The sequence below is a fragment of the Perognathus longimembris genome, chromosome 3 (assembly GCF_023159225.1).
Source record: "Perognathus longimembris pacificus isolate PPM17 chromosome 3, ASM2315922v1, whole genome shotgun sequence".
In the NCBI taxonomy this organism is placed as follows: Eukaryota; Metazoa; Chordata; class Mammalia; order Rodentia; family Heteromyidae; genus Perognathus; species Perognathus longimembris.
Window position 1 is genome coordinate 84635717 of NC_063163.1, and position 139930 is coordinate 84775646.

General features: G+C 57.9%; 1 protein-coding gene across 2 annotated transcripts; it reads left to right on the top strand.

Annotated features, from left to right (window-relative positions):
* The first annotated feature begins 12779 nt into the window (after positions 1–12779).
* On the top strand, positions 12780–72405 carry Rbm19 (RNA binding motif protein 19). Of its 2 annotated transcripts, XM_048342893.1 has the most exons (27): positions 12780–12911; positions 14283–14465; positions 16135–16254; positions 16386–16421; positions 16676–16868; positions 17628–17899; positions 19021–19098; positions 19615–19693; positions 19842–19913; positions 20313–20516; positions 21114–21244; positions 21666–21784; positions 22346–22442; positions 23209–23319; positions 23676–23876; positions 24886–25015; positions 28364–28500; positions 28851–28911; positions 30411–30490; positions 31612–31667; positions 32533–32649; positions 51441–51546; positions 57662–57780; positions 59414–59418; positions 64938–65035; positions 70619–70625; positions 72327–72405. In XM_048342893.1, exons 1-25 carry the CDS (start codon positions 12876–12878, stop codon positions 65027–65029), a joined length of 2835 nt encoding a protein of 944 aa, XP_048198850.1. In that variant the 5' UTR covers positions 12780–12875; the 3' UTR covers positions 65030–65035; positions 70619–70625; positions 72327–72405. The 2 variants fall into 2 exon arrangements, with proteins under 2 accessions (XP_048198850.1, XP_048198851.1); XM_048342894.1 differs by lacking the exons at positions 59414–59418; positions 70619–70625 and having other exon boundaries at positions 57662–57782; positions 64938–65040; positions 72326–72405.
* Positions 72406–139930: the final 67525 nt, after the last annotated feature.

Genomic DNA, 139930 nt, shown 5'->3' on the forward strand with positions numbered 1-139930 from the left:
ATGAGACAACCCTCTGCCTTGCATAGCTTTCCTTGAAGATGGAGTCTTACAACCACTCAAAGCTACAGGATTAGGCCACCAAACTGAAACCTGGACATGCTGCTGAATGATGTCAGGGTGTGTCCCCGCCTCGACCTGCCTCCCTCACCCCGTTCTTCCAGGGACACTGCTGGTCCTGAGCCTCCATCCCCTCCAGCCTCCCCTCCACCTCTCCCGGCCTAGCTCCCCCGCCCCAGGCCTCCTGGGATATCTCACACTGACGTGACCCAGGCTGCCCCAGTCCTGACCCCCGCTCTCCAAGAGGTTGAAAGGCCATGGTGAGATAACCCAGCTCTGGCCGCACCCCCAGGAGAAGGGAGAGGAGGAGAAAGCCCCGTGCCTCCCCAGGGGCTCCTCTGACAAGGGCCCCCCCCCCATCCTAAGCTCCCAGGGACCAAGGCTCAGCTCTTGGCCTTATTAAATGGGTTGCCACACCCCCATCCCTACGGCAGACAGAGCTTGCAAGAAGGGCAAGAACTGAGGTTGGCGCCTGCCATTTCCGAGCCTCTGTTTCCTCCCCAGGAATGGATGAGGAAGAGCAGTCACTTCAGGAAGTGGTAGAGGCATGCGTCCCAGCACTGGGCCTTGAACGCAGGGCCTCCTACTCTCACTGAGCTGTTTTGCTCCAAGCTAGCACGCTACCACTTGAGCCATACCTCCACTTCTGGCTTTCGGGGGGGACATGGGGGTGGTTAGTTAGAAATAAGCATCTCTCAGATTGGTCTGCCCAGGCTGGCTTCCAACCATGATCCTCAGATCTCAGCCTCCCGAGTAGCTGGGGGTCCAGGCGTGAGCCAACTGTGAAAGACTCCTGTATTTATTTTCGTAGTCTCTTTGTAATTCTCTTTGTATCTATATGTTCTCATATTTTGATATGTCTCCACATACATTAGAACTCTGTATGCTTCTTTGTAGAAAAGAGCTCTGCTGGTGAATGCGGACTGGACTTAACTCTGCAAATAACAACAATTGGCCCCCCGCGGTGGGCAGGGAGGCTGGGAACCGGTCAGCCTAGTGTTGGTCTGGCTGGGAAAATCCCCACAGAGCAAGCAGCTGCCTAGATGAATATTCCCAGTATTGGCGGCCCAGGAGCTGTGCGAGGTGCATTCTGGGTAGTCCCTGTGAGTATGCTGAGCCATGCACCAAGCTAGGCCCTCCCCACTGGGGACCTGCTCAGCTGGCGGCATGGGCGGTGTGACCAGCTTGGTGTACACCAGACTTTGGGGAGGGGCTGGGGACCAGTCTCTGGGTCTAAAGATAAATAATTGTCACAATACTCGCTGTATTGTGCCAATGGAACCAGGTAGCTCGTGGGGACAGGTGGGTGGCATTCGAGGAAATGAGGAGAGAGCGATGGAAGGGCTGGCATTCCTCGAGATGCATTGAACTCCCAAACTGGCATGTTGAATTGAAACCCCATGGTGCACAGACTTATCGATGGGAAAATAAGCCTGAAACAAGCCATGTCCCTTCTGATCTTCCGCCATAAGCAAAGCCTCATCCATCTTCTCTCTATACGAAGTGGGGCGTGTAGCAGCCCTGCAGTCAGAGCAATGCTATTCATTACTGGGTTAGGAGGTAATAGCTGGGCACCTTGTGTCCAGAGGTACCCCCAACCTGGTGAGGGAATGCTATCCCCAATCTTACTTTGGGGTGGAGGGAGGATGGCAGGTGCGAAACTAGTGACATAAAGAGCTCTTGTTGCAACGTTGCTGTGGAGATGAGATACTGTGGGTGACCTGCCTCTCACTCCCCCCAACTTCCCAGATGGGGAAACCGAGGTGTATAGAGGCTGAACCGCATCCAAGGTGTCCAGAAGAGGAAGCAGAGCCCTGGGGCGCACCGCGGGCTTTCTTTCCTAACCCTGAGCCATGCCACCCAATGGTATCTCCTGCTCAAAGAGCACTGAGGACCTCCAGTGGCCAAATGTTGTCTTGCTTGGGGACAAATTGGACCTGGGCAACCCAGGAAGGGACCAGAAAGCAGGATTTATTATTGTTTGTTTGTTTTCTTGTGGAAAGAGAAAGGTAACTTCCCAAGAAAACTCTGGGTTCCTTCCATCTCAGCACAAGGTCACACCTGGAATCCTAGCTACTCAGGAAGCTGAGCTCTGAAGATCAAAGGTTCAAAGCCAGCAAGAGCAGAAAATGAAGTCCTGAGTTCAAGTCCCAGTAACCACAGAACAAGAGAGGAAGTATCTTCCTGCCATATCCTTCTCATCTCATATCAAGGAAATATTCATCCATGGCTATGCCTGACTGCTAGGATCCATTACAGGCAACTCTGAATATTCTTTGTTCTTAACTGTAGTTTCTAAATTCAATAAACTGAAATGCTAGAGCTTTTTTTCTCTCATGCTTACTCTGTGTCCTGTGAAATTCTCATTTATTTTTAATGTCTTGCAGGAGAAGCTGGCAAACCAGAGTAGTCAAAAGCCTATGGAATGATCCAGAAAAGGCCTTGTCCTGGCTATCTGGCCTCTGAGTGCTTCACTTCACCTGGGGTCTGGGCTAGCCCTGGCCCCAGGAAGGCCCATCAATAGAAGGACTTTTCTGGAACAACCCAGAAACATCAATATGCTTTCCTAGCTGCATAGGAGGAGGGAACAAGGGCACAAGAACTTTTGCTCCTGAGACCCATTCCCCACAGGCAGAGAAATGGGACTTTTACCCGGAGGCTGTGCCCGTCCTCAATCGGTGCCAAAGAGAGGCCCAGGTGCCTGCTCAGGGTGGGAGAAGTCGAGGTTCTGATCCTCCACCCCTCATGGGCTGAACGTAACCATGGCCAGATTCGCGGGGGTGTCAGGGTGCAGAACAGCGTCGCATAGGCTTTGCAAGGGACCCCCATGGAACCCTAAACCCACAGGGCAGCTTAAAGATGGCCTCTCCATCTTGAATCTGGAAACAAGTCTGACAATCCCTGGATCTTTGAAGCCGGGTCCAGTGAAAACTTGCTAAGAGGCAAGTCGGCACCCTGCCACTTTGCTGGAAGGAAGCCCAAGTCCCAGGGTCCCTGGAGAGGCAAAGACGGTGCTGCTCTCACTGACATGGCATCCCTAGGCTCCCTGTATGTGCCTGGTTCATTTGATGGCGTCTCTTGTGCACTTGTCCAGATAAATCTGAAGAGAGTGGTAGCACTACATCTTGGATTTGTCTACCTAGGCTGGCTTTGAACCTCAATCTTGAGTAGCTAGGATTACAGGCATGAGCCACCACTGAGCATATGATTTATTCGACCGACTCCTTTTCAAATCCTATTAGCAGGAAAGTGACTGCGGACAGAGAGAAGGGAGATTTCCAGAATCTCAGGATTATGAAGTGACATTGGGGGGTGGGGACAAAACAACCATCTCCAAAACTGGAACAGACATTCTGCACAACTTTTCAGAAGCCCTGAGCAGAAAGGAAGGCGGCAGGGCCCTCCCCAGCCCGCTGGTCGCCCTGGATGCGTGCCCTTCGGCTCCAAGGCTATTTTATGGACTGTCTTTCGGGAAAGAAGTCAAAGGAGGTTTTTGAAAACCCATCGTTGCAGGAGTCCAAGAAAAGTCGGAACCCTGAGCAGGGAGGGCGTGGGCCACTGAGGGCCAGGGCGGTCTGGGCAGCCGCGGACAGGGCTGGAGGAGCCGGGGGCAACGGAGGTCAGCGTGTGCAGATGCCAAGGACCACCCCGGGCAGCGCTCACAGTGGGCTCATTCTATCCCAGACGGCCGGGCACCGGACTGGGGCGGAAAGGCGGAGACTGTGTGTCTTGGCAGAGCTGGCCAGGGTCGGGGGGCTCGCGTTTTACGAGAGGGGTGTACCCCTTGCCGTCTGGGAGGAGACGAGGGGCAGGCCAGGCTCTGGGCAGGACTGGAAATGTGGAGATCTCCGTTAGTCAGTGTGTTCCCAGAAAGAGCAGAAGGGAAGGGCAATGGGAGGCATGGGGGCCCAGAGCCGAGCCCCCCTCCCCCAACCCCCGGCCTCCAGAAAGCAGTTGAGGCAGATCCAGGAGGCCAAGGTTCCTGACATGGGCTGTGGCACTGAGGCCCAGAGAGCAGGGTGCCCAGGAAAAGTCTCTCCCCCTCTCCAAAACCAGAGTTCAGAGCCATTGTCACCAAAACTCTGAAGGAAAATCAGGCTGGGTCTGGACCACAAGAGACTTTGAGAAATTGTGTTTCACCATGTTGTGGCTTTAGGGCCCTGTGGATGGGGGGAGGCTCGGTATGAGCCACCTCCCATGCTGGGAGATCCCCCAATTCTGATCTGCCCAGCCCCAAACCTTGGTTTGATTCAGTGGCCCCTAACCCAGGCATTTGGGGTGGTCACAGCTGCCGGCGCGCTCCTGCCCTCTAGTGGCAGGAGGCCAGAGATGCTGTTCCCTGCCTTGCCTCACCTGCATTCTCTCCTTGGCTTTAGAGAAGTCAAGTTCAGAGCAGCGACCAGGGCAGGTGGGAGAGATGAAACCTCCCATTTCCTGGTCAGGTGAGGGCCAGGGCCAGGGCCAGAACCGAGGGTCCTGTGGGAACCTTATTTATTTGCCAGTCCTGGGCCTTGGACTCAGGGCCTGAGCACTGTCCCTGGCTTCTCTTTGCTCAAGGCTAGCATTCTGCCACTTGAGCCACAGCGCCACTTCTGGCCATTTTCTATATATGTGGTGCTGGAGAATCGAACCCAGGGCTTCAAGTATACAAGGCAAGCGCTCTTGCCACTAGGCCATATCCCCAGCCCAAAATTTATCCCTTTGACTTGATTGGGTTTTTTTTGTTGTTGTTTGTTTTGTTTTGGTTTTTTGGCCAGTCCGATGCCATGAACTCAGGGCCTGAGCACTGTCCCTGGCTTCTTTTTTGCTCAAGACTAGCACTCTGCCACTTGAGCCACAGCGCCACTTCTGGCCATTTTCTGTATATGTGGTGCTGAGGAATCGAACCCAGGGCCTCATGTATACGAGGCAAGCGCTCTTGCCACTAGGCCATATTCCCAGCCCCTGTGGGAACTTTACTAAAGGAAATATACTAAGGGGGAAGAGCCACGGCAGAACCAAAGCCACGGCTGTCACCTGCTCCTGCGGGAACTCTGCCCTGTGGATCACAGCTCGGAGACCCTCTAGGGTCTCCCAAGGCAGAGGCCCAGCCTTCACAACCCCACACTGGCCCGTCAAGGCTGAGGGCGACCAGAGCCACGCTGGGGTCAAGCAGCAGTTGAGGGCGTTTGCCTGGAGTGGGGGGCTGGAGGAACTGGGGGGGTGTCAGAAGGGAGCAACCATGCGAGTCTGCTGCTGTCCAGAGGGCTGGGTTCAAAATAAACAGTCACTGGAGGTTTTCTGAGAGCTGGTGCTGGATCCTGCCCACCTGCCCACCTGTCCATCCTCCTGGGTCAGCAAGCGAACCGGCACTGCCCGCCACGTGGTCGGTTCACACTGAATCCTTGCCCTCCCTTGCTCCTCATGCCCCCCCCCCAACCCACCACCAAGGGTTCCAGCTTCCTGCTGTGATTTGTGTGTCCTAAGAAGAATGTCTGCCTCAAAGCTGCCAAGCCCCTCACTGGATGGGTGTGTTCACTCCCTGCCTCTGCACGCCCTGGCCTCGTCTCCATGGCGAGGTGGCCCCCAGGTCCAGGCTGGCCACCACCATGCCAGGTTCACTCAGGTGAAAACACTGGCCTCAGCCCCTTCGTTCTCCACGACAGGTGTCATGGAGACAGGGTGCCAGCAGGGGGCGCATCAGGGAGCAGTGTACACTTCTCAGCCCTGTGTGTCACTTGCCTAACCCCACTTTGCAGAACAGGAAATTGAGGCACAGAGCGCCAACGTCCCAGAACCCCCATCTGGGCTGTCCTTCCCACCAGGTCCCTGGATTTCAGTGAGTTGTTGCAGGTCCTGCCCTACCCCGCCCCGGTTCCTCCCCCTTCCCTTCCTCCACCGCCGCCATCTTCAGCCAGACTTGGTCCTGGTCTGTCACAGCCTTCCCATCTTTGATCACCAGGCAGCCCAGATGTTGGGCTGATCAAAGGCAGCTGCTGCCGGGACCTGCCCGAGCACAGGGCTGTGGGTGCACTTAGGAGAGCACAGGAGGCGGCTAGGGTGTGTGCACACCGTGGCGTGGGGCCTCACCCCGTGGGGGCTCACAGGCCTGGGGCTTTCCTCCCCCCAAGGGGAGCGAGGAGGTCTGGAGGGTGCTGGGAAGAGGCTGATGCTTGCCTGAGGGGTCATCATGGCTAAAGGAAAAGCTTGTCTCCAAACAAACCAGCATGCAAGTTCCATCATTCTTCAGATGGCTCAGACATGGCTCCATTCAACTTGGAGTGTGTGTGTGTGTGCATGTGTGTGCACTCGCACATGCATGACTGGGTCTCAACATGCAGCCCAGGCTGGCTCAGAACCTGCCATTCCCCTTCCTCAGCCTCCTGAGAGCTGGGATTATAGGTGTGTACTGTCATGCTCAGCTCATTCCATTTTTTTTTCTTTCTTTGCAGGTCCTCCAGAATTTTTAGGGTTTTCTTGTTGTTTAAAATTAACTAGAAAACAGAGCATGAAACAGCAAGTATGATGTTACATTTTACATTTTTTAGTGTAGAATTATGCTCGTACTGGGGCTTTTGTGTTGTAACTTAGCTTTTTTTGCACAAAGCAAACACTCTAACATAGCTCCACTTACAAGTTTTTGGGTGGTCTCACAGGCTTTCCTGCCTGGGCTGGCTTTGAACCTGGATCCTCAGATCTCAGCCTTCTGAGTAGCTGGGATGGCAGGTGTGAGGCACCAGTACACGGCATGAACATTTAAGTATTTGTCAGCTTCCCTACAGTCTGCTCTGTGCATACCACAAGCACTCAGAAGCCCAGTATAGCCAGTGTCTACTTCTTATTCAAGACTGAAGTCAAGGTTGGACCTAAGTGTGTGTGTGTGTGCATGAACTGGGCCAGGAGGTTATAGCTGTGTTGTACAGTTCTGTTCTCTGCCCCCCCCCCCCCCGGGGCCTTGCCTGGCCTGCCTGGGCCATCCTGGCCATCTCCCCTCTGCACCCTGGGAATGGTGCTGGGAACGGAAGGCGCCAGCCCAGAGTCTTCCTGGGCTCTGCCTGCCCCCTGCTGGCCGGCAGCAGGTGTGCGGCCAGGCAGTGCATGGCTGGCAAAGGGAAGCGTGCACAGGGCACACCACACTTGGCAAACAGTAGTGGTTTGCAGAGGCTGAGTTCTTTTGGTTTTGTGGTTCGTAAACAGGATGGGTGAATCGGGAGGTCTGGGGGTGCCCCTGCGTGACCAGTGGCCCCCAACCTGGAGTCTCCCCACCCCCCTCCCCTCAGGGCCCCTGAGAACATGGGGGAGGGGGAAGGGGGCTGATGAACCACCAGGACTTCCAAAGCCCGTGGCCACCCTGCCTTCCTTGGCCGCACAGCCGTCTGCTTAGAACTCGCAGCAAATGCATCTTGGAGCTAGCTTTGATGCCTGGCAGCTGTGTACTTGTGGCTGAGCCAGAGTGGGGGGGAGGGGCAGGGACAAGCGGGGGGGGGGCGGGGGGGAGCTGGGCCCAGCTGGGCTCTCTTGGCCCTCTAGGCCTCTAGGCCTGGCACTTCACACACACACCCCACCCCCAGCATGCTGAGCTTAGAGGCAGAAAGGAGCACCAAAGCCATAGCCAAAATATCACAGAGTCCTGGGTTCAAATACAAGCTCTGCCACTTTCCAGCTGTGTGGCGTTTTCCACAAGGTCCTCACGCCCTCTGGGCCTCACTTTCCTCATCCCCAAAATAGGCACAAGAACCATTTGGATGTCAGGAGTGTGCACAAGAGAAGAGTAAATAGACCCACATTCTTTTGGTCTGGTTTGGTTTGTGAGTCCTGGGACTTGAACTCAGGGCTGTAAACTGACCATAAGCTTTCTTTGCTCAAGGCTGGCACTCTATCCCTTTGAGCCACAGCACCACTTCCGGCTTTTTGATGGTTAGAGATAAGAGTCTCACAGACTTTCCTAACCCTAGTCCTCAGATCTCAGCCTCTTGAGTAACTGGGATGACAGGCGTGAGCCACCAGCTCCCACCAGATCCACATTCTTGAATTGCTTGGGATAAAGTGGGAACTGAAGAAGTCTTTCCAGCTCTGCTTTCAGAAAGGCAGAGTAACATTTTAACTACAGCAATTTTGCAGAGTATGATGTAACATTCTGACTAAAATGTTGCAAATGATACCACTCTTATCTACAGAGATCTTCCCAGAGTTCTTTCCCTTTCTGAGCCCTCACCCTCTTCTTACCCCTAGAGTTGGAAACAAATCAGAATGATCTTTCCCACAGGGCATTTAACCTGAAAATTAAAGTGCACAAGATGGTCCTCCACAAGCTCAGCCTGGGAATCAGCAGGAGAGACATAATGCTGTGTGATCTGGGGCAGTGCTCCCACCTCTCTGAGCAAGTTCCTGCTGGAAAAGAATAATGGCCAGGCGCTGGTGTCTCAGGCCTGGATTCCCAGCTACTCAGAAAGCTGAGATCAGAGGATGGAGGCTGGAAGCTGGCTTGGGCAGGAGAATTCATGAGGCTCTTTGTCTCCATTGAACAACAATAAAAGCTGGCGAGTGGGGGTGTGACTCAAGTAGTCGAGCACCAGCCTTGAGCAAAAAAGCTCAGGGACAGTGCCCAAGCCCTGAGTTCAAGCCCCAAGACTGGTACACACACACACACACACACACACACACACACACACACACACACACACACGGGTGGGGGATTGATAATGGTGCTGATGTCAATTACAATAATTCCCAGCACCACCCAGAACACAGGGCCAAGTTCAGCACCTTCAGCTGCTGTTCACGATGGCTGGCCACTTCCTGGTCCCCGGCAGGTGGCTTCTCACAGGGCACCCTCTCGGCTGACCCTGTGAGGGTCAAGATGCTCACTGACTGACATCTATTTGCCAGCAGAAATCGTCCTTGCACCAACTGTCCCCGTGGAGACTCTCTAGTGGGAACGCGGTTGTTTCCTCACGGGGACAAAATCAGGACACCCCCCCCCGCACCCCCCCGTACCCCCCACCCCCACGCCACTCCAGGCCCGGTGGGCGCTGGCCTCTGGCAGCGCCTCCTAGCTTCCCCCAGCTTCTGCTGGGTGGATCTGCAGTCCTCCAGCACCCCCTGCTGGCCTAGGCACGGGAATGCAGAAATGGTTCAACCTTTCCAGACTCCTTCCTGACAAGCAGAGTATCTTCTAAGTTAAAGTAGTAATAACAGTTCCCTACAGCCTGCACACGGCTCTCCGTGGGACCCTGGCCTGTTACCTCCCTTAAGAAGCCAAGACAGACTGATTCTCATTCTCTCTCTCTCTCTCTCTCTCTCACACACACACACACACACACACACACACACACTCGAGCCCTCACACGCGGTCTTTGAGAAAAGATCACTGTGCAGGCCACACCAAAGCCTGGAGTTGAGTCCTACTTTGAAGTTCCAGGGCTTGAACTTGGGCCCAACGTCATCCCAAATGTCTTTGTAAGAGGCTGAGGGAGAGGAGGAGAGGTGAGGGCAGATTCAGAGACAGACCAGCTGGTGGCTTTGAGGAAGGAGGTGGCCCTTAAGCCAAGGGGAACAAGCGGCCTCAGGGCTGTTGAAAGTCTGGAGTGAGTTTCAGACCTGGAGACCCAGCGGGAAACCACTCCAGTGTGTTTTAAGCCATTACAACCAGTGATCACCTTTTGGAGCGATAAGGAGAGAGTAATGGGGGGGGGGGGGTGCCTGGCCTAGGCTGGTGTCTGGGGCAGCTCTTTCAGAAGTGGAGTGGACAGAACTTGCTGATGGAGAGACAGAGGCTGGGGGGTCAGGAGGGGGTCTCAGGAGAACCCCGTGTTTCTGGAAAGGCAGCAACCGAAGGGAGAAGCCAGGAGTCCCTGCAGAACTCCCCCCAGGCCCCTCCCCACTGCGGGGCCCAGACTTCCCACAGGGTGTCTTGTACTCATAAAGCTGCCCTGGCTCTGACCAGCTTCCCTTGTTTGTGTTTTGTTTATTTGTTTGTTTAAATCCACCGGCCCAGGCAGGGAAGCCAATCTGGGGGGTCCAGTTGCCTCTGTATCGTATTTTCCAAGAGAGGAAAAAGGGCAGAAGGCAAAGCAGGAAGGCAGTAATAATGTTATAACGTGCTTGCTTATTAAATGTGGGGGGCTATAGAGCCCGCAAACGGTCCGCCATTCTCCTGACATGTGGCCACCACATTTCCCAGGCCAGTTTGGGGACGTGGGGTTCGTAAAGCGCTTTCCATTTTCTTTTAATACCTTTAAAACACCCTCTGATCGGATGCTGTCTCTGGGGAAGGCTATATTTAGTTGTGTTTTAATAAAGGAAGTTCAGGAAAATAATAAAAGCATATGAAACTGGCAACCTTCACTTGCTTTAAAGGCGAATTCCTCAGAGCTGCCATGGAAAGCCTACACTCCCATCTTAACAGGGTCATGGGGGGGGGGAGGAGAAACAGCCCCCTAATTGTTCCTTTAATTAAAAGCACATCAGCAAGCAAAAATATCTGTTGGGTAAACAAATGGCTTCAAAACACAGCAACTGCCTAAGTCAATTCAAGAAGCAGGTTTGAAGAATTTCCTTTTTAAATCTTAATTGCCAGTGCTGCACCCACTACCTCGAAAACCGACAACCACCCAGCTCCTCTGGAAGGCTATTGTGAAACATGTAACTTGTTGCCAATGCACACCTGTGGGTTGGTTTGGGTTTGGGTTTCTCAGAGTTGCTTTTGGTTTTTGTAGAGGTTGGGGGTGGCAGCCCAGATGGGGCAATGCACGTGTGCAAGGGTAGTAAGTACCCTGAACCACACCCTAACCTCAGCCAGTTATAGGGTGTGTGTGTGTGTGTGTGTGTGTGTGTGTGTGTGTGTGTGTGTGTGTGTGTGTGTTCTAAGTGGATCTAAGACATGGGGGGGAGTGCAATCACAAGCCAAGGGTACCTGCCCTGCTCCCAAAGCTGGAGGAGGCAAGGAATCCTCTATGGTTCTACAACGGCTCATCTCTCCACAGCTACCCATCCTGAGGAGTGAAGGCCTCTGCCCAGGCTGGGCTCTAGGGAGGACTTGTTTCTCTGCCCCTCCCCCAAGAGAAAGGAAGAGGGACACATCTGAGCCCACCATGCTGCAGGGGCTGGTGCTAGACCTTCATTGATTTCCTTTATCTGCATTCATTTCTTTGCAGATGCCATAAAAACAATCACACATGGAATGTCCTGAACCAACAGAAAGGTGCCCTCGGCCAGAAGTCTGAAATCCAAGTGTCAGGGGACTGTGCCCCTTCTGAGGCCCCAGGGGAGAATCCTTTGGCTGCCCCTTTGAGGTCCTGAGGCCACCTGCATTTCTTGGCTCGTGGCCGCCGCCCTCCCATCTCTGCCTCCAACCTCAAGTGGCTTCTCCTCTGTGTGGTTCTCATGAGGATACCTGTCCTCTGACTTAGCAGGGAAGGAACAGGCAATAAAGGGTGCAGGGATTTCTTTGTGGGTGACAGAAATGTCCTAATATTGCCTCGAAGATGGTTGCAAAACAGCAGGCATACTACCATCATAGAAGGAACGCTTGAGATGAGTTAAGTGCCAGATGTGTGAATCGTGTGTGTGTGTGTGTGTGTGTGTGTGTGTGTGTGTGTGTGTACACCAGTACTGGGGCTTGAACTTGGGGCCTGGGAGCTGTTTCTGAGCTCTTTTGCTTAAAGCTGGTGTTCTACCACTGGAGCCACAGGGCTACTTCCAGCTTTTAGGTGGTTAATTGGAGATAAGAGTCTCATGGACTTTCCTGCCTGGGCCTGGCTTTGAACTTTGATCCTCAGATCTCAGCTTCTTGAGTAGGTATGATTACAGGCGTACGTCACTGGCACCCAGCTTAATTAATTTCAGTAAAACTATTAACCAAGAGTGAGGGACATCTTGTAGAAGAAAATGGCAAAAGCTGGGAGGGGGGAAAAAAGCACTCTAGAGCATTTGAGGTGCTGTGGCAAAGAAGGAAATGCTGCTGTTCTGAGGATAAAATAGGGGTTCCTATGGAACTCCTCCACCCACCAGTGGGTAGAGAATGTGCCCACAAGATGTACTTCTGGCCTGTCTCAGGAGCCTGACCTTCCATGTCCTTGAACCTGGGGCAATACAGAATTATCACCATCTACTACAGAAGGCTAGAGGTTGGCTGGGGCTCAAATCTCAGCAGGACCATGCCGGATGCTGGAAGGCCCGGTGCTGAATCTGCAGAGGAACATTGTGGGGTGCTGGGCACGCCACCCCCCTCCCTCCCCGTCGAAATCTCAGACTCTGTACGGGACTTGGAGCAACCTGCTTCACGCATCCGGCCCCCAGTTTACCTGCCTGCAAAGTGGGGCGCTTACCTCCCGTGGGCACATTCTGAGGTTCACATGGCACGCTCAGAAACGGATTCACGGGACCGGACAGCCCCTGTGAGCCTCAGTTTCCCTACCTTTAAAAGTCAGGAAGGGACTCGGAGTCTCTTCCCTCATCCTGTCTTAGGACACGATAATAAAAATAAAGAAAACCCCTGTTCCAGCTCAGCGCCCCTCTTTGTGCAGAATCACTTCCTCCCCACGGTAACCCCCGTGCCCCTCCCGCGCAGTGCCTGGACGCTGGACACCGACATCGCCCGGCTTCATCTCCGGGATCCGCTGTAGAGCCTGCGCCTGCGCAGTGTGCGAGTACTCAGTCGCCCGCGTGAGACTTCCTGGACCGGCGTTTCGGGCCACGCCCACTTCCGGACGGGGGGCGGGTCCGAAGCCTGATCACGTGACTCGACAAACATGGCGGCGCCCAGAACAGCAGCGTGAAAGCGGTGGGGAGGCCGCTGTGGGTTCCAGCTGGGCTCCGAGCGGTGGGGACCTCGCACCATGTCGCGACTGATCGTGAAGAACCTCCCGAATGGGGTGAGTGCGGAGCCAGGCCTTGGGAATCAGATGGCGGGCTCTCCGGGGGCGGACCTCGGGGGCATCCCGGACCCTTAAGAAAAGGGCTGGGCTCCGAATCCCGAGCCCCTAAATAAGGGCGGCATCCCGGGCTTGCCCGCGCCTGCCCTCCGGGAAGAAGGAGAAGCGGCTGCACGAGGTATCCCCGCCGGCTGGAACCCCGGCTCTCCTCCCCGGGAGATGCCACCCCCAGCCCCACCGGCCCAGGTCGGGGTTTGTGGTCGGACGAAGTTTCCAGGCTGTTAACCGCCGGGGACGATGGGCCAGAAAGCTCGTGGGGTCACGGTGTTTCCCTCCCCGCCGCTGCGCGGCCCGGGCAGCCCGAAGTACGAAGTGGGGGGCGCCGGGGATGGGCCTTAGATCCTCCTGAACTGGTGGGGGCTGACCCCGCCGTGCTTAGCTGCGTCCCGGGAGCCCATCCCGCAGCCTCACCTGGCGGGCATCCCGTGGGGACATGCCAGGTAATTCAAGCGGGAAATAATAGATAAGTGGGCGTGGAAATCCATGGTTGGACCCTCTTTCCCATTTCAGTTCAACTTCTGGGATAGAGAGCTCCTGCCCTTAGCGTTATTGTAAACTCCAGTCCCAGATGGAAAGTGAGCTGTTTGGATGGGGTGGGCAGTAGGTAATGCCTTCCTAACCTAGAGGGCCAAAAAGTGAGCCTTTTGGATGGGGTGAGATAGAATGCCTTTCTAACTCTTGCTTCTACTCCTAAGGGTATCTTCTTCACTTTAGAGAATGCAAGGATGTCTCTGGGGTGTTGGTTTTTTTGTTTTTTGTTTTTTGTTTTGCCAGTCTTGGGGCTTGGACTTGAGCACTGTCCCTGGCTTTTTTTTTTTTCTCAAGGCTAGCACTCTATCTCTTGAGCCACAGTGCCACTTCCAGCTTTTTTCTGTTTATGTGGTGCTGAGGAATTGAACCCAGGGCTTCACACATGCTTGGCAAGCACTCTACTGCTAAGCCACATTCCCAGCTTGATGTTCCTGTTTTCCTGTTGAGATTGTTGGGTGGATTTGTTTGCTTGCTTGCTGGTCTTATTGTTGTGGATTTTTCTTTTCAAGACCTCTTGCTGGATGGTGCTCTACCACTTGAGCCATGCCTCCAAGGCTGCTTTTTGTTGGTTAATTGGAAATGGAGTCCTAGGGACTTTTCTACCCAGGTGGAGTTCAAACTGTGCTCCTTCAAATCTCATTCTCCTGAGTAGCTCATGTGCCTTGATGCCTGGTGCTCCAAGTGGAGGAGCGAGCACCTCAGGTCCTCCTTCACTGTCTTCTTCTCCAGGTGGAGGAGTGAGCACCCCAAGTCCCCCCTCACTGTCCCCTTCTCCCCCAGATGAAGGAGGAGCGCTTCAGGCAGCTGTTTGCTGCCTTCGGCACACTGACTGACTGCAGCCTGAAGTTCACCAAAGATGGCAAGTTCCGCAAGTTCGGCTTCATCGGCTTCAAGTCCGAGGAAGAGGCCCAGGTCGCTCTGAGCCACTTTAACAAGAGCTTCATCGACACATCCCGGATCACGGTGAGTGGGTGGGAGTCTCCCCAGGACGACAGCAGGCCTCTCACTCAACACTGTTCCCCCTTTGGCCTACCCCGTCGGTTCACGCTCTTCCAAGCACATAAGCTTGGTAAAGCATCCTGGGCCCGTCCAGAATGTCCGAATGAGCTTGTGGAGGTGAGGCGCCAGCACAGGTACAGCCCACAATTCCCAGGGGACCACCGGTGAGACCCATGGGAGCCTTTATTCACTCACCTGTCAGCAGCCTCTGGGAGCTCCTGCTCAGAGCTAGGAATCTAGACAGGCGTGTGCTACCCAGCCTGTGTCTTCACCTGGCCACCTGCTACCCAGCAGGCAGAGCCCCGTGAATCAGCAAGCTGCTTGTGTTCCTGGAGGACTCAGGAAGGCTTCCGTGTGTATTGATGATATGACAAAGCATTCCCCATATTGTACTGAAAGGAAAAAGGTGACAGGCAAATCTATGTCACCTGATCCCACAGACAGCCATATCCTTGGTTACAGGTATCATAATGCAGAAAGGGCCAGGTGCCACGAATTTCCCCAAAAGATCACTTCCTTCCTCTCTGAGGGTGATAACAAATTCAAGTAATTTTTTTTTTTTTTGCCAGTCCTGGGCCTTGGACTCAGGGCCTGAGCACTGTCCCTGGCTTCTCTTTGCTCAAGGCTAGCACTCTGCCAGTTGAACCACAGTGCCACTTTTGGCCGTTTTCTGTATATGTGGTGCTGGGGAATCGAACCCAGGGCTTCATGTTTATGAGGCAAGCACTCTTGCCACTAGGCCCAGCCCTCAAGTAATTTTTAAAACCACCATTAATACTCTTTTCTGTCAGTTGAGTCATGAACACAGGTCATTACCACAGAAGTAATTTTTGTGGTTTTTTTCTGTGGGCCAGTTACTAGGACTTGAACTCAGAGTCTCAAACTCTCATACCTCACTTTTTGCTGGTCATTTGGGAGAGAGAGTCTCAAGAACATTTCTGCCCAGGCTGACTTCCAACTCCGATCCTCTGGGTCTTGGCCTCCTGAACAGCTAGGGTTATAGACATGAATCACTGGTGTCCAGCTAACAGTACATTTTTATTCTTTCTTCTTTTGGTTGTTTGTTTTTGAGACAGGATCACAATGTGTAGCCTCAGCTGGCCTTAAACTTGAGTTTCTCTTGCCAGGGCCTCCTGAGTATGGGCTTGCTGGTATGCACCACTGTCCCCAGCACAACGAATTATGTTTCCAAGTCCACATGGAAGGATTGTGACCCTGGGACAAGTTGGCCAACTTGTGGTAGCCTCAGCTTGTGGCAAGCTGTGGCTTGTAGCATGGTTAAGAGCTTAGGCCCTGAGTTCCAGGTTGCATTCGGTCATTTGCTACCTGGGCCACTGGCCAGTTGCTTCCCTCCTCTGCTTTGATTCCTGATGTGGGAAGTTGGAGAGAAGCAGCTGCCACTCTCTACTGTGTGATGGGGAACAGGGTGGCTTGGCATGCTGACCCTTGCAGATTGAGTGAAGGGGCACCAGTACATGGGGCCCCCAGTGCACAGTAACTGTGACAGTGTGGGGACGGGAAGGAATTTGCTTCAGGGAAACAGGTCAGTGTTTGTGGCCTGTCTCTAAAGCCCAAGTGCCCAGGTACCATGTCGGGGGGGGGGGGGGATGAAAGCCATCTTCTCCCTACACAGGTGGAGTTCTGCAAGTCATTTGGGGACCCAGCAAAGCCCCGAGCCTGGAGCAAACATGGCCAGAAAGCAAACCAACCTGAGCAGCCTGCACAGGATTCGGCCCCCAGAGAAACTAAGAAAGTACGCAAGTGGCAGTGGAGTGGTTATTCCCTGGGAGTAACGTGAGGGTCTCTATCAGAGGGTCCCTCAGGACTATGCAGCTCTCCACACTCCCTTCCCCACCCTCCTCACCACCTGCCTTCTGCTTTCAGGATAAGAAGAACAAGGTCCCAACTGAGCTGGAGAAGGTGAGTCCCGTGAGCTGACCCAAAGGGAGGCTGGCCCAGGGGAGGCATGGGACACCAAGCTCTCGCCTTGCCCCACCTCCTTGCTTCTTTAGTCTCCTGCATCCGGGGGTGGGGGTGGGGGGTGCCTTCCTCAATGCGCCCAGCTGACCCTCAGGGTCCACTGTACAGCGGGGGATGGCCCCGCCCTCACCTGAGCCTCCTCTGCCTCTTCTCCATCCTCCCCACGCCTGCCTCTGTGGGCACCATGCCACCAGCTGAAGGAAGACACGGAGTTTCAGGAGTTCCTGTCAGTTCACCAGAGGCGGGCACAGGCAGCCACTTGGGCAAATGATGCCCTGGACGCTGAGCCCCCAAGAGGGAAGAGCCAGCCATCCAGTGACTACCTAAACTTCGACTCTGATTCGGGCCAGGAGAGTGACGACGAGGCAGCTGAGGAGGAGGCCGGAGGTGAGGACCCGTCCTGAGTGCTCCCTGAGCACTGTGGCACAGCCTGTCCACAGTGCCCGTGGCCTGCACCTACCCGCCGGCTGCTGGACACGGTCCCGTGGTGCCGACCGGGCAGGGTCCACCCACGAGAAGGTCTGCCCCCACGGGTCCTGGGTGCCTTCTCAGATGCGCCTGACATGTACCCAGCCCTGCTGTAGGCGTTGGGGACACGGCAGTGCCCACAGATGGAGGCGTGGGTTCCCTGGAGTCTGAGTTGACTGTTTTAAAGGCAAGGGTGTGAATGCAATGTGACCCTTAGGCCTGATGATGTCTCTGTGGTGGGCTGAGATCCAGAGGACTTGGGGGCCCCAGGGGGGCTGGCACTCAGTCCTCTGATCTCAGCCTCCTTGACTAGGCTGGGATTATAGATGTGCGCACTGGCGCCCAGCAACTCTGCACTGCTGTGGGGTTCTCCCAGAGGACCGCATGACGGCTGCTCCCATCCAGGGCAGGACGGGGTCACTGGGGTGGTGGGCACAACTGTTTTACTATTGGGTTTGTAGCCATTAGAGGTGACCCCCATGGGGGCCCTGAGGCGGGCAGGGCTGGCAGCAGCTCTGGCTGTGTGGCACGTGTGATGCCAGGCCTGCAGCAGCTGAGCTCCACTTGCCGTTCCCAGGGGCTCCTGGCCTCCAGTCGTGGTGGCCGGGCGTCTCAAGCGTACCCGAATGCCCACCCTCTGCCACCCTGCTCACTGAGCTCGTCTTCCTGTTCCTCCAGGGAAGCCAGGGCTGGGGGGAAAGGCGGCCGTGCAGAAGGGGCTCTCCGACATGGATTATCTGAGGTCCAAGGTGGTGCAGGCCCAGGCGTCCTCATCCTCGGAGGAAGAGGAGAGCGAGGACGAGGCGGTGAACTGTGAGGACAGCAGCGAGGCAGAGAGTGAAGCCGAGGACCCCCCTGCTGCCCCCGCCCAGCCGGAGAGCTCAAGAGGGAGGGGGGGCCCGGAGTCTGGGACCCTGCCTGCCAGCAGACATCAAGAGGCTGCAGCTCAGGTGTGTGCTTCTGAGAGGGCCTGAGGAAGGGAGGAGGGTGGGCTGCACGTGCCAGCCTGCGGGCCCTTCCTTAGGGCCATGGCATAGAAGAAGAGCCAGGAAACTAAGGCCTAGAGAAGGGAAGGCGGTGGCTGGGAGGCAGAGGATCAGGACACACTCCTGGCTGCTGGGCTCCGAGGAAGAGTTTACAAAGCTCATTACACACCTTGTCTGCCTTCCATGCGGGGGCCCCTGTTCCCCCCTTGGGAGCACCTGCTCTTCCCTTGGCTCTCAGATGAGAGGAAAGGGGGCTTCACCCTCTTCCCTCTTCCTCTTCCCTTTTCTCCTCCCTCCTCTAATCACATCACGCACTCCAGAGGAATCTGAGTTCTGGGTTCAAATCTCAGCTCTGGTCCTTAGTTGGCTGTTAAGCCCAAGTGATCCTCACTGTAAATGAGGCTCCTCCCAGCACAGTCCCTGAGGCTGGTCCCCACCCCACCCCAGGCCTAAGCCCCTTGGGGTCCAGGGGTGTGCAGAGCCAGGAAGCTGAGCATACGTGCAAGAGTCCTGGGCCTGGCAGCACCCGTACAAGCACCCGATGTCTGTGCCAAGGACCAGAGACCCCCAGTGGGCTGGCAGTCAATGCCATGCAAGCCAGAACTGACTGCTGGGAGTCAAATTCAGGGCAGGGCAGGTTTGTGCCCAAAGGAGTTGTCCAGAGCTTTGGTTTGGTAGAGCTGTTAGGATTCTAGAATCTTGGGAAAGATGGTGAGCCAGAATACCTGCTGAATAGTATTAGAGACTCCAACAGACACTGGCCTCTGAGTGCTGGGCACAGGACAGGCCGGGTGACAAGCGTCACTGCGCCCCAGGCTTCCTTCCCTTCCTTGCTGGCCATGGGGGGGTGGGGGTTGCTGTGCTCCCAGCATTCTGGGCTGTGCTCCCTGTGCACATCTCCCATTCAGTGGAGGCTCCGCAGCTGAGGCCTGCACCTGTGGCAGGACTGGCTGCTCATGGCAGGCTGTCGGTGCCACGCGCAGCCCTCCCCTCACAGCAGCAGCACCTGCTGAGGGGGCCTGGCGGAGATGGGAGCCTCACCTAGGAGCTCACTGGCCGCTCCTCTGTCTCTTGCCATCTCTCAGACGGACAAGCTGGCAAACCAGGAGCCCACGACCACCCACACGGTGAAGCTGCGGGGAGCCCCATTCAATGTCACAGAGGTGGGCAACAGGATGGGGCGGGGACCCAAGCTGCACCTGTGATGAACCAGCTCAGATGAGTGAGAGGGAAATGGGGGCCAGAGGCGGAGGGATTAGCTCAAGGCATTGTTGAGGGAAAGGCAAGATGGAGACAGACAGGTCGTTCACTGCCACCTGCACCCGGCTGGGTGGGCCTCCTGTTCTAAGGGTGTGGTGGTCAGGGTGGGCCCCACACACCCTGGAACATGGCGCATGTACTCTCCAACAATGCCAGATGTCTTGTGGCACAGATACTCCAGCCTCCCTGGTCACTTAAGTTGGGACCTGGGCTATTTCCAGCGTTCTGCTATTAGGACTAAACACTGGAGACAGACTGAGGCCAAGCAAGAGCACAGCCACCAGCCAGGACGCCCCTGGCCCAGCTGTCAGGTGCTTTGATAAAACAACTGATAATTCTAGCAACAGGACTAATTAAAAAGTTTATTAAAAGAAAAATAACACAAGAGAGATTGGCTGAGGAAACCCTTTTCCTTGCAGAAAAATGTCCTAGAATTCCTGGCCCCCCTGAAGCCAGTGGCCACTCGGATTGTGAGAAACGCACATGGGAACAAAACAGGTGGGGTCTCGCATGTTCCCGGTGGGACAGCAGGGCAGACGGGGGTCCGGATCTTGGGATGCACATTGCTCTGGCTTCCTTTGAGTGGTCAGGGCCCATTCCCTGTCCCTGCCTCTGGCAGCCTGGCTGACGGCGGCATCTCTTGCAGGGTATGTCTTCGTGGACTTCAGCAGTGAGGAGGAGGTGAAGAGTGCGTTGAAATGTAACCGGGAGTACATGGGTGAGATGTCAGTGCCATGAGTTGGTTCATCTCCCACGGGGGTGTGGAGTATCTCCCCTTAGTGAGTCAGGCAGAGAAGCACCATGGAGCACCAGGGGATGGATGGTGATGTGGGGTGAAACATGGTTTACCCATGACACTGGTCATCTTCCTGGGCTGGGTTGGCACTGAGCACTCAGGACTTAGCACTCAGTGCCAGAAACTGGGACTCTAGGGTCTCTGTGGTCTGGTCCAGGCAGCCCCCATTCTTATTAAGTAGGGTGGGTGCAGTTCCCACCCCAGCCAGCAGAGGGAGTACCGGGCCATGGTGTCTAGAAGCAGTAAAGAACCGGAGTCACTGGCCAGGAGGCTCTGGTGAGCGCCTGGCCTCTCCCAGCCCTGACCTCTGTCCCTGCACAGGTGGGCGCTATATCGAGGTGTTCAGGGAGAAGCATGTCCCCGTGGCCAAGAGTACCCCCAGGAACAGCGCCAAACCCTGGCAGGGCCGCACACTTGGGGAGGACGAGGAGGAGGAGGACCTGGCAGACTCCGGGCGGCTCTTTGTGCGCAACCTGCCCTACACCAGCTCCGAGGAAGACCTGGAAAAGCTCTTCTCCACCTATGGTGGGTGCTGCCGGCCTCAGACCTGGGCTGAGCCCTGTCCAGTCTGGGGCCAATGGCCATAGATAGCCCTGTCTGTCCCCTCTAAAGTGGGGGTACCAGCCGTGATGGTGGCTTTGCTGAGGCAGAACTGGAGACACTTTCCCTGAGGCTGCCAGGCTGGCCAAATCCTCACACACTACACACACACACACCCGGCTTCCCCCAGTGTTTGGCAGGCAGTGACCACAGGCTTGGGCACGCTGGCTGCTTGTCTGGCTGAAGTTATCTCCCTGTGGGAAGTGGGCTCTGGATAGTGAGCCACTTCTGGCTATAGTAGGGCATGGTCGCTGCTGGGCTCGCCCAGGACTGAGGTCTGGGTGCCAGTGACATCCCAGTAGTGAGCCCCTCCTTTTAGTCCTGGGTCACAGCAGGAGTTAGCTTCAGTCGTGGGGCTCACCCCAGGGGAGACAATGTCAGGTGGCTTCAATAGCCAGTGGAGGATGGGGGGTGAGGCTGAGGTGGTCACATCCCCACCCACCTCAGGGCCACACTTCCCTCATCTGGAGCTCAGGCTGGCCCTGCTCACAGCCAGCCAACTCGATGCCCATCTCTGCCCAGGTCCCCTGTCAGATCTGCACTACCCCATCGACAGCCTGACCAAGAAACCCAAGGGCTTTGCCTTCGTGACCTTCATGTTCCCTGAGCACGCTGTGAAGGCCTATGCCGAGGTGGATGGGCGGGTGTTCCAGGTGAGCAGCAGGAGCGGTGTGTGTGTGCGCGCATTCGTGCATGTGTGCGTGCGCACGCGCGCACGTCAGAGTGTCAAGGTCAATTGACATCAAGGTCACTTAACACGGGAGATTACAAGGCGAGGTGCTCCACGGGATGTGGAGAATATGCTTGGCGCACAGTAGGACCTCGCAAAATGTGCCCTTCCTATGCCCTTCCCGTCCCCTTCAGAAATGACCCCTAGGCAGTGTGAGCCAGGCAGCCAGGCTCCACCCCCTGGAGCTCCTGTCCCTCTGAGTGCAGGCTAGCCAGGCCCTGGCCACTAGGCTGCTCAGTGACCCACTGTCAGCTGACCCCACCCAGTGACCAAGTGGTCATCCCGCTGACAGAGAGTAGCATGCTCATGATGGAGCTGACCCCTTCTTCTCCTAACCCCCCCAGGGCAGGATGCTCCACGTGCTGCCGTCCACCATCAAGAAGGAGGCCAGCGAGGACACCGATGTCCCCGGCTCCTCCTACAAAAAGAAGAAGGAATCCAAAGACAAGGCCAACAGCTCCAGGTCCTTGTTCCTCGTCATCTGTTCTGGCTTCCCGTTCTGGCTTCCGCTATCCTCAGTCCTGCCTTCTCTCTCTCTGTGACACTTGAGGTTTGAACCCCGGGCCTCACCATTTTCTCTCTGCTTGCTTGCTCACTTTAGCCATGCCCCCCCCCACCCCACCCCAGTCCAAGTTTTTGCTGGTTATTCTGGCCATGGCTTCTCATTGACTTTGCTGCCGGTGCTGGCTTTGAAGCACCCTGCTGTGGTTCCCAGCCTTCTGGGTAGCTGGAATTACAGGCATGACCCACCAGCCTTTCCAAAGCTGCCTGGCAGCTTTCACTCTTCTTCCCAATGAATTCTGTGCATGGCCTTCAGAGCCTCTTTCCTCATCTGCTCAGTGGGGGAGAGCGGTGTGGCCATCCCTGGCCCACAGTGACCACAGGCCTTGGGGTGTATCTTATGCATAAGCACCAGCTGGGGGGGGGCGGTGCAGGAGGGACCTCAGGCAGCTGCCCAGCATGCTGTGTCTGAACGAGTCCCCCATAAACCAGGTGTGACCCCTGTTCTGCCTCTGCCCCTCAGTTCTCACAACTGGAACACGCTGTTCATGGGGCCCAACGCCGTAGCTGATGCCATTGCTCAGAAGTACAATGCCACCAAGAGCCAAGTATTTGACCACGTGAGTGAGGGCCATCTGGCCACGTTCTTTGGGCTTTGATCTGGCCTGTACCTAGAGTTACTAGCTACTGAGTCCATGTTAGGTAAAACCCACAACTGGTTGACCTCCAGCTGGCCAAGGGCAGCCCTGATTTTGCCCACTGTCAGTTACCTCAGCACCCCAGGTCAGCACTGTCTTTAAAAATAGAATACAAGCTACCATGGCAGTACTAATCACTCAAAAGGAAGCCAGGAGGGAAGGAAGGAAGGAAGAAGAAAGTGTTGATTTTATTGATACATTTTACCTAACTTGATGTATCCAAAATTCTTATCACAGACTAGAAAACATGTAACTATTGTTCCATCTTTCTCACTAAATCCAGTGTGACTGGGCCCCACATAGCAGCACCTCAGTGTGTCCCCTGGTGGCAAAGTTGGGTAGTGCAGGCTGGCCCGTTAGGAGGGTGGAGGCCACAAGTACCCTCCGTGTACCAGGAGCTCAGCTGTGCCCAGAGCAAGGGTTCTAGCTCTCTTGCTGCTTGTATTTCAGGAAGATAGCGGTGCCCAGAGTAGAGATCAGCGAGTTCACAAGCCCCACCTGAAGTCAGCGAGTTGGTGTAAGGGACAGAAGCTGTCTGGGGGCGGGGGGGGGGGGGGGGAGGCTGGAGAAGGGGCTGTGAGGGCAGATGAAGGCCATGGGCCAGTTCAGTTGCCCTCTGAGGGTAGGTGACCTGGGCCGCCTCCCACCTAACAGGCAGCCATGCCTCATCCTTTCTCTGGTCCCACAGGAGACCAAGGGCAGCGTGGCCGTGCGGGTGGCCCTGGGGGAGACCCAGCTGGTCCAGGAGGTCCGGCGCTTCCTCATTGACAACGGGGTCAGCCTGGACTCCTTCAGCCAGGTAGGTTCTCTCCCGGCTCCGGCACACGACTGGGAACCTGGGCATGGCTTTCCCAGGGAGGCCGAGGGCCCTGCTGGCCACTGGAGCTTTGGCTGGGGCCTGCTGGGCTGCCATGAGAACCCTGCTTCCTCAAAGTTGGGGGTGCCCCAGCCCAGCAAGCCCACCAGCGGGTCTAGCCAGGACTGACCAGGCAGCATGGGAATCTGCCTGGCTCAGAAGGGGTCCTGGGCCTTAGCCCTCCTCATGGCCGCCACCAGGGCAGGCCTCCCAGTTTTGCTGCCTCCACCGACCCGGGGCTGGATTTTGGCTAAGGCCCGGCTCCTGTGGTTCCACCCGTGTTTGCTTCTCCCCTGAAGGCTGCAGCAGAGCGAAGTAAGACTGTGATTTTGGCCAAGAACCTCCCGGCAGGCACCTCAACAGCCGAGCTGCAGGAGACCTTCGGCCGCTTCGGCAGCCTGGGCCGGGTGCTGTTGCCCGAGGGCGGGGTCACGGCCATCGTGGAGTTCCTGGAGCCCCTGGAGGCCCGCAAGGCCTTCCGACACCTGGCCTACTCCAAGGTGAGGCTGGGAGGTGCAGCGAGGGATGGGGGGTGGGGGACCCAGCCACAGGAGCTCAAGGTGTAGCCAGATCTCCGGGGAGCCCCCATTTATCCCACCAGGTGTCTGCTAGGCACTGGCACTCCTCGCTGACCCAGGCTACCTACAGGACCTGTAGAGGCTGGCATGCCTGTCCCCTGGCTGCCAGGGGTGGGGGTGTGAGCTTCCAGCCTGGACTCTGCCCCCCTAGCTCTTGGGGTGCCCTGTGCCAGCATGTGCACGCGGCTACCTGGGTACACAGGCTCCCCTGGGACTTAGACACCCATTTTTTTGTCACCTATCTTAATGACAGTGGCTTTCACTGGCTCACCGCTTGGCACTCACCGTTCTGTGTGTACACAACCGAAGGCCCCGAAGCCCAGAACCACCCAGCTGGAAGGTGCCATCCTGGCCCTTCTGGAAGTAATTTTTTTTTTCTTGCCAGTCCTGGGGCTTGAACTCAGGGACTGAGCATTGTCCCTGGCTTCCTTTTGCTCGAGGCTAGCACTCTGCCACTTGAGCCACAGCGCCACTTTCGGCCTTTTCTGTTTATGTGGTGCTGAGAAGTTGAACTTAGGGCTTCATACATGCTAGGCAAGCACTCTACCACTCAGCCACATGCCCAGCCCCCTGGCCCTCTAGTTGTCTCTCGTGTGCATGTGCACCCCCCCTTCCCTTCCATGACTGGCTCGGAGCATGCACACTCAGGTGCTCAGGATAGCTTGGAGCATGCGCTCTCCCGAGTACTCAAGAAGGCTGGGCTTGGATCTGGAGTGGGGAGTGAGACTCAGAGGGCCCGAGTGGGAGCAGTGGGGGCTCGTCCCTCCAGTGATGTGTGTGCCCCACACGGTGTTCGTGTCTGCCTGAGCCCGTTGTGCTCCCCTGCCCCATCCATTCTTTCCGTCCAAGGCCAGACGCTGAGCTCTTCCCAGGGCCTGCACAAGTTCACAGCCCTGGGCCACTCCCCACAGCTGGCACCCTGTCTCCACAGTTCCACCACGTGCCTCTGTATCTTGAGTGGGCTCCAGTTGGCGTCTTCTCCAGCACAGCCCAACAGAAGAGCGAGCCCCAGGACGGGCCAGGGGACGCCGCAGAGAGCCTGGAGGCGGAGCCCGCACCAGGTAAGAGCCCCGGCCAGGCTGGGAGCAGAGGAGCAGGATGGCATCTCCCTTCACCCTGCAGACCTGAGCCTCTTAGAATCTTACAATTATGGGCAGGTAAAGGCTAGAGAGGGGAAATCCAGAATCTGTCAGTAAGCACTCAAAGCAGCAAATGGAAGCGACTTGTTGCACAGGTGCTCCCCTGTCCTGGTACAACAGCGCCCCCTGGGGTCCAGTGGCTGCATGGTCAGGAGAGGCAATGTGGTGGCCCCTGGGGTCCTGACAGTGGGTCCACCCCCCACCCACCCCTACACACACACACAGTTGGGGCAGGAGGCACGGTTGTCAGCACTCAGGGCAGGATCTTTCCTGCTCATCAGGACCAGGATGCAAGCAGCAAAGCGTATCACAGTCTGCAGAGCCACAGGAGAGCCTCAGTTTCCAGAACCTGAAGGGCTCTCACATGCCCCCTAGCCAACAGCGCAGCCCCCCCACGAGAACCACTGAGTGGGGGCTGTGGGCCACATACTAGAATCAAAGACATTTGGCTGGGTTTTGAGTACAGTGGAAGTCAGTTTACACAAGCATTGGGGCTTTACCCATAAGGCAGGGCCTGGTGATGTATGCCTGTATGCAGGGTGGACCATCTCCCTCGTTCTCTGGAACTTCTGTGCTGGTGGGGGGCACAAAGAGGTCTGGGGGCTGCCCACCTCCTCCTGCCTATACTGTCCTCTACAGAGGCAGGCGTCTGGGCCCACAGTTCTCACAATAGAGGCCTCAGAGCTGGGAGGAGGAGCCTCCTTGCCCGTCTTGTTCTGGACCAGGAAAAGTGTGCCATCTGTGCCATGCCCAGCCTCCATCCCCCCCCCGGCCCCCCGCCAATGTGTCGCCTTGGCTGTGATTTCCCAGCACCAGTCCCAAGGCTCCCTTCTCCTATTCTCTTCCCTCCCTTCTATCTTCTGTTCCATCCTCTGCTCCCCTGAGCTGCCCCGGCTCCCACCCCGCCCTGGTGCACATTGTTTGAAGTGTCCAGGGGTCTCTGCCTCCCCTGTGAGGGGGCCCTGCAGGAAGGAAGGAGGGCGGGGGCGGGGGGGGAAGAGGGCAGCACAGCATCCCCACTGCCTGTCTGCGATGCTCTCCTGTTCTCTGTGCCGCTCCCCTGGGAGGGGACAGCGTGTTTTATCTCCCCACAACCAAGACCTTCACCTCCAGATAAAGGGCTGCGCATGGGGGGGGAGGTCCTGGAAAGCTGCTCGCCGCTGATAACGCTGGTGCCGAGGCCCCAGCCGCAGCCTGCAAGGGGAGGGCGCGGTAATTCTGCGCCCGATTATCCCGGAGCCCCGGGCGTCGAGGCGTGACTGGATTTGATTGTGCTCAGGACAGATGCAAGCACATCCCCTGTCCCCCCAGCCCCCCCTCCAGCCCACCTTGCTCTGCACCCCCTCCCCCATCCCAGCCCTGGCTCGCTCGTTCACTCACCCGCCCCCTTCCTGGTGGTTTTGTGGGCAAACATCTGTAGAAGCGTCACAAAGTCCTGTTTCTCTCTCATGGTCTTTGTCTGCTTCTAAGAAAGACCTTGGGCTTCTTCCTCTCCAGTCACCCGCCCGTGCGGGGCCACAGCGGGGCTCGTCTGACAAGCCAAGCCAGGGTGCCAGAGCCTGGGGCAGGTGTCAGGGAGAGGGGCACCAGGGCCCCCGCCCGCACGAGGGCGCAGCGGGACTTCGTGTGACCGAGAACAAGCGTGGCTGTTTCTGGGGAGCTTGTGACCAGCCTCCATGTGTTGCTAGGTGCACAGTAGTGCCTGTAAGCACCTTGCAAGCGGGGACTGCTGCCCTCAACCCCCCTGTATAGGTGGCAGGAAGGAAGCCGAGGCCCGTGACTTGTACTGGGTCCCACATGGAGAGAGCCAGGTGGGACCCAAGGCCATCAGACTCAAGGTCTGGGCTCTTAACCCACTGCGCCAAAGCCCCTCCTGGGCCCAGCTTGATGTTCTGATTCCCCGCCACGTGCCAGGCACAGACCACGCAGAGCCATGCATTGTGCACAGATAGCTTTGCCGAGGACGCAGTGATCACTAACCAACCAGGCCACGCCCTCAGTGAGCTCCCCTCCTAGCTGGGGGCACAGGCAGACCCAGTGGGTGCGGCAACTTCAGAATGGGGTCAGAGCTCCCAGGAGACCAGAGGGGATGGTAGTGCATGGCTGAGCGTGGTGTGCACAGGTCGGGCTCTCTGAGAAGAGCACATGCAGGATAGACGAGGAGGAGCCAGGCCTCGTTGGACCACACATGAGCAGAATTTAGGCAAGAGCTGCAAGTGTAAAGGCCCTGTGGTCGGTGTTGGTATGGCGGGCCTGGCGATCAGTGAAGAGGCTAGTGCAGTTGCAGTGGAGCAGGGCAGGGAAGGAGGAAGAAGGCTCAGGGATGAGGTGGGGATGAGGCGGGAGAAGCCTGCAGGCCAGGGATCTGGGGACGGGAGGGAAGGGCAGCAGTCTCAGTGGAGTAAGCTCAGGCCCAACACAGCAGGGAGCAGCCCGACCAACCCCTTCCTGATTCAACCAGTATGCCAGGATCTGAGGACCAGGTTTCCCTGTGAGAAGCTGGATTCTCAGCTTTTCTAGAAGCATCTGAACTGGCCACGCTGGACGGGCCTCCCCAGGGGGCTGGGGCTGGCCAGACCTGGAGGGGAGGTGAACTTGTGGGTCACTTTGCTCTGGAAGTTTCTTTTCTGGGTCTGTGGTGAACCTGCCCCCAGCCTGAGGACGCCTAAGACTTGGGGTGCAGAGGTGGGCGTCAGGGGCGAGGGCCTGTTGCATGCGGTGTGGTTGTGCTGTTCTCCCGGGGCGCGAAGCATCACCCCAGCGCACGGCCTTGCTTTCGTACTTCATAATGGCCCGTGCCGGGCAGCCGCCAGCCAAGGAGACGCCTCTGTGCATGTTCCTCCTGACCATGACTCTTGGGGAAATGTCTCTAGGGGGATCTGGAATGTTCTGGGTTTTCTGACAGCCCCTTACTTTGGTGGAGATTTAAAGTTAGATTTTCGTTGGCAAGTTCACCAAATGTTGTTTTTCCAAGTAAAAGTAATATTTTACCTGGGCTCACAGCTCATGGACGCTGCACTGTGAGGTTCAGATGAACTGTGGCTGGCGCTGCTGAGCGTTCCTAGTTTTCCCGTCCACGCTGCTCCAGTTGGCTCTCACCTGCGGAGGGGTGGCAGCCCCATCTCCCTGCTTTTCCTGGGCTCTCATAGTGTGCAACCCCCGCAAACAGTGCTGCCCCGGGCCTGGGGACCCGCAGACTGGGTCGGTTCCAGGGGTTGGGCCTGGGCCCCAGTGCGCTGACACCATGTCCTGTGTGTGTGCCGAGGGCAGCGGGCAGCCAGGCCCCGGTACAGGAGGGAGCAGAGGATGGCAGCGAGGAAGATGAAGAAGATGAAGAGAGCGCCCCGGGGTGCACTCTGTTCATCAAGAATCTCAACTTCAGCACCACGGAGGAGACACTGAAGCAAGTGAGTGGTGCTTAAGGTGTTTGGGGGGGTGTCTGCATGGGCCCTGTCACACATGCAGCTCTGGCGGCCCCACTGGCCGCGTGTAAGCCCAGCCTGGGAGAGGCCCTCCAGCTCCTGTCATGACACTGCAGGACGCCACCTGAGGTTACGGCCATTGCTTGTCACCGCAGTGGCGTGGGCCCAGGCTCCGGGTGCTCGCTGCACGGTGGCTCAGGGCCTAGACACACATTGCCTCCCACGCAGCCTTGCTCTGTGCCCACAGTGCTGCTCCAGCCAGCGCCCTTGGGGGGTGGGGGGCCCCCGGGGGGTCCCCAGGGGCCGGGCTGAGGCCTGGAGATGCTGTCTTGCAGGTGTTCTCCAGAGTGGGCACACTGAGGAGCTGCACAGTCTCCAGGAAGAAGAATAAAGCCGGTGAGTCATAGGTGACTCGAGGCCCTGGGGGGGCCAGGCCCAGGGTGACCCAGGACCCAGCAGCCCCCACCTTCTCCCCCTGCAGTGCCTCTTCTGAGGGAACTAATCTAGAACTTCCAGAACATTTTACCGAGCCATGACCCCGTGCTTTGATGTGGCAGGATGGGTAGAGACACCCTGTCAGCAGCCCAGTACAGTCCTGAGCACCCCCGCTGTCCTGTCCTGCGGGGTTCCCCCCCACCCCCACCCCCACCCCGGTACATTGAGGACAGGAGTGGGGGTCCGCAGCGCTGTGGTGTGGTGGAATCCCAACACGGCATCCCCGTGGCAGTTGGGGACCTCAGTGGAGGAGGAACAGGGCAGTCAGGTGGCAGAGGCTGCAGGTGCTGAGTGCCAGCCCTGCCCTGCATCCATGCCTCCTGGGTTCAAGTACCACCCGGTCTCTTTCTTAAAGGGCAGCTCTCACATGGGACTCGAGCTCACCCAGGTGACCTGGTTTTCACTTGCTGTCCGTCAGGACAAGTCTCAAAGCCGGGTATGGTGGTGCATACCTGTAAACCCAGCACTGGGCAGGTTGAGGCAGGAGGGTCACCAGTTCCAGGCCAGCCTGGGCGACATAGCAAAATCCTGCTTCAAAAGCAGAAGAGAGAAAACAAAAAACAAAGGTGTATTTCAAGTGAGGTCACGTCCCAGGACCTTATAAGAATTTCAGGCTTGGGGGCTGGGGATATGGCCTAGTGGCAAGAGCGCTTGCCTCGTATACATGAGGTCCTGGGTTCAATTCCCCAGCACCACATATACAGAAAACAGCCAGAGGTGGCGCTGTGGCTCAAGTGGCAGAGTGCTAGCCTTGAGCAAAAAGAAGCCAGGGACAGTGCTCAGGCCCTGAGTCCAAGCCCCAGGACTGGCAAAAAAAAAAAAAGAATTTCAGGCTTACATCCCTGCTGGTCATGCAGTTCCACCCGGTATGGGGTCTCAGGAATGGCAGCTCCCGTGCCACGCTGGCGACCGGAAGGATCTGTTTGGGGGTTATGAAAAGGAGGTCGCCCTGAGGTCCAGAAGGGCAGTCAGGCTGCGAGGAGGCGCCCAGGCCAGCGGGTGCTAGGTTCTGTCCCCGGGGCACCTCGGCTCAGAGAGGAAGCGTCTGTGCGCTCTAAGCATTCCACGCACCTGGCATGACCAAGGCTGGCCAGGTAGAGGCCCCAATACCCGTCACATCGCAAGGGTCACCCAGCAAACCCCACTTCCTTCCAAGGGCAGCGTTCTGTGACCTCGTTACCACGCCGGTCATCTGCTCACGATCAGTCCACCGCATCTCAGGTGGCCGCCATGGTCACACCATGGGCAGAGCCTCGAGTCAGCCAGGCCCAGGTGGCCAGCCAGGAGGTGTGAGCCTGGGGGAGGAAGGAGGGGCAGGAATTCAGGGGCCCAGGCCTGGACACCCTGGCACACAGTGCTAGGCCTCCCCTGCCCACCTCACCAATGACCCCCTCTTCCAGGAGCCCTGCTCTCCATGGGGTTTGGCTTTGTGGAGTACCAGAAGCCAGAACAAGCCCAGAAAGCCCTGCGGCAGCTCCAGGTAAGATCCCTGGGGACACTGGCAAGTGCTGGGGGGAGGGGAACCACCCCTCCGTCTTTCCCTGTCACCCTGCTCTAAGGAACTGCAGCCAGCGAACACGTCCACACACTGTAGTTCATTCCATCCACAACCCTTTGTGGGTGTGGTTTGGGCTCAGCGCTGGGCTAGGTCTGGAGAAGATCCTTTTCTCTTTCTGGGGGAAACACGCAATGAACCCCTGAGCAAGTACACAATACGCAAGCCCACAGGGCATAGACGGGGCAAGGACACAGTACAGAGAGCAGGCGCAGAAGGCATCTCTAAGGAGGTCAACCTGAAGTCAGCTGCGCAGAGAGCTGGGAGGGGAGCAGTCTAGGAGGTGGGAGCAGCATGTGCAAAGGGCCTGTGGCACGGGAGAATAGAAATGAATTCCATGTTTGTGAAGCCAAAGGAGGCCCACGTGACGAGCAGAGTGGAGATCGGGGTACAAGGTGAGGTGACAGGTTTGGGGGCAAGATCTCACAGACATTTGAAAGACTGGAATGGAGTCCAAGGCTTTTACAGGGTTTGGAGCACTCTGAGGAAGGGTCAGATGAGTGCTGGGCCCTTGGTCTCTGATCTGCCGCATGGAAATGGGGGGGGGGGTCAGAGGATCCCAGTGGTAGCCCAGGCCAAGTGTGGCTTCATGCCCTCAGCCCCAGGGGCAGCAGGAGGAGGGCCCCTGTGGCAGCATCCCCCAACCTGGCACATGCTCTGTATGTGGTTGGGGGTGGGATCCCACATCCCCACCCATGTCTATAGGGCCTGCGTGGGTCCTGTTTGCTGTGAGTTGCTGCAGTTTTCAGGATGGATTTTGCTAACTCCCAGCTCTGTCTCCAGGGACTGGCGTTAGAACCTAACTCTCGTGCCCTGGCTTAGAGTTTTTCTTAAAAGAACAGCACCCCAACTACCCAAATTGCAAACCTTGAAGGGTTTGCAATTCTGGGCCCCTTGAGTGGTGTAACAGTCAGGAGAACGTGGAAAGGTCAGGTCCCTGGGAGCCTTTGGGGAAAGCCATCTGTGTCGTGAGCTCCGGGGCGGGGGTCTGCTCCGAGCCCGGCATCTCTGAGGAAGGAGCAGCAGCTGAGTGTCTTGTCTCCCAGGCTCACGTCGTGGACGGCCACACGCTGGAACTGCGGATCTCGGAACGAGCCACCAAGTGAGTGCCCTGACTCCCTGGTGCCCTCACCCGCTTCAGGTCTTCTCATTGAAGGCCGGCGTGTGCCAGCTGTGACACGCGTCCCTGCTCGCTCGGGCAGTGCCTGGTCTTGGGGACCATGTTTCCTTTGCTGCTTTGATGGGAATGGGGGCCACTAGAGGGAGGCGCACGAGCTCCCGTCTTGATGGTAGGAATTAGGCAAGGAAGGGTGACACTCTGCACTTCAGATGAGCATCTTGAGGCTCCACACCTACATGTGTGGCTTCTCCCAGCTGGATTTCCCAGAGCAGGGCAGCAGGGGCTGGGGACACCAGTTTGTTTGGGAGAGATTTAGTAGATGTTAGATACCAAGATAGACCAGTTGTCCAATTTGGGGTAGTGGGGGAGGCTTGTAGAGCTTTATTCTTTGGCTCCTGTATCTCCATCTTAGTGACCCAGTGTTCCCCATAGAGCATCCCCCACCAAGTGCCTCCTGGCCATTGCCGTCTACCTACCTCTGCATCTAACGGCCACCTCTCACTGTCAAGAGCTGGCTTCAGAGATTTCCTTGGCCATTTATTGTGGCTGCCCAGCCACTGGGTGATGGTGAATTGTTGGGGAGTCCTCCCCCCCATCAGGTCCTCCTCTGGTCCCCCCACTCTCAGATGAGGGGCAGTGAGTGGACATCCCAGATCCCTGGGGAGAAGGTACAGTTCCATGTCCCATGGAGCGGGGATGGCGTGTCCCCCGGGTTGTGTGGGGCAGGGGTGACATGTCCCTGGGTCGTCATGTCCATCTCCACCTGCTATGTGCCTGGTCAGAGAGGACGAGTGGGGGGCGTTGGTTCTTGGGGGTTGGAGTCAGCTGACCCCCACCCCACCCACAGGCCAGCCGTGACATCGGTGCGGAGGAAGCAAGTCCTCAGGAAGCAGACGACTTCTAAGATCCTGGTGCGGAACATCCCCTTCCAGGCCAGCCAGCGGGAGATCCGGGAGCTCTTCAGGTGAGGCTCACTCTGGTCCTCAGCGCCGTTTTGGGGGACAGTGGGAGAGAGTCTTGGGTTCTAGATGGGTCTACCACAGGCTGGGATCTAGCTTTGCAAAGGTCTTCTGAGGGGTGCACAGAGACCCTGCCATCCCCAGAATGGAAGACACATGAGTCAGCCCAGCCAGGTGGGGTCATTGGGCTTCTCGGTCCACTCCGGCTTCCCTCCATGCACTCGTTGAGTCCTAGCAGGGAGGTAGGAAAGCAGAGCCCCTGCTGGAGCCTCTAGGCCCAGCTGGCCGTGAGCTGCAGCAGCAAGGTGCAGAGGAGGGAGAGTTCTCTTTGTGGGAGATTTGCTCCGTTCCTCTTGCTCAAGGTTCAGGGCAGGACGCTGTCCTTGCCCTCCCTGCCTTCCTGGTTTGTCATCCACCAGGCACGGGTGTGCAGTGTTTACTGCTGAGGTTGGCAGGAGCCGATGCCAGCCCTGCGGTATCAGCCTCATCAGTGTATGTGTGAGTGAGATGGGGGCGAGGGGGGGGGGTTCCTCTGCGTAGAGTCCCGCTTAGGAGCTGGCAGGTGCCGCTGCTCAGGAAGTGATATCCTGGGAAATGGCTCATCCCACTAAGATAGTCTCGTGGAACAAGAGCCGCAGGGGAGGGAGCGAGTCATTAGATCTTGAGCTTTCTCTGCATTTTCATAAGGCAGGAGGGGATCCATGTGCCTGAACCTGGTTCTATGGGGGCCCTTCCTCCCTGCCATTGTTCTGAGAGTTTTTGTAAACCGTTCTTGGAGGCCAGCCCTCCCTGGCTTTTGTTCCTGGGGCTGCTCCCAGCGGTGGACAGCAGGGGTCGCTGTGAGCCTTCCTGGGGAGCAGGCGGGCTGGCAGACAAAGCCAGTGGCCAGCATGGGTCTGCCTGGAGGAGGGGTCCAGGTGAGGGGGAGGGGGTCCAGGTACGGGGGAGGGGTTCAGGTGTGGAGGGCCTTGTCCTACCAGGTGCAGTAAAAGTCCCAGTCTCCTTGCAGACCCGTGCCTGTGGGGGCTCCCAGTGGAGCCTGGCACTGTTCTGGGCAGGAGCCTTTTGAATCACACGAGGCACGGGGACACAAGGGAAGTAGAGGTGGGGGGGGAGGCACCTTGTGTGCCCTGGAGCCACCGTAGGGCCAGCAGTGGACGACCCCACGCTCTAGCTTGGAGCCTTTGTGGGTCTGCCGCCTGGTGCACCATGGGCCCAGGGGTGGGAGCACTGTACATGGCCATTGAGCCTGTTTTGCCAGGCACTCTGCTAAGATACCCACCTCATCCCCACCGCCAGCAGGGGCGGCCATGGGCCTCAGTGCCAGAAACAGGAGCCTTTGAGTCCCCACAGCACCGGCCGCTTGTGTCCTCCAGGGACAAATGTGGCAAATCCACGTAGGGGAATATTATTCAGGCAGCAAAAGGGGCAGAGCACACATGCCACAGTGCGGTGAACCTTGAGACTGTGACACTGGGTAAAAAGCCAGACACCAAGGCGTCAATTGTATGCTGCCTTTGGTATGAAACGCCGGCCAGGGAGACAGGGAGAGGCGAAGGATATGGACTTCTGTTAGAGGGTCTGGGAAGGCTGCACAGCTCAGGTTGTATCGTTTGATTGGGTGAATCATAGAAGGGGTTGCCATAAAGCTGTGTCCAGGAGCAGGATGGACCTCCACACAAATGTTCCTATGCGTAGCTTAGGTTGTAATTCCTCCACACGGGAAATGACCAGCTGTCTTTCGGTGGGAGCATGGTGGCACCAACTTCCGTGCGTCCGTATAGTGGACTGCTACTAGGCAGTGAAGAGCAGAGCCACGGAGTCACACAGCAACCTGGCAACTCCAAAGAACCATGCTGAGCGGCGGCGCTGACTCTCCGAGGTTGCAGCAGCATGATTCCTCCAGTGCTCTCAAGATCACAGGGCAGGGGCGGGTGATGGACACGTAGGGGCCCCAGAACCAGGGAGGCCAGCAACCACTTCTATAAGAAGGCAGGTCCCGCATGGTCCTGCTAGTGAGCCCCTTCCCCAGAGCAGGCACACAGGGATAGTCTAAATTCCATGAATGGTGGTGTTCGATTTCCTGGTTGTGATAAAGCACTGGAGTTTTGCCAGAACTTAACACAGGGGAAAGAATACATAATCTCAAAAGCTGAAAGTGTTTGGAAACGATTGCCCATGCTATAAAAGCTTGAAGATAGTGAGTTGCCCATCCCCAGGGGTAACCAAGTGGAATCTAGGGCAGCTATCTGTTACAGCTGCTGAAGAAGGCATTTCTGGTGTCTTGACAGGCCATGCTCCAGCGGTCAGAGAAGGGAGAATTTTCTAGGTTTTGGGGTCACCTCACCAAAGTGCCCTTTGGCCAGGAAGAAATTAACACAGCCTGGGGAGAAAGATATCACCCCAACTTTTCTACCCATCTAAACAGTTTGTAAAGTGGATTCCATAAATCTAGGCTAATTAAACCCAGGGAGATGACAGGACTGGCCTAGTAAGCCTATTTTATTTCTGGGGATTTATTTTTATCTAGGAGGTTCGTGCACAGACGTCCTGGTACTATAGTGACTGAAAAAGTATTAAGAACCTGGAATTAATATTCAAAATATTCATATTGACATTAAATTGTCTTCAGGGTGCAGAAACACTGCTGGAGGTGTTTCCAGCCCCTTTTCAGAGGACTGGGAAACGGTCTGTTTGCCTGCCTGCCTGCCTGCCTGTCTGTCTATCTGCCTGCCTGCCTCTTCGTTTGCCTGTCTTTCTGCCTGCCTGCCTGTCTTATCTGCCTGTCTGTCCACCTGCCCCTCCCCCTTGAAGGTTCCCTGGAGCCCAGGCCCAGGGAGCTCACTGGGGACGCTCATGAGCTGCTACTTTCTGTACTGGCCCTGCTCGTCTTGTGGAAACTCGATTTTAGATCCTTTGATCCTGCCGGTTACCAGGGTTCCACTGGGGACAGTCATGGCTAGTGCAGGCCACCTCTGGCCGGCCAGACCCAGCACTCTTGCTCCAAGACACTGGGGTATTCACGTCCTCATTTCTCACGCCATCCTCGTCCCTTGGTTGTCAGCTTGGAAAGGAGCAAAAGGTGAATTCCCAGGATGGTGCGTTGGCCTGGGAGTCAGAAACTGCGTTCTCTACCCTCTCCCAGCCATGGGTAACTGCCGAGACCATGGACCCATGACCGGATCGGGGCAGACCAGCATGGCAGACGGCTTCTGCCTTCCAGGGCGAGTCCGGTGGTCACGGCTGCCTGGGTCCCTATGGGAAGATTGTGAGTCTATTTGGGCTCTGCAGTAAGTGGCATCGTAATCCATTAGTGATGTCTGGCACGGATGCTCACCTGCAAATGTGCTTCCGGCCTGCCTGCCTTGTGAGGCGGCCCCGCCCATGGCAGGGCCTGTGGGGGAGCGTCTCCCCATGGAGAGTGGCTCCCCCAGCCTTCTCCTGTCCCCTGCAGCCGCTTCAGCCCAGGTCCTCACTGCCATCAGAGTTTGATGGCAACTCATCGTTAAGAAATGACTGGTGGGCTCTGTGAATGTTGGCTGAGCTTCTCCGGTGAGAGGGAGCCTGTCCAGGTGTTAGTGAGAAAGAAGGGGTACGGCTTCTGTGAAAAGTCTCAGCTACGGTGGAATTCGTGTGCCAAGCAAAGCCAGGACTGTCTGCTCCTGGGAGGGGGACGGGGGAGCAGTGCCCAGAGCACCATGTCATTTCAAGATCGCCCACACCCTCTGTGGAATCTATGAGCAAGCTTTGCTCTTGGGAAATTCCCTTGATCCTAAAGCCAATGTCCCTCAGATCATTTGGGGAGCCGAGCAAAGCCTAAGGAAAGGGGTGAGTGTCGCGTGCAACCCCCTCTTCCCCCCAGTCACATGTCCACACGAGTGGAGTGGGCAGTGATGTCTGTCACTGTCTGGCAGATGAGTGAGGCAGAGAGGCTAAGCAGCCCCAAGGTCTCCTAGCCGGGACCGAGTCTCGTTCTTCCCCTGGTTGGGTAGGTGAGGTTTGATGGATGTACCCCCCCCCCCCAAACAGCTGTCTCCATGGCTCTTGGGGTGCTGAGAGGCTCTTGTCCTTCAAGGGCAGGACTGCGGGTCTGTGGCAGCCTGGCTGGCGGAGTGAGTTACAGCCTCAGCCTCTCAGTGCTGGAGTCACGACTGAAAGTGGACGTGGGTGACCGGGACGTGCTTGTCCAGGACGCACGTGCCACACTGGGGCAGTGAGCGGCTCCCCTGACCTGACCCTGGCCAACGGGGGTAGAGGACCCCTGCCCGGGGTACCCTCACCATGCTGCCCTCAATGCGAGCCAAGTCCCCTGAGCAGCTTCTTTTCCATCTCAGCCTCTGCCTCCCTTCTCTCAGCTAAGCCGAGCTGCAGCCTCCACCCATCCATTTATGGAAAGCAAGCATCTGTGGTGCTTTTTATCTTTAAGGCATCTCAGCCTGTAGCTGGGCACCATGGGAGCTGTGCCATTTGGGGAGGCGGGCATTACACCCCTCTGTGCCCTCCACCTGACCTCCGGCCCTGGCAGGCAGGAAGCAGAGAGAGGATCAGAATTGGAGGCCAGCCCAGGCAGGAAGATCTGTAAGGCTTCTATCTCCAACTAATCAGCAAAAAGTTGCCAGTGGAGCTCTGGCTCAATTGCTAGAGCACCAGCCTTGAACAAGAGAAAGTTAAGGACAGTGTCCAGGCCCTGAGTTCAAGCCCTAGTGTGTGCACACACACATGCGCGTGCAAGACCAGCCGTTCCCTCCGTCTCTGACTCCGGCTCCCCTCCATCCAGGTGCCCAGGGGAAATGGCGGCCATCATCACACTCAGGGCTTGCTTGTGCTTCCCTGAACAAGCTGTTCTATTACTGGCGTCCCTGTGGGAGAAACCGCCCAAGTTCTCAGAACAAAGTTGACACATCAGAAACAGCCCTGCCGCCCAGCCCGGGGGTGAGGGTGGGGGTGGGGGTGCATCTTGGGTTGCCCGCTCCTCTCCCTTGCTAAAACCTCAGCAGCAGACAGGACTTGGGGACCCCCCCCCCTCGCCGCCTCCCACCCTGGGTTGTGCAGTGGACACTTGTGTCTGCACACCTGGAGGAAGGGTCTCAGGCCTGGCCCAACATCCTGGGGGCCCACTGTGGGGTTCAGCCACGCTGCCTGCAGCCATCGGAGCCTCTTGGAGGCCTCCCGCCCCTCCGGAAGGCGGTGCTTCCCGCTCCAGAGGAGTCGCTCATTTCCATCTCATTTTCGAGTTATTATCGAGCTGCTGGTGGTGAGGGTATTTTGACAGCAGCTGTCAGCAAGGTGCAAGCGTCTGCCATCGCCTCCGATTGGCTGAAGACACCTATGGCAGCGTGCGGCATCATCCCAACCCCCACCCACCCCACCGGAGGGAGACGGAGGACGAGGGTGTCCAGGGAGGCAAAGCAAACAGCCGGGGCGATGGGGGGGGGGGGGGCACAGAGCCACCACCGCTGGGCCCAGCCAGGCCACAAGCATCATTAGCATTTTTCTGACTCCCGCTAGAAAAGACAGCCCGTAAAAAAGACTCTGATCGCATCTTGTGTTTTACTTAATTTATTTTATTTGAGGTTTTGGGCAGTCAGGGAGGAGGGGGCGTGGAGAAGGATCCATTTAGGCTTGTCAGAGTTCATTGATTGAATTAGCAAGGCTTCCGCTCCCAGCTCCCAGCAACCAGGACTGAGCCCACAAAGCTGGAGGTAGCTGCGGCCCCCCAAGCCAAGAACTGGGGATCCGGGGCGCTGGCGCGGGAGGTACAGGAGCCCGGCTCCCATCAGTTACAGCCTCCCCTCCCCCCTCTTCCCCCTGCTTAATTGAAGTGCAGTAGAATGCAGGTGTCTCCCTCCTTCCTCCAGCCATGACATAAATCGTTCCACGGGTGTTTTTTCCAAGTGAGGTGCATCCAGGCACAGCATAAATAATGCTGCGCCTTCGCCACCTTTTACCTGAGCGTTTAAAATGCGTTGTTTGTTTGCTTTGCTTCTGTCTGAAGTGTGAGCGCGCATGTCAGCCGCACCAGGAGCAAACACATCCAGAGGCCCGTGGGGGTCGTCGGCAGGCAGATGGCGTGTCTGTACCAGGCACGGCTGGCCACGGCAGCAGGTGACACTCCCGCCTGGGGGCCACACTGCCCTGACCCACTATAATTGGGCTTGGTGCCGGCTTCTCGTCGGGGACCCCACAAGCTGAGAAGATCCCCCCCCCAACTCGGTGCGTGTGCCTGCCCGTGGCAGCTGTGGTCATCCTGGAGGGTGGCACAGTTATCTTCTGGGTGGAGATCAGGAGGCTTTCGTGCCATGGGGTGGAGGACATGGCTGCTGGGAAAGGGACCTGACTGTAGGGCCCGGCATCGCTCTCCTTCTGGTATGGACAGTAGGGACGAGGTCAGTGTGGCTGGAGCCCCTGCCCTGCGCCTGTGACATTTCACCTCCAGGGCCCACCCAGCACACATCAGTACTTGCTCACCATCCAGGACCAGAACCAGCCCAGAGCTCCCACAGGCCCTCCGGGGGCCAGGGCCGCCGGCCTGGCCTTGCTGCTGTCATTCCTTTCCTGGCAGCCCTGTGCTGCACACCGTGCTAGCTTGCCACATGTCCCTTCCGTGTGCAATTGAGCAATGGAGGAGGAGGACGGGGACCGGTACCGTGCGGGCTGGCTTCCTCAGCTCTCAGGGAGAGCCAGCCTCAGTTTCCCTCTTCTGATGAGAGGCTGGGCTGAAGTCATACCTCCTGGGCGTGGATCCTGGGGTCTTCGTCCTCACATACCTAAGATTCTAGCAGTTGTTGGGGGAAACCACAAGTGCTTGCTGTTCTCTAGAAACTTGATCTTGGTCTCTTGGCCTCCATCCTAGAGATACAGTTACAAAGTTCTGTTACTTAAGCCAAAAATACCCAGTGCCTTCTAGGCTGGCGGGAGGCTCGCCCCAGTGTACGCCCAGTGAGTGGCGAGCAGCCACCACGTCCCACCCCACCCAGCCTCTGCTGCCCTCTCCCCCAGAGACACCTCAGCTCCAGGGTATTCCCCAAAATGGGCAGGGCGAGGAAACATCCCACTGCTATAGTTCACACCTGTAATCCCAGCTCCTCATGAGGCTGATGACCATTCAAATTTAGTCTGGGCAAAAAAGATTGTGAGACTCTTACTTCCTATGAAGCAGCAAAATAGCCAGAAATGGAGGTGTGGCCCAAGTGATAAGAGCACCAGCCTTAAACAAGAAAGCCCAGGGGTCAGTGCTCAGGCCCTGAGTTCAAATCCCAGGCACAAAATACAGAAGCCCCTTCTGCAGAGACCAGTGAGGCCGGGGGCCCCAGGGGTGGTGGCCTTTGGCGCCCTTTCTTGGGCACACTCCTCCACACCACTGGGGAGCAGGAGAGGTGAGGTGCATTTCCCCTGCCCAGGGCTCAGTCTCACCCTCTCCCTCTCAGGGACAGATGGGCCAGTCAAGGCCTGTGTCAGCTGCCTCTTCGAGGAGGCTCTGATGGCAGGGAAGGAAGGAGCCGGGCAGCCCAAGGAAGGTTCTGGGCTTCAGTTAGGTCCTGTTAGACTGGCCAGAAGTCCATGTAGTTTTCTTTCACTTGTTTGCCTCAAACAAAAGCAGATCAGCAAGGCATTCCTCGCCCAGGTCCCAGTGGGCAACGGTCTGTATCTCACTGCCCCGACCGACTGGGGCTTCCTCCAGCTATGGGCCCTTAGGTCATTTTGTGGAGGTGGGGGTGTACCAGACTTCACGGCACTTATCCCCTTCCCTCCATTCCCATGACAGCGCGCTAAATTATTCCAAGGGAGCCGAGTGCTGCAGCTAAATTACCACGACACATACCATGGCAACTGGCCCCGTGTCACCGCTGTGTCTCTTCTCTGAGAAACTTGCTCAGGAGAAGGCATTTCCCAGATGGGCTGGGGATCCAGGACCAGTGTATCAGGGTAGGCAGGGGATCCGGGACCAGTATACCAGGGCTGACTCAGCAGAGCACTTGCCTGGCATGTGTGAGGCCCCAGTTCCAGGCCCAGCACTCGTGTTTTCGGGTGTGTTTTGCTGTGTGTCCTGCAGCATTTGTGCTTACCCTGGCTGCTGGTACCCTGCGTGCAGCCCTTGTCGTTGTCTGGGGACCCCAGTGATTAGTGAGAGGCAGCGGGGGGGGGGGGGGGCACACCGGTCCCTGGGCAGGGAGGAGGGGCCACCCAGGAGCCCCAGAGCAAGAGGGTAGGTTTGGCCAGCTTGGGGTGCTGGTTGGAGTAGTTCTCTGCCCCCTCTGCAAGTGTGCAAGGCAGCAGGTCAGTCAGAGTTCCTGCAATACTGGAATGCAGCCTGAGCTCCCCGGCAGCCTGGTAGGTAAGGGAAGCAGATGCTTCCAGCAGGCACCATGGATGTCTGGGTTGAGGCATAGCACTAACCTCCCAGGAAGGAAGAGTGAGCTGGCGGCTGGGGTGCTTGGGCTTTCCATGGATCTCTGTTCTCTTTGGGAAAGTCTCTACAGTGCACGATCATTTGTATAGAGCCTGCATGTGGCATGAACTCAGTGTGGCTTTACCGGGTTCTGTGGACCAGAGCCTGGGTGTGCGACTCAGCGGCTTATTGGCAGGTGGGCAGGGAGCCGGGGGTCTGGGACACTTTGGGCCCTGACCCTGGTCCTGGGAGATAGAGCTGAGAAGCATGGCGCCTGCCCCCAGGAGTGAACCGAGCACTGGGGTGGAGCAGCCCTTCGCGAACCATCTACACTGCCTGCGGCCACCATCCAAGGTGGGCCAGAGGTTGGGAGGCAAACTCCAGCTCTGTCTTCACAGGCAGCAAATAGCATGCATGTATGTGCGTGCGTGCCACTCTAGAGCCCTCTGCGTGTGCCTGCCTCACACATGCATCTGTTCCTTGATGCCAGGGTTTGTCATTTGGCTCTGGTAGGGATCGAACCTGGAGCCTCTTGGTGTGGGTGCAGAGCCAGTGCTCAGCCCAAGCCTCTTTCCGTGTGCGGTTTTCCTTCTGCTTCACAGCCCTTGGCACCTGCCTTGGCTGGGGTCCAGTTGCAGATGGCTCTCCCAGAGTGGCTGCCCTCCAGGCATGGGTTGTGCATGTAGAGGAGAAGGGCCCCCTCTTCCTTCCAGGCCCGGGTCTGGTCACCTGTAGAACAGGTGGGTGGGGCGGTCGGGGGTTTGCCGCGTCCTGGGCCCCAGGAATTGGCCCTCCTCGCCACTCCTCAGCCAGTGAGCAGGGGCCTAATGAGGCTTGCCGCCAGGCTCCTAATTGCCGGTTGCCTCGCCCTCCCGCCTCGCCCACAAGCACCTGATTAAGGAAAACAAATAACGTGGAGCGGGGAGGCACCAGTGCATGAGTTTGTCAGTTTTGTGGGCCACGCCCTCTGTCACAAACTCTGCCATCGAGCCCAAAGCCGGTGCCACAGGTGCAGCCAGAGGCTGCCAGGAGCCCTCCAAGCCCCGGGACGCTTAGAAGGACGATGCTGGCATTTCAGGCAGCTCCTGTGCTGGTCACGATGGGCTGGCTGTGGTTGGATCAGCAGTGGGCGTTCAGGTCCCTGGAGGTCCCCTCCATATGGGCGCTCAGGGCTGGGAGAGGAGGGGGCTGCCGAGCCCCATCAGGCCTCGTCAGGGAGCTTCCTCAGCTCCTGCTTCGGGGCTGGGGGTCCTGGGGCTCTGTCACATGACAGCCCGCCCCACCCCTCAGTAAGGGTCACCCCGGATACCCCAGTTAGTTACAGCCTGCCGCTCTCAGGTCTCCTGGGGCTCGGGGGGGACACAGAGTACAGGTCAGCTGGGAGAAAGTGGGGTGGGCAGTGCCTCTCGGGTCCCCTCTGAGCTGGGGGCAAAGTGGGGTTCGTGGCCCAACTCAGCCAGGGGCACACTGTGCCTGCCTTCCCTGGCAAGCACAAGGGAGGTGCTGGAGGGTAGGAGGGGCTGCAGGCCCCTCCAACAGACAGGCAAGCTGAGGCAGAGCCCCCCAGGGCCCCCATCTGTGCCTCCAGCCCCCTCCCCACTTCCCTCGGTCGGAGCCAGGCCCACCGAGCCAGGATGGCAAACCCAGCCCTGCTGTTCCCCGTGGGGTTCCACAAACACATCTGGCCCAATTTCTGTTTCGTGGCGGTCGAGTGCAGCCAGGGAAACCAAGTGTGCCTTTAATTATCTCCCACTCTGCGTGCAAAGCTTTGATTATTCTCCTCCGACAGTAACTCCACGTGTGCCCTCCCTCCCCCCCCCCCACTCCCAGCGCTCCCCAGACCCTCGGGCAGAGCTGCCAGCTGTGCCTCAGAGAAAGATGTGGCCACACTTCCCATCCTCCAGTCGGACCCGGCCCACACAGCCGGGATTACAGGCAGCCCGTCTCCCATGGGGCCGGAGGCAGCAGAGCCCAGTTTTTGTGTGCTTCCCACACCATAATTCCCTTTCCCTCCTTGCCAGCTCTGCAAAGTGTTCTTTAAGGGGCTGGCGGGTGAGCCGCGGTCAGGGCAGAGGGCACCCCCTTCTTCATCGGGGCTGGTTCTTCTCACTATCCCTCCCTTCGGCCTTGTCTCTGTGGTTTTCCCATATCCCAAATTTCATCTCCCCCCCACCCCCACCCCCCGTGTGTAGTCTCCCAGATCTGGCCTGCCTGGCACGCACGCTCGGCCAACCCTTCTCTGCCCCACACCCAGGCCCCACAGACCCCTCAGAGTCCTTTGACTGTCACCTCCTGGCAGACCACCCCGCCCCATGCTGCTGCTGCTCCCCCCCTCCCCCATAATTGAACCCGGCTCTCTGTTGGTTTACTTGGCCCCGAACAAATGGTATGTCTCACAGATCCATCTCAGCCTTCCTCGGCATCTCAAAGCTCACCAGCCATCCTGAGCTCCAGTTGTTTTATTGTTGTTTTCTTTCCCAGACTTTTAAAAATAACAGTTGTCCCAGCTGGGCCGGGCTGCCATCCTCCCCCTCCCCTCTGCGTGCTGGCAGGCTGGGCGGCATGAATCACCAGCCGCTCCCGCGCTCACTCGCAGGCCCTGGCCGTCTCCAGCCCCTCGCCAGCAGCAGGCCAGGGGTGGAGGCCACCCCGTTATTGCAGGCACACCCAGCTGGGGTACAATGTTCCTTCCGCACATTGCCACCAAGACGCAGCCTCTGTGCCTCCACCACGCACGGGGCCGGGCGGAAGTGTGAGGCGTGTCCCAACTGGGTCTAGTGCATGGGTGTCTATGGCCTTCCTCCCAGTGGCAGGGGTCACAAGAACCTTCTAGAACGAGAGCCTCTGCAGACCTTTCTCTCCCACTTCCTCTACTGTCTGCCTGGTGCTTCTCTGTGAACTGGCAGCCATCGCTAGATGATCGGGCCTGGGAAGCGGGGCAGAAACTGTACAGAGTGGGGGCCTTTTCCGCCCTGACCGGGGTACCGCTCTGAACATTGGTCTGCCGTTTAACACGCACACACACACACACACACACACACACACACACACACACACACCACGCTGCTGTTTTGTTTTTCCAGTTATTTTCATTGCTACTTAGAATTTTGTTGTTCAATTAATCTAGGGGACTCGTATCAACTGCTTGTTTTTATAAATAAAGTTTTATTGGCACACAGCTGTGCTCACATACAGTACTGAGTGCTTAGGCGGATAGTGGCAAAGCCTGAAGCAGTCATGGTCTCGCCCGCTGGAAGGAGAGTGCCTCTGCTTGTCTAACCTGGGATTGTCAGCCGCCCTTCTCGGCGGTGCCATGCCCAGGGCAGCCATGTGACCAGGGGCCCGGCCCTCAGAGTGGGAGCAACGGGCCATGGCACCCCTCACAGTGTTAGGCTAATAAGCAGGCCAGGTCTTTTCTTCTCTCTCTCTCTCTCCCTCTCTTTTCATCTTTGTCCTTCCTCCGTTCACCATTTCCCCACACTGAGGATATGCCACCCAAAGGTGTTAAATTGGTTCTGAATTCCACCTCTGGCTGGCCACATTCTCGCTACGATTTCATTAGCCAGAATCATCCATTTATTTTCTTGTAATGGGATTAACTGTCTGTATTCAAGGCAGCCGCAGGCCGGAGGGGAGCGAACCGGAGCTGTCCACATGCTTTCATGAACTCTGGCGGAGGGGCGCCTGGACCTAGGGCCTGAGGGAGAGCGTCGCTCCTCCCCACCCCTGCTTAAAGCAAGAGAGCACTGTGCCGGGGGCTCCCGACACCGCCATCTGGTTGCCCTGTAAAACTGGAACAGTGTTGCATGGGGTGGGAAATCGCCTTTCCTCAGAGCTCTGAATCACCAGTGGTGTCTGGGCTTGGCCTGAGTCGAGGTGAGGGTGGGGGACCTGTGCCCAGCCGTGACTCAGAGAATGGGGTAAACTGGGCGCTGCTCGAGTCAGCCGTCAGATGTGTCCCCTGGCATTAGTGTTAGACCAAACCCTGTGTCTTCACACCCATTCCTTCTTTGCTTCTCATCTCCCAGCATGCACTTCCTTTCTCAGCTCCCAGCATGCATTTCCTGCCCTTGTCTCAGCTCCCCGGATGTGTTTCTCTGGCACGCCCTTGTCCTGCGGGGTGCTGGGGAAGGTGGGGAGGAGTCGCGCAGTTTCCTTGAGTTTAGGCTTGTGTGTTGAGTACCACTGTGTTTTCTCACTGGCTGCTCCAGGTAGATGCGCAAGCCTTGCCACCTTAAAGGCACTGACAAGGTGTGCAGCAGAGGCTTGCTGAACTCTAGCCAGATTCAATCCCAGAAGCCTTTTTTATTTTTCTCAGGAGTTCCCATCAATATTTCTTAGGAGGAGTTGAAGACTTGTCAGTTTTGAAAAGCTGTCTCTAACGTGTGTATGTCTGCACGTGCGTGTGCATGCGCACATGCACATGTGCACGTACACGTACGCCAGTCCTGGGGCGTGAATCAGGGCCTGGGCATTGTCCTTGAGCCATTTTACTCAACACTGACGCTCTACTGCTTGAGCCACATCTCCACTTCCGGCGTTTTGGTAGCTCATTAAAGCTAAGAGTCTCCATGGGCTTTTCTTTCCTGCCCAGGCTGGCTTTGAACCGTGATCCTTAGATCTCGGCCTCCTGTATAGCTAGGAGAACCAATGTGAGCCACCGGTTCTTGACTCTTTTAAAACCCTCTTTTTCTGATGTTCTTGGCCTCCAGGTGTGTCTTGATTCTCAACTCATGGAGACATCCACCCCCTGTAGTAAGGGGGGGGGGGCATCCTTGGACTCGAGCAAGGCCTGGGTCCCCACTGATGGCCGGCACATTGGGTGGGTCTGGAAGTGGCTATGTGTGCACCTCAGCCTCCCCATTTGTCAGGCTGACCACAGGCCCTGCCACGGGAGCGCCACACTCAGGCTGCGAGTGGCAGAGTGCCTGGCCTGGCCTGCCCGGGGCAGGCTCCAGAAGGCGCTCCTTGCCTGAAGATTTAAAGGTGCAGCAAAGGGCTGGGATTATGGCCTCGTGGTAGAGCACTCGCCTCGTATACATGAAGCCCTGGGTTCGATTCCTCAGTACCACGTATATGGAAAATGGCCAGAAGTGGCGCTGTGGCTCAAGTGGCAGAGTGCTAGCCTTGAGCAAAAAGAAGCCAGGGACAGTGCTCAGGCCCCGGGTCCAAGCACCCAGGACTGGCAAAATAAATAAGTAAAATAAAATAAAGGTGCAGCGAGATAGGCTGCCATCACTTACAGAAGGGGGTGCACTCCCACCCAAGACGGAAGAGAAAACCTGGGAAACAACGGTTAAAAGCAGCCCTCCCGGGAGGCCAGGCCAAATATGGTGGTTCACTACTGTAACTCCAGCTACCCTCCTACCCTCTGTAACCAGCACACGCAAGGCATGCCTCCATGCTCCTTTCCCCTCCTCCTCCTCCCCTCCTTCTCCTCCCCTCCCTAACACTGCTTCCCTCCCCATCCCCTTCCTTCCCCCTCCTCTCCCTCCTCCCCCTCCCTGACAGTGCCTCCCTCCCCATCTCCCTCCCCCCCCACTGGTGGGGCCCAAGCAGCCCCCAGAGTGGCTCCTGAAGCTGTAGCACCCCAGCTCCAGCACAGAGCCATTTAACTGCTCATCTCTGGGACTCCTCATCTAGAAAACGAGGGGTCACGCTTGCCTGGCGAGGCCCTCGTGAAAGGCCGTCGTGAGAAGAAGCTAAACGCTGCCCTCCACGCTCCTCTCCCACTATCTTGGAAGCCCAGCCATTTTTCAGCCTCTAAGAAAGAGGCAAGGATGAAAGGAGTGGGGTGCGGCTGGTGATGGGGTGACCTTTCTCCAGCGGCCCCCGCCAGGCTGAGCACTGGGTAATTATGAGAGTTCATGGTGAAAGGCACCCTTTAAAAAGCAGGGTGAGGATGATGAGGGAGAGGCTCCAGCTCTGATGGGCTCCCTCAGGTGCCCCAGCCATCTCTCTGTATGTGTGGCGGGCTCTGGGCCACTCCACGCTGTGCGCCCTCACGCCATATCCATGTCCCCTGCATGCGGGGCTGCACCATGCCCTGGCTTATTAGTAGTGGGCTGTGGCTCTTCCCTGCTAAGCAGTGCAAGACTCCTATGTGTGGAAACCCCTCCCCCCCTCCTTCTGGGACTTGGGCACCCTAAAGAGTAGTTCCTGAGACAAGTCCTCTGTTATAAGATGGACAGCATTGCTCCTGGAGCTGGTGTCCGGCATGATCAGTGGGTGAAGGGGGGAGGTGAACCCTGACTCCCCCAGGACTGAAGGTCAGGGTGTTCTCAGGGCCAGCCGCAGCCCTGCGCTCTGGACTTGGACCCCGAGTTCCCCGCTGCCCAAAGCACAGTTTCTAGCAAAAGGTGAGGAAAAAATAAACCCGACATTCAGATGGCACGCAGATGGACAGAGGGCTGGTAGAACCTGGGAGGCCAGACAAGCACTGAGAGCTGAATGACGAGGAGTCAGTGGTGAGGATATTCAGATAAGGAAGGCTCTGGGTAATGCGGAGGGCAAGTGTGAAGGCCACAGGGCAGGCTGGTATTTGGTGGTAGGCACAGAAGTCAGGGCATCCAAGTGGGGAGGGACAGGAAGTAGAGCAGAGGGGACCTTGCCAGCTGGGGCCCACGGGACCCCACGCAAGGCAGAACACACAAGGCAGGACATGCAGGACCCATGGGCACTGGCCATTGCCCAGCCAGGCCACAGACGCCTGAGGCTAGGAAACCACTGCCTGTGTGGCATATTGGAAGGGCAATTTAATGCCAAGGGCTTTGGCCTTGTATCCTGGCCCAAGCCTGCTCTCATCTGAGACCGCCTCATCTTCTTCCCTGGATCCCAGTGTTCTCGGGCTCTGGGGCCCCAGAACAATGCCGTGACGCAGGTGGGGGAGGCCGTGCCAGCCAGATGCCCCACGTGACTCGTGAGATGCTGGGCTTCCAGCAGAGCGCTTAGAAGTGATGAGGACTCACAGAATACTGGGCTTCCTGAGCGCAGGGCCACCCTTGGTGGGGTGCAGCCAGAGGAGGCCTTCCCCCCTCTCCCACTTCCACTCTGTCCCTCCCCAGGCACCGTCCTATGCTGGAAGAGGCAGATGATGCCCCCCACCCCAGCTTGTCCAAAGGGAGGAGCCCCTCCCCCACTGGCTCAGTACCACGGGGGCCCCTGGCCTCCGCATCAGCCTCCAGCCTCAGGCCTGTGTGCAAACATGTTTTGCATAGCCCGACTTGTTTACAGGGCCCAGGCGTAATTGGCTGGCCTCCCTCCACACCTCGGAGCCCCCTCCGCCCCACACACCACAGAAGAAATTAGAAACGTGACAACAAACTCCACTTGTCACACTGGTGGGGGGGGGGGCTCTGCACAGGCCCGGCAGAGGGGCGGGGCCGCGGGGTGGGGTGGGGGAGGGTAATTGGTGAACCCAGGGTGAATGAAATAATTGGAAAAGTGAGGTGTGAGTTTGTTACGAAGTGTGAGCGCGCGGTTGGGGGAGGGAGAGTGGGCCTGGCCCCTTTATTCACAGCTTCGGATACAGTAATTGCTATTTTGTGCTTCCTATTATCCTCGCAGCGGGAAGCCTGTGCCGCCTGGTCCCCCAGTGCCACAGGGCTAGGGACAAGTCCCCAGGTGCCCTCTGGTTGCCCGGCCTCTTCCTCCCACCGTAGCCCCAGCTCCCAGGAGACAGGGTGCGGGCGGAGGCAACTTGCTCCAAAAGCCGCTCTTAAAAATGGCCCCATGGACTTTGCGGTTAGATAAGGCCCTTCATAATGGCCACTAGTTATGTGTCGCTTATCGCTAAGGAGCTGGAGGTACTTGATCGATTCCCCCCCCCCCTTTTATTTTCTTTCTTTTTAATTCTCTGTCAATATCTCTCTGTGATCGTTACATCAGCACCCAGGCCTGGCCATGGCCCTGCAGCAACCCAGGACAAGCCCTTTCCCAAGCCCTGAGTTCCGGTCACTTCTCCTCTGTGTCCACCTTCTCATCTGCCAAGTGAAGGCAGCCATGCTGCTGTCCCCAGGGTTGGCATACGCCCGAGAGGGGCAGATCTCAGAGGCCAGTGGGGGCCATGTCAGGATGGTGTTCCCGAGTCTCAGCTGTGCGTTTGGGGAAGTTCCCTCTCAGAGCTAACCCTAACCCCACTGCCTCCTTAGCCCAGCTCGCTCTCGTTCCTATGGTGAGAGGTTCAGACACAGTGCTTTGGGTGCCGTTCCCGTGTCTTCGTGGGAACCAGGCTGGAGCTGTGCCCTCCCGAGGCTGCCATTCCCACCCTACCCGAGCTCTAACGGGGCTCTCCCAACCAAGCCCTCAGACCTACCCCTTCCGCGGGCCACGGAGTCCTGGGCATCAGCTTCTTTCTCCACCTTGTAATTATTTCCCTTGCCTTGCTCCAGACCCTCGGCTACTTACCATGCACGGAGCATCCTTGCTTACAGCGTGCTGCAGAGAAAGAGGAATTAACCTCTCTCATGCACCCACGCGTGTGCACACACACACTGCACTGAGACCCGGGCAGAGGGTGTTGGCTGTCCTTAGGGGTCGGAGCCCGTGACCCCACGGGCAGAGTGGGTGGTGTGCACACATCTTGTGGAGGGAGCTGGGCTCTGCCCCCTCTGTGCCCGGTGGCACCAGGCAGATCCCTGGGGTGGGCGGGGCTCTCCCACGGGTGGCTTCCTGCTGCACCCGGGCCTGGAGATGCCTGGCTCCTGGGAGTGACTGTTCCCCGTGCAAGGGGGGAGAGGGAAGTTAGAGCATGGTGTACATGGCAAAAGCAGAGGTCCATGCCTGCATCGCATTCAAATCCCGCCACTTCCTAGCAAGCGCCGTTGCTGCTCCTGATGGTTTTTCTTAGTCTGTGAAATGGGGCCACGGACGATGACCACTGGTGTTTTGTGTCATCCTCACCCACCTTCATGGCTATCACTGGGTCCTCTGTTAGTGCTGAAACTTGCTCCTGGCCAAACCACAAAGACGCATGTCTTTTCTTCTGTGCTGGGGGCAGGCCCCAACCCCAGGGAATAGCCCAGGTCCCTCGTCGGTGCAAGGGTGGCGTCCGCAGGTGAAGCACCCGCCTGGACCCCACACGCTTCATCATTGCCTCATATTCCAACTGTGAAAGCTCTCAGACTCCGTCCCTATATGTGCAAGCAAAGAGCAGGTCTGTGTATCCCAGTCCCACTGTGGCCGGGACCTGGGTGGGGATTGATCAGCGCAGGGACCGAGTCCCTGTGTGTCAGGGGCCAGGTTGGCCTGTAGGTGGCAGCATAGAGCAGGTTTTGTGAGCTGCACTCCATCCTCCCTCGCACCCCACCTGCCTGCCCTGCCTCCCGGTCCCCAGGCCAGGCCCCTCCAAATGGTCCGGAAGCTACCTCACCTCACCACGGGGAGCCGGCCGGCCGCTTCCACGCAGTTCGTCCCCTCCCTGGGAGGCAGGCCCTGCCATCCAAGCACGCAGCACAGAGGGGGCGCGGGGACGACTGCCGAGCCAGAGGAGGCGTGCAGGTTCATTTTGAGGATTCATAATGCTGCATTTACACACCGTCCTGCCTTTGGAAATGGGGCTGGCAGATGCCTGGTCATGCCGGCGGGGCCGCGGGTTAACGTCTTGGATTTAGCTTATATCATTTCACAAGAGCGTGTGGCCTTTGCTGTGTTTCTTACCCCATCAGTCTGCGGCCCAGGGCCTCCTACACCAGCGGGGGGGTGTGTATGTATGTGTCGGGTGGCCATGAGTGCGTGTAGATTTTCAAATAAAATAATACCTCTCTTCAGATGCTATGCACATTAAATATTTATTGGCAGCAATCTGGGCGTATGGATTTGATAAATGGACATTAGGAAGTGATCGGGGCGGGTAGTGAGATCCTGAGAGAGCCCAAGCCTTTTGTGCCAGAATCTGTGGATGGTTTAGCTCTGCAGAGAGGAGGGGGCAGCCCCAAGGCTGTGTTTACCTGTTTGATTCCTCTAAGGAGCCCCTGGCCTCTCCTCCAGAACTTTCCCTGGCTTTGGCTTAGCAGACATCAAAGGGAAAGCTCCGGAGAGGGGTTGCTGGGCGTAGAGGGACGAGCTTCAGCCTCCAGGGCACCTGCCAGGCCCGCCCAGCGTGGGGTGCCCGTGAATCCAGTTCAGAATTGGGGGGGGGCGGGGCACTGATCCCATGAGCAGGCCCTTGGTGGGGTACAGCCAGGGGTCACCCCACAGGAGAAGGGAGCTCAGGTTCCCCCAGCTTCTGAGAAGCACCGAAAGCTCCATTATGGTTCCCCTCCCTCTGCAGAGGAGCGCATGCAGGTGTGGGAGCCACACGTGTGTGCTATGGGGGTGCGTGTAAGCGCGTGTGGATGGCTCCCGCCACCACCCCGGCCTGCGCAACCCTCAGTTCTGATCCTGTGTCTGCCTTTCGTTTGTTTCCAGCACCTTTGGGGAGCTGAAGACGGTCCGCCTGCCGAAGAAGATGGCGGGGACTGGTGCACACAGAGGGTTTGGCTTTGTGGACTTCCTCACCAAGCAGGATGCCAAGGTAAGGTGCCACCCGCCCCCCCTGCAGGGGGCCCTTCACAAGAGGGGGGCGCTCAGCAGAGAACTATGACAGCTTCTCTCCTCTCCCTGATGCCATGCTGATGTGCACAACCCAGCCCCTCACTGGACTGCATGCGTGTGTGTGTGTGTGCGCGCACGCGCATGCGTGCCCTCTCCTCTATACACACAGGAGCTCCTGCCACCTGGTGTCCCATGTCTGGAAAGCTCCAGGCCCATGGTGAGCGCCTGGTGCCTGGTGGCTGTGCCCTTACTGCCACATCGCAGGTCCCTTTAAGGCCAGCTCCCCTTGGCCCGGGGGTCTGGACACTGTGTGCGGCACGCGTGGAGAGGCTGCGTGGGGCATAGTCAACCCCTCGGGGTCCTCCCCGGGCTCCTGCGCCCCTGAGAGTGACGCTGCATCTGTGGAGAGCTAGCAGGCCTGTTTTGTCCTGCAGTCCTGGTGAGGTGCCGAGCTGGGCAGTATGTCTTATGAAGCAATGGCAGGGCAGGTTGGTGATGCACAGACTGTAAGCCAGACAGCCTCAGGTGTGAGGGAGGAGAAGAGTAGAGGCTGAGTGGAAGCAGGGGAAGGGCCGGGAGGCCTTAACGCTGAGAGGGACCCACACTGGGCCACCCTCCTATACCCCAGCTCCCCAAACGTCTGCCCGGCTTTTGGGTTGGGATCCTGCCAGGTCCTCATGGACCCTCCCCCGCCACCTGTACCTGCCTTAAGCATGGGTCCTGAGTTCTCGTTCTTTCTCCATGAGACCACCTGGCATAGCCCTAGGGACTGTGGTCTGTCAGACCCCCTTGGGGTCACATTCATACTCCAGACTGAAGAAGGAAGGCCCCAGGACCCAGGCTCAGCACGGGCTTGCCCCCACCCCCTGCTGGGGTTGCCCGTGATCAGGAGGGACACTGCTTGGAGTCTCCCTCCCTGGACCCTTCGTGCCCCGGCCCCGGGCTTGCACCGGGAAGCCTCACTAAGCCGGGGGAGGGTCTGGGTCTGGGTCTGGGTCATCCGCTCTCACCACAGGCAGTGGTGACCGGAGCCCTGCTTACGGGACACTGGATCGATGAGCTGGCAAATTCTGCCAGCGTAGGACGTTTTATCAGCGCCCGGTGTCCCCAGCAGTAAATGTCAGTCTCGCTGTGAGCTCTGTTATCTGAGTCTCCAGGTGTGATGACCAGGCACTGAGTAGGAGGAGGAAGGAGATGGGGCCTGGCCCTGGGCGGGGCTGTCTGCGTGACCGGAGCCATGCACAGCTCTGGGCCTCCTTACTGTCTCGGGAAAGAGCACTCTGAGCTGAGGAGAACTGTCCCTGGCATGACGGAGGTCCCTTGCTCCAGCCGCCCCTGCAGAGCTGGGAAGAGCCTGGTTTCTCCCTTGAGTAGAGTATCCACCCTCCACTTCCCATCCATCTCAGTCTCCACCAGCGGGGGTCACATGGGAGGATCCCCAAAAGCAGCTGGTGGGAGCAGCCAGGGTGCAGCCTCTTGCCTGGGCCGGCTCACCCAGCCCTCCACCAAGCGGTGTCCAGGCAACACTGGGATTGCACCTAAAGCTGCCTGCTCCAGTCTTTGCCCAGCCTGGGCTGGCTAGGTGGGTTCTAGAAAGGGCCACACAGGTGAGGACACAAAGAAAAGACAGGCCACCCAGAAACGAGCATATTAACTCCCCACCCCCATGCACGACGCCTTTCACTCCCTTCCCCTTCCCCAGCCCGCCCTGCCTGGGTACTTTCCGCAGTTGCAGCTGTTTTTATTTGCCATCGCTGCTGTTGTTTTAAAAGGTCTATTTTCACATGGAATGTTATCCAATTAGCAGAGCAATGTGTTGGCTTAAATAAACACTTGGGGGGAGCCGGCAGTGGGGAGACGCCATGGCGGCTGGCGTTGGCAGGCAGAGCTTCTCCACTGTGGTTTAATTGTGGGGTCTCCAGTCGGCGTCTCCTCTCATTTCTCACCTCCCCACCATGCTGGGTGGGCTCTGTGCCCAAGCCCACTCGTTCTGGCGATGCCATGTGCTGGGGGCAAGGGTTCGCATTGCACCCCGAGGATGTTCTCACCCCAGTCTACCAGGAAGGTGCACTGCGGGGAACGGGGGAGCGGGGGGTTCAGGTGGCAACGGGCATCTGCCTCCTCACCCCAGTTCCCAGCAGATACACGGAAGGGTCTCTGTGCTGTGCCTGCCGTGTGAGACGGGTCTTCTCATCACAGCCCAAGGGGGAAAGAAAAATGTGTTTGGATCCTGAGTTCCCATTTCAAGGCAGGGACTCGGGCTCAGCCAACACATTGGTTGGGCTAAGGATCTAGACTCAGTACCAGCCACTCACAGGAGCAGTGCTGCCCGGCACTTACTCCTTAGGGGCGAGCATCTCTGCCGACTGCAGCCCTGCAGACAGCTCTGTGCACAGAAGCCGCCGGAGGGCAAAGGGACCGGGCTCAGATGCCTCTGTCGGGCATTAGGGAGTTATAGGTAGAATCACGCTCCGGGGGAGAGTCCTCCGCTCATTCACAGCACTAGCGTGTCTCAGTCCTCCTAGAGCTCTGGTGATGGCCACGGGCACCGGATCCACAGGGCCAGGTTTCCTGCACCATTCCAGAGTGCCAGGTCACTTGACTGGCACCTTGGCAGCCTGCCCAGCCCCTGGCACCTCATTCCCCGGTGGCTATGAGCACGCAGCGTCACACAGGGTCACGCAGCGTCACGCAGCGACTGCCTTCTGTGGTCCCTGAGGACCACGGGAACAAGTGGCACACAGTTTGGACACCAAGGCTGGGAAATGGGTCTGTGGGTGTTTGTGCAGGAAGCATGTTCCCAAGGGGACCCAGGGGTCACTCTCGTGTTACCCGGGAGCTTGGCTTACACCAGCACAAGTGCCAGCCTGGTGGGCAGCTCTCCAACCCAGCCCAAGCCAGTCGCAGCTGACAAGGCGACCCAAGAGGCGTCACCCATGGGACTCGAGTGACAGGACCCAGAGTGCAGGAACTGCCGGTGTGGGGAGGGTCATGAGGCAGACCCTGTCCTAGAACTCCTGGCTCATCACACAGTTCATGCCAGTGCTCCGAGGGTGCCAGTCGGCACACGCGGGCTTCCTGGCTGGCTGAGGACCCGCTGGTCCCAGGTCCCCAGGCACAAGTGGTTTGGGGTGAGCTGGAGGGTAGGACGGCCTCCCCAGGGGGCTCCAGGCAGCTCTTCACAGCCCCTTGGGACAGGAGCCTCGCCAGAGGCACAGAGTGGCCTCGTGTCACCTAGAGGTCTGTCTCCCCCAAGACTGTGGAAAGGTCAGCCCCAGCACTGTGCTGGCAACCTTTCAGCACCTTCACCCTGAAAGATGGCCACCAGGCCCAGCTGCACCGCCTCAGCAACTTCCTCGGGGAAGTTCAGGCAAGGATGCGGGAGGCCAACACCCCTACGCCCATGCCATGGATGGCATCAGAGCTCAAGGGCTCAGGATCTGCAGACAGTGGAACCAAAGTCCCAGGTGGAAGGGGAGCCCTGAAGCTTGGAGGGAACACACAGATCGGGGCCCGGCAAGGCGCTGCCTGGAGTCTAGCACCCACCTGCCCGGCCAAGGCCCAGGCTTCCATCCTACTGGTTCCAGTGAGACATAGAGAAGTGATGCATGGGGCTGAGGGACTCAGCCAGCCCCCCCATTGCACGGCAGAGCCACAGGACGCACACACCCCCAGTGTTGGTTGCGGGAAGGGGGAGGGGGCAAAGGGCCTGGGGTGCCCCTGACCTGGACGAGGCCCAGGGCTGCTGTAGCTGAAACCAGGCCTGCCCGCACTGAGCAAGGAAGCTAGATGGGAGAGAGCTGTGCTCTTCTGCTGTGCCCGGAGCCGCCCCTGCACCAGGCATGGGTCCCGAGGCTCCCCCAGGCCCCCCAGCCAGGCTGGGCCCCCCTCCTATCCCCCATAGTGCCTCACATGCAGGGAGCTCTCCTCCCGCCCTTCTAATGAAATGCAATTACTCTAGATGGTCCAAAACCAATCTTAGCTGTCCTCACCCGGCCTGCCATAGCTCTCTGCAGCTGCCACGTCCCCAGCCATTGAGGCTATGGGCTTTGGGTGGGCAGCCTGAGTCCCTGTTAACCCATGGCCTGGGTTAACCCTGTTAACCGGCCTGGGAGGGGTAATTCTGCTATTTTGGGGAAAGCCACGTACCTTGTTCTTGGTGCAAACATAAAAGAGCTTTTATGTGAACCCTGCCGTTGTTCCTCCTGCCTGGCACAGTCACTGGGGGCGGGCGCAGGTAGTGGCAGCAGGCCCCATCGAGTCGGCTCACACACCAGGCTGGGTAAGCTTTGAGACTGAACAGCTCACCAAATCCTCCTGGTTTCTGCTCAGAGACCACACGCAGCTCTCCTAAGACCACACAGCTTGTGGTGCAACAGGGAACCCTGCCTCTGACCATGAAAGGCCTCTGCAGAGAGGCAGAAGGAGTCTTTAGGGCCGTCTACAATGAACAGACGCATGCGCGCAGAGAGGCTTGCTGAAGCACAGGAAGGGGAGAGTGGTTTCCATCAGTGGGTTTCCTGCCCAGGCCTCCCTCCACGTTGAGATCGAGCAGCCACCAGATGCCATGTCTTGCCTTACACGCCCCCTGGGAAGCAGCTCCTGGGGGACCCTGCGCCCGGCTGGAGTATTGGCCATGCCAGGCTCCCCACCAGCCCCTCTCCTGGCTCCCCCGCCCGCCCCCTCCCTGCCTCGCCAGCTGAGCGAGAGCGCTTTAGAGCTCGGAATGGGCCATTTCGGCTCGGGGTCCAGATGCATTTTTATATCTGCCTGGAAAAAAAAATGCACAGGGGCTCTGCTGGCAGTCAGAAGGAGGTTTTTAAATTAAAGTTAAAAAAAAAAAAAAGACGCGAAAAGAAAAAGTTTGAGCACCTGGTCCTTTGCAAGCATGGAAGAGAGGATAGACACCCCCAATTTGAGACATGTCTGGTTTGTAGAAATATTCCTCCCACTCCTCAGATCTTTTTCTTGAAGAAGTGCCACAGCTTCTCTGCCTGGGCATGAGCCCCACGTCCGGCACTTCTCCCAGGCAGGCCTGGCCCAAGGTCGCTTCCCAGCCTCCTTCACAAAGCCCCTCACTGGGCGACTGGCACAAGAACGTGTTACTTGCCACTTCCAGAGGCCCAGGCAGGCCCAGAGCGGGGTGGCACATGAGGTTGTTCCTTGGGCGAAATTTGTCCTCCGGCTCAGGAAGGGGCCAGCAGACCTTAGTCCCTTGACTTGTGGCCCTCCCTTCCCCGTCGGCATGTGCGTCCATTCTGATGGGTGCGGCCTCATCTTAACACTGCCACAGCTGTTTGCAAACGCAGTCAGCATCTGAAGCTCTGGGAGCTCAAGGGCAGGCCTGGGTAGCCTCAGAGCTGGCCGAGTCTTAAGGAATTGGCTGGTACTATCTAGGTCCGCTCATGAGACATCCAGTGTGACAGAGGAGGGACAGCTGGGCTCTGGGGGGTGGGGGCCGTGGCCAGGTTGCACGTTTGTCTTGGGGTGACCGTGCTGGTGGGCCACGCAGCTGCGGATGCGCTGGAAAGCGGTGTCTCGCGCTTTAGGGCACAGCTGTGGCAGGAAGGGATCCCACATCAGTGGTGTGGAAAAACCGCAAGGTGGGACCCAGACCCAAGTGGAGGGCGGGCTGCAGAGTCAGCCTGAGACAGGAGACAGGACGGTAGGGGCAGATGGGAGGATTGAAGAACCGTGCGGCCCACACCACCAGGAGCAACGAGGGAGCGTGACACGTGGCAGTGAGGGACCTCACACTTGTCACCTGACGGCCAGAAAGAGCCAGGCTCTCACAGGGCCATAGCCACTGACAGCTGGGTGGGAAGTGCGCCCAGCTCACGGGGTCACCCTGCACGGACACTATCATGTTGTCATGTGGGGTGTGCAGGCCCTGACCCCTGGGGTGGACAGAGTGTCTGTGGACCACTGGGAGCTCTCTCCCTGGACACACAGTGGCCCCTAAGTTAGACAGATAACCAGAGTCCTCTGGGCCAAGGTCAAGCTGTGGTTCTGAGACACCAGCAGGCAAAAGGAGGGCAGCATGGGGGCCCCCGGTTCTGAGTCGCTCACAGGCTGCATTTCTTGTCCCCTGACAGAGAGCCTTCCACGCCCTGTGTCACAGCACTCACCTGTACGGCCGGAGGCTGGTGCTGGAGTGGGCAGACTCCGAGGTGAGCGTGCAGGCCCTCCGGCGGAAGACGGCCGAGCGCTACCATGGTGAGTGTGCCTGGGGCCCTGCCCCACCCCCGGTGCCCCCCAGTCTGCGCCCCAGGACAGCCGAGTCCCCCATCCCTGGCCAGGGGGCATAGTGCCAGGCAGGAGGCTGGGTAGGCATTTATCCCAGCTCCTTCCTGCTCAGACCAGGGCATGGGCCCTGCCCTGACCGTGTGGCCGTCCTTGGGCCACGTTGCAGGTTCCATTCCCTGAGTCCCAAGGTGCTGTTGGCCGTGCGTTGCAAGGGGTACATGACCTCAAACCCCATCTCCACTCCACGCCCCTCCCCACACACATACACACTGCCTCAATGCCATCCCTGCACTCAGCCAGAGCAGCTGCCACATTTGCCCACTGTGGGCCTGGGCTCAGTGACAGCCACCTGGCTGCGAGTGTGTCCCCCGTCCCCTCGCACACCTTCCTCCCCACCTTGCCCCCTCCCAGCAGGACACTGTGTCTAGCAGGGCTGTCTCTCCAGTACGGGCTGGCTTAGTCTGATAAACGCCCCACACACCTCCTCCAGGAGGCCTGCCCAGGTGTTAGCCGCTGCTCTGTCTGCCCACCCTCCCCTTCGTCATTTCCTCTCCCCCATGATCCTGCCTGTGATCTGGGCGTCTTTGTCTGAGATCGGCCTGCCTTTAGGTCCCCTGTGCGGCTGCAGACACACAACTCAATAACTCCCCAAATGCTGATGTGTAGACAGGACCTGCCTGCACCATCGACAGGCATTGACAGACCCAAATGCACCCGTCGGCAAATGTTTGTGTAAAGGTTTTCCCTGGAGTGGAGGCGGGGGCCCCCCGCCCAGGGTCTTGGAGAGTGTGGGCTCAGCACTTGTACCTGTGCCGGCACAGGGGAGGCCTTCAATACATTGAGCTCAGAGACAGCCTTGTTGTCACCCCCGTGGAAAGGCTCAGCAGAGGCACTGCCACAGCGTCTGAGGTTCCACAGCCACGCGGGCAGATGCTGGGGTACTCACAGGCGAGATGGCCACGTCTCAGCCAGCCTCGAGATGGGGCGGGTGAGCTCATCCCACCAGCGATGGTTCCTGACAGCTGGGGCACACACCCCAGGGGCAGGGGCAGGGACCGGGGCAGGTGAAGCTATGCTCTGGTCTTAGGTGGGGGGACCACTGGCATCGGGAAAGCTGCGCAGAACCAGCTCCGGGCACACCACAGGGCTGACCCTAGCCACCCGCCTTTGTCTGGAGGTGCCCAGCCGTCCTAAATGTTCACAATGGGCCACTGGCCCTGTGCCCCTGCTCCCTGCCTGGGCCTTTCTCCCCTCTGTGCCCTTTCCTTGTGGGGAAAAATGCCCAGCTCATTTGTGTTGAAATCTGCATTGTTGGTAGTGCCCAGGGCCCTGGCAGCCCCCCCAGGGCAGGCGGGCTCCGTGCCCAGTCCCAGCCTGCGCCTCGAGCTATGCCAGGAAGGTACTATGTCCTCCAATCAGAGGCAGAAGCTGCCCGGCAAAGGCTTCCTGGAGAGAGGACCACAAAATGAAAGGTGACGTCCTAGCCGGTCCCCAGGCAGGGCCAGGCAGCGAGCTCACTGGTGCTGCTAGGTTCTGAGAGCAAATCTCCAGGATCGGGGTTCGGGGGTGGCAGGGCCAGGGCACGGCTGGATCCTGCCAGCCCACGGTGGGTCTTTGGCCACAGATGAAGCCTAGATTCACCAGCCGAGTTCTGAGGTTCATCCTGAGCTCACCTGCACCCTTGGAAGGGGTCATGGGCACTGGAAGCCCCTGGGACCAGCCTCGTGCCCCCAGAGTCCCTGAGGAGCTGGGGTAAAGTTGAATCATACTAGTTACCATGACAGCCGCACCACCCATGGACTCGGACAAGTCTTAGTCCTGCCACACCAAGACCGTTACCCTGCTTAGCATGTCACGAAGCAGAGGCACAGAGAGGGCAAGTAACTTGTTCAGAGGCAGCCAGCAACTTCTGGCAGAATTGAGATTCAGTCCTGGGCCTCCAGCCAAACTGCCCAGCCGCCCCAGGCAGTTTAGCCCCTCCTGTCTGTGACCTTGGGAAGTCTCCACTTCGTTCTCTGGATGGTAGATATAGGGGGGTCCGTGTCGCTGATGGGTGGCTCTCTGGGCTCAAAGGAGATAGTGCCCAGCTCATGCCATCAGCACCCACACACCCGATGCCCCATCCACCCTCCTGCCTGCCGTCCAGCCCAGCTGAGGACAGGTGCACTCTGGGCAGAGGAAAGGGCCTGGTGCTGAGCCCTCCAGAACTCGTGGCCCCTCCTGGCTGAGGAAGCTTGTTTTGCACCCTGGCTCAGCCCCAGCGCGGCCTGCAGAAGCAGGGACGCCATCGCTCTCCGACACCAGAAGTCGTAGAAGTTGCCTGGAGTTGGCCAAGACCTAGATAGCCGCACAGGTGCTTTGGGAAGGGAGACTCCAGGCAGGCCATCTCCCAGGATGGCCTCACCTTCCCATCCTCCCCTGCCCTGCCCTCCACTGCCTCCCCTCCTGTCCCTGGCCAAGAATCACATTTCTCATCTGCAGCCCGTGGAGCGCTGTTGTTCAGCGCCTCGCCTGTGGCATGTGAAAAGAGAGCGAGGAGGGGAGAGAGAGGGAAGTCTGCTGCTGGCTGCGTCCCTTTCTTCCTGAGCGTGTTACAGCCCAGCGGGGTCGCAGCACCGCCGGGCTTTCAGGGCCCTGCAGGCCACGGTCCCCGCAAGCAGCCGAGAGCACATAATGGCACGGAAGAAATCGGCCGCCAAGCCCTCGGTCTTAAGCGCTCACCGCCAGGGAGGCCAGGCAAACAGGCTTTTATTTGGCCGGGAGCATGTCTCTGCCTCCTTGCGTTGTCTTATTCCAGCTGAGCGGGCCTGACGGGCTGTGGTTAGCGACGGTTACCTTTCACCTCCAGAGCCGGGAGTGCAGGCATGACCAGCATGGCAAGTGGCTGGCAGCGCCTTCTCCCGCCCACCATAGGGCCAGGCCGGGCCGCAGGGGTAGAGACGGAGAGCAAGGCCCACAGAGCGCGCTCCTGCCCCAACACTGCTGGCCTGCAGGGAAGGAGGCTGACCGCTGGGCTCCCCACACCCCCCCCCCGGGCCTCCTCAGCCCAAGGGTCGGGGGTGCCACCTCTCTCTGGGCAGCTTACCCACGGCTCACAGACCACATTACGTTCCTCTGCCCACCTGCTTGACCCAAGGGCCTGGTTGGCCTGGCCCTGGGCACAGAGGGGACTTGGTGGCTTTTGGGGGAGGTAAGTGAGTACCACTAAGACCCTGGTTAACACTGTCCTCAGGGTGGCCAGTGTTCACCAAGCATCTAGAATGTGCCAAGCCTTGCACAATCGTCTTCCCATCCCGAGGGGCCCTGGGCTCAGCAAGGCCGGCCACCATGCCCACTCTATCATTGACAAGATGCTGCCAGCCAAATGCCTTATGCCCGGAAGCCCTGCTGACTTGGGAAGAAGGGGTGAGTGTGTAGTGCACACCCATAATCCCTTCTAGAGAAGCTGAGGCAGGAGAGTTGCACGTTTGAGGACACCCGAGCTTATAGCAGACCACGTCTCGGGTTTTAAGCATGTAAAGACACGTTGGGCAGCAGGCAGTGGCTCAAGCCCCATAATACTGGCTACTCCCAGATCAGGAGGCTCAAGGTGGACGTCCAGCCCAGCTCGGGACCCATCTCAACAGAAAAGCATGGGCTGTCCACCTCCTTGCCCCCCCACCCCCAGCCACTGCAGAACAGGAGAATCAATATGAGATTCTTTGGGGCCAGGCTGCAGAGGCGTGGGTAGGGAGGTCCTTCAGAGAGCCCCACTTCCCGCCGCCCCCACGACAGAGGCTCCCCCAGTGGCACTTGGTGAGTGTTTCCGAGCCCTTGGTCTCGGTCCTCCCCGCACGGGGCCTCCCCCGGGAGCGGCTGTCCGCGTGTGCGCGTGCGAGAAGGTACTTACTTCCAATCCAGAGAAATTGTTATTGACTTGTGTTCCCTGCCTTCCGCAAACATTTCACTCAGCCGGCGCGCTGAGGCCGGGAAGCCCCGCCAGGGCTAACGGGAAGCCAGCTGTGCCGGGCCATCGCCCCGCTCCTCCTCATCGATCACGGAATTAAACTGACAGGGGGGAACTTGGCGCTGTGGGAGGGGCTGGGGCCAGGCCACGATTGGACGAGGGCCAGGAGGCCTGGGACCCAGCCAGAGGGCAGGGGATGCAGCCAGCCAGAGGGCGGGCTCCCTCCAGAGTGTGGTCAGCAGTGGGGGGTGGCGGGCAGAAAGCCACAGAAAACAGACTGGGTCTGTTACAACCACATGTGGACCCAGTGGGATTCCGTGGACTGAGCGGGGAGACGATAGATCGGACGCCACACTGGCAAGCCATCCACCACTGACGTCTGTATTTTGCCCACAAGATGTGACTACAGAAACGTTTGACGTAATCAGTATTTTGCTTTTTGGAAGATCTGAACAGGAAAATAAAAACCAGGTGTGGGGCCAGGTATGGGGCCAGGTATGGTCGCACATGCCTGTAACCTTTCCTGGGAAGATGGCAGTCCAGGCCAGCCCTGCCCAAAACAGGAGCCCTGTCTGAGAACTGACTAAAGCCAAGGCTTGATACAGAGTGACTGCAGGCCACAGCCTCCCTGCAGCCACCCTGACTCCCGTGCCCTCAGACAGGCCCGGCACAGACCCCATTGCACACCAAGCCCTTACGCAGAGCCAACTCAACAGAAGCCCCCACGAGGCTTTCCAGGCTCCAGGCACACACTATGGGGAGGGGCCTCTCACCTCAGTAACAACTGGGGTGCAGATCCTGCGGCATCTCATGAAAAGCGGGGTCCACATGTGTGAAGGGGTTGGACACTGCCCCACTCAGTCCTCTGGAGCACCAAGCCCCCCATCTCAGGAAGTGGAAGGGAGGGTGGGGCCTCATTGAGCAGACCCCACTGTAGGGGGGGCAGGGGGACACCTTGGGATGCATCTACACTGGCCCATCCCCCCTCGTTGTGGTGGGGCATCCCCGAGCTGACCCCTCCCTGCCCCAGAGCTGGCACTGGCAGGTGGTACACATGCCCAGGCTGGCGTTGCTGCCCTGTTTCATGGAAGTGAGGGACGGGGGCGGGGGGGGGCAGGGGGAGGTGCTTGCTGTTGCTGGGCGCCGTCGTGAAGGTTTTGCCTAGAGTCACATTGCTCAGGCTGGCCTCAGATCCCTGGCTCGTGCTCTTCCTGCCTCAGCCTCCCCCGGTGCTGGGGTTTTAGGCACATCCTAGGGTGGGATCAGCCCACCAACTGCAGAAAGCGGGCTCACAGAGGTGAAGCGGCTTGGCCTGGGTCCCCCAGCCTCACCCTCTCGGTGCAGCTCTTGCCCTCCCTGCTGTCTCATTCTCTCTCCTCCCAGGCTCCACGACAAAACCCCACAAAGCTCTTTCTCTTGTCCTCTACAGCCCAGCCCCCGCCCGCCCGCGCCTCCCCGTCGCTACCGCCTTGTGTGCCTTGCACACCGGGCGACAAGCGCCAGCCACGGGAGAGAGAGATGAGACACGAGACACAGGCTGGCATTCTGTCAAGGAATTAATTGAAAAATAAAATCATTAGGTAGAAACTCCAGAAATGCAGAAATGGTGTTTCGAGGGAGGGGGAGGGGGCAGGGCTGGGGGGCTGCTGGGGGCTGGCTGAGCTTTTTGTCAAGTTAATTTCTCGGGTGTTGGTGTTTGGTGACAGTCACTTGTTGTTTATCTTTGGGTGCAGCTGTGATGCGGGAGAAACGCACCGAGTTGGGTTTGTTTTCCACCTTTCTCTGGTTGTGTATTATGTTTGTGTAGTGAAGATGCTGTTTGTGGGGGGCTGGATACTCAGCAGCTGCTCCTGAGTGACAGGGTGTTACTTGCCTGGCCAGGGGAGGGGGGGGCGCTGAGGACCCGGTACATCCTGGGGGATGCACGGTTGGGGTTCCCATCTGAACCCTGGCACCCGTGGGCTTGAGTCAGGCACAGGGGCGGAGGCAGCGCGCATGCCCCGCCTGTCCTCCACCTCGTTGATTTCCACAGCTCCCCGGCAGAGGGCAGAGAACTGCCCTCAGTGTCCCATGCACCCCTACTCTCAATCCTACAAAGGTAGGGAGCATGGCACCCATGGAGCTCGAGCCACCTAGCCTCATGCATGCCTGCGTGGCACAGCAACCTGGGCATCCAGCACCCTGTGTATCAGCCACCATGGTAAAGGGGACATCACCCAGCCTGGTCAGGTGGCCCGGGGTGTCCCTGTGCCCCGTGAGGATGAGGCAGCTGGCACAAAGGGGCCTTGTAGGTGCACGGCTGGTCAGGGTGGACCTGGATTCAGATCCAGGCTTCTTGCTCTGCTCCTGACCACAGTTAACGTTGGTTGGGGTTCATAGGAAATAAAGACACCCCTATCAGCCAGCGCCCCTGCCAGCCCCTCCCATTTTACAGACAGCAAAATCAGAATGGCTGCGTCCCACCCAGGGGCCCACCGCTGCTGAAGCCCTGTAGCCAGGCCTGTCTGCCTTCACCTGGACTGGACCAGCCGGCAGATCTGGGGCTCCGCCCTGGCCTCTGACTGACCACAGCCCCTCTGTGCAGGACCCTCCAGACAACGTGCTGGCAAGCGCCTTGGGCAAGCCCTCTGCCAGGCACCTTATCCACATGGCACCTCGCTGGGATGCTGCATAGGAGCTGTCTGCCTCTTCCCCCCCCCCCCACCCTGGGCCTCAGTTTCCCCAGTCAGGCAGTGTCTCGGGGGCCTTTAGCTGTGCCATGGCCCTACCTTCATTCTCCTGTCCTGAGTTCTGGGGTTAGTGTTGGGCTCTGCTCTGGACCCTGGAATCATCTTCATGCCTCGCTGCCTCCTGTGGGTCCCCTGGGCTTTGCATCTGTGCACACATGTATTGAGCACCTGCTGTTTGCAGCCATTCACTGTGCCCTTGGTCTGAGATCTCCAAGGAAACAGGTGTGGTGTCTACCCTCATTTCCCCAACCTTTGCCCAGCTGGGCCTAGCCACTGGTCCTGGGGAGATCGCTCACTCCGTGGGGTGAAACAGGAGGCAGCAGCACCCGTGGTGAGAAACTGGAGACTAATATTTCTCTCCCTCCCCACCCCCATCTCTGCTCTCTTCCCCTTCCCTCTCCCACCCTCTCGCTGTTCCTTTCTCCTCTCTTACCATCTGGGCTCTCACAGAGCCCCCGAAGAAAAAACGCTCTGCAGTGCTGGACGGGATCCTGGAGCAGCTGGAGGACAGCGAGCCCGAGGAGCAGGCCCTTCCGCTGTGAACAGCGGCCTCAGGTACGTGTCAGGGCCATGGGGGGGGGGGGGGGGCAGCTGCACCCCTGGTGCAAGATCAGGGGGAACAAGGGCCTTAGTGCCCATGGCCTCCCGTGCCTTGCTGGTGATGTGTTCCAGGAGCCACCAGCCTTACCCCTGCACTGTGCCAGGCAGAAGGCCCCAGGGGCCCAGGCTTTCCTCCCCCTGCCCTGCCACCCTCAGGGGACGCCTACTGAGGAAAGTGGGGTGTGAGGGTCCAAGATGTTGCCCCGGGGGGCCCAGCCATGAGCTGCCTGGTGTCAGGAAGGAGATCAGAGGTCAGGGTGGAAACTGCACCTCAAGCTCAGTCGTTCCCTCCCCCCCCCCCCCCCCCGCTTGCTGGTTCCCAATGGCTGAGGTTTAGGGGAGAAACGTGGCAATCCACCAGGCAAAGTCAGGTGTGGACAGACCACATCCTGAGCATGAACTGGACTGGGTAGCTGATCCTTGCCTTTCCGCACCCCCTCTACATGCAGTCAGCCAGAGGCTGCACACCACGGCGGAGCGGGAGGGCTCCACCATCCTCTTCACAACTCGAATCTGAGTGCAGACACCGGCTTCCAGTTGGGCTGTGTCGGCAGCAACGGTTGCCACACACGGTCAGGAGCTCCTTCGGACATGGTGCCACGCTGTAGCCCTCCCCACGGGGGCCCAGTGAGAGCCTCAGCTGGAGGGGCAATGGCAGGGAAGACCCAGTGGGCGTGGCCACCCTTCAGCCCGGTCCCAGCACCTCTAGGGAGGGGGAGGCGGGGGAGGGGCCGCCTCAGCCAGTTCCTCAGCACAGGGGGTCTGTGTGAAGCTGGGTGGTGCTGGTGTTAAGCCAGAGATGCAAGTGAACCCCGAGAGTGGCATCTCTGCTCACTTCTGAACTTGGGTCTCTAGGTAGGGTTCTCCCACCTTTGAGCGTAAACTTGGTGCATGCTACGTTTCTGTAGGGAAAGGCTCCAGTCCTTGCCTGGTTTGGGGAGTGGCCTAGATCCCGTGCCAAGCCATAGAGCACCGCTTCCTGTGTGGCAGGCCAGCCTTCCCAGGCCCGGCTCACCTCTGGCATTCGGGGACAGAAGACAAAGCCCACCAGGCTTGTTTCTGACCTCGCTAGTTCCCAGAATCCATCACAGGAGACCTGGTCCAGTGGGTACAGCAAGGATATGGGGGGGGGGGGGAGGTGGCAGGAGCGGAGTCCCATTGTGACCTGAGGGACCAAGGGCAACTGAGTCGAGGGTGGCGTCTGGGTGGTCAGTGCTCGGGGGCAGAGCAGGTGGGCACAGGAACAATGGGGTCTGCAGGTTGGCAGCGTCTCCACCTCTGAGCTCCCTCTCCAGGTTGGTAAATAGACACTGGAATTCTCCTAGGATTGTGTGCACACACATGCCAGTCCTGGGGCTTGAACACAGGACCAGAGTGCTGTCCCTGAAGTATAGTTTCTGTTTTTGTTTTATTCAAGGCTAGTACTCTACCACTTCAAGCCACAGTGCCACTTCGTTTTTTGCTGGTTAAAGAGTTTCATGAACTTCACTGCCTGGGCTGGCTTTGAACCAAGATTCTCAGATCTCAGCCTCCTGAGTAGAATGGCAGGCGTGAGCCACCGGCACCCGGCCTCCCAGGATTTCCTTAAATGACCGAAGATCAGTGTTGGAAGATTGTGGGTGGACGGCACCCAGCAGACTCTGTCAATATGCAAACACTGATTAAATGGTGGTTATTATTAGTAACTTCAGTGGCCAGCATGGGGCCTTGGGGTCTGGGGGGGGACGGTCCTCAGTGCAGGTCCAAGGAGATGAGGATTTGGCTGGTGGGTGTCCCAGGCCAGCGGGGGCCATGTGCAGAGGTGTGGGGCAGAGGTGAGGCCCTGGGACAGAGAGGGGGCTGGAGGGGGCCCTTCTGCCGGCCCAGGGCAGACCAGGCCGAAGCAGGCTCACTGTGGTAGGCATTGCTGTGCCTCCTGTGCCCTTCTAGCTGTGGGTCCTTCATGGGTGGGCTGGGGGCTGGATCCATGTTCTCAGCAGCAGTTGTCCTTTCTGAGGGCCCAGCCAGGCCCCGCGGCTGGTGATAGGCCAGTGTACAGAGCTGCAGCTGAAAGAAGGGCCAGAAACCCCGGGCAATCCTCCGTGGGCTAGGACCCCAAGCTGCCCCTGCCACCATGGCGATTCAGGTATGAGCTAGGACCCCAAGCTGCCCCCACCGCGGCAATCCACCCATGAGCTAGGACCCCAAGCTGCCCCAACCCCAGGCGATCCAGCTGTGAGCTAGGACCCCAAGCTGCCCCAACCCCAGGCAATCCAGCTGTGAGCTAGGACCCCAAGCTGCCCCCACCACGGCGATCCACCACGGTGATCCACCCGTGAGCTAGGACCCCAAGGTGGTCCCTTACTGTGTCATGAGACCTGCAAGCTCAGGTTCTACCACAGGTCCCTTGACTCTGGGAGATGTGTACATCTACTCACCTTGAGTCTGGGAGGTAAGTACATCTGCTCCCCTTGAGTCTGGGAGGTGTGTGCATCTGCTCCTCTCCCAGGGTGATCAGAGCCACACTGAGGGAAGGAGAGGACACAGCCAGAGGCCCAGGGCCTCACTGGTTCATCCACTCACCCAGCAGGCACTCGAGGGGCATCTGTTCTGTGCCGGGTACCCGGTGTGAGGACAGAAGCCAATGCCAGGCCTCCAGCCCCACCTGTCCCCTGGCCTCGCCACCCCAGCCTCCCTCCTTCCCCCCTCCCCCCTGCACCTCTGGTGCAGAGCAGGCTGCCAGCCCAGGCAGCCACTGACTGTGCTCCAAGCACCCAGGACAGGATTAGCTGGGCGCGGGTGCGCAGGCTTTGGTGAACAGAGCCGAGCTGGGTTTCAACATCTAATTCAATTTGTTCTGCCGAGATTGAAATATGAAATGGTTGCCAGTCAAAGGACGGGGAAGGGAGAGTGAGCATGAGCAAGCGAGCGGCTGCTGAAATTTAAATTTTAATGGAAATGATTTAACCCTTTGGTTACCTTGTGGAAATGGAACACGGGCCCACGTCTTCCGGGGTCTGCCCACGCCTCTCGGAGCTTCACCCATAGGGAGTCACTTGTCCCAGCGGTATTGGCTAGAGAAGACTGTGTACTCACTTTCTGATAATGGGTCTCCCTGAACTACTCCAGCCACTGAGATGAGGGCCTCCCAGACCCTCTGTGGACATGCCTGGCCCCGGCAGGCCCGCCTGTGCTACCAGGGACTCCTCCCTCTTTCCCTCCTTCCTTCCTCCCTCCCTCTTTTTTGTTATTGCCAATGGTGGGCTCAAATGATCCTCCTATCTCAGTCTCCCATGCCGCAGGAACTGTAGGCATGCCTCACTGTGCCTCACTCTCCTTGCTGTTCTGCTGTTCTTCAATTCTGCCTGTGAGCCACGGCCAGGCAGGCTCCAGGCCTCCTGTGCTGTGCCTGCCCCTGCTCCCCCGCCCCCCCCCACCACCACCACACAGTGTCCTTGGTACTTAGGAAATACTTGGCCCCGCATTCCCTTCCCAGCAGCTCTCGTCTCAGCTCCATCGCTCACGTTTGCCTCTCGCTGCTGGTTAACGCGGTGGCTTTGCCAATCTTGGTGGGGCAGCTCCTTGTCCCGAGCTGGTTCCTTTTCTGGTTTGACACCCTTCCTGGGACGGAGGCAAAGGGTTCAGAGGGACACTCGTTCAAGACAGCTGGGTCGTTTGCTGGGCCATGGGGAGGCACAGAGGTGAGGAGCCCCCCACACACACAGAGACACCCGCATCCATCCCCCTCCTTGGGCACCCTCTTAGCACCACCCCCCATCTTTGGTCTATATTATTGGGGAGCTCCCTTGCCCTCCCCGTTTCCACCTGTTCATCCTCCAGGTCTACCCCACATCCTGTGAGCCACTTCCCACCCGTCCCAGCAAGGACTGCCACTTGGATGCACGCTTCCCCCCCTCCCTGCACACAGCCCCCAGGTCCTGCCACCGCTGTGAGGCCCTTCAGGGTGGACGACAACTTGTCCCCACTGCATTCACAGGCAGGGGGCCACCAGAGGCCCAGACCCTTGAGAAGCCCAGCAGGCTTTGGGGTGTCACGGTAGACAGCGCTCTCCTCCCCCGGGCCCCGGGGAAGGGGAGGAGGGCTTGGGTCAGGTTCATTTCCTCCCTGCCCAGGTCTGTCCCCGAGGTCACGGCGGATTCCCATGCTGCAGCCAGGCGCCTGCCCAGGGACCCCTCCTGCCCTCCAGGGCGGTCAGTGACCCCAGGGTACCCTGACTGTGGAGACACCCCCCCGTGCCACCCCTCCCCAGGGAGGCTGTGGCTCAGCTTTAGCCCGGCATCTGCGAGCTGGCGCTCCGGTGCCAGGCAGCCCACCCTGCCTCACTGCTCTCCCGTGGCGGAGTCGCCGGGGTCTGTGCCGAGTCCCGCGTGAGCACATCAGCCTCCTCCCCGCACCACTCGGGTGGCATCCGTGTGTTCTGGGCTGGCTGTCCAGAAGCGTGGCAGGAGAGGGGGACACTCTGCTTCCCCCCCCCTGCGGACAGGGAGAACCAGGACCCCCCTCCCCACGCACAGCCATACAGAACCCGTGGGCATTGCCAGGCCCTGCACAGGGAGGGTGCGCTGTGAATGAGTTCACAGACAGAGAAGCCCCAGGGGCCAGTGCCAGTGTGGTGTGCACCCAGGGTGATGGGGGAAAGTGACACCCCAGCAGAGGGTCCGCGCGTGGGGAACGGCCGTGCCATGGTGGGATGGGATCTGGCAGCCCGGCAGCTGCAAGGGACAGAGCTCTGTCAGCTGGAGCCCCCGCCAGGACGCCGTGGGGTCCCCATCTGACCGCAGCCGGGTGGCAGGGCTGTGCCGCCCCGCGTCCTCCAGGCTGGGAGGTGTCACGTGGCACCGGCTGAGCCTCCGTGTCCGCTCATGAATATCAATGAGCCCCGGTAATTCACAGGCAGAGAGCTCCAGATTGACTAATCAGCAAGGCTTTCGCCCCAACTGGGTCTGTGGAAGAGAGTGGCCGCGGCCGCCGCAGGCAGGTGTGGGCGCGATGTGACCGGAATCGGAAAACACGCGGCAGAGCCGCAGACAGCGAGGGCCCCCGCGGGCCCGTGGAGGCAGGCTCGGCTCCCGAGCGGCAAGCCGGCCGCCCTGGCCTGGGCTCGCGTAGCTGAAACCCTCCAGCCTGAGGGGGGAGAGGGAGCCCAGGCTGGGCATGGTGTGGCTTTTTGCGGCACTTGGTGGCCCTGCCACTCTATGGTCTTGGACAGGTTGCTTCTGGAGTAGTAAGGTCCTTGTCACCAAGTAAACAGGATAGACGAGCCCAGGGAGAAAGCACCTCAGAGCCCAAGGTCCAGTTCTGAGCACCTTCTGTGAGCCCTGGGTTCCCCCTCTGCTGCCTCCTCCTCCTGGAGAGACTGAGGACAGAGCCTTGATTTGTTGAGTTACCTGTAAAGTTACCAGGACATCTTGTGCCTGGGTTTTCTCTTTATGTAAAATACCAAAAATCTAGAATGGCCAGGCACCGGAGGCTCACACCTGTAATCCTAGCCACTCAGGGAAGCTGAGCTCTGAAGATCCCAGTTCAGAGCCAGCCTGGGCAGCAAAGTCCATGAGATTTGGGTCCTGTCTCCAATTAACCACCAGAAAACCAGAAGTAGCTCAAAAAGCAAAACTCGAGCCTTGAGCAAAAGAGCTCAGAGACAGCTCCTAAGGCCCTGAGTTCAGGCCCCACAATGCTGTAATCCCAGAATCGCATCTGTAATCCTGAGAGGCGAAGGCAAGGAAACTTAAGAGTTCCAGGCCAGTTTGGGGAAAAGGTAGAGAGACCCTTTCTCAAAACAGATCAACAAATAGACCAGGTGCTTTAAGTTTATAGGAACACACCTAACAGCACAAGGCCTTGAGTTCAATCCCCAGTACCGCCCCCCAAAATAAGTAAATATCCAGAATCAGGAAGATGTGCGAGAGTGTGCCGCTCAGCCATGACACGCGCGTAGAGGCCTCTGGAGGCTGGACCGGTGTGGAGGGATCTGTCGGCGGCGCGCGCGCGCGCACACACACACACACACAGTAGTTGCAGCCTCGGGGAGCCTCATGCTGCCCCCCACCAGCCGTCCCCGCCCCGGCTTGGCTGGTCTGCCCACCCCACCCCCAATTACAAGGCTGTGGTTTTCTCCCATCCTCTGGTTGGTTGGAGGCCATCCTAGCACTTCACACTTGCCAACACAATCCCCTAAGCATTCTTCCTCTTAAATCTAGAATGTTCTATGAGGGCAGGGCCCATTCTCCTGGTCACTGTGAGCCCCCAGTGCTCAGCACAGCCCCCCAGGATATCGCTCCCACCCCCACTGTACAGGTGTGAACACCAAGGTGCCGCAGATGCTGGCGGGGAGCGGGGGAGAGGGGAACTGGGGCACCTGCTCAGGGGCAGAGCCGAGTGTCACCCTCTGGTGGCCTGGGCTATGGCCACCTGCCCTCTGTGGAGGAGGGGAGGCTGCCCTTTGGCAAGCGGCTGCTGTGAGGAAAAGGGGAAAGTGGGCTGAAAGTGGGAGACTTGGGTGTGGTGGAGCTGAGCCCCTGGTGGGACCACCGGCCCAGAGCCAGAGCAGCCGCACGTCGCAGGCAGCGCTGCTGGACCGGCGGGCAGGCGGGCGGGCGGGCGGGCGGGCGGGCGGGCGTCCGTCTCTCCGCTCACTTAGAATGCAGGCCTGAGATCTCCACTTCTCTCTGATGGCTGCAAGTGATTGACACTTACAAATTACCCAGCCGAAAGTGTCAAGTCTTTGACCCCTGAGTAACATCTTTGGCAAGCCTGAGATTTGCCAGCATTTTGTCATCTAATTACTACAAATCCCTTGAAAATTCACTGGCTGGTGAATTTTTAATGTGGGGCATGGTCCAGATGGGTTCTTGCATTTCCCACCTCTCCCCCCTTCCCCTCTTCCCCCTCACCCTCCTTCTCCTTTCCCTTCTTTCTTCCTCCCCTCCCCATCCTCTTTGCCTAACTTCCTGTTTCTGTGACTCACGAAGTTGTGGATGGGCTGCAGCCAGAGCCCCACCCTGCGACGGGCAGAGCTCCGGGCACATGCCCGCCCTGCGCTCACCACTATACATGGGCACCTGGGGGGGGCACACTCCTACCCCCCTCCCGACCCACCCTGTGGCTTCCCCTCCTCCCGCCGTGCCCCCTGCCAGCACTGGGTGGCCACTTTCCTGCCATGGGGACTGGTGACATTTGCTGAAGCCGTGGGCAGAGCCAGGCCCTCACTGCGAAATCTCTCCCTGCCTTGTTTTCCAGGTCCGGGGGAAGCAGGGCCACCTTGCTGAGACCTTGCCGAGACCTGAGACCAAGTCCTCTGGCCCTCACACCTGCACCGCGGACCCCAGGTATCTAGATGAAGGCCAAACACCATCTTCAACATGGAGGAAACCGGGCTTCCTTGTGCTTGTGCACTCTCTCACAAGAGCAAAAGGATCTAAAGGTTCCAGGGGAGAGCTGGGCTTGGTGACTCACGCCTGTAATCCCAGCACACGGGAGGCAGGAGGAACTCAAGTTCAAGACCAGCCTGGGCTGCAGAGCAACACCCTGTCTCAACATCTTCATCATCAACAACAAAAGCCCAGTGAGAAGCCGAGCACCCAGGTCACACCTGTAATCTTAGCTATTCAGGAGACAGATCTGAGGATCTCGGTTCAAAGCCAGCTGAGGCAGGAAGGTCCGTAAGGCCTTATTTCCAACTAACAAGCAAAAAGGCCCAAGTGGGGCAGAGTTACAGTGCCAGCTTGAGCAAAGGGGAAAAAAAAAACTAAGGGGCCATGTCCAGGTCCTGAGCTCCAGCCCGGTGCCTGCCCGGAAACGTTAAACAGGAAAACAGAAGCAGTCCCCGGGGGGAAATGCGGCCCTCCGCTTCCCACTGGGGGTTTTAAAAGGACTTCCTGTTCACGTCTTTTTCCTATTGTGTGTGTATTGGATTCTTACTTCTCAATACAAAATCAAGATGCCTTTTCAACTCTGTGCCCAGAAGCCCTGGTGCTCAGGCTTCGTCCTGGGCAGGAGGAGCGTGGGAGCCGGGCCCGGCTCGCTCTCCCTGCGGTAGAGGGGCCGCGATGCGTCTGCCATCACCCGCCCTCCGGCCCCTATTCAGGGAGACAGGTTTTGCCTTTCAGCCCCGCTCCTGGTTACATGTGTACTCGCCTGATAAAACGTCCCACTTGGCCCCTTCTCCCCTCGGGACTGCTGTCTTACGGGGAAGGGTTTGTCTGACAGCAACCAGCCATGCTGCCTCTGCATCTCCTGGAAACCACGGGTGGGGGCTGGGGGGGGGGGCGGGCTGCTGTTCTCCAATCCTCTCCTGTGTTGGCCATCAGGGGCTCTCCGGTAAGACGCCCTGCTGTCTGCTCCCCGCCACACCCACCTGCAGGGCCCCAGGCTGGCAGGGCTGGGGTGGAGTGTGGGCAGGGGCAGGCTGCAAAGAATTAAGCATGAGCTGGGTGCCAGTGGCCCACGCCTGCTATTCCTCGCTATGTGGGAGGCTGAGATTCGAGGATTGCAGTTTGAAGCCAGCCTGGATAGCAAAGCCCATGAGACTCTTATCTCTAATAAACCACCACCCACCCACCCCCCCCCCCAAAAAAAACAACAGTGTTGTGGCTCAAAGCAGTAGAGTGCTGACCTTAAGTGAAGGAGCTCAGGGACAGCGCCTAGGCCCTGGGTTCAAGCCCAACAACCAACAAAAGAAGCATGCTACCAGGACACGGTGTCATTTAGGAGAAAGGCCAGGAAGGAGAGGGGTCCCCCAGAGCCACCCTACGCCCCTGCTTCTTGAGTCCCCCTGCACAGCGATGAGCTCCAGAACCAGAATGTTTGCGTGTCCACTGGGAGCACAGGAAGGTCTGCAGAGCGGGGATGGGCCTGTGCCAGAGGCCATGGCCGGCCTCGCGGTGCTCAGGAGCCGCATTTGCTGTCTTCAGAGCCCGGTGCTGCCCACTCCACCCCGCATCCCCTGCACAGGAGGAAGAAGAAAGATCTGGCAGTGCTGTGTGAAGTGTCTTTATTTTCCCCAACTCGGCCCTTGTGTAAAGAGCACGTGGAAGCCCTGTTCTAAGACTCCAGAACAGAGTTCGAGTCCAGCCTTGCTGGTCGAACACCAGCTGTGGTCAAAGTGACTGGATCCGGAGAGGCCCTCACAACACCCGCGCTGTTAGCTAAATGCCGACGGCGCTCCCTGCGCCCTTGGAACCCCCACGGACATGCAATCGCCAGCCGTGGAACAGAAGCACCCGCGGTGAGCGCTCAGCCCTGGGGCCAGAATAACCCACAGCTAAGGGGCTCCTACAAAAGAGAGGCTGCCAGGTAGCTGCCCTGAGAATCATCTGGAACATTCTAGCTGCCCCACTCCCCACTGGGAAACCGGCGTCTATGCATCTCAACCAAGATACAGTGGTGCTGGACCAGGAATGTTGGAGAAGAAAGGTTGCCAGCTCAAGCAAAGGGCAGTGTTCATGAGTGTCCGCAGACAGACGCCCGGGCCAGAGCAGGAGTCCAAACAATCACCCCTGCCCCACACACATACCCAAGACTGGCGTCCTGCCTCCCCAGGGCCGCTGACCACGCCCCACAGTACCCCACAGTGTCACTTCTCCACCTGCTCTGTGGTCACCCCCCCCCAAGATTCCTGACCACTGCAACCAGTACTTTGGTAGCCCAGGAAAAGGGGGGCAGGGATCTCACCCCCAGCTGGAAAAACCAGGCCCCACAATTCCACTCAGGCCCAGCTTCGCATCTCCTCTTCACCTAAGAATAGCGTGCAGCCAGGTCCTTGGTGTCCGTGTTCAGAGGAGCGGCCACCCCAGCACTCAGCTCCCTGCAAGGAGACCCACAAACCCTGCCCTCCCCAGGGCTCCCCACCCCATGCCAATTACGACTGCCGGGACGGCGGGCATCATGGAAAGCCCCCGGGTCCTCAGGTGCGCTGGGCATCCGGGCTGATAGGGAGGTCTGGGAAGATGGCTGCAGGCTGTGTGGGTGCGTGGCACACCCCGGCCCTGGGGCTCACCGACAGCACAAAAACACCCGCACCCCTTGGTGAAAAAGGATAAGGTGGAGCTCCACCTGGTAAGAAACTTTTTTTCTCAGGCTCGAAGTTTTAAGTCAGGAAAGTAAAATAGGGATTCATATATATGTGTGTGTGTGTGAGAGAGAGAGAGAGAGAGAGACTTTTCTTTCCAACTTGTGTGGACCCCCTAGCATGGGGTGTGTACTTGTGCATGTGTATGCAGAGGGCGCAAAGCAAGAGAAGCTTCCAGAACACCACAAAGCAAAGTGCCTGGCCACCACTGCAAGCTGCTGGATGGTGGCAGGTAGCCCCCTGAAGCTCCAAGGGGACACCCCCAGAAAAGCCCACAGGTGCCTGCAGCCGCTGGGATCTGTGGGGGGCCTTGGGCCTGGCCCCCTGGGGCGCTTGCACTCATCCAGCAGGTGTGAACACCCTCCCCGGAGCTCACAAGATGGGAGATGTTGAGATTTTCATTTTCACCCAGGAGACAGCCTGTCTGTTGGATGGCTAGGAGCCTCCTATTTTTTTATTTTTTTTTTCCTGAATGATAATTTCCACCACCACCCCCCCCACACACACACACACACTTTTTTGTAGCTAAAAATCACCCAGGCTTGTCCAGACGAGAGGGCAGAAAATGAAGCGGCGGCGGAGAAGGGAAGATAATTTCTCCGGGTCGCAGCCGTTCTCACTTGTCAAGTCTGCAGGAGGAGGGGTGGGGGGGGAGAAGGGGAGGATGAAAAGGAAGGCTGGCCCGAATCCATCACTGTCCCCTCGCCTCTCCCTGGGGGGCCCAGCCTCGTGGAGGGAGGGAGGGAGGGACAGGAGGCCGCTCCTCTGTGATCAAAGCCCTGTCCCCACTGGACAGGCCCCCTTCCTGCTCCAGGCCTCAGTTTCCCCACTTCCCGCTCCAGTGCCGCTTGCACCCCCGGGACAGTGAATAAGAGGAGGTGAGGTGTGGGCCGGGGATGAGAGGCGTGGATCACACGAGACATGGCGGGGCCAGCGTGGACGGCACTGGGGGAGGAAACCTGCCAGCCACCCAGGAATTCAAATCCCAGTGCCGGCCGCAGGAAGCGGAGGCATGCGGCAACTCCCGCCCGGGCCTCGGTTTCCCCATCTGTAAATGGGCTGAAAACACGACCTGTCTCATAGGATTGCTTGAAGACAAAGAGAAGTATATGCGGTGTGTCTGACATGCTATCATCACTCGACAGCCATGGCACTGAAGTCCCAGGAAATGAAAGGCAACAGGGAACCACCATGTTCTCACAGCCCCGGGTCCACACCAGGCAGTGTGGAGCCTCAGTCTGCAAGCTCTGCGAGGCCAGGCAGTGGCCCTTGGCAGCACTCCATTGGCCATCCTGGAGTCAGGGACTCTGCCCTCTGGAGGGTGGGGCTAAGCCCTGGCTCCACCCTCCCATGGGAAGAGCCTATGCTCAAAGGTCGAGAAGCAGATGCCCTTCCATGCCAGGGCCTGCAGTCTGCCAACCAGTGTCCCTGTGGGAGGGACATCCAGGAAGGTTTTAAGAAGGACTTTGACACCATCCCACCACAGGGTACACGGGTCTCTCTGGCTGGTGTGTGGGACATGGGTGATCACAAGCCGTCAAGAATGGCCAGTCATAGTTGTTTGGTCCTCCAGGCCAGAACTTTGGCCACTGTGTGTGGGCAGGATGCACGAGATGATGGGTGGGTCATCATTTGACCTGGGCAGAGCTGGAATGGACAGCGGGGGCCGGGATTCCTCCCCCACCGGATGCATTATGAGCCCCCTCCTCCCCCAGCTGCGATGAGGAGAGAAGACAGCTCCTTCCTCCCAAAGTTTAATTAAGTGATCTGCCTCCACGGGCTTAATCCTGTTACCGCCGTCCAGCGCTGACCACAGGGGAAGCGGCGGGGCCATGTAAAATGTCAGCTGTCTGGAGGGCCTGGTGGGGCCCTGAAAGCCACTGGAATCCAGGGAAGGCAGGGGAGGAGTGGAAGCCAGAGCCCCCATGGGGGCAGGACGTCCGCTTTCCAGACAGACACAAAGGGACCAAGCTGGGCTTCAGCCCCATCCCAGGAGGGGTCGGCTAAGACGCTCTGGCTGGATGGACTTCCCTGTGGCTGCTGCCCGTGAGGGGTGGGAGGGCACATTCCAGAGCAGAAGCTGCAGCCAGCACCCCTCCCTCTTCTGAGAGGTTGGGGGGCAGGGGGGCACTCATGGTTGTGGACCAAAGAGTTTGCATTTGGATACTCTGTCAACCCTTTCCTGTGTGGCTTCGTGCATAGGGCTTCACATCTCTGAGTCTCAGTTTTCTCACTCTACACTGCTAAGACTTAACCGTGGTGGGCCTGAGCCCGGCATACAGTGAGCACTTTTTTTTTTTCTCCGTCTGTTACAGCACCCCTGGATGGCAGCCTGGCAGGGGAGGGGGGGTGGCCAGCGGCCGGCACTGCCAGCTTTTCACACGTGACCCATCCATCCATCCATCCTTTCACTCATCTGACTGTCCACCCATCCATTCCCTCGTTCATCCATTTTTTTCATCCATCATTCGTTGATCCGTCCATCTCTTCATTCATTCATCCATGCGTTCATTCATTTGTTGACGATTCTCTGGCTTCTTTGACTACAGTGAAGCATGAGCATGACAACTGGACAGGATAGCTCCTCCTTGCCCTGATGTGATAGTTTGGGGGAGGCTGGGAGACCCACCTTTTTCCCTGGGAGCCACTTCATCTGTTCTCTCTGCCTGATGACCCTTCCCCAAAGGCAAAGATGGGTCCCCAGTCAGCCGGGCCCAGGGCACACATGAGGTGGAGGGCTTCCGGTAAGTACAGCTGTTGGGGGGCAGTCCCAGGCTGAGGAGAAGTGGGACACAGGAGGCATTCGTGCCCAGGACCAGCGTCATGGCCAGCAGATACCAGAGGCCTTCCAAGAGCCACCTGGCCCTTGACACCCATGTGTCACCTGCCCAACCAGAGAGGAGCCCAAAGACTCAGCGGTACCTGGAGAGCTGTGAGAGAGAGAGATTCCAGCTTCTCAGTGACCCATGCTTTAACCCTCTGCTCGCTGGCACCTTGCCTCAGTTTCCCCACCTGCCAAGCGGGGCTGGAGGCCTTCCTCCAGGAGCTGGGGCAGTGGAGAGCTGAGGCTGTGGCTCCGGATGAAAAGGCTCAGGCCCTCAGGTGAGCAGACTTCCTGCTGGGGCGTCAGGGCTGTCATCTGCCCCGGGCCTCTGTCTCCTGCTCGGTGGCTGCGCTGTGGCTGCTCCAGGGGGCCGGCAGGCACCATTTTGGGCAAGAAGCTGCTGGGCGCCTGCCCGCTGGAGGCTGGCGAGAGGCTGGCCCCCCTCTGCCGTGGCAGTCTGAGGAGTCACACATACGACCCCAGCGCACTCCATAAACCAAGTGGCAGTTAGGCGTGGACTTGCACGTGGAGGGAGTAATTAGGAAACTCCACAGAGAGTAAGACCCAAATGTCACCTGGTGCAGGTCCATTAATGTCATCCTCGGCCAGGCTCGCGCCTTGCGCCGCGGGGGCTGCCCACCGCCCCGCTGACCTTACGGAAGGCCAGGCCAGCCGCGCAGCAGGAGCAGCCGGGACCCCGGAGCGGAGACACGCGTCCTGGCCCTGCCAGCCCCGGGCCCCTGCGCTCAGCCTCCACTGGCTCATCTGCCAGATGGGTTGCACCCCATGAGGGCAACAGGAGTGAGCTAATAACCCTAGTGTCAGCCGAGAGCTGGGATTCCGGGCATGGCTTTTTAATACAGTTGCTCCTCATCGAAAGTCCCTGTGAGGCTGGCCGGGCTGTCTGCCTCCGCACCCCAAAGCTCTGGCTGGATGTTTACGCCCCCAGCCCCCACAGTGTCCGTGTGACCATAGATCCGGGTGTGGCGTGACGCCCTGCCTGCCCCGGGCCTGGGGCTCTCATGTAAAGCCTTGCCTGAGGATCTGTAGAGTGGGGAGTTTCACGCACCCTGTGAACAGAAAGATGCACAGCCAACCTCTGCAGGCGCCGTTCCTTCCACCCAGAACACCCTTCCTGTGGCCTTGGCTGATGGGCGTCGGATCATCTCAGGTTCCCAGTAAAGGGCCCTGGGGTCCAGCCCTGTGGAGGCTCTATGTGTTGCGGGGGGGGGGGTGGGGTGGGGGCATGGTGGCGAGACTCCAGGGGGCAGAGGGCTGGTGCCCCAGGGCGCTGAGGCCAAGGGGGAGGAGCCACTGTCCCCTAAATCCCAGAAGGCTGCGACAGGGGCACACAGAAGGAGAGGGGACTCCACACCATGCCGCGGGGGGAGGGGGAGACAGGCTTACAAATATGGAGACAACCAGGTGCCAGGCTCGCGCCTGTAACGCTAACTACTCAAGAGGCAGAGGTATAAGGATGGCAGTTAGAGGCCAGCCTGGCAGGAAAGGCCGTGAGACTATTATTTCCAGCGAACCTGTGGAGCTGTGGCTCAGGTACACAGAGCCTTAAGGGGCAGCACCCAGGCTCTGAGTTCCAGCCCCAGGGTGGACACATAGCTAAGATGGAGGCGGTGGGGGCTCCGGGCGCGCTCAGCTGTGCCTGTAACTCAGGTGTTGCTGGTGAGTGATGTGGCCGGGCTTTCCCCGCGGCTGCCCCCGAGGGCGGGCTCCACGCCCAGCTCCCCATCCGGGCTGTGTGGCTCTGGCCCTGCCCCTCCCCACGCTGTGCCTTGCTTCCCCACTGCAGGACGCGGTGACGGGGAGTGTGGCTCGCAGGGTGGCCGGGAGGCCGAGGGGTCTAGTGGCTTCCGTGCCCACCGCCAAGCCGGCGTGGATGGCACTGCGAGCACCACTCAGAGCCCCGGCAGGAGCGGGCCACCCCTGGGCCCCTCTGTCCTCCGATGCCTGTCCTGGCGGGGGCCCTCTGGCTGACCTTCCCCAATTAGGTGACACTTCTGCTAATATTGACACACAAAGGGGCCAGCTGGAGACCTCTGACCCCCCTCACTTGGGACCCCGGCTGATGTCGGGCTGAAGTCGGCCCTAGCCCTCAGCTCTGAGAGCCAGACTTGTAATCTCCTTTGTCACCGGGAGTCGGCCTCCCTCTGACCTCTGCCCCCTGCCTCCCAGGCTTCCAGTGGCTCTGGGAGCTCTGGGGTCACGTGGTGGTGGTGAGGGGCTGGGGGCCTGGGGGACAGGACCTGCTTGGGCTGGGACTGGGGCAGACAGGAGGAGGCGTGGCTGGTGCAGGGTGGGGCTCAGGTAAGGGCTCGTGGGAGGCCGGTCGCCGATCCCATCCCGGTGGGAAGGGAGGCTGGCCCAAGAGAGACTGGACGGCAGAGCAGTCAGAACTCGCCACGGATGAGCAGAGCGCGAAGGAGAAGATTCTTAAAAGTGGGGGCGACTCTCCCCAAACGCACCACACCCCATCCTGGGCCCTGTCCCTGTGGCTCTGGGGCGCAGGGAGGATTCAGAGCAGGGTGTTGTCACGGTAACAAGCGGGCCACTGCCGAGGGGCGCCTGTGCGCAGGTCACCAGCCCCGGCCAGCTCGCCCCGTCCCTCCTCTGATGAAAGTGGAGGCCCCGACTCGTAGATGAAGGGCAAGGCCTCCGGAGCCAGACTGCTTAGCTTTGACTTCAGCTCTACCACTTGCTGGCTGTGTGACTTGGAGCCAGTTAATCAACCTCTCTGGGCCTCATGTTCTCATCTGCAAACCGGATGTGGGCACTCAGGTAATTAATTGAGCAGTGGGGAGGATGAGAAGTGTGCTAACTCTTAGAGTATTACTTGGTAGGGCATAAGTTCTAAGACTCAGTACCGCCTCCCTTTGCGCCAGGACTCAGAGTGAAAGAAGTGTGGACAGGCCAGCATCCCACGTTTGGGGAGTCAGGAAGACAGTGCTTTGTATGGTGTAAGGGTCTGATTTGCCTCAATTTCCCCTCCAACACCTAGTGTGGCCCAGTCTGAAGCATATTTCCACCATCCAAAAAACGCCATCGACTTTAAGCGGCGCCATCTGTTTGTTTAATTATAGTACTTCTAGCCGCTGAAATTGGGGGTTATAGATGTAATCTCTCCTAGTTCCAGACTGTTAAAAAGGAAGAAAGAAGTTGTTCTTAAAATTGAAGGAAATAGAATCGTAATCGATAAGCAGTAACGGAATGAGTGAGTTCACGTGCGATCACTCATTCGCTCCATTACTGCGATTAGTTAATCAGGCGTCAATGAGTGAGTGAAGGAGCAGATGGATGAATGAATGAATGAGTGCAGGGAAGAGTTCTGCAGAGGACAGGCAGTCTTCCCAGACAACACGGGAGGTGTGAGGAAAGGACCAAGCAGTAATGCCTCCAGGAGGCTTCCTAGAAGAAGTGGCCTGCGGGTAGATGGGCAGTGGACTGGGGGGGGGGAGGCGGGGGGGGGAGTCGTCCCACTTCCTTCTCCTTCTTAGAGCAAGGTGCAGAGCAGCGTGGGTTCGGATCCTGCCTTGGCTGCCACTGGCCGGGCTGGGCCGGCCTGACTGCTTGGCCTCTCTGAGCGTCAGGTCTGTCACCCAGGCAGTGGAGAAGAGTAAGTGCACAGTAAATAGGCGCTGCGTGTGGATGCGGAGGACCACCGCCGGCGTGGAAGCCTCTTTCCAGGCCGGAAGTGGAGGTCTCCAGGCTCCCCAGCCGGCTACTGCCTGCCAGCCACCCAGGCGGGGGTCCTGAGGGTGGGGGTGGGGGATGGGCCCTCACTCCCCCACACACACACACACATGCTCTGTGAGGAAGGAAGATGCCACTGGCTGTCCATACAGAAGGTGACCTGACGGGGCCTCACCTGCACCCGCTTCCGGGAGACAGAAGTGACGTTGTGTGGGCCTCTGTGATGGGGACCCATAACACAGCCTTGTAAAGAAGACCCCCGCCATTTTCCCCACAATGTGGACAAAGAAACTGAGGCATGGAGGGAGAGATCCCGGCCTGCACCTCCAAAGGACAGGAAGCTTCCCCTGGCACCCCATGTCAGGGTGGGGAGATGGCGCTGGCCAGCCGAGCCGAGGCTCGGAGGACGGCTGGGCCAGGCCAGGCTGCACCCCGCCTCCTTCAGCAGGGCAGGGTGCAGCCAGGCCCGCGGGCGCCGGGGCTGGGGGCCAAGCATGAAGGTGGGAGGGAGCTCGGAGAGCCAGAGAGTGGAAGGACTTGTCACATTAATCATATTTAAACAAAAGCCTCTCCCGCCCAAGGGCCCTTTTAAAAGCTGCTTATTTAATTAAAAGTCCCATTCTCCATATTTATGGCCCTTATTCAGTTAAATATTAACCGCTGGGGCCAGGGCTGGTGTGTGCTTTGCGCGGTGTGAGGAGGTCCATTCAGAGGCGGCGGCAGATCAATGCCCAGCCCTGAACAAACAGCGCGGGCGGCGGGCGGGGCGTCTCCTCCGCGGCCATCGAGACCAGGGGACCAAGGTCTCCCTCTCCCTCTCTCGTGCCGTCCGTCCCTGGGGCAGTGGTGGTACACCAGGCGACAGAGACCCTGAAAGGGATAGATGGACAGCCCAGGGACAATGGATTCCAGCCATGCTTCTGTCTGTCCCTAGGGGCCTGGCTTTTCCACGCCCTGATTGCTGACGTCCCAGGTCCAGGGTGCCAGGCGGGCCAGGCATGGCCACCCCTGGCCCTGTGTCTCTGGGGACTTTGGCAGGCAGGGAGAGTGGGCATCTGAGGGTCTGACCCCACCCAGTGGGGCAGCAGAAGGGGCAGTGACTCGGGTTCTGGGGTCTGGGCTGGACCACGGTGTGCGAAGGGGGTGGATGGGCCTGGTGAGGGCCCGGATACTGGGCGTGGGCACTGGGCGTGGGCATGGGCATGGGCACTGGACTTGGGCACTGGGCATGGGCACTGGGCGTGGGCACTGGGTGTGGGCCCGGGCACTGGGTAATTGCCCTGTGGAGACTCCCACACCAGTGCCACCAGTGACGCCATTCAATACCAAGACTCCTCAGCAGCACCCGGTCCATGCTAGATGCCAGGGTCCCTTTGACCCCCTGTTACACACAGGGAAACTGAGGCTCCATCCAGGAGGTCAGTTCTGACTTTATGGCCACTCAGCCAGGAAAGATAGACCTGCCTGGGGTTGACGGGACAGAAGCACAGGGCACTGAGGCCTGAGAACCTGCGATGCGGGAGGGGAGGTGCGTGCAGAGCAGGCAGAGAGCAGAGAGCGTGCACAGAGGCAGGAGCAGGACGGGCCAAAGGGCGTCCAGAGGGTGTCCCCCGGGACTGTGTGACACCTCGCCAGTCCCCCAGAGGCCTGGCAGCAGGCCATGAGGGTTCCATTGCTGCCTCTAGCCACCCTGTGACCTTAGACCTGCAACACACCTCTGGGCCTCCTCGGGCCTCAGTTTACCCATCTGGGTAATGGGCTGGCTGGCTTGCCAGGGCCATTGTGAGGCTGTCCCCAGCCAAGGGGGTGACGACCGGGCCAGCGTGTTCGCACGGAGACGGAGATGCCACAGCAGTGTCTCCCCTGCCACACAGGCATCCACACAGGTGCGCCCACACATCCGTGCGCTTGCACGTGTGCAGACAGGCTCACCCACACACGCGTGTCACTGCATGTACATCGCATGCACCTGTGCACAAACACATGCAGGCATGGATGCATGCACTCGCACAGAAACACACGTGCAAGCACACCCATGTGGGCATACGTGCACACGTGCACAGTGGCACAAGGCACACCTTTGGCCGGGTGCTGGGCCGTCCGCTCCCCCCACCATCCCACGCCCAGCCTCGCCCCTCCCTCCACTCCCCCTCCTGCCAAAGGGGGAAAAAAAAAAAAAAAGACCTGAAAAGCCAGATTAGAACTTCACACGCATCACCCGGGAAAATCTATGTCTCATTTTCATATCTCGCAAAACAAAATGACACGGAGCGCTCCGGCAGTCCCCGGAGGGGAGGAGGTGCGTTTGTGGAAGATGAGGGGCGGGGGTCCTCTTCCCAGAGGGGGGAGCCCCAGGGCCTGGAGAGGCGGGGCGGGGGGGGGGGGGAGTGACATCGATCAGGCCATCTTTCTCCTGGGGTTGGAGGCAGTCGGGGAGGGGGCTTCGATGGAGGCTAGAAAGGGACCAAAAGGAGGAATAAAAATCCTGGGATGGTAGTGTGAGTGAGGGAGCGGGTGAGAGAGAGAGAGAGAGAGAGAGAGAGAGAGAGGGAGAGACACCGGGTTATCAGAGAAGTGTGAAGACAATAATACAATCTGACATTTCTGAAACAAGACCCCCCGGTTGCCATGGCAACGTCTCTTGTGGGAGCAGCTCCCAGGAGACGGCTCTGAGATGTACTATAAATGATGTTTGATTAGAATTTAAATCATTTAGGCAGAGAGAAGATAGGCCTTTTGTCAGCAAGGGGACCTGGGGGGGGTGGGGGCGGGAGGGAGTGGGGAGGGGGGGGGCGCCAGGGAGCCCGGGTGGGAGGAGCTCAGCCGAGGTCGCCCGGGTTGATTACTTTTGCCCCCCGGCTTCATTTCCCACATAGCTCGTTGAGAGTAACCTTTCCGAGGTGGCCGCCGGGATTCGGAGGGCAGAGGGGACAGGCCTGGGGGGACCTGGGGTGCAGAGGGGAGGAAGAGACAGAGATGGACGGGAAGGGCAGAGAGACGGATGGGACAGGCATAGGGGAGGGGGGAGAGAGAGAGAGCGGGAGAGGGACAGGACCCCACGTCACACATGGCCCGAGTCCCCAGTGCCCCCTGAAAGCGCTCCAGGAAGGGGGCTCCCAGTGAGAACCTTGCAGCCTAGGGGTCCTGAGCTGGAGAAAGTGCCCCCTCCCCCTAGACCCCCCTCCAATCCCTAGAATACGGGTGGAGCCGGCTCCAGGCGAGAGCCCCCCCAGCCCGGGGCTGCCCACGCCCCCAGCCTCACGCACACAGCAGTCTGCGCGGCCTGCGAGCCGGGTTCCGTCTTCCCGGCTCAGCTGTCTGTCCTGAATGAGTTCCTTGCTAAGGTTTAAAACTTGGGAGATCTCACAGAAGTAGTTCATTCCTGGGAGGGAGGGAGGGGCGGGGAGGGAGGGAGGGAGGGAAGGAGGGAGGGAGGGAGGGAGGGAGCGTCTTCAGAGGCTAGCTTCGTGTTTCCGCCCAGCAGGCATCGGTTGGACCCCGCAGTCCCCGTGGGGCAGGCTGTGCTCTTGCGTTCCCCGCAGTCCCCCTGGCCGCGGCTTGCACCGGCTTCCGCCTGGCGCAGCTCCCTTGACTCCTGTCTGGGCCTCTGGACTCCCAAACTCCGCAGACTCGCTAATGGCCTCCGAGGACGCTGGTGGCTCGCCAGGGTCTGGAAGTCTGGACTGGAGCCACGGTAGAAACAGGAAGCTCTGTGAGGTGAGGCGTTTGCACTGGGAGGAGAGGATGACCTGCCGGGAGGACCCCAGGAGCCGGGTGCAAGGAGGTTTGAAAAGGGGGGCCCCTACTGCATGAAAGGGGTGATCCGGAAGGAGCCCAAACGACTTCAAAGAGCATCGTCCCCTCAAGGACGGACAGTCAGTGCGGGAGCCCCCGCATTACAGGAGGCACTCCAATGCCTTCCAGGCAGCAGGCTCAGCGCCAGCACATAGTAGGTGTCCAGGCGTCTCCTCTACTCTCCCACACCTGGCTTCTCCCATCACCGCTCTGGGCACGGCGAGGCTGAGCTCGGCCCTCCTCTGGTATCATCATGCGAGGTCAGGGAATGGGTCTGCCGCCGTACCTGGAGGTGCGCATAGTAGGTGTTCAACATAAGAAGACCCTGGGGGAGAGGGATGTGTAGGGGTCTCATGACGACCCCGCCACCCACATTTTCCTCAGACAGGATTACTTTTCCCAAGAGTAATTTCCCTCCTCAATTTCAGGAGCCTGAGCTTTGTCACTGAAGTGGGCGGCCAGTGGGTTCACACGCAGGCAGTAACCATAGCAACCGTGGAGGCTCCAGGCCCTTCCCGCTGACTACACCGGTAATGCCTGCCTGTGTCTGGGCTTCGTGAGCGGGCATGCTGCGATTGATTGCTGATGTCTGCCACGGGTAGGGATATGGTGGCTCACTGGCCTTCACTGGCCCGGGCCAAAGAATACCACCCTTCCTTCCCTTCCTTCCACCAATGTCCTGTTACCCCACCAGCAAACGATGCTGCTACAGGCCCCTGCCCCCTCCTCCACCTGTAACAGACCAAGACATTTTGGAAAACCTTCTGCCCACTCCTCAGCAGCTCAAGCCCCTGTCGTGCAGTGCGTTTTGAGTTGATTTCCCCCTTCCCTGACCTGTGTTCCGCTCTCTCCCCCTCCTGCTCCCCAGACATCACCTGTCAGACCAGATATCTGCACCCAAGCAAGCTCTGCTCTCAGGGGAAACCCAACCAGGTGCTTAAGCGGGCTCAGCTAGTACATGAGTGGTCCTGGGCCCAAACTGGCTGAAGCAAAATCCAATTGTTTCCTCATCGGCTGGAAAGTGCGTTGTCCTATGGAGGACTTCAGGCACAGCTGGATCCAGGTCATCAAACAAAGTCATCAAGGATGTGCCTGACTTTAAATCTCAGCTGCGCGTTCCTCTGCCCAGTCTTCATCCCCAGGGAGTGTCTCCTCGTACACTGGCAGTGATGGCCCACAGATGGCATTCATCAAAAAACAACAACAAACCAAGAGCAACTTTTATCCAATAAGTGCCAGCCAGAGAAGCACTTGGGTAGTCCTGCCCCCAGCACTCTGATTGGCTCGTCCTCAGCCATGTGCCTGTGCTGGCACCAATCACTATGGAGAGGGAAGGGATGAAGGAGTCTTTCATTGGTCACTCCCTATCCCATTACCTAGAGCCGGGACCAGCCTCATGGAAGATGGGGAGCGGGGGCTCTAAAGAGCTAGGAGCTGGGATGCCTGCTTGTAGCAAGATCATCCTGTAGTGTTGATTTTAGGCAAATCTCTCCCAAGGGTGGGACCTGCCCAGCAGGTGTGGGGCTGGAGCTGGGAGGGACGAAAGCCAGGCATGGTGCCAGCCAGCGGTGCCAGCCCACGCTGGCTGCAGGGAAATCGCAAATCTGTAGTCAGAGAACTTGTCTGTATTTTTGCAATTTCTATTTTCTTTGCTACAAAGCTGAGGCCGAGCCAAGAGGAAATAAAGTTCCTTTCAAAAATGCCAGCCTGTCTGTGCCATGGAAAATGGCACAGGAAGAGAGAAAGAGCCTTTTGTGGAAGGCTGGGGAGAAAGAAAAGAAGGGCTGCTGGCAGAGGATATGTGGGGCCCTCCCCCACCCTGGGGAAGAGGCAACGGAGGAGGGCGGATGGGGCCGCCCCTGCGGAGGAGGCTCTGAGGGGCGCTCTGAGTGTTGGGAAGCACAGATCTGCGAGGGAATCCCAGCCCAGCCTCCTTCTATGGTGTAGTGGGGGTATGTCCTAAAACCCTCGGAGCCTCAGTATCCCCATCTGTGCAGTGGGGATAATCATGGTACTTGATACACTCCCTTTTCTGTGAAGATGTTCATCAGGAGCCAGTAATTAGCTCAATGTGCTTGGCAAATGATAAGGACTCCCGAACTACTAGTTGTTCTTATTAAGATTGCGTGTGTGTGCGCGCGTGCGCACACCTGGGTCTTAGAAGTTGAACTCAGGGCCTGGGCACTACCCCTGAGGTTGTTTGATGTTGTTGTTGTTGTTTTCTTCAAGGCTGGTGCTCTACCCCTTGATCCACAACTTCACTTCTGGCTTTTTGGTAGTTCGTTGGAAATAAGAATCTGACAGACTTTCCTGCCTGGGCTGGCTTTGAACCTCAGTCTTCAGATCTCATCCTCCTGAGTAGCTAGCATGACTGGTGTGAGCCACCAGTGCCCGGCTCAACTTTTCCCCTTAGCAGATGAAGCAAGTCTTCCTCTTCTCCTCACCCTCACCACCTCCCTCCTTCCTGCTTTCCCTCCGTCACCCTCACCCCACCCCACCCAGTCCTCCAGCAGCCCATAACTGCCACACCCCGTCACCCCTGAAGTGTGCCCCAAGAAGACCCTTGGCGCTTATCTCCTAGGGAAGGAGATCTGAAAACACAGGTAAGTTAAAGGCCTTGGTAGGGAGGTACTGTGGGATTTCCCTGCCTGGTCTCGATTTCAATGCATAAGAGATGGAGTCTCGCTGTGTAGCCCAGGCTGGCCTCAGCCTCCACCTAGTATCTGGGACTCTGGGCCCCAGCCGCCCCACCCCGCTGAATGGTTCCAATGCAATGAGAAGCGTCCTCACGGGGAGAGGAGCCAGCAGACACCAGGGCAGCCTTTATTTATTTTTTATTTTTTATTTTTTTTTTTGCCAGTCCTGGGCCTTGGACTCAGGGTTTGAACACTGTCCCTGGCTTCTTTTTGCTCAAGGCTAGCACTCTGTCACTTGAGCCGCAGCGCCACTTCTGGCCATTTTCTGTATATGTGGTGCTGGGGAATCGAACCCAGGGCTTCATGTATACGAGGCAAGCACTTTTGCCACTAGGCTATATCCCCAGCCCAGGGCAGCCTTTAGAAGCCGGGAGCGGAGCATGGCTCCCACCCTCTCCCTCCCCCCCCCGGCCTGTGAACCAGCACCGGCTCATTGCTGGGTTTAGAATTCTCATCTCTGGAGCTGTAAGACAATATACATGCACCGTGTTCTGCCGCTCACTGCGTGGTAATCTTTCTTAGCAATAATAGAAAACGATTACGGATATCAGTACCAGAAGAATGAGAGACAGAAAGAGAGGGAGAGAGACAGGGGGAGGAAGAAGAGAGAGAGATGATTGCGTCCTGCCGTTACAGAGAAAGCAGACACAGCAAGTGATGAACTTGTATATTTTAGCTGAGAAAATTTTCAAGCAATGTGTCAAAAGTGTAGCCTGTCTTCTTCTTGCTTTTTCGGGTGGGGGGGGGGGGCGCGGGAGGCGGAATGTGAGAGGAGACAAAGCAAGAGTCAGAATTCAAGAGCTGCTGGGAAACCAGGCCTTCCAGACTTGGGCTCAGCCTCCCTTGATTGTGAAAGGCGCCATGTTAGCCTGGAGCCAGTGTTCATGCCTGCCATCCCAGCGACTCAGGAGGCTGCCATCTGACAATTCCAGTTCAAAGCCAGCCCGGATAGTAACTCTGTGAGACTCTAGCTCCAATTAACCACCACAACGCTGGACACAGAGGTGTGGCTTGAGTGGTAGAGCACCACCTTGGAGCAACGAAGCCAGGCAAGAGTCCAAGGTTCTGAGTTCAAGCCCCGGCTTGGGCACATGCGCAGGCGCACACATAGACACACATGCAGAGTGACAGTGAAGACCAGGTGACACTTGTAGGGGCATGAGCTTTACTTGGAGAAAATCAAGGCCCAGTGTGCTCAGAACTCCCAAGAGAAATGGGTGTGGCACCGGCCTGGCCCCCACACCCACAATGGAGTCTCAGGGTGGATCTACTTCTGACATTCCTCCAAGGCACATCGCCTTTTGCCTCTCCAGAGTGGGGCAGAAATGCAGAGGCCCAGGCTCCACGCTGGACGCCTTCCGTGTACGGAGCCCAGCTCAGCACAGGACCTAGGGCCCCCATCTCCTCATCCCAAAATAAAAGGTACCAGAAGCCGGGTGGCTCCCACCTGTCATCCCAGCTAATCAGGAGGCTGAGATCTGAGGATCGCTGTTCCAAGCCAGCCTAGGCAGGAAAGTCCGTGAGCCTCTTCTCCAAAAAGCTGGAAGTGGAAGTGTGGCTCAAGTGGTAGAGCGCTAGCCTTGAGTGCAAAAGGTAAGGGACAGTGCCCAGGCCCTGAGTTCAAGTCCCAGGAGCAGTGTGCGTTCATGTACGTGCACACATGTGCGCTCACACACACACCAGAGCCCTTCACTATCTCTTCCCAGAGCTGCTGCCCAGCTCAAGTGGAGAATGGCCCAGCACGTATTTTCAAGATGGCTTCGTTGCCTCCATTGTGGAGGGTGAGGAGTTGTAAATGCTCCCTGGGTGTCCACCCCCCCCCAGGCCTCCACACCCTCCCATCCAGGCCTCCACACCTTCCCTCCCCACCACCCCCACCCCCCCACCCCCCACCCCCCCACCCCACCCCTCCCCCCGTCCTGGGCCTCCACTCTCCCCCAGGCATCCCTCTGGCTCTCTGGGTTGCTCCATCCTGAGCGAGTGCAAGCCCTGCTCCCCTCTCCTGCTACCACACCCCAGCTCTTCTCTCTTTCCCTCTGCTCTGCGGCTCCCCCTCGGTCTGGTTTGCTTTGTGTACTGCAAGGCTGGTGGGCTGTCCAGGGTGCCGCAGGGCACCCAGGGACAGCGGGCCCTCCCGGAGTGGCCTCCAAACCCGGCACCAGCTCCTGGGGTGTCTCTATGAATGATTTCTGCGTCTTGGGCAGCCTGTGGGATGCCCCACAAACGTTTTTATGGGGTGACTCCAGGACTAGCGTGAGACAGAGGGCGCATGAGTTTCTTGGAATGGAATATTCCATCAACTGTGGCTTTTTCCCTTGGTTTAGTAACAACCACGTTCCCCGTGGGCAGCTTCCCGCATCTGTAAAAGACAACCCACAGACCCCAGCGTTAGGCAGTGGAAACTCAGAGTCGAGACAGCCCCTCATCTTAGCCAGGTCTGGGGGAGTGTGTGCAATTTGGAGTGTGATCTTGATTTCAGAATCACTGAGATAGCAGCGCAGATGAGCATGTCTGAGAATCAAGGCCCTTGGGGGTGTTTCCATTTCAGATGAGGAGATTAAGAACCGAGAGGGAGAGTCACTTGCCTAAGGCCACACAGCCTGAGGATCATGGAGCTTGAATTATAGCTCAGACCTGGGGGGCACTTCCCACTGTGCTGTACCCCCCACCTTCAAACCAAAGATGACAGTGAACACATGGTGGCAGCTAAAGATGGTGCTAACAGTCAGGGATGTCCCCCCACCCCCTCACCCTGAGAGACCGGCCTTGGTTGTGAGCCCCTCGGGCAAAGATCTGAACTCTGACCTCCAGAGTCTCCCTGGGTCTCTGGTGCTCAGAGCATGCCAGTGCACAGTTGCTGCTCTCTGGATCTTAAAGTCGATGAATGAGTGAATGAACGAATGAGTGCACCTATTGATCAGGTGAGGACAGGAGCTTGGGTGGGCGGAGATGGATGGGGAGTGGTGAATGTCACCCAGATTCCCCAGGAGGGGAGGAGATTGCACTGTGAGGCCGGGGGGGGGGGGGGTGGTGTGGATTCTAGACTGGGTTGGCCCAGGCGGGAGGGCAGGCCTGCCCTGAGTGTGGGCGGCTCCACCCCATGAACCAGGACCCCCAGAAAGAATGAAGTAGAAGAATATGAGCGGCTCTGTTCTGCCATGCTTTTCCACCATGATGGATGGAAATCTGTGTGTGTGCGTGCACGTGCGTGTGCGTGTGTGTGTGTACACATGCTAGTCCTGCGGCTTGCACTCTGGGCCTGGACACTATCCATGAGCTTGTTTTGCTCGAGCCTAGCACTCTACCACTCGAGCCACAGGCCTACTTCCAGCTTTTTTTCTGTGATTCATTGGGGATAAGAGTCTCACGAACTTTCCTGCCCAGGCTGGCTTCAACCTGCGATTCTCAAATCTCAGCTTCCTGAATAGCTAGGATTACAGGCGTGAGCCACTGGCACCCTGCTTGGAAATTTCTTGCACCATGAGCCAGAAAATAAACATTCCTCCCTTACTTTGTTGTGTCTGGTATTTTGTCACAGCAATGAAAACTGATCTATATACTAGATGGATGGGTGGGTGGGTGGATAGATGAATGGATGATGGATGGATGGGTGGGTGAGTGAATGGGTGGGTGAGTGGGTAGATGGGCAGTGATGAGTAGATGGGTGGATGGATGGATGGATAGGTAGATGGATGGATAGGTGGGTGAATGGTGGATGGTCGGATGGGCAAGATGAGTGAATGCATGGATAGATGGATGGATGAATGGATGGATGGATGGATGGATGGATGGGTGGCTGGCTGGCTGGCTGGGTGGGTGGGTAGATGGTGGATGGGTGGGTGGATGGTGGATGGTCACATGGGCAGGATGAGTGGATGGAACAGACCAGAGATGGGTGGATGCACACGGGGTTTGGAAAGGGCTCACTTTCCTAGCCTCCACTTCTGACCCTCCATGGGACATCTCCAGTGAGAGCAAAATCCCCTTAGAAACACTGTCTCCATCAAAACAGAAACAAAGTGAGCCTCGTAATGAAAGAGGAAAATCAAACCCAGCCAAAGGCAGCATTTCCTGGCACAAAGGCCACCTCTACCCTGCATGCAGATAAGAACACTGAGGAAAGCAAACCCCACACCCCTTCTCCTGTCCTTGCCACCGGGCTCCTCTCCCGTGGGACGTGCCCCCACCTCTCCCCGACTCCAGGCAGAAGTTGGGGCCTTCTGTCTGCAGTTGCACACACACACACACACACCCCACAGTTCAGGGAGAGCCGCCTGCCCGTCCCCACTCACTCGCTGTGCTGGCCCGCCACGCGCTCCCGCCATACAGGTGGGCCCTGCCTTCCACGGGGGACAATGGCTTGCTAAGAAGACCCTCGCTATCTCCTTGGCCCAGCACCTGTGCCAGGAGCAACCTGTCCAAGGGTGGCCGAGTCTGACTCACAGGCCCCCAGGCAGGGAGCCCAGGCCGCTCGCCAGATACCTTCCGCCGGATCATTTGTGTCACTCCTCGTAGCGGAAGGCTGGCTGGCACATCCGAGCGAGGCCAACAGGTGAGCCTGCAAAGGGCTCTCAGCCCAGCCGCGCCTCCTCTCTCTGGTTCTTTCTCCTGCTCCCCCACTTCCCCCCTCCCTCCCTCCTCTCTCCCTTTCCCCACCCCCACCCGTAGGTCAGTTGCTCCAGGATTTCACAGTAACAGGACAATGCCCATGTCTTCCTCCTGGTGACTCTGTGTGTGCGTGTGCGCTGCGGGAGTTGCTCTGAATGATGGGGTGCAGGCCCTTCTCTACTCTGGGGACAGGTGTGGGCGCAGCCTCCCAGTGCTCTTGCTGGCATGAGGACAATGCTGAGGGCTGTGGGGGACCCGGGCTTCCAGGATGGGCAGAGACCGCAGCCAGCAGCACGTGGGGCTTGGAAAGCCCCGGATTCCGTGGTTCGTTTGAAGTGGGTTTGAGCTCCCGCCCATGGCACGGCGTAGGATGCGTTCCGGGTGAGGTGGAGTCACTGCTCTGACGGGAGGGGTTTGGGAAATGGAGATGGGGTCTGTGGGTGGACTCGGGGCCGCGGGGACAGGACCGTGTCACAAGCACCCTGGGCTGGGGGAACCAGTGCTCCCACGCAGGGTGGTGGACAGAGGCTCAGGGCCTTCGCTCCTCCAAGGGCTGGGGCTGGGGCTGGTCTGTGGTACAGGCCCTGCGGGGCTCCGCCTTGGCCTCACGGGGCTCTGACGAGAGGGGCTCGTGGGTGCACTGGGTCCTGAGCCACCCAGGACTGGGGACTCGTCAATTCAAGGTCCCTGGGGGGAGAGAGCCCTGGGGCAGCAGGGAAGAGCAGCTCAAAGCCAGCGACACCACCACCAGCTGGGAAAACCTGAGCAGGGCGCAGGGCGCCTGACCGCCATGCATGTGGTATGGAACTCCACCCTGTGCCCGCCCACCCTGCTGTGAGGCAAATAAACACGCAGGCCTCCCCCCCAGGCCTACTCTACCCAGGCCTCCCCCAGGCCTTCCCTGGGCCCATACAAAGAGCCTAGCTTTGATTCATTTCAGGAGTTTAAATTAGATGGGAAAGAAAGAAGGAAGGAGGGAGGGAGAGAGGGAGGGAGGGAGGGAGGGAGGGAGGGAGGGAGGGAGGGAGGGAGGGCAGAGAGTAGGGGAGAAGGGTTAGGAAGGGAAGGAGAAGGAGGGAATACTTAAGTCTAAGTACTAAGTCGCAGTACTTAGTCTTAAGTACTCCTCTCTGAATATGGGCTCCCACGGCCACGATCTCGTTTCAGCCTGGAGCAATCTAGGAGTGGGCAATATCATTTGTGCCCTTTTTGAGGTGAGCACTTTACCACTAGGCCATATTCCCAGTCCCTTGTGCCGTTTTTGAAAGGCAAAGAATCCAGGGCTCAGAGAGGCAAAGCTGCTGGCCCCAAGCCACACAGCATGAGCAGAAGCCCTGCTCTCTGGCTCGCTGGCTCGCTCTATGTCTCCCACCCCGGCCTCCGCCCCTCACCCCCACTAGCCTTCTACTTATTTCTCTGTCCTCAACTCTCGCAGCCGCCGCTGCTCTGGGCCTTGGACCCTCAACCCCCACCTCAGCACCGCACAGAGCTTGCTAGTGGGGTCCCCAGGGTACAGAGAGGGGCTCCCACCTCTCCAGCCCACTCGGTGAAACCCCCCAAAGCTGCTTTCTCCACACGTTCACTGGCCGGTGACTTGGGGTGTGGGATCACCCCGCGGATCCTGGGGCTGGGGTGTGGCCCCCCAACCAGTCTCTGGGCACACCCACCCTCCTTCTGGGTGCCGATCATGCCTCATTGAGGTGACAAGGAATAAGCATTCTGGTTGTGGGTGGTGGTCGTGGGCCGTGATCTCAGGACCTGGGCTCTGTCCCTGAACTGAGCTCTTCAGCTCAAGGCTGACGTTCTACCACGTGAGCCACGAGCCACTTCCCATTTTCTGGAGGTTCATTGGAGATGAGTCTCCTGGACTTTCCTGCCCAGGCTGGCTTTGAACCATGATCCTCAGAGCTCAGCCTCCTCAGTAGCCAGGATGACAGGCGTGCGCACCAGCAGCCGGTGACCAGGCATCGTCCCACCAACCTGTTCCACAGCTGTGTGTCTGGCTTTGGGTCTGATGCGCCCACTGACCTTCTGGCCACCTTTCTCGGTGGCCTTTGTGAGGGGACAGCGTGGTGTGGGGGGACGCCCCGTCCAGGTTCTGCTGCCGGGCTTCGCCTCACCCCGCATCCCGCTCAGTGCCCATACCATGGTCAGAGGGTGGGGGGCTGTCCTACTGTGCGTCCACCATGGTGAAGGGGGGGGGCTGCCCTACTGTGCGCCCACCATGGTTGGGGTGGGGGCTGTGCGTCCCCCACAGGTGAAGCTCAGCCCAGGCGGCACAGGCATTAGTCTGGGACCAGGATCAGGGCTCAGTCTGTGAGCAGAGCTGGGATTCCTTTGGGATTAGGGTGGCGGCACAGTCTGTACCAGAGTCCAGGCTTCATCGGGAACAAGTTGAGCCTCCGTGTGCAGCTAGGGTCACCACAGAGACCCTGGGGGTCTGGGAGGGATCCATTTGGGACCAGAATTGGGGCCTGCTTTTTGAGCAGGGCCAGGACCCAGATCCTAACCTGGACAGGCTGAAGCTGTGCTTAGGTTGCAGGTAGTGACACAGGTCAGGGCTCACATTGTGCCAGGGATCAAGGCTCAGGCTGTAATGGGGATCAGGACTCAGACTGTGCTAGGAACCAGGGCTCAGACTGTGCCAGGGATCAGGGATCTGGCTGTGTCGGGATGAGGGCTCAGGCTGTGCCAGGGATGAGGGCTCAGGCTGCACCATAGGTCCACAGTGAATCTGGAGCAAAGATCAGGACTTGCGATGGGTCAGGATGAGAGTCCAGCCCTCAGCCAAGGTCAGAGCTCCTCTGGGACCCATAGTGTCCTTTCCCAGGCAGGAAGGAGGCTAGAGACGCTCTCCCTAGAGCCTCAACTTTGGCCCTGCCTCCACCCCCATAGCCCCCCACCCAACAGCCCCATCCCTACTGCCCCCTCCCCACAGCCCCCCACCCCACAGCCCGCCACCCCACAGCCCCCCTCCCCGCAGCCCCCTCCCCGCAGCCCCCTCCCCTCAGCCCCACACCCCACAGCCCCTCTCCCCACAGACCCCGCCCCACAGCCCCCATCCCTGCCCCCTCCCCACAGCCCACCTCCCCACAGCCCCCACCCACAGACCCCCTTCCTAAAGCCCCCTTCCCACAGCCCCCTCCCCAAAGCCCCCCACCCCACAGACCCCTCCCCACAGCCCCCTCCCCAAAGCCCCCCACCCCACAGCCCCCCATCCCACAGCCCCCATCCCCACTGCCCCCTCCCGACAGCCCCCCACCCCACAGCCCCCATCCCAACTGCCCCTCTCCCCACAGCCCCCGACCCACAACCCCCCACCCCACAGCCTCCATCCCCACTGCCCCCTCCCCACAGTCCCAACCCCACAGCCCCCCTTCCCACTGCCCCCTCCCAGCAGCCCCCCACCCCACAGCCCCCCACCCCACAGCCCCCTCCCCACAGTTCCCCTCCCCACAGCCCCCTCCCCAGCCCTGCCTCCTTCCCCAGGATGTCCCACCCCTTGCCGGCAGCCCTGCCTGGCGTGGCTGTGTGCGCGTGGGCTTGTCTCCCCGCTGCCCCCCCCCCACCTCACCACCAGCTGCCGGCTCCGTCTGCTCGCCCTCCCCACTCCCCGCTCCCCACGCCGCCTTAGAGACAGCCATAAGTCTCCCGTGAAATATATACAGTGTAAATATATAAAAAGCTTCTGCCTGCCTGCTGCTTATGTATTCATGAAATAGTAAATAAATTTTATGAGATAATTCGAGGCTGCCAGGAAGCCCCGAGTCCTAATGAGACAGAGTATCAGGGCGGCACACAGACCATCGATCCCGGCCCATCTCTCTTGGCCGCTCTGGGGGGGGGAGGGGGGCTCCCGGGGGTCGTAAACCTGGGGTGGCTGCCGGGGAAGGGGGTCCCGGGCTGGGGGAGGGCAGGGGGTCCCCAAGGAAGAAACCTCAGCCCAACTCCTTTCCGCCAGAGCCTTTCTGGGTGACCTGGGCCCCCGCGTGCCCCCCCACGTGCCTCAGTTTCCCCCATGTGTGGGGAGCACCATGAGGGCTCTCTCTCAGCCCCAGGCCCTCTCCCTCCTGGTCCCTCCTCGTAGCTCGGCGCCCAGTCATGCTCACTGCGTTAGAACCGGTCTCTCCCATACTAAAGCAGGTCTCCGCAGTCCTGGGCAGGGAGTCGGTTCTTGTTAGTTTGGGAGCCAATTAAGGGGTTGGGGCAGGGCTGGGAATGTGGCTTAGTGGCAAGAGTGTTCGCCTCGTATACATGAAGGCCTGGGTTCGATTCCTCAGCACCCCATATATAGAAAAAGCCTGAAGTGGCACTGTGGCTCGAGTGGCAGAGTGCTAGCCTTGAGCAAAAAGAAGCCAGGGACAGTGCTCAGGCCCTGAGTTCAAGGCCCAGGACTGGCAGAAAAAAAAAGGGGGGGGGATTTGGGGCAGCAAGTCTCCAGTGCTCCGTGGCCAGTCCTCGACCCCGGGCACCCTCCCACCCTTTCGCCCACCGCCCCTTGTGACGCAGCCCCTTCTCCCCACAGCCACTAGAGGGCTCCGGTGAAACTGCTACAGTGCGTGGCACCCCATGCTCCCTCAAATTCCCCCGGGGCTCCTCTCGCTCAAGCTGCCAGAGGCCTGCTTGGGTGCTAAGAGGTCAGTCTGGTGGCTGGCCGCCTCGCTGCTTCCGCACGGCACCTCGGGGCCGTGGCACCGGCTGCCCTCACCAGCTCGTCGCGGAAGCACGGGCCTCTGAACGCGTTGCTCCGTCCCTGGACCACGGGGCGTCCTCCCCCTGTGAGCCTGCATCCTGCAAGCCCGCCCTCCAGGTGACTTCACCTTTTCCAGATCTTTCTCCTGGGTGGGGGACGGGGGTTCTCATCACCTCACCCCTTTCTGCCTAGTTTTCTCTGTGTGCTCTCTGCCTCTGCCCAGAACGTCAGGGGCTTCATTCCAACCCGCTCCGGGTCTGCAGCCTGCAGGAACCACCACCGGCTGCCCGGGGGCCGGGGGTGGGGTGGGGGGAGGATGAGGGGCGGGATGGGTCCCCACTGCCCTCCACCTGTCCAGCCATCAGCAGGAGCGCCTTGCACCCACGCACGCACATGGTTTCTAGAAGGTTCTATCTACAGTTGCTCCACTCCCCCAGGCTCCACCCGCCGGGCTCGGAGTTCACTCAGGAGGAAGAGACTGCGTGTGCGCCACTGTGTACACCCACTGTTCCCTGTGCCCACGGCCCGTCTGCCCGCACGGATGACACTGTGTGGGCCTCCAAACCACCTTGGAAATATCCAAGCCGGGCGCAGTGGCTCACGCCTGTAATCCTGGCTAGTCAGGAGGCTGAGATCCGAGGATCGCAGTTCAAAGCCAACCAAGCAAGAGAAGACCAGGAGACTTCTTACCTCCAAGTAACCAGCGCAAAAAAGCCAGATGCGGAACTGTGGTTCAGGTGGGAGGACACCAGCCGTAAGCAGAAAAGGCTCGGGGACAGCACCGAGGCCTCGAGTTTAAGCCCCGGGACCATCATGTGCTCACATGTATGTGCGTGTGCGTGCACGTGCACACACACACAGAGTACATAGGACAGCCTCAGTTTTATGTGAACAGTTTAAATGTTTTATGTAAACCACTCGAGAGTATACGGCTTTGCATATTGTATGGGGGATGAGGGGTGGTTCTGGAGCCAATTTTCCACAGATACTGAGAAGAAGAACGCATGGATTTTTTTTTCATCTTTGTCATAATCACATGCTGTGGACTCCTCTACCGTTGTGATGTGTTTGTGTCTTGGTTTTCTTCTACATTAATACACACATTCTAGCCTCCTTCTTTGCTATGACTGTATACTATTCCATTGGGCAGGTGAGCCAGCGTTTACTTGCGTGGTCCTGCCTTGATGAACAAACAGAACGTCCCCACATCTCGTCAACCCTTTTGAATGCACCGTTGGGTTTTGGGTTTTTTTTCTTCCTCTATGTTTTCTTTATTTTTACTTTTTATAAGATTTTGAAAGAGCATGTCAGATGTCTCAGTAACGTCTCAGTAAATCAGCTGATAGAGGTGGCTCTTCTTTGGTCAAAACCCAGAGTGCATCATTAAGTCCTTGGGCTTCCTCACTCCAGCTTTTATTAAATTATCCCAATTTGTCCTTTCAAATAGATGTCTTTTCTTAAGTAGTGATTTACCACAATTAAGCCCCCCCCCCAAATTAAATTAAATGAATTACGTCTCTCAGGCTGGTGTCTCTGGGAGCCAGCACTGGGCACGGTAATGGTCCAGATGCTATTAAAGGCAAAGGCAGGAAGTGCAGGCTGGGTTACGAGGGAAAAATTCATAGCTCCACTGATACGCCATGATAAATAATTATGAGTTATTAATTTTAAATTACATCTTTAATGCGTTGCATGATTTTAATTCCCCCTACAGTATTAATATCGGACTGGCTTTGATTAATTTAAAGCAGAACAGAAAGGTGACAATTAAGGAAGTGGGCTAGGAACTTCGAGGTGTTTATCTCCATCTTCCGACGGCCCCCAGTGGGGGACAAGGTCACGGCTCAGGAGAGTGGGGGATCATTCCCATGAATGAAAGGGGACGGGGGACGCACGCCAGCCCCTCACGGCAGCGGCGTCTAAGGAGGAGAGAGGCCAGAGGGAAGGTGGGGAGCCCCATGAATTCCCAGGAAACGGTATCTCACGGCCTCTGGGAAGGGGCTCCTGGGTTTCAGGGTGTCCTGCATGCTGTGGGGAAGAGGGGTGATGCGAGTTCACAAGAGACCGTGAGTGACTTTCCTTTACCAGCCAAAGGGCACCGGGATACAGGGCGCATTGGGGTGCCCCGTGCACAGACGTTTTGTTTCGTGTGATAACGAGGCGGTGCGCTCTCTCCGCACGCTTAGGCTGAGGCCGCGTCTAGGTTGGGAAAAGGAAGGCAAAGCGGGGACAAAGGCCTGCGGGCATCCCCAGGCTGGGCACCCGACGAGGAAAAAGCATCATGACTGCCCTGGTGGGCCACCCAGGTGACAGAGGCCAGCAAGGACTGGCGATCATGTGGTGACAGCCCTGGGCTGGCATAGCCCGGGACAGACAGCCAGAAGCCGACCGCCCACAGGCACCGCTGGCCTTGGCTCCCAGCACAGTGCTCCTCCAGGCTGCGGCCTGGTCATTGGCTCTGTGGACAGTGACCCTGGGGTTAAAGTCAGGGTGTTGGTTTCAATCGAGTGGAGGCCTGCCAGCTCCGGGCAGCAGTGCCCCCCCCCCAGTGCCAAGGACCCAACCCCGTGTGTGACCCGGTCACACAGTCCTGAGAGGCATTGAAAGGCAGGCCGTCCCGATGGTCACGGGTCAGTGGTTGTTCCAATCACACTGGCAGCCATGCTGGGGAATGTGACTGTAAGGGGGCGGGCATTGCTGGAGGAAAAAGGGGAAAAGATTGGGCCAGTTTGATCATGAAGAAATTGCCTAAACAAAGTGGGATGAGACACATTTGGGGAGGGCATGCAGGAGATGCCCCCACGTTCCAGGGTCTCCTTGAACAGAAATTACCTTAAGAACTTGGCCTTTGTGTCGTGTCTTTCTGACTTGACCAGGGCAGTATGTGGAAGGTGTGTCAGCTATCGAGGCCACGGTAATGCTGCATAACAAACAGGCTCCCGTGGCAGTGCTCAGCACACACTGGCTCCGCCTTCTTTTTTTTTTTTGGCCAGTCCTGGGCCTTGGACTCAGGGCCTGAGCACTGTTCCTGGCTTCCTTTTGCTCAAGGCTAGCACTCTGCCACTCGAGCCACAGTGCCACTTCTGGCCGTTTTCTGTATATGTGGTGCTGGGGAATTGAACCCAGGGCCTCATGTACACGAGGCAAGCTCTCTTGCCACTAGGCCATATCCCCAGCCCATGGCTCCGGCTTCTTGACTGGGCCCTTTTCTCCTGCTTGAGTTTGGCTGATCTGGGAGGACCAGAGGACCTGGGCTCTGCTCCATGGGTCCCTGCTCCTCCAGCCCGTGAGCCCAGCCTCTCCTGGGCCTGTCTGCATTAGGGCCATCCTAGAGTAAGGCCAGTGGCCCCAGACACCCCCCAGTCAGGATGGCTGAGGGAGGAGATTGGGGATCCTTTAGGGAGCCCCCACCCCACCACACTCCCATACTTGGTGAACAAAGTTAGGAAATAAAAATCTCCACCTTGCTGCTATGGATCTGTCTGTGCACAGGTGCCTGACGGCTTTGTGGGGCTCATCTCATGGCCCTCCCACACCTGCCTTGGAAGGGAGCAGGAGCAAAACCGGTCCTAGGGGAGCAAGGATGGGTGCTGCCTCCTGGGTTCTCTGTGACCAGCGAGCAGCCCGTCCCCGACCTTGCAAGGGTCACAGAGTGTGGACAGACATCTTGTCAGACATCTTCTCCAGTTGGTCCCTGGGGCGTTTTTCCCTGGGGATGGGGGTGTCTCCAGGCTCTGGGATTCCTCTCCCCACCCACCCCCATTCTGAGCCTCGAGGGGCAGCTGACCATCTGCCTGGGGAGGGGGTCTGGTTAACATCCCCTCCTAATCTCCATCTCTGCTGAGATCTCAGCTCCCGCCTGGCCCTGCGCCCTCCTGGCTCTCCTCGCTCTCCTCTGGGGGGGGGGGGGGCTCCCGGCTTTGCTCCGGCTAAGCCTCTGCTGCTGCTATGAATAGCTAAGCACCTGACCTGCATTTCAATATTGCCAGCCCTGTCCAGGCCCGGCCAGCTTGGGCACGAGAGCCCTGGGAGGCTGCTGGCCCCTAGAGTCCCCCCACTTCTTTCCTGAACCCTGCCTCTCCCCCAGCTCACGGCACCAGCAGTGTTTGCTTATTCAAATCTTTCTCTCAACAAATATTTATTGAGCTCTCCACTTGGTCCCGGGCCCCTCCAGACCCAGGCGCATCGGACCAGGCTTCTAAGCACTCGGGAAATTCCAGGGCTGCTTACCCCTCCCTCTCTTTCCCTCCCCCCCTCTCTCTCTTCCCCTTCTCCCCCCTCTCTCCCCACCCTTCTCTTTCTCTCCCCTCTCTTCTCTCTTTCCTTTTTCTTTCTCTCTTTCCCCCTCTGACGGAGGAGATGTCCGGTTACCATGGTAATGAGATTCAGCTGCTGGCCGGGCGATAGGCTGGTTTGTCAGGGGTCCTCTCCATCTAGGAAAGTTTTCTAGAAGCTGTGTCCCAGAGTGGCTCTGAGGATGAGGAGAGGGACTTCCGGGAGGAAGGCTTTGAGGGACAGGCTGGGGCCGGAGCGGGGAAAGGGGGACAGGGAGACAGAGCCAGGAAGGCCCGCAGGTGAGTCTGGCCTCTGCCCTGCCCTGTGCGAGCTCTGGGGCAGAAGCAGGGGAGCTGTTGCCGCCCCCACACTGTTGCCACTCCACGCTGTCGGCCACCTCAGGTGTTGGGGGGAGGCCATCAAGGGAGAGCCGGCAGGAGAACTGCCAGAGGGACTGCAGAACAGGAACCCCCCACCCCCCAAGGGCAGCCAGGGGCTCCATAGACCGCCAGCCCCACCAGCCCCTCCCCTGGGCATGCAGCCAGCCGGGCTTCAGGGGTGCAAAGCCTGCAGGGTTTTTCATGTGCGTCAGTATTGGAGGTTTGAACTCAGGACCCAGGTGCTGTCCCTGAGCTTTTCTGCTCAAGGCTGGGGCCCTAGCATTTGGAGCACTCTGGTCTTCTGGTGGTTCATTGGAGACAAAGGGTCTCACAGGCTTTCCTGCCCAGGCTGGCTTTGAACCATGATCCCCGGATCTCAGCCTCCTGAGTGGCCATTTCTCCAGGCTGATGAATCCCTTTTGCAGAGGGGATGTGAGGTGGCCCGCCTGGGCTGTACATGGCAGCGGCGCAGGCCTGGCTCCTCCGGCCTCCCCCTTCCCCACTGCAGCGGCCATGCCGCCTGCCCAAGCAGAACCATGGGTGGTGGGTGCAAGTGGAGCCGGGGGGCGGGGGATGAAGCTTCAGGCCATCAAGGACTCCCAAGGGGCTGAGGCCACTGGTAACGTGGGCTGGCCCGGGAGGGGAGGGGAGGGGATGGGACAGGAGAAGGGGTGGCCAGCAGGGCAGGAGGGAGAGACGCCACGGCCCCCAGGCTGGCGCAGGGCCTCAGGTGGCTGTGTGGCAGAGCCAGACTCGCCCCGCACTTTAGAGGCGCATGGCTTCCGGGTAAAGGCAGGAACACGGAGCCCCGATCTCCAGCTGGGGGCATGTATGTCACCGAGATGGCCCCGCAGTGCCAAGGACTGCACCAAGGACTGCGCGAAGGCCAGGAGGCCCACTCAACTTGAAAGGTCGCGTCTTCAAGCAGGCAGACGGCCGGCCGGGGTGCGGAGAAGGGCCAAGGGCTGCCGTGCGGGGCCCCACCGTCCGTATCCAGGGCCCTCGTGGGGCGGGGGCTCCTCCCCCCTCCCATGTTTCCACCGCCCAGCAGCCAGTTCCCTCTGTGAGGCTGCGAGATGAGGATGGTGTTGACTTGGGGGGCCTGCTGCGTGCCAGCTCTGTGGACTGCAGCAGAACAGGAGAGGCGGGGTCCTGGGGTAGAAATGGGGTCCGGCTGCCAGGGAGCAGGCAGGGAAACACACAACCTGGCTGGAGCGCTGGCCAGCCAATGGGGGGCTCGCTCTACAGAGGAGAGGACACGCTGGGGAAGGGAAAATGAGGCTCTTAGAGGGACAGGCTCCCTTGCGCAGGGAGGACAGGGCCTGGCCAGGTCTGCAGTGTGAACCGAGCCACCAGGGCGGACAAATCAGCAGGCCACGTGACAAGTGCGGAGAGGCGCCAAGGCATGGCCTGTGTTCGCAGCAGGCGGGGAAGCTGGGGGCCTGGGGACAGATACAGGGTCTGACCTGCCCAGCGTCACCCTGTGTGTGAGCAGAGCCGGCCGGCGGCCCGCTGGAGATATGGAATTACTCAGAGATAACTCCAGTGGCCAAATAAGCAGTTTATCTCCTGCTAAAATGTCCCCCAATGTGCCCCAATGTGCCCCAAACCCGCCATCCCTGGCTCTTGCTGGGCCACACAGGACTGGCAGCCTTACATCTTTTTTGTGTTGGTGGTCTGTCATGGGGCTTGAACTCAGGGCTTGGGCACTGGCCCTGAGCTTTTTCACTCAAGGCTGGCGCTCTCGTGCCTGGAGCTCCAGTGCCACTTCCGGTTTTCTAGTCATTCACAGGAGATCAGAGTCTCACAGACTTTCCTGCCCAGCCTGGCTTTGAACCACAATCCTCAGATTTCAGCCCTCTGAGTAGATAGAATGGCAGGCGTGAGCCACCGGTGCCCGGCTGCATTGTTACATCTTAATGAGATTTGTCTTTATGAATATTTCTTGCTCTTCAGAACTTCCCCATGAGAAGATTGTGACCCTGCCACTTTGCAAAGAGAGGGGATGAGGGAAAGGGCTCAGAGAAGCCAAGAACTTGCCCTGGGCCACACAGCTTCAAGTAGCACAGTAGAGGTTTGGGCCCCACCCTGTTTCTCTCAAGACACAATGGCAAGGGCCTATCTGGGCCCAGGGGTGGGCCTGAGCTCAACAGAGGCAGCTCCTGTGGGCACTGACATGGTGGGCCTGCGCAGGCGGTGGGCACTGATGGGGTGGGCACGCACAGGCCATGGCAGGCCCTTGAGTCCCAGGAGCTGCGGGGCACAGGGAGACAGGCGCCCCAACCCGCCTGCGAGCAGATTTACCATATTTACCGCCTCGCTCCATTTCCGAGCAAGCATGGGTGCTGTGACTGTTTGTCTAGTGACAGAAGGACGCCCCGGGGAGGGCCCTGCCCGCTCTCTCAGTGGCCTGACACCTCCTGCACAGACAGCAGGCAGGGGCTGGGGGTGGGGGGAGCCCCAACTCCCCAAAGCTGAAGACACAGCGCGCTCCAGGGATGAGTGGGGATGTGGAGATCCTGGGTGTGCACCCCCAGATGGAGAGGCGAAAACCACAGCTGCTATGGCCACACTTCTTCCTGCACCCCGCCAACTCCAGCTCCTCTCACCCCGCAGCAGCCCGAACAGCAGGCTGTGCAGAGCAGCCCGGAGGCCCACAGGGCCCGGGGGGCCCAGGACCCACAGCACAGGGGTGAGGAGGGTGGCTGCAAGAGCCAGGATTTGAATCCAGAGCTGCCTGGCTTGCAGGAGGCAAAGTGAACCCATGAGGTGCAGAAAAGAAGGCTGAATCTGCCCAAGTGGGTTCTGCCTGTGTGTGACCTTCAGTGACCTTCAGTGCCCTCGTCGGGCTGAGGGGTTGACAAGGTCAGGTGTGCATCAGCAGTGTGGGAAGAGGAAGCCACGGAGCACAGAGCTGGCGTACCGTCAGCACTGCACAAGCACTGAGCACCAAGCACCGTTTTAGGATCCAGTAGGTGCCTAATAAGTGAGCATGGGGCGGGTAGATGGTCATGAATAATGTCGGTTTAGACCTAACAATGTTCCCTTCCCGCTCAACCCTCCAGGACCTGGGAACGAGGAGGTGCTGTTCCCCGAGGGAAGGGACAATTTCGCCCCGTGGGCGTGGTCCACCCCACTTCACAGACCTGGGAACTGAGGCGTGCCAGGTTTGACCACAGGCCTGGGTGGCACAGACGCCAAGCATCTGAGCTGGGAGGTTGGCTAAGCAGTGGCGGAGGTGGGGAGCCGTGTGTCGGGAGCGCAGGCAGCCCAAATAGGCAGCGCCGGCCATTACAGGGCAACTACCACGAGTGGCAGACGTGAGGCGGGCGCGCGGTGGCCCTGGGCGTGCCTGGCCCTGGTGGCCGGGTCACCTAGCCCTCACAGACAGGGAAGTGAAGGGCAGCGAGCCAAGCCCGCCTCCTGTACACGCACACAGCTGCCGCGGCTGCTGCAATGACAGCCTTGCCCAACTCCTGGGGCCCGGCATCACCATGGTAACCGCCAAGGGCCAGCTGGCCGCAGGTGAAAGGAGGCCGCGGCCACCCTGCCCCTGGCCCCCGCGGCCACCCTGCCCCTGGCCCCTGCGCCCTCTATGACGCTGCTGCTGTGCCCAGCCTGGGTGCTGACACCTGGGTGGATGTCCAGCCCCCCTGGGTGGACGCCCCCCCCACACACACACCCAGGTCCTCCTCCTGCCCACGGTGCCTGTCCTCAGGGTCTGGGGTCCTGGGCCAAATGGAGCCGGAGGCCACACGTGGCGGGCGCCACAGGCGGGCGCAGCGCGGCAGTCACAGCTCTGTGCCACCAATATTAATTATCCGCTAACGACTCTCCAGGCAGACATTAGGTCTCAGCGCTGGCAGCTGTTCCCCAAACCTGCCCACGGCATCTCGGGGCGCAAGGAGCCTGCCCCTGTGGCTGGAGGGGCAGACAGGCCCTGCCGGCTCGTGGGAGCGGGCAAGAGGCCGGGAGGGGGGGGGCGGTGAACTCTGGGAGGGGCCGGTGTGAGGAGGAGAAATGGGGTGCCATGGGGGGGCAGGGTGGAGGGCAAGGGGCAGACTTGCCAAGACAGCAATCTGAGGCTGTGGAGACATCCAGCCTCTGTGCCTGACGGGTCACCTTGCATCTATGCAATGCCTGCGGTTTACTAAACACTTTAATGCCAAGTGGCTCCAGGTGGAATCTGTAGATCCACCCAGGCATGCCCCCCCCACCCCAGATCTGACTAGAAACACCCCCCGAAGGCACTGGGTTAGAAGGTGCAGTGTGGGTGATCCCGCACAGCTCTGTGTTAAGGCATGGGCGTGTGGAGCCCACCAGAAGTGATGGAGAGGCACCATTATGGGAGCCTGAGGCCAGGACAGGTGAGTGACAAGCCCAAGGCACGCAGTGGGTGCGGGGGAGGGGGGCGGGGGAGGGGCTTGGACGCACCCCTTTCTCTAGTCCATGCCCCCTCCTTACCAGCTGCCCAGCCAATCACAGGCTAGAGACAGCCACGTGGGTCCTACACCACACCTGCGGTGGTCCGTTTCCCCTCACCTTCTCCTGGCACCCAGTGGCACTCCAGGCTCTCCTTCCATCCCACACTCAGCCGCCATCTTCATCTGCCTGTTCCTGCTTGGGAAACAGCCTGGAGACAATAAGAGTTTACCCTTGGCCGCCTGTGATCTCCCCCAAACCAACCCTCCTGGAGAGGCTGCAGGAAGGCCCTAGCCTGGGACTCTGTTGGGTTTATTCTTACTCTTTTTTTTTTTTTTATGGCAACAAATATTCGCTCAAACAAACACACCCTTTATTTGTTAGCTACTGTCCTGTGGTGGAACAGTTGGAAGACTTTTGCTTTGGCCACAAATATTCTAGTGCAGTTTCCATCTGGGTGTGTCAAGTGTGGAAATGCACAAGTGTTTGTTTAGCTTCTGTTGGGACAGAGATAGAAGGCATCAGTGAGAGAGAGACAGAGACAGAGAGACAGAGAGAAAGACAGAAAGAAGGCATCTGGGCAAAGCTTTTGCCCCCACAGTAGCCTGTTAGAATGTAACAAACATGCACAACTTTCACTGTTTTTATTCCTGTGACTTTTGTGGGGTTTTTGTTTGTTTGTCTTGCTGATTGTGGGACTTGAACTCAGGGCCTGAGCACTCTCCCTGAGCTTTTACACTCAAGGATAGCGTTCTACCACTTTGAGCCACATCCCCATTTCTGATTTTCTGGCGGTTCATTGGAGATCAGAGTCTCACGGACTTTCTTACCTGGGCTGGCTTTGAACTGTGATCCTCAGATCTCAGCCTCCTGAGTAGCTGGGATGACAGGCGTGAGCCACAGGTGCCCCATTCCTGTATTATTTTCTCTTTATGACCCTCATTCTGTTTCCTTTTTAATAAATAATCATGGATTCCAATGTTTAAAAAGGAGTTGAAGAATGTTTTCAGTAAACAACAAATGATTATTTATTGGACACAAAGCCTGAAATGGGGTTCTCTGGGCAGAATCTAGCCTGCAGACCCGTGTGTGTGTGTGTGTGTGTGTGTGTGTGTGTGTGTGTGTGTGTTTTCTTTTGGAGTGTCTTTTTAAACACGTTGATCTCACAGTTAAGGAGAGGAATGTTTGAGATCACTTTAAATTTCCAGTATCTTCCTGCAACCAGAAATCCTGGCAGCTAGGGCATGCATAATTCAGGGCAACATTTCACCAGCATGTCCATCTCCCCTACTCTCTCTTTCAAGGAGAGAGGACTGCCAGCCTGCTACCTCTGCACAATCACACCGCTTTTCTCTCTTTGGAATAGAAGAAAATGACATCTTTCTTATCTCCATACCTGTAACAAAAGCCAGAACTAAGGAGGAAGGGGGCTGTGTGGCCGGCCCATTCCCTGTGAAACCTCTTTGGTCATCTCAGTTCCTGGAGGAGTCAGAGTCTTGAGCACCCTCGCCCCCCCCCCCGCCCCCGGTGAAGGACCATGAATGGTGAGGTGGGTTTGTGCGCACGACCCTCAGCCTGGCAGACAGGACTCAGGAAAAACAAATTAGCCAGAATCAGGGACAGCCTGGCCTAGGACAAAACTGCGGTGAAACCACCCTGCCCTAGAGGCTGCGAATATGGCCTAGTGGTAAAGTGCTTGCCTCGTATACTTGAAGTCCTGGGTTCGATTCCTCAGCACCACACATATAGAAAAAGCCAGAAGTGGCGCTGTGGCTCGAGTGGCAGAGTGCTAGCCTTGAGCAAAAAGAAGCCTGGGTCAGTGCTCAGGCCCTGAGTTCAAACCCCAGGATTGGCAAAAACAAAACAAAAACCGCCCAGCCACTTTTCTCCATGCCTCAGTTCCCCCAACATGTACAGTGAGGTTCACCAGAGGGCTTCTTGCACACGTCCCTCTTTCTTCTCCCTTCCTTCTCCTCCCTTCTTTCTTGTAGCCAAGGCGTGCCGGGATTGCAGTCGTGACTGCCGTGCCCAGCTGCGGAAGGCCAGTCTCTCATTCTCCTGATGCGCAGCACACAGTAGGCCTTCAGCATGGGTGACACCAGCGGCACTGTGGGCCAGCCCTCCCCCAAGATGGCCCTGGTGGGCACTGGGGCACCAGCGTCTCCCCAGCACACTGCGAGCGCGGGTGAGGCCACGCGTAGTTAGTTAACGGGATAAATGAAGGAGGCAGGTCTACGCGGATATAAATCTCGGGAAGAGAACATTTAGACACTCCACAGTGGAGCCCAGGGCGCTGGAATGGCCGGGCTGCCTCCTCGCTCTGGTTTGCGCTCGGCCATGGCGTGAATTAACGGTGCTCTAAGCCAGCCTCTTCGTCTGCAGGTCACCGTGCCCTGGCCACCATGGCCGCGGGTGGGGGGGGGGTGGGGGGGGTGGACACAGAGGGACAGGGACACATGCCATCTGAGCCACACCAGCCACCTCCATCTTCGCCCCCCCGCCAAGGCCATTCTCAGTGCCAGCCCTGGCTCCTTCTCTGCCTCCCTGCTCAGGCAGGTTCAAAGCTAACCTCTTCCCCGTGGGTCCACAACACTCTGAAGAATCTGAGCTCCTGCCGCCAGTGGTCCCCACTCATTCTCCTGGGTAAAAGTTGTCTCCTCAGGGCCTTTGCATCCCTGGTATTTGCAGGGCGGGCTCAGAGACAGACACGCCCCCTGTCCCTTGCAGCCTACGCTTCCGCTTCCGCTTTCTTCACGTTGCTGCCCATAGTGGATTTGGTTCCCAGCCCAGGACGCCTGCCATGGAGACTGTGGTTGCTGTTATGTTGACACAGTTTTGGTGATGGCGGCCAGGGTTCCTCAGCCCCTGCCCAGCTTCGTGAAAACAACCGGAGGACGCGCTCTCATTTTGCCGCTGGGTTTCTGAAAAAGTCTTCATTTCCGCAGGTTGGAACAAACCCCTTTTTCTCTGTAAGATGTCATACAAAAACTGTGTGCGGAGTCAAATCCACAGAGGGAAACTGAGGCATGGGAGGCAAAAAAAGTCAGTCAACAAACTTTCTGGTCCAGTGAGTCGCAGATGGTGGTGGCAGGTGGGCCCAGTCCCACTAGCCCAGCCGAAGACCGGTCCTGACCCCTCTGGGGTACAGGGGGGTTGGCAGAGGGGGCCACGGGAACCCAGGGGGCTCCGGGGCTCCCTGCCACCCCTGCCCACACCCCTGGCTGCTTAACTGCTCTTTTCTGTTCACTGCTCAGAGCCAAGATTCCAGGCAGTTCCTTTTTACTGTCTTCCTCCCTTTCTTCTGGAAACTTCGGTTCCAGTCCTCCTGCCCCTCAGGTGGGGGTTTTGTGTCACCCCTAACATGTACCCCAAAACCCTCCTGGCAGCTCCCAGCCGGCCTGCATTTGTGGCATCTGTGGGTTCACTCTGCACAGGGAAAAATGATTTGTTTAGATGGTCTCTCTCTTCTTCTCATGACTACGAAATCTCTCTCTCTTCCTCTGCCCACACCTCCAGAACATATCAATCAGAAATTAAGACTGGGAGAAATCAAGGAGCTGGTGGGAAGTCTCAGGAGTAGGGGGCTGGGGTGGGAAGGGGTGGAGGAATGGGGCCTGCGGGTCTGGAGAAAGAGGGAAGGAAAGAGAGGAGAAAGGGGGAGAGAGGGAGGCACAAGCCTGGGAACAGGGCAGAGAGAGAGGGAGAGAGGAAGGAGGAGGAGAGGGAAGGGAAAGAGGAAGAAGAAACAGGAGGGGAGGAAGATGGAGGAAGACAGGAAGGGAGAGAATGAGACGGAGAGAAACAGAGGCAGAGACAGAGAGACAGACAGAGAAAGGCCGAGGAGAAGCATGGGAAGGAAAAATAAAACCTAGGCTTTAAAATAAAAACAAACAAAAACCCAGAAAGGAGTGAGAAAGGAGGGCAGAGGCAAGACAACACCATGAACAAGAAATGGGCAGGGAGGGCCCTGCGGCCGCCCCTGTGCCTGCGGAGGCAGGGGGTGGGGAGGGACCCACCTGGGGGGCTGGCAGCCCCCCCCCCACTCCCAGTGACCAGGCCCCCACTCCAGTGAGGTCTGGCCAGCAGAGAGGCCCGGTCCCTGTGGCGTGCCTCAGCTGCAGGTGGCACGCACCGCCCCCAGCCTCCCAGCCAGAGGGCCCCCATGTCCTCCTGGGGGAGGCAGAGCCCCGCTAAGCTCCTGCTTAGACCCCTCCTCTTTGCCTTTTCATTTTTAATTTTTGGCATATCCATACATTTATATGAATTTCTGTAGGACACACACACACACATATATATAGAAAATGTCTCTCTCTCCCTCCCTTCTCTCTCTCTCTCTCTCTCTCACACACACACACACACACACACACGCTCCTGCGCACACACAGCGACACAGGGGCCGAGAGATAAGCAGGCGGGAGCTGAGATTAGAGCAGGCCGCCTGGTCCCTTGTAAGACCAAGGCCGAGGTTATCTAAATAGGGGAGCGCCATGTCGAGCCAGCCTCCCCACAGGGCCGTTAATGGCACAAAGAGGGAGGCCAGGAGGGGCGAAGATGAGTTATAATGATTATTTGATTATCTTAGACTTTAACAAACCCAGCCGGTGCGTCTGGGTGTGAAAAATTAGCTGTTCTCACAGCGGCAAATTTCACAGGCCTCCCAGTTATCTGTCTTATTCTCCGGAGAAGAGGCGGAGCGGAGCGCCAGGGCAGAAAGGGGGTGACAAGGGCGCCCCGGCTTCTCTTCCTGTGACCCTGAAGCCAGGTCCTCTAGATAAGGAAAACCACCCAACAATTCAGGGTCAGTTCAGAGAATGTTCTGGATCCGTCAGCTCAAAATGTGAAGACATGTCTCATTGAAATATATATATATATATTTAAAAATTATGTTTGCCTTATTTACTTTTCAATGAGGGGTGTGTGTGTGTGTGTGTGTGTGTGTGTGTGTGTGTGTGTGTGTGTTAAAAACCCAGGGCTGGCATCAAATCATGATCCACCCACAGCGTCCCCCGGGCTAGCATCACAGACATGCCCTGCTATGCCCAGATTTTTCTCTATTGGCATGGGGTCTTGATAGATTCGGGTGGGGGAGCTGACCACTGCCTCCTGAGTCAGCTGGGGTTACAGGGATGAGTCACCACACCCAGCTTTTACCTGTCCCTTCTTTGATCCTTACGAAGTCACCACAGGCAGACAGGACCCCCCACACACACATGGCAGGTGCAGAAAGGGAGCGGCCCCGGAGGGCGGGTGGGGGCAGAAGGTCTGGTCCTCGGCTGTGGAGGGGAAGGAAAGGCTCTGTGTGCCCCACAGTCAGCATGGTCAGCTGCTCCGCTCTACCTAAGAGGGGACACAGGACATGGGGACAGGAGACTGTATCCTCCACCCGCATGGGGCCCTTGGGGAGGGGGGCGGCAGGCCTGGGGGTGGACCCGCTGGGAGAGCTTCCTGGAGGAAGCCACTCCCCAACCCCAGTGAAGGGCCAGGAGGAAGTTGTCAGCAGGACGGTTTCCCAGAGGAAATGGGTGGACTCCTCTGGCCCCTTCCACATGGGGAGGTGGACACTCAGTTCTGGCCTGATCTAGAGTGAATAACCACCTCCCCATCTCTCAGAGCCCCCCAACACCGAACTGACTTACAGCCAGAACAGTCCTAGCCTCGCCTCTGCGCTCGGCCACGCCCCTCCAAGCACCAGCCACCCACCCGGTCCCTCCGCAGTCAGAACCACCGCCACGCCCGCTTCCCAACCAGCCCCCGCTTATTAGAGGAAGGGAAAGCTCCAGACCGCTGGGCCTCAGTGCTGGGTTCGAGGGCAGCGTGGCCTCCGGCCGTCACGGCAGCCCTCTGAGCCCCATTTCCACATCTGCAGAGTGGAGGATCACAGAGCCTCTTTGTGTTTTGTTCTATTTTTCTGTGTAGCTGGAGCTGGCCTGGAACTCCATCCTCCTGCCTTGGCCTCTGAAGCACTGGGATTGCAGGCATGTGCGACTGCACTGGGCTCCGGAAAATCCTAGATTTTGTTCTTGGCAGCCCCAAACTGCCTCCTTCCCACTGTGCCTGCCTGTGGGGTGGCTGAGGAGGTGCCATCCGAGGTTCCTGAGTGGGGAGAGGGGGTGTCTTCAAGAGAGCTGCCAAAGCTGGAAGGGGGCTCCCTCACCCCCTGCCCACCCTCTGATTTCCTGAGACTGGATTTGGACTGATAGCTGGGATGGGGAACTCCATCTACCTAGCCTGGGTTTCCCACCCCCCCCCACCTGTCCACAGCCCTGGGGCACCGTTTCCCCCCTACGCACACCTAGAGCTGCTGGACGCTGCGGGATCAGCCCCCCCTCCCCATCCTCCAGACCAAGGGACAAAGCGGCCTCTGTGGGGGGGGGGTAGCTGTGCCCCGCCCCCACCTCCTCCTTCCTTTCATGTCCTCCGCACCCTGCCCCAGCCCACTCTCCTCTCTCTTCTTTCCCCTTTATTTTATCTCAACTTGCCACAAATCTGTTTTCGGACAAAGCCATTATCTGTGGCAGGGCGGCGGGCGCGGGGCCGGCGGGCAGACAATCACCGGTTAATAGAGTGTCTGCCGCTATTGTGGAGCGCGAACCTGCCGATCCATCACTGCGACTGACACCCAGCCGGGCGGCCAGCGAGCGGGGGCCTCCCTCCAGTCTCCACGATGCCCCTCGCGTGCGGGGCAGGGACCCGGGGGGGGGGGAACACGCCCGCCTGGGCTCACTGCGGTCCTCCTGGAAAGCACACGTTCGCTTTCATTTTTGGTGCCAGTCCTGGGGCTTGAACTCAGCGCCTGAGCACGGTCTCTGAGCGTTTGTTTCCCCCTCAAGGCTAGCGCTCTACCACTTGAGCCACAGCTCCACTTCTGGTTTGCGGATGGAGATGCCAGTGGCATAGATTTTTTTTTTCCTGCCCAGGGTTGGCTTCAAACCATGATCCTCAGATCTCAGCCTCCTAAGTAGCTGGGATGACAGCTGTGCGCCACCGTGGCCTGGCTTGTTTAAAAACTTTCTAGAGCAGTAGTTCACCCATCAGAGACACAGACAGACAAACAGCCTAGCATGACAGTGTTTTTAACTTAGGGCCTACTGTGCGCCAGGCCTGCTCAGAGTTGAGTCACTACAGGAAGCAGCAGTAGCGGTGGCTCTGCAGGCACTGTTTAGTGAGCACCTACTGTGTGCCAGCTTCCGCAGCCGCTGTGCTGCCGCGTCCTCACATCCACCCCTGGTGCTGGCCACGTGTGCCACCTGCTTGGGTGGGTGGGTGGGGGCAGCTCCCAGGAGGTGCAGGTAGCCTTGGGGCCAGCAGGGGGGGCCAGTGAGGCTGCCCAGGATGGTGTGACAGGGGTATGGGGAGGGGAGGGGAGGGAGGGGGGGAAGATCATGAGAGAACAGTGCGGGGGGAGGGCATTGGGGGGGGGTCTCAGATGCACGGCCTCTTCCAGGGGAGGACTTTGGAGAGGGTCAGGAGAGGCTGACCCAGGGGGAAGGACTCTTGCACACGTGCGTGTGTGTGTGCACGCACGCACGCACGTGCACATTAGAAGGAAGGGTGGGGTTGACTCAGCCTCACAGGTGACAAAAAGCAAAAGACCACAGGCCCCTCCAAGAAAAAGTAAAAACAAACCCACCCCTCGCCACAAGCCCAAGATGGGGAGCCAAGGCAGGACCTCCATGCTTTTTCTTTCTTTCTCTCTTTTTTTAACCTGCGAGTTGTCACAACTTGAGGGGGGGGAGCACAAACAAAGGAGCCTGACTCCCCCCACCCCAGCTTCCCGAGCCCTGTGTGCCGATGTGTGCATGAACACACAAGGTGAACGCGGATGAATGGCTGATTTCCCAGCGGCATTGGCTTCTTCTTGTTGGAAAGTTGAGAACAAAATGACTGGCCACGCATTGAACGGGCTTACACCACTCTCCATATGGAAATCAAGATAATCCAGCCCCAGCTTTGTGTCTCTGCTCGGGCAGGGGGACCCCAAGGAGGAGGGAGGGGGCTGGGGGGCCTAGGCGGGGTGGAGGGGAGGGCGCAGGCTCCAAAGAGCCAGGCCAGGCTCCCGGGCCTTTCAGAACAGGCGGCCGCAGTTGCCGGCCTGGGGAATTGAGATTTTGGTCAAACACTTAAGGAGAATGGATTACTCCCCCCCTCCCGCCCCCACCTGCTCCCGGACACACACACACACACACACACACACACACACACACACACACACACACACACCCCTTGGCTGAGACCTCAGTGTGGATGTGTGGTTGGGCACAGGGAAGGAAGGTTTTAGTACCAGTACAAAAGAAGAGGGATTATGGGTAGGGTCAGAGGGCACAGGGATTAGAGATATGGTGTATTAAGAGGGTTAGACTGCCAGAAATGCTTTCTGTTCCTATGAAGCCTGTATTAATTGATGGGGAGTGTCTCCCGAACACCCCCTGGGTGCCAGTTCTTCTCACACCCACCCACCCTGAGTCGGTGGATCTTGGGCTCGACTACAAAGCTAGCCCGCCCCAAGCTGCCTGTCCCCCCACCCACCCACTGGAGGTGCAGAAAGGACCAGAACCCAAGACCCTTGGGCCTCAGCCCCACCCTACCGGCCAGGTGCTGCGTTAGGGGACGAGCTCTGTGCCCCTCGCCCCTACCCCAGGCACTCTGCCGGCCCTGTGTCTTTCTTTAGGATAAAAGTATAAAAGTGGGGAATGCGGGCAGGCCCCAGGAGCTCTGAAACTGAGGACTTAGATCCTTGTTCTTTTTCTGTGGCAACTGTCTGCTTGTTTTCTCATTACTAGAGAGGCAGGGGGCTCTAGCTCTTTGGCTATACAGGCAAAAACATCCCCCCCGCCCACCCCACCCCACCCCCGCCCCCACCCCCACCCCAGCTCCTGTGTTTCCTAGTGAGAGGCCAGAACTCAGAGGGGTGATGAGTTCATTTTTTCAATGACCAGCCCAAAGCTCCCACCAAAGGGACTCATTGGCTCAGCACAGGTCATATGCCCATCTGTGAGCCAATCAGCGGCTTCCAGATGCTGACCGAGATCATCCCCAGATCAGACAGCTATTCAGGGATCCACTGACCCTGGCTAGAGATGAAGGGTCACTGGAAAAAAAAAATGGCCTCTCTAAAGGAAGCCAAAGGAAGGGGTGTGTGGAGCAGAGGATGGCCCCAGAAGGGCCACTGAGGCACAGCGATCCTTTCAGATGCTTGGGAAGAATGTATTGCAGCCTCAAAAGCTATGAACAGCTGTGTTTTGGAAGAGAACCAACAGGGGAGTGTTGAAGGGAGAAAAGGAGGATCATGGTTTGAGACCAGCCTGGGCAGAAGTTCATTAGACTCCATCTTCCAAGTAATCAGCAAAAAAAAGGGCAGGGTTGGAGACCTGGCTCAGGTGGTAGAATCCCAGGCCAGGAAGATCAAGACCTTGAGTTCAAACTCCAATGCCAGTAGCACCAAGATAGCAAGGAAGGGAGGGAGGGAGGGAGGGAGGGAGAGAAGGCGGAGGGAGGGAGGGGGAGAGAAAGAAGGAGGGAAGGAGAGAGGGAAGGAAGGAGGGAGGGAGGGAAAGGAAGGATTACTGCGCAGGAGACACCACCTAGAATCCATCCTGTCTCCAAGCGGAGGGGACACGAGGCCCCCCAGATGCCCACACTGCTCATTATGCAGAGACTCTTCGTTAGTGGCAGCAACAAGATGCTTGAAGTCTGGTGAGCATGTTTGGATTTTAAGGAAACTAAGAAAATAATTATGCGATTCTAAGTGTCTGCTAAGTGGGCCGGTTGTTGAGCAGACTTGAGTTGTCTTTGTGGGCTTCGAGGGCTGTTGGGGGGCTGGAGTTGCAATCGCGTGCTAACCGTGTGATTTGTATGACATTAGTCATCGGCATTTGCAAACAGCCACAAGAACCAGAACTGGTGGGGGAGGGGGGTATCCTGGGGCCCACCCAGATGCAAAGTGGACTCTGGTTCCAGAAAACACACAATGGGAGAGGCTGGGGGTGGGGGGACCATCAGGCCTCTGTATGACTCCAATTGAGTACTAGGAAGATTCCAGAAAAATTAGGTCTTCCCACTGATGCTCTGGAGCTGGGGCCTCCTGCTTGGGCTCTGGTACCCAAGCCTCCAGGCTAGGGGGTGGGCAGGCAGGGGGCTGACAGGAACTGCTGTGGGGAGGGGGGGGTGGGCTCACAGCCTTAGGGACTCCACCCAGCACCACAGACAGCACAGTGAGAACAGTGGTGACTGAGCCACAGTCCTCACCACAACACCGTGACCTGCCTCTTTCCTTCTCTGCAGGTCAGGGAGAGAATTAAGACCTAGCTCATGACTTATAACAAGGTCCTGGGGCAGGCAGACACCCAGACGGCCCCGCTCACCCTGTCTTCCCTCTGCAGCGCTGCAGAGAAGACCTCAAAAACAAGTCCTCCCCGGCGAAGCCTCCAGACCAGACCTCAGCCCCAGCAGGAAAGGATCCACTATCAGCCAGGCGCTGGTGGCTCACACCTGTCATCCTAGTTACTCGGAAGGCTGAGATCTGAGGATCGCAGTTCAAAGCCAGCCCAGGCAGGAAAGTCCATGAGACTCTTAACTCCAATTAACCACCAGAAAACCAGGAGGGGAGCTGCGGCTCACAATGGGAGAGCGCTAGTTTTGAGCTGAAAGAGCTCAGGGACAGCGCCCAGGCTCTGAAATGATGAACTATTTAACCAGAGCCATTTAGAGAAGATGTAATCAAAGGCATGACAGAAACAGAACAAAAAGTCATTCAGAACATTTGGTCTTGGTTTGGCACTACAGTATAAAAAGGATCTTCTCCAAAAAATTAGTTCTAGCATTTCACATTTCCCCTGTCCCCAGCCTCCAAATTTGTCATCAGAGTATTTACCGAGTTGTCCTCTCTATCTTCAATGCACATAAACTTGAGGCCGTGCTGAAGGGTTTTGCTAAAAGTATGCATTTCCATGTCCCCACAAAGTGGTGACAAACATTTAAGTCTGAGCGGAGTGGAGAGAATTAGCTTTTCGTGTGTGTGTGTGTGTGTGTGTGTGTGTGTGTGTGTGTGTGTGTGTATTTGCCGGTCCTGGGGCTTGAACTCAGGGCCTGAGTGCTGTCCCTGAGCTTTCGTGTGCAAGGCTAGCGCTCTACCACTTGAGCCATGGCTTCACTCCCAGCTTTATAGTGGTGAGATGGAGATAAGGGTCTCCCAGACTTTCTGACTTTGAACTGAGACCCCTCAGATCTCAGCCTCCTGGCTAGCTGGGATTACAGACGTGAGCACCCAGCTCTGAAGAGTTGTTTTTGTTTTTTGTTTTTTTTTGTTTTTTTTTATTTCTCTTACTCTTCCATCGTCTTTGGTGGCTCTAGTGTTGCTCCTTTTCATCTACTTTCCAGATCACGAATGTCCCCAGCTTTCTCTTTGTGGACCTGGGACTGGCAGTCAGCACCGGGCAGCTCTCGGGGTCTTCACAATCTGTGACCCATGGGGCCCGGATTCCCCAGGAATCAGAAATCCACCCGCGGTTTCACATCCATGACTGAAGAGCACCAGCCCTCCGCCCAGCTCAGCAGTAGACTTGATTGGCAGCGTCCGAGCCAGGTGAGCCTAGGGAAGTTCTTAAATCAGCCCCGTGGAGCGCGAGCGTGGTGAATCCATAATCCTCTCGCACGCCGGGCCACGCCATACATCACCATCGGTGAGCGTCACGCGCCATCATCCATCACCCACTCGCAATAAAGAGCGGATCATCCGCTCGTCATATTTTATCATATCGTATCAGGATGTCCAATTGCAGCGTCGTATTTTATGCTATCGGAGCTGGGGACTCTGGATCGCAGGGAGCACCCTCGGGGTTGTTTGTTTGTTTGTTTGTTGTTGGGTCAGGCTGGGTCACCCAGCATAACAAGGCCCATAGCTGGGTCTGTTCCATGTGTCAGGATGAGCCGGGCACACACAGTCCGGACAATCACCCAGGATCCCAGATTCGTCTCCATGAAGAGACGTGTGCATGGCCATGCAGTCACGCTGGCCCGCCAGGGGTGCCTGCCAGGCATTTGTAACTTCACATTGGACTTCCTCAATTCCACAAGGAATGTGTGTGTGTGTGTGTGTGTGTGTGTGTGTGTGTGTGTGTGTGTGTGTGTGTGTTCTGTGCGCTGTCCCTGAGTTTTTTTCACTGAAGGCTGGTGCTCTACCACTTGGGCCTTACTTCCCTTCTGGCTTTTTGCTGGTTATGTGGAGTTAAGAGTCTCACAGACTTTCCTGCCCAGGCTGGGATTGAACTGGATCCTCAGATCTCCTGAGTAGTTAGGATTATAGGTGTGAACCTGTGGCACTCAGCCATAACCAAAAATTTTCTTTTTCTTTTTTACTTTTCCCCTCAGTTTTTGGAGACCATCTCAATAGCTAGTTCAGGTTGACTTTGAACTCACTATGGTAGCCCAAGGTGGCTCCAAACTTGTGATCCTCCTTCCTCAGCCTGCTCAGTGCTGGGATTACAGGTGTGTACAACTACACCCCATTTTGTATTCCTATTCTTATTCTTGTAATTTCTTGCTTCTTAATCTGTCTTTTTAAAAAATAGACATACGAACCCCCAAATGTTTCTTTTAACTGTGCCCCTAGAAATTAGAACCATGTAATTGCAAAGAAATACTAAAAAAAAAAAAAAAAAAAACCAACCAGAATTAAAACATTACCATCCTCCAATAGAGCTTGCCTTCAGCTTTCTCCGGCTGCAGTGCAAGAAGGTTGGAAAACGCTTTCTGCAGGGTCGTCCTGGGCCTTGCGGGGCGTTCTCTGGCAATCCCCTTCAGTAGCTCATGGAGAGAGAGAACTGTTTCCTTAGCAACCCCTTCCCCACTCAGGAATCCTTCGTGCACTGCCCACTAGTTCCTGAGGGGTACAAATGGCCCCTGGTTTAAAGCCATGGCTCTACCTGTAAAATTAAAGACTGATAAACCCCCAACACAGCCACTGTCCACCCAGGCACGTGGAAGAAGCTGCAACGGAGAAGTGGAGGGGGGGGGACCGTCTGTCACCATTGTCCCCTGGCCCAGCCCCAGTGACCCCGTGTGAAGCTGAAGTTGTGTATGTGTGTGTGTGTGTGTGCACGCGCACATGCGCATGTGTGCAAGGCATCCACTCTCATTCTTACAGTAATTCTTTTATCTTCCTCTCACACTCTGGGCATTAAGAACATTCATCAAAATAATTGACGCGGATGAAATTAGCACTTCTTGCTATGTCGGGCAGATAAACTTTGTTGAATATTGATTTCACACAAAGAAAATGACGTGCTAGGGTCTACCCTTTATCTGGCTGGGCCAGGGGACGAGGCAGGAGGGGACAGGGCTGGCCGCTGCCGCCTGTGGAGATGGCGGCCGTAAGAATGACTTTTTATCTCTTCTCCCACAAGAAGACCAGGGGAGATAAGGAGCCCCAGGGAGAGGCAGCGGGGCCCTGGGCTTTGGGGCTCGGCAGAGGATGTGGGATGGGGCATTGCTGGGGGGACCGCAGGGGCTGAGCTGATAATCTCAGAAGGGGAAGGAGGAGGGAATCTGGAATATCAAGCGGCTACTGGGAGCCGTGAGGCTGAGGGAAGTAGGGGGAGGTTTCCAGTCCTAGGTTCAAATCCCAACCCTGCCCTTAAAAATCAGGGTGAGGTGCTGGGTGCTGGTGGCTCATGCTTGTCATCCCAGCTGCTCAGGAGGCTGAGATCTGAGGATCTCGGTTCAAAGCCAGCCCAGGCGGAAAAGTCTGTGAGACTCCTACCCTTCAATGAACTGCCAGGAAACTGGAAGTGGCACTGTGGCTCCAAGTATGGAGTGCTAGCCTGGAGCAAAGGAGCTCACGGATAACACCCAGGCCATGAGTTCAAGCCCTGTGACTGACAGGAAAAAAAAAATATATCCGGGTGACAAGCCACTCCAATTCATCAGGGACGAGAGGGGGTTTTTGAGGATCTGAACATCTCAGAGCTGAAGCCCGACAGCCACTTTCCATCAGGACCCGCCCTGCAATCAAAGCCACCTCCTCCAGAAGCCCTCCCAGACTGCCTCGGCCCAGCGATGTGAGCAAGCCCTGAATAATGCACACTGGACAGTGACTCAGATACCACGTGAGGACAACACTCCTCCTCTCAGATGCCCGCCCTGATTAACCCAGGCCACAGACAACTCGACACCAAGAAAGCCTCCACTGCCTGGCAAATGCCCAGGAAAAACTGCAAGAGCTCAGGGCTCAGTCAAACCCTTCTCCAGTTGCATCCAGGGCCTGCACCGTCACACCGCCCCAGCCCCAGGACCTTTGCTCCTCTTCTCCCCAGGTGCACACTGGATCTGGAGGGCAGCAGTGGTTGCTGTGTGTATGGCCCCTCCCCTACTCCCTACATGTGTGGCACGCATCCCCAGCACCGAGTCACAGCCAGACGTGGACCTGGATCAGGGTCCTGGCCCCTGAGGCCCTCAAGGCCCTCCCTGGTGTCCCCAGGAGGCTATCTGTGGAGACAGCTGTCACAGGGTGCCTGGGTTCGAGTCCTGCTCCTGACAGCCTGGGTGGAGCAGCGAGGCTGCCTTGCCCTCTCTGAGCGGATGTCCCCCTCCGCCACTGAGAGCTGTGGGAGGGAGTCAGATGGCAGCGCCGAGCCTGGTGCATGAGCGCCAGGGAATCTCGTGTGGAGTATCCACAGGGAGCCGGACCCTGCCTGGAAGTGGAGGTGGGGGGACCATCTCGATCTTGGTCTTGAAAGTTGGGGTCTCCCTTCCTGCTTCACCTCAGCCAGGCCCCTCTGGGGTGGAGAGAGAGAGAGCGCGCCATGCTGTTCCTCCAGGGGCCACCCCATGCCCGCGTTTCTACCCCCGGGGCTGGGCCCCCACTCTGTGCCCAGCGCCTGCCTCTGTCCCCACGGGGGGCTGGCGGGGGTGGGGGGCTCCGGCTAATTGCAAATCAATTCTCAGGGCTCCCTGCTGTGCAGCTAAATTCACTGGAACTAATGTGCCCCGGAACAAATTTCATAGAAGAGCCGGGGCAATTACGAGATATTTAGCTCCCTTCTCCACGTTGCCCCCCATCCCACCCCCACCCCCACCTCCAGGCCCCCAGGCTCAGGGCCAGGGCAGGGCGGGCGACAGTGTGTGTGCGTAATGTGCTCTCCAGGGAGGGACACGATATTCTTCCTTCCCACCCCCGAACCCCACCCCACCACCTCTTCTCAATATCCCTTTTGCCCCCTCAGGTCCCATCTCTGCCCAGTATGGCCCCTCCATCCTCCATGCAAGCTCTGGCTCCCCAATCAGACAGATCTAGGTTTAAACCCCAGCTTCCGGGCGGGGAGGTATGGCGACCTCTCTGAGCCTCTGCCCACAGTGGACCTGGCTGGCCTTGGCTGGGGGACGCAGGTAATTTCATCTCTGTGGGTCAGGTCCTGCAAATGACAATGGGTACCCTGGTCACCGGCTTCAACCTCATCACGTGGGCAGGGGAGCCAGCCTGGGGCACCCTCAGAATCGGTTCACAGCAGCAGGACACAGAGAGCAAAGACCCTGTGCCTCAGTTTCTCAAGGAAGGAACCTCAGAGCCCAGCCCCCCACTGCTGTGCCCCACCCTCCACGCAACCCCCATCAGAACACCACACCCCTCCATTCCCTGCCAGTCAACTGCCACAAAGCTGGAAGGGGCGCTGAGGCTCAAGCAGTAGAGCGCCAGCCTTGAGTGCAAAAGCTCAGGACAGCATCCAGGTCCTGAGTTCAAGTTCCAGGACTGGTATGCACACATGAGCACGCACACCTGTACACACACACACACACACACACACATGCACAATCTGATTGGTGTGGCCGTGATCAGAATGCATGTACTCATAACCTTGAAACCCCTGAGCTACAACTACTTAGTAAAAGTAAAATTTTTAAAAATACATCATTTTCTTTTTTCAAATCTGTGTTCTGCCCTGTATTGATTGTCACTCGTGTCCCTAACCTCTCCTCCACCAGTGCCAGCTCTCTTCCTGGAGAGGGGAGGATGGGAGGGAGGGGTGGGAGGGTCGGAGGGAGGGAGAGGGAGGGTCCCTTACCAGCCCCCCCATGAAAACACTCTTTTGGCTGGATGAGTATGTTGTCGCCCTCCACCTCCCCTGCCCTCCACTAAGCAAATGTGCTGCCAGCCCAAATCACCCCAAAGCCATAAGGAGGAGGGAGGGGCGGCGGGGGGGGGGGGAGATGACAAGCCAGAGCCAGCGCCTGCTCCTTATCTGCCCCTCAGCAGGCCTGCCTGGCTGCTTTGCCTCGGTCCCCAGTGAGCCTCTGACCCCAGACGCAGAGGTGGCTGGGGAGGAGAGGGTGGGGCTTGGGGGAGGGGGCTGAAACATTTGGGGCTTGAAAATACCCAGTTTGGCGGGGGGTGGGGGGCGCGGAAGGAGAAGCCCAGAATACCGGTGGGGGGAGTCATGTTCGGATAACTTACAATGGAAGACTACATGCTCTGGGATTTGGGGGTCCTAGGGTACCAGAAAGGAATCAGCAGGACAGGGAGGGGACGCCCTATGCCTGCACCCCAATTCAGTCCCCACAGGACCCTAGTATGGAGGAAGGAGGTGGCCACAACCCCCTAAGTACAGACCTGAAGCCCAAGCCAGAAGACCAAGGACAGCCAAAGAGGAGCACCGAGGTCAAAGCAGGGGGGCGAGCGGGGGGAGGGGGGAAGCACAGAGGTCAAAACGGAGGGAGGGGAGCACAGAGGTCAATGCGAGGAGAGGGGGCACAGAGGTCAAGGCGGTGGGGGGGGGGAACGGAGGGCACAGAGGTGGGGGACTAAGGCCCTAGCTGCGGAAGCTGCCTCCCAGGTGCCCAGACAGCCTTTGTTCAGTTTCACACCCCCAGGAGCTGCCTTGAAGGCCCCTCCGGGGGCCCCAAGCCCGTCCTTGCCCTAGAGAGGTGCCAGAGGGGCTCCGGATGAGAGTTTGGCTTTTCCTTCAAGGTCCTGGCTTGGAGCCACATCCGAAATCCTGACACGTGTGCACGTGTGTGCATGCATGCACATGTACATGTATGTGTGTGTGATCAGAACATGACTCTTTACAGGCACAGGACACAATGCTTCCTAGAGACACAGGACCCCCTCATCACCCTCTGTCCCACATGACCTTGGGCAAGTTTCCTACTTGCCCCATGTCTCCGTTTCCCCACCTGTAAAACAAGATTCACATGGCATCCATTGCCTCTGAGGACCATTCTGAGCAAATCAAGCCAGGCAGGTGGGAATGGCTCCCCACTCCGCTCTGACTCAACGCTGCCTGGCTCTCCTGTTCCCTCTCCCTCACCTTACTGGGGCCCCCAGACAAGGCAGAGGCTCTGCCGGCTGCCCTGAAGGTTCCAGAACCGACACCAGGTGAGTGCAACAACGACCCTGTTTCAGAGAAGGCAGAGATGTCTCAAAAGTTCCCCTGGGTGTGGGTGGCTCCCACTGGGTCCTGACCCAGGTCTCCTGAGCCCAGCAAACATTCCAGACTGGACCCCATGCCTACAGGACAAGGCCTTGATGTCACCAGCCTCCCCCCACAGGGACCAGCAGACGCCCAGGAGCCAAGGCCCCCCTCATCTTGGCTGGGCAGCGGCACCCCTCGTGACTCAGTTTCTCCTTGTGAACAGTGGGCCCAGGCCCTGGCCCCACTCATGTCATTCAGGGTCCCCAAAGATACCCATGGACAATCCCAGACAGAGAGAAGCAGGCACAGCCAAAGAATGGGCGGGAGACCCATGGCAGAGGCAGAGCCACAGCTGGGAAGATGGAGCCTGAGTCAGACCCGAGGTCCCTCCTCCTGCCTGCGCCCCCACCCCCGTGAACATGGCAGGGTTTCTGGCAGGGACAAAGGCGGGGTGACTAGGTTAATTTGCGCGCGGGGCGGATGCGGGGCGTCTGAACAATGCGGGCGCCGCCTTTGAGCACAGCCATTGTGCCCGTGTGAACCACAAAATCTGTTCCCTGCTCACCCAGGGAGGAGGGCCAGGGGCTGGGGGGGGGGGGGCCTGGGGGGAGCTGGGGAGCTGGGGGTCTAAGTGTGAGCAGGGCTCTGCTCTGTGCCTGGGACTTGGGTTCACCCCTCTTTCCTCCTCTGTGACCTTGAACTCCAGCTGAGGTCAAGGTCCCCGTGGTTTGACCTGCCCCCTGGCCTGGGCAGCCCGGAGGCTTCTCTGAACATTACCCCCACACCCCAAAACCTCCCCAATGCCTCACGAGGTCGGAACTCAGGGTGGGAAGGTCAGGAGGCACTGGGAAGGCACGCCTCAGAGGGTCACACAGGTGCATCATGGCAGAGATCAGCTGGGCGCCCTCGGAGACAGTGGCTCACAGACAGACCGACGACAGACAGGCGACAGAGAATGAGAATGAGAGGGAAACTGAGCGCGAATGAATGAAAAGGAGAGAAGGAGAAAGAATGAGAGAATAGGGATGAGAATAAGAGAATGAGCATGAGAGAGAGAAGGAGAAAGAGAGAATGAGACAGCTCATGCGAGCAGGAGGGGGAGGGTATGGGTGGGTTGTGCCGCTGCTACTCGGGTGCCAGGCTCTGGGGAGCCATGTTGAGCCGGGTTTCACCCCTTGGCTGTGTTGCATGGGGGGGGGGGGTGGGGAATGTGCCTGCCCTCTCTGGTGTCCTGAGGTGCTATGGGGGGCAGTGTGAGGCCTCAGGAAGCAGATGGGTATTGAGGGGTCCATGTGGCGCACGGGTGACCCCTCCAGTGCACGGGGCTCTCCTCACCATGCTGCATCCTTTAGAATACTGCACCCCAACTCGCGGCTCCACCATCTCACACACACGCTCGGGTCTGTCATTGGTTTGTGCATCTCTAATGGGGGGCCTGCAGCTGTGCACCCACAAGGCCGCCATGAATCCCCTTCCCAAAGCCTCCAGGCCAATACCTGTCCCCACAGGTCCCCCCGTCCTGCTGCCTTCCTGAAGTTTCCACTCCTGTGCACCCCACTCATGAACAAGAAGTGGGGTGTTCTGTTCACTGTTGGGGGCCAGGAGGAGGGGGCGGGGAAGGGCTCACATCCCCTCATGGTAGGAGAGGAAGACCTTCATAGAGCTTCTATTTAGCAGTTCCTTTGAAGGCAGGGAGGGGGTGTCGAACCCCCTTAAAGCTGGCCCAGAGAGCCAGGCAGCGATGGCTCACACCTGTCATCCTAGCAGCCCAGGAGGTTGAGAACCAGGTTCAAAGCCAGCCAAGGCAGACAAGTGTGAGAGACTCTTACCATCAATTACCATCAAAAAGCTGGAAGGGAGTGGCTGGGGATATGGCCTAGTGGCAACAGTGCTTGCCTCGTATACATGAGGCCCTAGGTTCGATTCCCCAGCACCACATATACAGAAAATAGCCAGGAGTGGCGCTGTGGCTCAAGTGGCAGAGTGCTAGCCTTGAGCAAGAAGAAGCCAGGGACAGTGCTCAGGCCCTGAGTCCAAGGCCCAGGACTGGCAAAAAAAAAAAAAAAAAAAAAAGCTGGAAGGGCACTGTGGCTCAAGTGGTGGGAAACCAGCCTTGAGTGAAAAAAGCTCAGGGTCAGGGTCTGGGCCCTGAGTTCAAGACCCAGGACTGGCATGCGCACGCACGCGTGCGCACACACACACACAGATGGTATGGGGGCTTCAGGTCCCCTCCCCAGAAAAATGCTCAGAACATTTTACTTACAGCATCAGGGGACTCCCCCATTTCCTCCCAGCACCCCAGGTTCCAGAGGCTCAGACCCAGATCCTAGCTTGTCCCTTCACAAGTTCTTCAGCCCAACTCCCAAACTCTGGGGTGTCGCAGCCCAGGCACAGGACCCACCCCAGGGTGGCCTCACCTCCAGCAGAAGGAAGGGAACAGCCGGGAGCAGGCGGTGCCAGGGGGGCGGACGGGCACAGATGGAGGGGCTCTGGGCTAGGGGCAAGGGGCACACGCAGCTACCCCCGCAGCCTCAGCTGCCTTGTTATCTCCTATTGTCTCCCGTTTCCCCCGGCTCCCCCCTGCCCAGCCGCCCTTCTGTCATCTCCACGTGGCCCCCTCAGCCCGCAGCCAGTCCCAGAACTCCGGAGAGCGCCAAGGAGAGGCTCGGCGGGCCTCTGCCATGGGGGCTGTGGTGGGTGGCTGGGTGGGAAGGAGCCTGGGGGGGGGGAGCAAGGGGGTGTCAGAGTCTATAAATCACGGCCCACTGCCCTCCCGTTCAGCACACGCGTCTCCCGACGAGTTGTCAGTGAAACCGTTAATTAATTAGCTAATCCCGCAATGAAGTGGGTTCTAAATGGCTCTCCCCCCTCCCCGCCTCCCATTTAGATAATTGCTTCTTCAGGATCTTTTATTGTAAGAGTGATTTTTTTTTTTCCCCCAACAGGGATGGCCCTGCCTGGACCACTGAGGGGGGTGAATGGAAAGACAGGTCAGTGTGCTTTCCCCAGTAGCCGATTGTGTGTGGGGGGGTGGGGGGGACACAGTGCTCTGGAGACTAGGCAAAAGCTGGAAAAGGGAGGAGGGTCATCTGCTGGGGACCAGACAAGGGGGAGGGAGGAGGGACTGAGCGCTGGGGTGTGGGGCCTGACATTGACCTCCTGATTATGTGTGTGTGTGTGCGCACGCGCGTGCGCGTGCATGTGCCAGTCCTGGTGCTTGAACTCGGGGCCTGGGCACTCTCACTCACCTATGCCTCCGCTCCAGGTTTGGGTCACAGCTCCACTTCCAGCTGTTTTGGTGGTTCATTGGAGATGGAGTCTCGTGGACTTTCCTGCCCTGCAGTTGTCTTTGAACCGCAATTCTTAGAAACAGTGAGGATTGGAGATGTGGTGAGAAGCTGGAGGCAGAAGTGCAGCTCCAGTGCAGCTCCACGCAGTAGAGCGGTCAGCCAAGAGAAAGTGCCCAGGTCCTGAGTTCAAGCCCCAGGATACACACACACACACACACACACATACACACACACACACAGACACAACCGGGGCCTCACTATCTGCTCTAAGATGGGCATACACCCTGTTTGCTCAACAGTGTGACCTCAGAAATACAGACAGAAAATTGTAAATCCAGGGGGAGGCAATGGGCGGCCCCCATGGCTGGCGGCGGGCCGTGTTTCAATCTAGAAAAGCGGACAGGGCTACAGGAGGAAGCTCCTGTCCATGTCCAACCCAGGCCTCTGGGATGAATCGCCCTGCGTCCCAGCCGCTTGAGGACCGGTCCCCTCCCACAGGCCCCATTCCAGTGAAGGCTGCTGCTTCTGGGGTTCCAGGTATGTGGGGAGCCCCTGACATTCCAGCCTGAAGATGGCGAGGGAGGGCTTTGACAGGGCCAGGGGCTGGGTTCAGGATGCACCAGGCCTTCCTGGGAGAATCTGGAGCAGAGCTTCTCGCCAGGTGCCCCTGGCCCCTGAGAGCCTCCAAGGGCCGGGCCCAACGCTGCAGATTCCTCAGGAGACCGGAGCTCACATCTTAGGATTTACACTATTAGCTCACACACACACCTAGAATTGGACTTGAGAAAGCCTTCACTAACACCTTTACCGCACAGGCCTTAGAACGTTCCATTCTAAGATTTGAATACTGTAGACTTATTGTAACGTTAGAACTCTAGACTTTTAGAATCAGGAAAAATATCTAAAACAACAAAAACAACAACAGAAACAACCAAAAAACAAACAAGCAAACAAACAGGACAAGCCAGGTGCTGGTAGCTCACACCTGTCATCCCAGCTACTCAGGAGGCTGAGATCTGAGGATCACGGTTGAAAGCCAGCTCAGGCAGGAAAAGTCTGTGAGACTCTGATCTCCAATGAACCACCAGAAAACCAGAAGTGGTGCTGTGGCTCAAGTGGTAGAGGGCTAGCCTTGAGCAAAAAGAGCCCAGCGATGGCATCCAGGCCCTGAGTTCAAACACACACACTCGCGCACACACGCACACAAACCAAAAATGGGACAACTCAAGTCTAATAGCTCTAGATTTGTAGAATCTTAAGAACCATAAAGTCCTTGAGCATGTAATGAGATCAAACCTTAGAATTAAGGAATTCTAGCAGGTGAAGCTGACTTTATAAATGCCAGATGTAGGGTAAGATATCCTTGAGGTTGGAGAATTGTATAAGAATGTGGAAATCAGGGCTAGGAATATGGCCTAGTGGCAAGAGTGCTTGCCTTGTATACATGGGTTCGATTCCCCAGCACCACATATACAGAAAACAGCCAGAACTGGTGCTGTGGCTCAAGTGGCAGAGTGCTAGCCTTGAGCAAAAAGAAGCCAGGGACAGTGCTCAGACCCTGAGTCCAAGGCCCAGGACTGACCAAAAAAAAGAACATGGAAATCACTGGGTATTTACAACATTTAACCGATCGAATTTCCAGGTAAAACATAAGAGTGTGCGGTTGGATTGTAAAACTTGAGGATTATGTCCTTTTAGGACCTAATGATGCCAGTTGATCACATGGCAGAGGCTCTTCCCAGCTAACCTACCAGAGGTAGAAGACGGTCGCGTCTCCAGCAGCCTCACATCGGATGCTCCATCTATGGGTGCAAATAATTTGTAGTGGAATCCCTAAAAGGAGAAAAACATAGTATGCCGTTTCCAACACAGCAAGGGAATATTGGTGATTTCAGCCAATCCAACAGAAAAGAGAGAGTGAGAGAAAGAGGAAGGAAGGGTAAAGAAAATGGAAAGGCATGCTAAGCCAGCCGAGCACAGTGGCTCACGCCTATAATCCTAGCTACTGGGGAAGATGAGTTCATGGATCATGGCTTGAGGGCAGACCAGGCAGAAATGTCCATGAGACTCCATCTCCAAAATAACCAGCAAAAACAAACAAACCGGCTGGAAGTACGACTCAATGGGTAGGACACCAACCAAGCAAGCAAATGGACCAAATATGAAGCCCTGAGTTCGAAACTCCAGTACGACCAAGAAAGAATGAAAAAGGAAAGAGGCATAATAACCAGAACATGCACGTACACACAGAGAGCAGTCACCAAATAAAAGGCAAAACAGCAAAAATCCCGTCAGCTATGCAAGTACAATAAAGGTAAATGCTCCAAATTGTTCAAAGATCAGCATTCTTGATCAAGGTAAACTATAACACATAAAACTGGCTACTGGTGGTGTACAAGAAATGAGCATTTAAAGGAAAAGGAAGGGAAATGAAGTAAAAGGCAAATGTTACACCAAGAACAAAGCTGATATTCCCGTACCGGTGACATTCACAATGGAGTTCATTAGGCATCCAGTGGGTGTTTGATGAATGAATGAATGAGTGAATGAGTCAGTGAATGTCATGGGGGGGATGAGAGCTCAGTATCTAGTCAAGGCAGCCCACTGTGTGGCCCTTGTCCCTGCCAGTACGCCCTTCTCCGAGCTCTGGGACAGCCACAGACAGCACAGGTGATGTTGCTGGTGTGATAGGAAGCATGTTATTCCGGATGAACGTCCTCTAGCAGGGTCAAGGTGATGAGGCAGAAAGAGGAGGCCTGAGAAGCACCCCCCTGCCTCTGCAGGGGTGCTGCGTGGAGAGCTTGAGGGGAGGGGGCTGGGCAGCAGACAGGGTCAGGGGCCGGGAGAAGGGCTCAAGCTCTGAATGAATTCTTCCCCGGACAGAACCCGGCTCTGAAGACGCCTCCATGTCGGCCTCATGAAATGCCAGGCAGAGGACCAGCTTCGGCCATCAGATGAACATAGGCGCTCCCACCACTGGGCCACGCCACCTCTGGTGGTTTGGTAAGGGTGGCAACAGAAAGTGAGTGGCCTGCCCGGCGTTGTTGGGAAGTTCTGCTGCGAACCCTCCTGAAATCCCAAGTTTGTTCCCAGGTCTGAGCTTTTCCAAACATTCAAAGTCAAGTACCGCAGCCTTCCTAGAAGCCAGCCTCCTTTTTTTCCTGTGGCCTTTTTGTTTGTGTGTGTGTGTGTGTGTGTGTGTGTGTGTGTGTGTGTGTGTGTGTGTGTGTGTTGCAAGCATGGGGCCTGGGTTCTGTTTTTGAGCTCTTTCTCTCAAGGCTAGTGCTCTACCACTTGAGCCACACCTTTCCTTTGGGTCTTTTGGGGGTTTATTAGAGATCAGAGTCTTTCCTGCCCAGGCTGGCTTTGAACTGTGATCCTCAGATCTCAGCTTCCTGAGTAGCTGGGATGACAGGCGTCAGCCACGGTGGTACCTGGTACTCTCCTCTCTTAGAATTTGGGGTTCTTGTTCACAAACAGTTCTGCAGGTTAGCATGCTCCCCGACTCCCCCTCCCAGTCCCGACTTCGTGGGGCCCCCTGGCCAGGCCTGGAGGTCGGCTACTGGGATGGCCCTCCCCTGCTCTAACGCAGCTGTGACCCACAGGTGACCCGCAGGGCCCAGCTCTTCACCTCAGCATTCAGGGCCTCGGCTGTCTGAGTTCCTAGTCCCACCCCCCCCACCCCCCCCCCGCCGTGTTTGCTGCCCTTCCCTCCCAGCCCCTGCGGCGCCTTGAGGACAGAAGCGGGTGGCGTTCACAGCTCCACACCTCTGCCAGGGGGTTCACCCCACCGGAAATGCCTTCCCCACCCCCCACCCCCTTTCTCCTGAGTGCTCAGCATCCTGTATCTTGTTCAAAGCCATCTGGGGGTGGCATGGCGGGGGGCACCGCTAAACCCAATGTCTGGGCCTCAGTCAGGCTCTGAGGATGGAGAAGGAAGGAGAGGACCAGAGGGAATCCCAGATGGCCCCCCCCCCCGCCCCCCAGATGGCGCAATTCTTGCGGTGACCACATGTGAACTATGTCCAGCACTGTGTGGAAGACGGAGATGAGTGGGATCCCACGGCTGAGCGATGCAGGGGGTGAGGAGGAGGACGGCGAGGGGGACCCCATAAGTGATCCTGGGAGCAGGGGAGAAGCCAGGAGAGAAGCCGCACTCTGGGTACCTCCGCTAGTTAACTCTGCTTCCCCAGGGGCCTCGGGGGAGCCAGGCCTCATTAGTTGAGGGGCCAGCCTCGTGGAGCATCACGTTTGTTAAAGATTAATGGGGTGTCTCCTGTGCAAGAGCTGAGGGTCTCCTGCCCTCGATTCTTCCAAATCAGCCCCCTGCCACGTCTCATCCTCGGTAGAGGGAGGGAAGGGGCTGGTGTGAGCTAATGGGCCTCTGCCGGCGCCCCGCTGGCCTCGCCAAGGCTGCCACAGATGAGAGCACGCATGCGCCGAGCCTGCCCCGGCCAAAGCTCAGCCACCCAAAGGGTGCGCAGGCGGGAAGGGAGGTCCCTCACAATGCCACCATGCCCAGGACAAGGGGGGATGCTCCTGAGATGTCCTCAGAGGGAGAGATTTCCTGGGCTAGGCCCCTCAGTTGCATAGGGGCTCTGGCCCTGCCTCCAGCCTGTAGCGTGGCTGGCAGTGGCCTCCTCCTACCCCGTTCTGTCCCTGGGCAACTCTGGGACTCCCTGCCTGGCATCGGTGAGCTCCTCTGGGTTTGTCTCCACTGGAGTCCCCAGGCTCAGCCCTGCCCAGCATGGGGTACAGACCGGCTCTGTGGTTCATCATCCACATAAATAGTTCAACAGCCCAGTGTTTCCATCACACTGTGTGTGTGAGCCCCACAACTGCTCTGTGGCCACTCCCATTGCTCTCCTCGACACCCAATGGGACAGGCCTCCTAGCACCCACGCTTCCTGGAGTGAGTGTGTGTGTGTGTGTGTGTGTGTGTGTACACTGCCAGTGCTAGGACTTGAACTCAGACCTAGGTGCAGTCCCTGAGCTTTGTTGCTTAAGGCTAGTGCTCTATCACTTGAGCCACACCTCTGCTTCTGGCTTTTTGGTGGTTCACTGGAGATAAGAGTCTCACAGACTTTCCTGCCTGGGCTCGGTTTGAAGCTTGATTCTCAGATCTCAGCCTCCTGAGGAGCTGGGATTACGGGCCTGAGCCACCACACTGGGCTGCACTTCCTGCCTTGTCCCCTTCCCCTCATGCAGCACCCAGTCTGCATGAACAAAGCAACCAGGGGCTTTCTCCCCTGAGCATGAAGCCACACCCCACTGTGCCGCCAGGCTCTTCATGACCCAGCCACTTCCCGCTCTGGGCCCTCAAGCCCAGTCCCATCTCTTCTCTGGCCCAGTCCACTCCAGCCAATCTAGGTGGCTTCTTCTCTGTCCTCAAATATTACTGCCTCAGGAGTGTGGCCCTAGCTTTACCATGTGCTTCAGTTCCCTTCCCAAAGACTTCTGTGTGCAGTTGATTCCAACCACGGGGCCTTTGCACGCTCTCCCTTCTCTCTGAACCCTCTCCCATATAGAAACATAATTTTGATGTAATATTTTCGAAACTCAAATTCAATATCAAACAGACTTTTAAAGACTCAAAATATCTAACGAAAGCACAAAGGGCTATGAGTATGGCTCACAAAGGAGAGAAAATCTCCAGGCCCCCCTGGCCCCCCCGAGATGAGATGGGGACACTGGACTGTCCAGGGAGCAGATGAGTAGCCTTAGCCTGGACCGTGACAGCCTGGGATTTTCTGTATTTGCTCAGCAAACACAGACATGGGAGGAGAAGCCGACACACAGCACCTGTGTGCAGCAAAGGCCCCGGCCTGCTCCTGGGACAGGAGGGCTCAGGGAGCACTGGCTGGGCTCCCAGCAGAGCTATACAAGGACCCAAGGGGTTCCACCCCAGCCACAGAGGATCCACAGATCCACCCCAGCCACAGAGGACCCACAGATCCACCCCACCCACAGAGGACCCACAGATCCACCCCACCCACAGAGGACCCACAGATCCACCCCACCCACAGAGGACCCACAGAGCTCTACCCCACCAGAGTGCCCCGCCCCACCCACAGAGGATCACAGAGATCCACTCCTACCCACAGAGGACCCACAGATCCACCCCACCCACAGAGGATCCACAGAAATCCACTCCACCCACAGAGGACCCACAGAGCTCCACCCTGTCCACAGAGATTCACTGTGCCTTACACAGCCTGGTAAACTGGCAGGACTCCGGGTCCCTGACCTGAAGCTCCAGCTCCTTCCTGGTCCACATCTGCCTGTGGCCCCTGCAGCCTTTGTGTAATGTGTGGCCCTTCAAAGCCAAGCTTGGCCCGTTTTCCTTCTGTGTGACAGAGGACAGGTGGCCTGGTATTTCTGGGCTTTGGCCTCATCATTTGAAAGTAATAGGGCAGCAAATATTTCCACAGCATGCCCATGTTCTCAGTGTCCCCAACACAGCTGCCCTCATCATTTTGGTTTTCCTTTTATTTTTTGTTGGTCCTGGGGTTTGAACTCAGGACCTCAACTGTGCTAACCAGGTGCCTTGCCCCTTGGTTTTGTTTTTTTGTTTTTGTTGCCAGTCCTGGGGCATGGACTCAGGGCCTGAGCACTCACTATCCCTGGCTTCTTTTTGCTCAAGGCTAGCACTCTACCACAGCGTCACTTCTGGCTTTTTTCTATATATGTGGTGCTGAGGAATCAAACCCAGGGCTTCATGTATACGAGACAAGCACTTTACCACTAGGCCATATTCCCAGCCCAGTGCCTTGCCCCTTGGGCTGTGCCCCTGGCCCTTTTCTGGCATGGAGTCTCGCTTCTGCCCAGGCACATGTCTGGATTGCCATCTGCCTGCTTTTCCCTTCCCACCCCACTGGGATGGCGGGAATGTGTTACCACATCCAGCTGGGACCTGGACCGGTGGTCCTTCCCATCCCAGTCTCCCAAGTAGCTGGGATTACAGGTGTGAACCACTACACCCGGCTTGGTTTTAAATTCAAAGCAATTGAAAAAGCACAAGAATGATGAGGGCATGGAGGCTTGTGTGGTCTCCATCTCCTGCCTCGGGAATCCACAGCCCCCTGTGCGGGGTGGCACGCACGGCCAGCCCCGCTCCGTCACTGCGCATGGGAGGCTCCAGGGGCCATGGGTCCCCGCTGCCCCGCACGGACAGCCATACAGGGACGCTCTGGTCACGACCAGGGGCTGTGCCGGGCCTGTCACCAGCCACCATGAGGACCCGAACTGGGGAGAAAGAAAGTCCCCTGAGACCCCCAGGCAGCACCGAACTCACAGGCATGACGAGGAGTGACCAGGAGGCCAGAGGGCCACCCTAGGCCCAGTCTCCCAGCCTCAGTTTCCCCAGCTGTGGGTAGGCGCCGGGGCCTCCCGAGTGGCTGGGGTTACAGATGGGCACCACCATCCCCAGCCCAAGGAGAGGAGTGAGAACGGCTTGCTGATTCTCCCTCATCACAAGTGAGGGATGCGCTGAATGAGGTGGCATAGCAGGGGCCGGGGGTGTGTGTGGAAGATGGGGGCGGGGGTGGCAGGAGGAAGAGGATAGGGGGAGGGACAGGGGGGCCCTGATCAAGAGGAGAAAGAACTCCTCACGCACTGGGAAGCTGCAGCCGCTCAAACTGCTCCTCAAGAGGCCAGATTGGGTGAGCCAAGTGTTGAACGACCTAGACAGGAGTGCAGTGGCTCACGCCTGTAATCTCAGCTATGGCGATTGGGAGGGTGACAGTACCGGCCCAGCCCAGGCAGAAACAGCCACAAGGGTCTGTCTCTGTGGAGGGAAGCTAGGCCAGGTGTCTGAGAGTCTAGCTGTGACAGAAACTTGAAGGGATCTTCACTAGGTAAGAAATGAGACCCTATCTCAAATATAACCCGTGAAGCCAAGTGCCGTGGCTCACGCCTGTAATCTTAGCCACTCAGGAGGCTGAGATTTGAGGATCAAGGTTCAAAGCCAGCCTGGGCAGGAGAGTCCACTAGAAAATGGGAAGAGGCGCTATGGCCCAAAGTGGTGGAGCACTAGCCTTGAGCAGAAAAAAGCTCAGGGATAGCACCCAGGCCCCGAGTTCAAGACCCACAATGACCCAGTACAACCATGCCACACATAGTAATAATAACCAGTCAAAAAAGTGTGACAACCATAAAACCAACTACCAAGGCTAGAGGTGTGGCCCAGCAGTATCATGGTAGTCTAGCAAAACAAGGCCCTGAGTTCAAATTCCAGGACCACCAAAAAAAGTTACACCCTGAATAAAGTTATAGTTAGTTAAACCATACTAAAAGATAGTCCATCCTCAAACCTGAGCACTTGTGTGTGTGTGTGTCTCTCTCTCCACACACACACACACACACACACACACACACACACACACACCTGGAGGCTGTGGTATCAGTCTGCCTGTGTCTCTGCTGCCCCTGCTGGGACCTTTGCCCCATGGTGATTGGCACACTGACCTCACACTGGTGAGGTCAGAGGTCAGAGACCAGGGCTGAGTTTCCAGGGCACCCCTGGCAAGCTCCCAGCACTGGGCTGCGTCAGGCCTTCTGCACGCCTTCTAGTCTGTACCCCTTTATTTAGGGGGTGTGGCATGGTAGACCATGCCAGGTTCCTGTCTGATGCAAACCAGGAGAGAGAGAAACCCACACTGGCTTCCAGACCCTGGGGGCCTCCTGGCCTCCCCCGGCCTGGCCTGGCCTTGGGGCTCAGAAAGCCTCCATGTTATCTGGGCTGATCCCCCCCCCCCCCATCTTCTCCTCACCTCTGTAACTGCGGCTGGAGAATGAAGAATCATTTTTCGTTCAGAGAATGACTCTTTGATAATTGGGGTTTCTACTTTGCTATTTTTCTGCCTTCTATTTTACCCGAAAACTGCCTGGCGGTAATTGGCCATCCTCTGGTGTAGAGAGAGAGCCTCGCCTCGCCGCTGCTCCTCCCAATTGGGCTATTACAGCCCCGGTCCACTTTCTCTTAAATGGCTCGGAGTCGATTTGCAACATTTTTAAGAGAGGATTCATCTTTCGGAGTCTCAGGCAGAGAGAGGAGAAGATAGGAGGGCCCGGCTCGTCTGACTGGGGTGGGAGGCAGGGAGCTTGTGTCTCCCTTTTTTTCTTTTAATTACAAAAAAAAAAAAAAAAAGAAGCAAATCTGTCATTCCCATTTTGTCAACGGGGAAACTGAGGCGGCTAAAGGACCAACACCCTGCCCCATTCCCTGAACAACGATGGAGTTAGAGGCAGGAGCATTCCCCATGGCTCCCCATTGCCTGGGCTCCTCACTCCCAGGCTCCTGCTCACACCAGTGAGCCTGTGATGCTCACACCTGCACTCCTAGACACTCGGGAGGCTGAGATCTGAGGTCTGTAACTAACCACCACACAGCAGCAGGGAAAAAAGAAAGCTGGACGTGGGACTGTGGCTCCAGTAGTAGAGGGCCAGCCTTGAGCACAGAAGCCCAGGGGTAGCACGCAGGCTCTGAGTTCAAGCCTTGGGAATGAAGAGAGAAAGGGAGGGGGTGGTGAGGCAAATCTGGCTTGGAAAGAAAAGACAATCCTGTCCATGAGTTCTCCGTCTACACATCGCCCCACCGGTGGGCCTGCTGTAAACGTTCTATGGACTGGAAGCACGGCTCCATTTTGAAGCAGCCACCTCTTTTCCTTGTTTGGCCTCAGCTGTTTTCCTCCCGGTGGTCCAACATGGCCCCAGAAGCTGAAACACGCAGGAAAACCCCCACCCAGCCTAGGCTGTGGCTCTGGCCCTGCAGGGGCTGCGTGCAAGACCCTCGGGGCCCAGGGACCCATGTGCCCCCCCTGAATGGAATTCTCTCCCTTGCACCCCCCGCCCCCCCAACACCCGCCAGAGCGCTGTCCACGGTGGCCGGGCTCCAATGACTGACTCTATTTCGCCTGTCACCACTCCAGGCTTCCTCCTCCTCAACCACGTGCCTCCGCCCTCCGCCTCCTCCAAGAGCCATGTTCTGAGCCCAAAGGTTTCCTCAGGGCCTGTTTCTGGGGCCTGGCCCCGGAGGGTCCCCCCTGTTTTCGTCTCCTTGCCTGCCCTCATCCTCCCCTCATCCCTTCCTGGTTCTTTTCTTGCCAGGATGTTGCAGCTTTGTTGTGGAGGCCCGGGCGGCAGAGGACGCGGCATCAAGGGTCTGAGAAGCTGCCGTGGGGTCTGGGGGGCAGCGAGGGAGGGGGCGGCGAGGGGAAGAGGAGCATTCTCGGTATCTAAAGGAGAATTAAAGTGCTTTTACTGGAGAGAAGGAATCAGCTAAAGAATGGGCCCCCGAACAAAAGCAGAAAGTGGCGCACAAGCTTGCCTGAATGAAGGCCGACCCCCTTAAGTTGGTGAGCCCCCTCCCCAGCCCTAAGCCTTCCTGCCTTACTTGTGCGAGAACAAACGCCCCGGGAGGAAAACACAGCCGGGGAAAGGGGGAGGGGGCGGCAAAACTAGAGGGGGGAGGAGAGAAACCCTAAAATAAAAGGTAATCCCTCAGGCACTTTGCCCTCCTAAGGCCTACCAGGGATCTGATTAAAGTTCCCAGATGAAGCCATTCGGCTATTCAGATGCAAGAAGCGGGATTTACAAGAAAAGAAAGAGAGAAAAGAATAGGCGGAGAGGAGAAAGGGGGAATTATTTGTGTCTCTTAATGCTTTTTAAGCACTGGGCTTTGGTGGGCACCGGACAAGACACGGCTCAAAACTTGGAGAGAAATCTTTACTCGGCCAGCCCCTGCCCCCTCCGCCTCCTCCCACCCTCAGGAGGAAATTCCCTATGCACACACACACACACACACACACACACACACACACACACACACACACACACGCAGCCTGTGAGCAAGGCCGAGGCAGACTCACGAGAGAACAGCAATTAACCTCGGCTTCCTCGCTGACAGTGATCTAATCAAGCAGCCTTTCCCGCGTTCTCGGCGCCCAGTGCTGGTGGCCTCCCGTCCCCCAGCCCTCCGGGATGGGGCTGAACAGAGCCTGAGGACCAGGCTCACTGAGGGACAGTTGTGATCTCTCCTGCCCACTGTGTCCTGCCTCAGGTGCCAGGCTTCGGCAGCTCTGATGCCGTTCCGACTCTTCTGGCAGTTAGCTTGCACGAAAGGCTTCCCATGTCTGCCCTATTTCCCTGACCACCCCCCTCACACACACCTCTTTCGGTCGATCATAGGACTTGAACTTAGGGCCTGGGGCACTGTCCCTGAGCTTGTTTTGCTCAAGGTTATTGCAGCGCCATTTCCAGTTTTCTGGTGATTAATTGGAAATAAAAGTTTCAATGCCTTTCCTGCCCAGGCTGGCTTTGAACCCTGATCCTCAGATCTCAGCCTCCCGAGTAGCTAGGATGACAGGTGTGAGCCACAGGTGGCTCCTCCTCTTTTCTTGTTCTTGGCTTTCCAAAGATCTTGAGCTGCAGTAATTTACAATACATGCTCACTTCAACAAATATGTGGGACGTAGTTTACCATGCATAGGAATAAATGTACAAACACATTTACTTGTGTGTGCGTGTGTGTGTGCAAGCACGCATGTGTGCGTGGGCATGTGTGCTGATGCTAGGACTTGAACTCAGGACCTGGATGCTGTCTCTGAGCTTTTTGGATCCAGGTTAGTACTTTACCACTTTGAGCCATAGTGCTACTTCTAGTTTTCTGGTGGTTCATTGGAGGTAAGAGTCTCATGGCCTTTCCTACCCTGCTGGCTTCGAACCACAATCCTCAGATCTCAGCCTCCTGACTAGCTAGGCGTATAGGCATCTGACCAGATCAATCTTTTGGAGGCCAAGGGGTTGAATTCAAGGCCTCCACCTTGAGCCATATCCGTGGTCCTTGATGCTCTGTTTGATTGGACAGCCTCAAATTGTGATCCTATCTACCTCAGCCTTCTATGTAGCTGGGATTACAGGCAGGTGCTACCACACCCAGCCTATTAAGATTTGTGGAAATGGTACTGGGGTTTGAATTCAAGGCCTAGCATTAGCTAGGCAAGCACTCAGACAAATCTTTTATCCACAGGTCCAATCAAATCATCTCTTGGACTCAGTATTTTCAGCACCTGTCCTTCCCCGTATCACCCCTCCCCAGCGTGAGGGCTCCGTGGTTCTGGCCCTGGCTCCCACGCAACTTTCAGGCTCAGCCACACTCGTGTGTCCTCATTCTCTGAGCTCAGTTCATATGGGCACAGGTAGGAAGAACAGAGCTTACTCATTACAGACTGAAGTGCTGACTTGAGTTCAGGAACCCTACATGGCTCTCTGAATGTTAGAAGGATCTGGCACCGGTGGCTCTCACCTGTCATCCCAGTGACTCAGGATGCTGAGATCTGAGGATCATGGTTCAAAGCCAGCCCTGGCAGAAAAGTTCCCATGAGACTTTTAACTCCAATGAACCACTCAAAAACCGAAGTGGCTCTGTGGCTCAAGTGGTAGAGTGCTAGACCTGAGCATGAAGAGGCTCAAGGACAGCACTCAGGTCGCGAGTTCAAGCCCCACAACTGACCAAAAAATAAAAAATAAAACAATGTTAGGGGAGACCTTAGAACTGTTGGTGGGAGAGGAGGTTGGTGCGTCAATCCTCCACCTACTACAGACCCTCAGGGGTCTGTGGCTGCCAATTCTGGGTCTAGCTGTGTAGCTCAGACTGACTTCAAGCTCTTCATCCTCTTTCCT

Bases quoted from the DNA above. Each gene is read 5' to 3' on its own strand.
- Rbm19 (XM_048342893.1), top strand. From the start codon at position 12,876: ATGTCGCGACTGATCGTGAAGAACCTCCCGAATGGG. The intron at 14,466-16,134 runs GTGAGTGGGTGG...CTCCCTACACAG, and splicing joins TCGACACATCCCGGATCACG to GTGGAGTTCTGCAAGTCATT. The intron at 21,785-22,345 runs GTCCTTGTTCCT...TCTGCCCCTCAG, and splicing joins GACAAGGCCAACAGCTCCAG to TTCTCACAACTGGAACACGC.